A 137,031-nucleotide genomic window follows, 5' to 3' on the forward strand; every position below is an offset into this window, starting at 1 on the left:
TGCATCACGTAGCACATACACCCAAGGAGCAAGGAAAGAGCTTAACAAACCCAATATCAGGCCATGGCCTGGGAGGGGTCTCTCTGCCATCTGCTTCTCAGAAAAGACTGAGGAGGGAATTCCCTGGTGGACCAGTGGTCAGGACTTGGTGCTTTTACTGCTGGGGCCAGGTTCAATCCCAGGTCAGGGAAGTAAGATATCACAAGCTGCAGTGTGGACAAAAAAAAAAAAAAAGACTGAGGAAAAGAAGTGAAAATGTTGGCAGTTCTCAAGCCAGGAGAAAACCTCCAGAGGTAGATTAAATAGTGGCCTAAAAGCTTCTTCCCAGAAACCCCATCTGGGTTAGTAATCATTTGGGTTGTTTTTTAGGAGCGTGAATTATAGTGAGAGGCTGGCCAGATAAGCTGCCATCTGTCGGAAGTGATTCTTTTCGGCCAAAGCAGAGGTTAATCAGAGGTGATGCTTCTCCCGGCCAAGACCTGTCTCTGCCCACCCCTCCACTCCCCAGAGAAGTTAGTAGTAAAACCTCTAGGTTTGTACCGTCCACTGTGGTCATCACCAGACACCTGTGGCTGAAATTTGCTGCATCAGATGAGCTATAAGTGCAAAGTACCTGGATTTTGAAGACTTTATTTTTTTAATCTTTTGTTTATTTATTCTTGGCTGCACTGCATTTTTATTGCTGTGCGTGGGCTTTCTTTAGTTGCTGAGGGTGGGGGCTACTCTCTATTTGCTTGTTCAGGCTTCTCATTGCAGTGGTTTCTCTTGTTGCAAAGTATGGGCTCTAGACTGCAAGGGCTTCCATAGTTGTGGCTTGAGGACTCAATTGCCCTGCAGTGTGTGGAATCTTCCTGGACCAGGAATTGAACCTGTGTCCCCTGCACTGGCAGGCAGACTGTCAACCACTGGACCACCAGGGAAGTCTGACTTTGTATTTTAAAAATGTACAATATCTCGTTATTAATCCTTATGTTGATTACATGTTGAATATTTTGGATATGTCATATAAACTCATTGAATAATATTTTGAATATATCAGTTAAATAAAATATGAAAAGATTTTTCATTTTTACTTTCTTTAATGTGGCTACTAGAAATTTTTAAATTATTTATATATATATCTATCTATCTTGCATTATAGTAAACAGTGCTGGTCTGGACTGGAAAATCTACACGCGCACACACACACACACACACACACAATAGGCATATACACACAGAATTCCCTCCACGCCCCCTACCCTCGTGCATAAAATGATTAATGTCCTTCTTCTAGGCTATGATCTTCTTGTGCTTTGAGAATCAATCAAACCTTTCTTGACTGACCACATCCCGTGACCTAAACCCCAAATACACATATGTGGAAATAAGAGAAGCTACTTTCATTTTTTCAAACAGCTTCCCAGGTGGCACAGCGGTACAGAATCCACCTCACAGTGCAGGAGGTGCCTAAGACTTGGGTTCGATCCCTAGGTCAGGAGGATCTCCTGGAGCAGGAAATGGCAGCCCACTCCAGTATTCTTGCCTGGAGAATTCCATGGACAGAGAAGCCACGGCGTCACAAGGAGTCAGATACGACTGAGCATGCACGCGAGTGAAGGGCCAGTTCTCACTATTGTAGATTGCGTTGGCCTGTCTTACCTCTCCACTTGAGGGAAGGAAGGTTATAGCATCAGTTCTCTCTGTACATTCTTATAGATTCTGCTGCAGAAGTCTTCACTCTTGATTTCAATTAGTGAGGCCAGCAAGTGTTTGGTGACCAGTCACTCTGCCCACACATGCCATCACTACATTTTGTCCTTTCTGAAAAGCATCCCAATTATTTAGCACTTCTCAGTTCCTAAGAATCTAAAACCAGGAGTGTGCTCTCCCTTTATAAAGTCAATAATCTTTTAATGCAGGACATCTTAATGTTGAGCGCAAAAGCACAAGAAAGAGGATGAGCTTGCAGTGGTGGGAAGAGAAAGTACCTTGGAGGAATGAGGAGCTGGAAGCCTCATTTCCTCCAGGAAGGCAATTCCCCAGTATGGGCCTCTGGGTCATTTCCCCCCACACACACCCCCCACCCCAGCATTTACCTCATAGAGATACCCTCCCCCATGGCTGGAAAGAAAACAGAGATGTGCCCAAAGTCACCTAGCAACGAGGGCCTAAAGAGAGCTCCCACCTCTTTCCCCTAAAGCCTGCCTCTCCTCTCAGACTGAAACCTTCCATCTGGGGACCACAAACTAAACGAAGGATTGAAGACATTTTGCTGCCTTGCAGCTGTCTCCTCAATTGCTGACTGGGAGGAGGAGTGAGGGGAGTTCATTATAATTCGCTTTTGTGAATGTTTAATATTTCAATTAATATGATTAGCCCCAAGCCTGAATGAGCAGCAGGGCGGCAGGTCTGCTGACAAGACACAGAGTAATGAGATCAACAGGGCCATGGGGTCTTCCTAGGCTCTGTCCTCAGAGGGCGAGATCTGTTTAGCATCTCCATAAATACCAAGATCAGATTAGGAGGCAAGGGAAGGAGCAGAGGGGGTGGGGAGGTGAGTGGAAAGTTACTTTTCAGATGTGTTTGCACTCTTGACTCCCTGGCACTGCCATCTCGTATTCTGGCCACTCTGGTCAGAATGCTGGTCAGGTGGTCCTCTACCATCTGCCACCACACCCATTTTAGAGGACCCTACAGGGAGGACCTGGACATTCATACAGTGAAGTATAATCATGTCTGTACACACACACACACTTTCTCTCTCTCTCAAACATACATACCTGGAAGAATGTGACTTCAGGCCACAGGAGGGAAGGGTGGAAGGGGGTTAATGAAGGATTAAGCTGTAGAAGAAAGGATATGTCTCACCTAGGGCTCAGATGAAGACACAAGAGGAAGAAAAGCCAGGCTCAACCACTCCCCGCATTCCCACTAGGAGATGTGATAGGGGAGTTAAACCCGTGGATTTGGAACCAGACTGTCCGGTCTCCGGCCTCCGCTCTCAGTTAGCTATATCTCTTTCTAATGCACGACCTTAGGGAATTCATTTAATCTCTCTGTGCCTTGATTTCCTCATCTTTACTGGGAGATAATGATAGAGCCTACATCATAGGGTGGTGCTGAGGGTTAAACAAGTTAGTCAATATAAAGCACTTGAACAATGCCTAGGACATGAACCAACACCATAAGAGCCCTCTAAGCAGTGTTACTATTATTTCCCTTTACAGAATAAGAAGCTGGCCTGCCCAGAGAGCCTAGGAAAAGGGGTGCTGGGATTCAGGTGGGACAGGTTTCAGATGTGGAGACATCAGCCTCATTCTGGGGTGACGAAAGGGTGACAGGAGGCAGGGTGTCCCACAAAAGCTGTGAGCCCTGGTAGGTGAGCACCAGATGGCGGGCAAGGGCTGCCCCGGCTAGGAGGTTTGAGGTCAGCAGATACTCTCTGCATTGAGGGGGAGCTGTGAGCAAGCCCAGTGCATGGAGGGGTCAAGCTCCTTTGACATCATCGGGTAAACTGATTATCTACAGTAGGGCTGTCTAGGGGAGTACTGGCCCCCAAGTGTGCTTCTGTGCGACCTGACTCGGTCTCAGAGTCCCACTCAGGGAACCTAACTGGGGCAGGGGGAGGAGAAGGAAGGAGCGTTTGGGTTTCCTCTGCACTGAAGGGGAGCTTGATGGTTGTGATTCTGCCCACTGAGGCAATCAGGAATCTACTCTCATCAGAGGTTCTTTGCTTTGACTATTTCTTCAAGAAATATTTGTTAAGCTCCTACTATGTGTGAATAAGACATTGTGCTAGACACTGTGAACAGTAAAATGCTGAATTAAACGGTGTCCTGGTCTTCAAGGAGCTTCCCAGTGAGAAAGCTGTCACCACCCGTGACGCTGTCACCACCAGCTGTCACCACCACCGCTGCCACGCTGCCCACGCGCGTATTACACACAAACCCCCCAGAGGGCAAGGAGGGGGCGTCAGCAAATGCCAGCAAGATCGAGTTTTCCTTGCTGTCTTTTCTGGAAAACATACAATTCCCTCTCTGTACTCTTCTCACCCTGCTCTCTCTTCCACAATCCCGTTTCCATATTTCTCTCTGGGTCCCTTCTGCCCTTTCCCCCAGGCTCCGTGACCTGCTTCCTTCCCCAGCTACACCCTTCTCCTCACCCGCCCCTAACCTGCCCAACTGTCTCTATGCCCTCTTCTTTCCCCTGATTTCTTTCCTTGGCTCCCCACTCTCAGTCTCCCCAGATGCCGGCTCCCCTCTCTTCCTCCCCCTTGCTCCCCTCTCCTGGGTCTTCTCTTCCAGCACCGGGGACAGCTCCAGCCCCCGGAACAATGGACCCCACCTTAGGGCTCCTCTGTAAATTCTCCATCTTAGTACCTTGCCCAACTCGTGATTGGGGAGTGAGATGGGGGAAGGGTTATTATCAACAGGACCAGCTGCTCTTCTGGGGGTGGGAAGGGAGTCAGGGAGGAAGGAGATAGAAAGAGGGCGTGGCTCTTGTCTGGATTGTGCGTCCCTCTCCAGGGTAGAGAATTTGTATTCCACCCCTGAGACTGACATCACTGATGTCAGGGGAAAGGAGGTGGGAGTGGGGAGGGGGGTGTGGAGGGGGGAGGTTTTTGTTGAGGAGAGCGCGGCCGGAGAGCAGAGCTCCGGGACCCAGGTGACCGGGAAAGCAGGCAGCCCCAGCGGCGGGAGCAGCCAGCAGCAGCCCAGGCCCGGGGACCGGGGTGGGGGTGGGAGGGGGGCTGAGGGGAGGACCTGAAGGGGGGCGGCAGGGCCAAAGGGACCCCCGGAGCCCTGCCGCCATCAGAGACCAAGCATCTGGCATCAGGGATCTTCGGACCCAGCAGAAGGACCAGCCACAGGGGAGGTGTCCTCCAGGAAAGCCAAGGAGAACTCCACCTGCCCCACATCAGGAGTGCCCCCCTCCCAGCGCTGCTGGCCACCATACCAGGACCCTCAGCCCTCAGCTCCCATCCCCGTCACGCTCCTCAGACCCCCTCTGCCCTCCACCTCCAGCTCTCATCTCAACCCCCAGTTCCCAGTGCTTCTGCTACCACCCCGACCCTCCAGGTCTTGGCCACACTGCCCCCCATCCTGGGATCTCTGCCAGCTCTCTGGGAGGGAGATCATTTGTTTGGGCTATGCCCCCTGGTGGCATGACAGTGTCTGCCTAGACCCCTGACCCCTAGCCTTCCACTCCCTGGGCCTCCTTTGTGTGAAGAGCTGCCCCTCTGCTAGCACTGTGGTTGGGGCCACAGGGAAAGCCAGCCCCGGCTGGGCCCCAGCCCCGGCCACTTGCCTCCTTGCTGGGCAGCTCCCCCTGGCCTTCGGGCCTCTCCCTGCTCCCCTCGGCCCCTTCTCCTGGGCCGCCCCGATGAAGGAACCGGATGCCATCAAGCTGTTTGTGGGGCAGATCCCGAGGCACCTGGAGGAAAAGGACCTGAAACCCATCTTCGAACAGTTTGGTCGGATCTTCGAGCTGACTGTCATCAAGGACAAGTACACCGGGCTGCACAAGGGTGAGGGGTCAGGCCAGGCTGGAGAGGCTTCAGGGAGTGGGCTGGGAGGCTGGGAGGAGGGGACAGGCCAGGCTGGAGGGATGGAGTGGCTGGAAAAGGCTGATCTGGAAGGAAAAGAGTTCCTGGGGTGGGGAGTGTGGATGGAAGAGCTAGAAGAGAACTCAGCTCGGGTGACCAGGGGACTTCAGGTGGAGGACTCAGGAGAGCCTCTTCGGGGGAAGAGTTGTCGAGGGGCTGCAGAGGTGTGGCTCCCTGAGCTGAGGCGGATGATGTGGACGTGTACGCAAGGAAGGATGGAGGAACGAGAGAGCTGGTTTGAGGGACAGAAGGTGGGCAGGGGTGTGTGTGTGAGGGAGGTGTCGCGCACAAAAGGAGAGTCTTAGTAGCCTCAGATACTACTGGGACAGGGGTATGGACCCGGGGTCACGTGCTCAACCTGGAGAGAGTGGATGGATGTTCATGGACTGGGCAGGGCAGCTCCAGAAACTAGAGAGGGGCCTGGAGTGACTGTAGAATGACAGGGGCTGGTGAAGATGTAGGAAGTGTAGGGACTGGGAAGTTAAGGGAGCTGGGGGTGAAGAGAGGCCTCAGGGCTGTGCAGCTAGGCAGGGTCAGGCCCAGGGTCAGTCAGGTCCGGAGAGCCCTGGTGGTGGGGCTCAAAGGGGCCACACTGCTTCCCCGTCCACCAGCCCAGGGACTCCTGTGCCCCGCTCTTCCCTTCCTTCTCTAGTCTGCTCTCCACGCTCGGAGTTGGAAAGAAAGGAAGAAATAGCGAAAATGGGAGAGGGGAGGGGTGATGACCAAGATGGAGGGAGGTGGAGGCGAAGGAGGAAGGGGAAAGAAGACCAGCTAAGGAAGAGAGGAAACCACAGACACGTACTTGTCTGGAGATCACATGCCCCTTCTCCCCCCACACAAAGCCCCAGCTTCCGACAGCCCAGGCTTCTCTCTCTTCCATCACCCCACCGTGGAAGACTCCCGGTCTCGAGGTCTCTGCCCCGTGCTCCTCAGCCCAGAGACTCCTGGGGAGAACGTGCACCCCCTCTCAGGCACCTTCCCGCCCCAGCAGGCAGAAGGTAGCAAGAAGGGAGCACTCCCTGGTCCTCAGGCTCACAGGGAAGGAGAGCCTTTTAGGGAGGGGAGATGGGGACTCACCCCAACCCGGCCTCTCTGCCCCTGCCCCTTCTCAGGATGTGCCTTCCTGACATACTGTGCCCGCGATTCAGCCCTGAAGGCCCAGAGCGCCCTGCACGAACAGAAGACGCTTCCAGGGGTGAGTCCCACTCCAGGGCCAGAGGGCTGAGAAGGGCCATAGAAGGGGCACCACCTTCCCAAGACACTGAACATATCTTCCACCTCCTCTGGTCACTAGGAGGTCACTTCCTCCTGGTAGCTCCCCTCCTCCTTGCTGAAGATGCATGCATTTCTTCCCACCGATATGGAAGGAAAACAGCGATGAGTGGAGTATATACAACCTTTGCCAGCAGCAGAGGCAGCCCCTTCCCCACCCGCCCACCCGCCCCTGGGGCCACATGTAGAGGAAGGACTCAGCTGGCTGGGTGGTGTGGGGAGAAGACTGTGGGCACCAAGTGCAGGGCAGAGGGGGGCAGGAGGCGCTCAGGCACTCTTTCTGGCTCTGGGGAGGAAATCTGTGAGATGGGAGAAGCGTGCTTGCACCCTGAGATGAGCAGCTGGTGCCTGCTGGATAGGCATCTCTGAGCTACTTCTGAGGTCGAACAAGCTCACCTCGTAGCTCCCAAGAGAAACCACAGGAACAGTGTCACAGGGCATCGGGGTGGATCAGGGCCTGGTGGGCCTGGGCTGGGAGTAAGCCCTGAGGAGGGGGGCAAGGGGCAAGGGCAGGCAGCCATCAGCATGGAGGATCCGGCCTGACCCCACCGAGCGTGCCTAGGGAGGCAGGGTGGCCTCCAACGTGGCCTCCCCCCGCAAGGTCAGAGCTCTTTGTCTTCCTCTCAGCCATCCTTACAGCTTGTCCCAGGCCTGGGTGGGGGGAGGGTGAAGACAAGAATAAAGGCTCTCAGACTGTGCCCCCCAGTTATGCATCCTGGGGGAAAAGGATGAGCCATTTCTTTTCCGTATCTCTCGGCTTCTGTGGCCTCCCCTGGAAAGTACCTCTTGAGAGCTAACTCCATCCTTCCCTCCAGCCAATATTTGCTGAACAGTCTGAGTGCTGGAGACACACCTGTCACATCCCCTTGTGTGGGAAATGGAGATGCAGCCTGTTTTTCTAGCTCTTCCAGGGAGGGAAATAGACAAAACAGATGAAAAGAGGGTGCGGGGAATCCAGGAAAACAGGACTGTCTCCATCACTCCCAACTTCACACCCTCCGTGGCTCAGTGACCCTCTGTGGCCCTCGACCCTCAGTGCCCCTAGGGCAGCAGACGCACTGCCAGGTCCCCGCCTGCACCCACCATCTTCCCGGCCACAGCCCATGAAGTGAAGGATCTGGGCATGTGTGAGCAGGCTCGGGTTCTAAGAAGCACGTGTGTGTGTGTGTGTGTTCGCGTGCTCATTTGTGTGTATCTGTGTGTCTGTGTGTGTGTGCACTCCTGTGTGTGTTTGTGTCTGTGCTCATGTGTGTATGTGTCTGTGTGTGTGTGCTCGTGTGTATCTGCGTGTGCTCGTGTGTGTCTGTGTGTGTGTGCTTGTGTGTGTGTGTGTCTGTGTTTGGGCACAAGCATCTCCAGGAAGCCTGGTTTCCATCGCATGACCTCACGACCCTCCTTTTTCTCTTTCTTCTGTGGAGGCCCCACACAGATCAACAGTTTTCATTTCCATTGCTGTTTCTCTTTCTCTGTTGTCGCCCATCTCAGAGTTCCTGTGAAAAGAGGAGTGGGGAGGGCCAAGGGAGGAGGTAGAAAGCAGGGTTGGGGGTCATGGGTGAGAGAGATGGCAGGGATGGGCAGGAGCCCCAGGGCCATCTATGCCAGCAGGGGGCTTCCTCCCTGGCCCTGTCCCCCTCTGGCCGCCTGTGTGGCTCAGGCATGGCTCCATCCTGGGTATGGAAAGATGCTGCCTCCTCTTCCTGAGGAAGTAAGGCCTGGGCTCAGAGGTGAGTGAGGAGGGCACCCCGGTTAATAATTGTCCAGCCCTGCCCCGAGCTCCCAGCTGACGCTGAGTTCTCACTCTGGCCCCTGCCCCAGATGACAGAATCCAGACGCACCTCACAGAGCTTTCAGTAGGAAATGAGGGATTCTGTCCTCCAAGGGGGCCCGTGTAGGGGGGCCCGTGTTGGGGTTTGGGGGAGCAGACCAGGGCAGCCTAGGGGAGCCAAGCTCGGCCTGACCCTGTGTGCCCCAGGTCTTTTCTCAGCCACCTGCCTTTCTGTCAGCAGTGTTTTCCTTCAGATGAGTGTGCAAGTGTGTATGTGTGAGTGTATGTGTGTGTCCAGTCTCCAGCTCTGGTGCAATTGTGTTGGGAAGTTCTCCCTACTGTCTAATCTCCATGCTTCCTTCTGCAGGTTCTTTCTTTAATGGGGGTGTTTACTCTCTCTCCTTTCCCCCATCTTTGTCACCCCAGAATCTGGAAGGTACCGCCATATTTGGGTGATGTGTAATGCTGCAGAGAGAAAGAATGGGACCTGGACCTATGGCCATGGAACCCCATTTCCTTCTCTCCTTCCTAAGAGTTCCCCGGAGAGGCTCTGTCACAGGACCCTGAATTCTCTCTGTGAGCATTCTCCCTGTGGCCTCCTGGAGGTGGTGGCGTGAAGGACTCCTTCTATCTGGCCTACCTTTCCTGCTCTACATGAGTCCCCCCTTCACCTTGCCGTTGGGCAGGAGGATTATGGCTCCACGAAAGGGGCCTCTGTGTGATCTGGGACACCGGGCTTGAGTCTGGAGCTGGGAGTGGCAGGGCACCAGGCCTCTGCCTTCAGAAAAATTAGATTTGTGGGCATGGGGAACTCTTCTTGGAAGTGAGGTCTTTGCTCTTGGTGAGAAGAACTTACTTACAAGTGACCATGTTGGTGGGGGTCTTATAGATACTTGGTTGGAGTATAAATAGCCCCTTCTTCTTTGGGAGGCCCTGGGGAGGGCTTATCACCTGGCGGGTAGTAGCTAGGGAAGAGAGGCACCCGGCACCTGGTTGCCAGGTAAACACGGCCCAGCTGGACTCAGGGGAGGGGGCAGGTGTGCCCGAGCTGAGCTAACAAAGGCTGAGCTTCCCACAGGAAGTGCCAGGCCAAGAAGGAGAGGCTGGGAATGGGGCACTGGGGGCTACCAAGGGAGAAGGCTGTCTGTGGGGGAGTGGGGAGAGCCTTCCGTCAATGTGGTCTATGCTGTGGTCTGTGCACTTGTTTTTGTGCGAATCTATATCAGCTGTGGATATTTATTGATATGCTATTTTTGTGCCTGGGAGCCTTGCAGGGCAGGAACACCATTCTCTCTCTCTGGATCCCAGGTTCCCCATCCCCAACCAGAACAGCAAATCCCCAGGGGCCTGTTGGGAAGGGTTAGTGCCAAGCCTAAGAATTCCCCAAAGCTGTGACTCAGGTCCTACTGCTCCTGTAGTGAGGTTGAGAGGTTGGCTGCTGAGATGCCCACGAGGGGACTTCCTGGTTGCTTAGACCAGAGAACAGGAGAGGAGGAGAGTGAAAGAACGAGAGGCTGAGTGGCTGACCACTACCCCTCACTGCATGCACACACATACACACACACACACACACACACAAACACGCCCTTGAGGAGATTGAGCCTCCGATGGGATAATCCCAGATTGCTGAAGGATAAAGCTGGGGCAGATTGGCCAGAGGATTTGTGTGTCTGTTACTACCCACCCCTGCCAGCTGCTCTCAGATCCAGAGACTAGGGGGAGGGGTGGACAGGGAGAAAGCATTGGTTGAGGTGGGGCCTAGATTGGATCTGGAGCTGAGAAAACCTCACCTGCAGAGTCCAACTGGACAGACTGGCATGATCGCCACATGGGGACAAGGTGCATGTGAGAAGTGGGCAGGGACAACTACCATTCCTGCACTTCGCTGGGTGATGCGCTGACACATGAAGTCTCAAGGGCTGAGGGCAACCTGACTCTAGACTGCCAGATCCAGCCCATTTCACAGATGAGGAAGCTGAGGCCTAGAGGAGAGAAATGTCCAAGGTCACCCAGCTAGTGAGTGGCAGGGCCAGCCCTCAAAGTCTATCTAGTGCCTTTCCTGAGGGTTACTTTGGTCCCACCCTTGGAATGTGGATGGATGGTTGCTTCTGTTTATTTTTTTGGCCACTAGAACAAGGGCAGCTCCACCAGCAGGTGAGTGGGGTGACCAGGTGTGGCCCCAACAGTCAAAGTCTTCAACAGCAAAATATATTCAGACCTGAAATACTGAGTCCTCTCCTGCCTCTCCAGTTCCTAAGATGCTCCCCACCCTGGTGAAGGAAATCAACCTGCAGGAGTCATTCCCAAGTCCTCTCACCAGACAGGAACACAGAGAAGGGAACTGTCTGCATTTCCACCGGAAGCTGAACAAAGGGAGATGCTGCAGGGGTAGGGAGAGGGTAGAGTTCAGAAGGACTTCTGGGTACCCGGAGAATCTCAAAGGAGCACGGGACAGCATTTCCCCCCCTAGAGCTGTCTTGATAGTGAGACACCAAGGATTTGATCTGGAAGAGGAAGACAGGAGATTGGACAGTATGGCTCCAGTAGAGCCTACTCAGCGCCTCCCTCCAGAATCAGGAAGCTCTCCTGGGCCCCTCCCCCACCTTTCTGCCCCCACCAAATCCTCCACCCCCAACATACCCTGTTCCCACCCCCCTCCCCACTCCTTCTCAGGGTGTGTGGAGCAGCAGAAGTGATGACGTCACCACGGTCGCCAGGGCGACGGGGACGGATAAATCAGGCTGAGTGGGCGGTTGCCATGGCGCGCATTCTCCCGTTGCCACGGAGACTGGGCATCTGCTCCCTTTGTGCTGCCCGAGTGCCTTCCCCCTGGGGTCAAGGGGTGTAGGGGGGCAGAAAAAGAGGCAGCCACACCTCCAGGGGTCAGACGGAAGTCGGAGCATCTGTGGGGTCTCCTTCAGTCTAGAGTCTTCCTTGGGGCTTGCTTGATGGGGTGGCCTCTGCTGCTCCTACTTTGTAGAACTGAGGCAGCCTTGCTGAATAGCCCTTGGTTGGGCTCTATCTCAGGACCCGGGTCCTGTGGGCAGCCCAACTCTCCCCCTAAGGAGAGCAGCACCTCTCCTTGGCCGAATCACCTGGGGCCCTACCTGAGCTTGGAGTCCTGCCCCACGAGCACCCTCCTCTCCTTCCTCTCCTTCCTCTACCTCTAATCCCCTCGGGTCCTAATCCCAAACAAGACTGAACCCCATCCCTTCCTTCCCACCAACAGTTTAGAGGGCTGGGCCTGGGGCTTACTCCCTCTAGCCTCTCTGCAGGTCCTGGCCTGGGGAGGGCACCTGGGGCGGTCAGAAGTGGTCCCCAGCAGTTCCTTTCTCTTCTCTCCTTTAGATGAACAGGCCAATCCAGGTCAAGCCAGCCGACAGCGAGAGCCGAGGAGGTAGGTTCTGTACCTTTGGAAAGGTGGGCATGAGTCAGGGTGGCCAGAGGGGATGTGATCCAGCCCACTGCTGAGATGGCAAAACTGAGGCCCACAGGGGAGTGTAAATCAGCCCTTCAGAACCGGGGTGTCCTCTCTATGTAACTGTAGCCTATCCCCCAACCATCCCCATTTCACACTCTAGAGCCATTGGTCCCCAGGGTGAGGGAAGTCCCAGGGAAGAGCGGAGGTGAAGGGGAGAAGGGGAGGGGTCTCTGCCTGTCCCAGGCTGGAGCAGGGCAGGGAAAGTGCCCCCAAGGCCCTGCATCTGCCCCTCCTCCTATGCCCTCCCCGCCAGAAGACCGGAAGCTCTTTGTGGGGATGCTAGGGAAGCAGCAGACAGATGAGGACGTCCGGAAGATGTTCGAGCCTTTCGGGACCATAGACGAGTGCACTGTGCTCCGGGGCCCAGACGGCACCAGCAAAGGTAGCCACCGCCGGCCCTCCCCCCCGGGCCCTCCCCCACCGCCGGCCCTCCCCCCCGGGCCCTCCCCCACCGCCGGCCCTCCCCCACCGCCGGCCCTCCCCCCTGGGCCCTCCCCCGCCGCCGGCCCTCCCCACCCAGGCCCTCCCCCACCGCCGGCCCTCCCCCCCCAGGCCCTCCCCCACCGCCGGCCCTCCCCCGCCGGGCCCTCCCCCACTGGTTCCATGGGCAATGGGGACTATGGGGGCACCCTCCAGGGTGGGCACTCACCCCTTCCTCTTCCCTCTTGAACTCTTCAGGCTGCGCCTTCGTGAAGTTCCAGACCCACGCGGAGGCTCAGGCGGCCATCAACACCCTTCACAGCAGCCGGACCCTGCCCGTGAGTCCCACCGCTGCCCTAGCCCTCAGGCCTCTTCCAGCCTCACTGGGCCCAAACCAGACCCTGGCTCAGAGTGAGCAGTCCGTTCTGGATAGGATCTTTGGATTTATTAAAAAAGAATTTTCTAGTAGAAGAATCAAACTTCTTAGGGACAGCTTTCCCTTGGAAAGACCATCTCTGCCTCTTGTCCCCATGCCCATCCCCCATCTTCAGTCCAAAAGCCCTTGCCCTCCTCTCCAGGCTCCTCCAGCCCTCAGCCCTCTTCACTTTTCACTTCTTCTCCTTCCTCCCCGCCACATCCCCCGCCCCCAATGGCTGGACATCAGGACACTTGCTTAGTGGCCCCACGCCCTCTGCACCTTCATCCTGCTGCCCTACCCCTCCGCTCACATTGGCAGTGGGTTAGCTAGCTGACTGCTTTCACAGAGGGCTCCCCAGCAGAGCAAATCCCTCAAAAGAAACTAGCTAGCTCCCAAGGAAGTTTGGAGTTTGGTTTCCCCAAACTCCATCAGGTTATCTAACAGAGGCTGGGCAAGCAGGCACTTAGCAGGGACCTGGGTGAGAGGATACAGCATCAGATAGAGAAATGCGTTCCAGAGCCCAGGATTCTACAAGGATTCTTGCAAATGTTCCAGGCTAGTTTTTATTTACTAATAGCTTAGGCTGGTGTTCAATGTCGAGCTGTGTCCCCTGAGCACACCGTGAGGACTGGGACACGGGGGAGCAGCTACAAGGCAAGATGAGCTTGAGATTAAACATTTGCTATAGCTGATCCACCCTGGGGATGATTTCCGGCTCAGGATCTGCATGGAGAGGCCAGGAGTGCCCTTTGCATTCTGGGAGCATCTTCTGCTTTCCAGAACATGGCTTTATATTCCTTGACTTTTCCTGGTCTCTTGCACGACCTGTCACGGGGGGAGGGCAGGATGAAAGCCTCCCCATTTGACATCGGCGCTATGATGGCTGCCCTCCCAACGAGGCCAAGCCAGGAGTGGAGGAACTGAGGCCAGGTCCTAAAGGCTCTGGGGAGGAGAGACACTGACTCCATCCCTCTGACCACGTGTGGGGCCGGTGCTCAGGGTGCCTCATCCAGCCTGGTGGTGAAGTTTGCCGACACGGAGAAGGAGCGCGGTCTCCGCCGAATGCAGCAGGTGGCCACCCAGCTGGGCATGTTCAGCCCCATCGCTCTCCAGTTCGGCGCCTACAGCGCCTACACCCAGGCCGTGAGCATCTCCCTCCAGGGTCCTGCCCCCATCTCCCAGTGCCAAGGCCCAGGGTGGAGAGGGGAGCCGGACCAGGGTGCAGGGGCCCCACTCTCCTCTCTTCCTCTGTTCCCAGCTGATGCAGCAGCAGGCGGCCCTGGTAGCGGCTCACAGTGCCTACCTCAGCCCCATGGCCACCATGGCTGCCGTGCAGATGCAGCACATGGCCGCCATCAATGCCAACGGCCTCATCGCCACCCCCATCACCCCCTCCTCAGGTAAGGTCCAGGCAGGGCTGGGCTGGGTTGGGCTGGGGTGCAGGAGGCAGCTCATGGGAGCTTCCACATGGTGGAGGTGGGGAGGGGGGCTCAGGGAAGCGTGGGGTTTGGGAGGGGTCGGGGTCAGACAGTAGCCTGCCTCCTCCCCTCCACCTCCAGACTTGCTGACCATTTCTCTGCATCTCCGTGTGTATCTGCTTCTCTGCCCTGTCTGTGCTGCTTTCTCCTCCCCAGGAACCAGCACGCCTCCTGCCATCGCTGCCACACCCGTCTCTGCCATCCCTGCTGCCCTGGGCGTCAACGGCTACAGCCCAGTGCCTACCCAGCCCACCGGGCAGCCTGCCCCTGACGCTCTATATCCCAACGGGGTTCACCCCTACCCAGGTGGGGTTTTCTGGCCGCCTGCCCACCGCTCTCCCCAGCAACCATCCCCCACCACTCTCACTGTGGGCAGTCAGGACCCCCCTTTCCTCTCCAGACTCCGGGGTGACAAGGCACTTTCTCCTGCTCTGTCACCCAGGGCAGGGATGTTCCTTCCCCGTCTCGGCCAGGGAAGCTGAGGCATACAGAGGCGAGGCAACTTGTCCAGGGTGGCACAGCCAGCCACGACTCAAGTCTTGCTGATGCCAGGCTCTCCCCTCTGCCCACGACTCGGTGCATGTCCACCCTCTCAGTTCACCCCCATGCCCTCCCATGAGGTTGTCCTCCCCGCCTGCCTGGCCTTGGCTCCCAGAAGCACAGGTGGGGCTCCCTGCTGCCTCTGAGCCCCCTCTCATGGTCAGCGCTGCTCTCCCCAGCCCAGAGCCCCGCGGCCCCCGTGGACCCGCTGCAGCAGGCCTATGCGGGGATGCAGCACTATACAGGTGAGGAGCTCCGGGCTCAGCCAGGGTGGAAGGGTTGGCGAGAGGAAAAGAGGCCTGGGCTTCCTGCTTTCTGCCAGTCACCCCCTCAGATTTACCTCAGGCCATACCTTCAAGGACACACCTTTATGGGCATGGTCTGAGGCAGCCCTCCTCTGACACCTCTCATCCTTGTCAGCTCCATTGGCCAGCCTATGGGCAGAGGGACAGGGTTGGTTAGGAGGGCCAGGGCCAGGGACATCTCAGAACCCCATCAACTCTGTTCTCCACAAACCTCCCAGCAGCTTACCCAGCAGCCTACAGCCTGGTGGCACCTGCGTTCCCACAGCCTCCTGCTCTGGTGGCCCAGCAGCCCCCGCCACCCCCACAGCAGCAGCAGCAGCAGCAACAGCAGCAGCAGCAACGGGAAGGTGTGGTGTGGCCTGGGGTGGGGGGTCCCAGCTAAGAGCTTTCAGGGGTGGGGTGCCCTTGTCGTGGGCTCCAAGGCTACCTCTGGCCCCGTGCATGGGGATGACAGTGGGTAGGGGACAGACGCAGTGGCTGGATCCCTGGCCTACATGTTGGGGGCTGCCTTCCCCGTCTCCTTGCAGTCTGTCTCCCCATCACTGAGCACCTCCTTCTGTCTCTGCTGCCACCCAGGCCCTGATGGCTGCAACATCTTCATCTACCACCTGCCCCAGGAGTTCACGGACTCAGAGATCCTCCAGATGTTTGTCCCCTTTGGCCATGTCATCTCAGCCAAAGTCTTTGTTGACAGAGCCACCAATCAGAGCAAGTGTTTTGGTAAGAACACAATGATCCAAAAGAGAAAATAGGGCACATTTTGCCCAGACTCCAGATGAGGACAAGGTCTGATGCATTTGAAGGCACTTTGGGTTGCAGTGGGGCTTCCCAGATGGCACTAGTAGTAAAGAATGTGCCTGCCAATGCAGGAGACTGTGAGAGACATGGGTTCAATCCCTGGATGGGAAGATCCCCTGGAGGAGGGCATGACAACCCACTCCAGTATTCTTGACTGAAGAATCCCATGAACAGAGGAGCCTGCCAGGCTACTGTCCATAGGGTCGCACAGAGTGGGACATGACTGAGTGACTTAGCATGCACACATGCACATCTGGTTGCAACAGGCCCAGTATTTGAAATCCAGATCATCCAGGAGTCTGAAAGAACCATTTTTTCCACTCCTGATATCCCATACCAGCTGCTGCCCAGGCCCATCCCTTCCTCCAGAAACCGCATCTTTCCTCCTTTAAGAGTTGGTCAAATCCATGCTCCGAGTGGACTGAAAGAGGCTCAGGAGCTGGGGTAGTTCAGTTTTCAAAAGGAAGGCTTAGGAAGCAGGGTTTAGTGGTCTTAGTTCTTTGAAAGGCTGCTTCGGGGGAGAGGGGACGTACTTGTCCTCTGGGCTTCAGATGTCATTTAGGGTCTGCAGTGGAAGTTTCAAAAGGCAGGCTCTGAGCTATCCAGGCCAAGGAGGGGCTTCCCCTCAAAGAATGCAGAAAGGAAGGTCCTGGCATATGCAAGAGGGTGGACTGGACTCATCCACTCAACTACTACTTACTGAAAGCCTCCGGTGTGCTGGGCAGTTTCTGGGCATTTGGGAGACATGGAAAAAGTAGGGTGATTACAGGAAAGCAAAGGGTAGGCCTTGGCCTAAGCTCAGGGGAGTGAGGGGGGCTGGGCCAGGCCTTATGACCCTCTCATCTTAGGCTTTGTGAGTTTCGACAATCCAGCCAGCGCCCAGGCTGCCATCCAGGCCATGAATGGTTTCCAGATTGGCATGAAGCGCCTCAAAGTCCAGTTAAAGCGGCCTAAGGATGCCAATCGGCCCTACTGAGGGCACCCAGGTGGGTCCTGCTCCCGTCCTGTCAGCTCTCTAGCCCCTCACTGCAGCCAGGGCCCCCCCCCTTTTCCTAGCCCCCTCAGGGATGCCCACCCCTGGCTCTGGGCACTCAGCGACCTGGAGCAGCTTCCTCAGCTGTTTTCAATCACCCAGGTCTTTCTCTTTCACTTTCTCTTTCACACACACACACACACACACACACACACACACCGTGACCCCAGAGAGAGCCAAGTCTGTATCTACCTGTATCCACTCCCTAGAACTTCCCCAGTACCTGGTCTCGTTTGTCTGGTCAGTGTCCATGTGTCTATGTGTCTCTCTTTCTGGTTTTCCTTTGGGATGGAGTAGAATTAGGGGAGTACGGTTTGGGGACTTAGGGGGACTGGTTTAGGGTACTGGAGGGTCCTAAAATCACTGGCTCCTAGAATATCTGTTGTCCTGAGGAGTGGGGACATCAGGTCATGGTGCCCTGGACCCCAAGTGGTAGCAGTAGACCCATGGCACAGGGGAGAGTGACAGAACAGACTGGGGGGAGTCTGAGTGTCAGGCCTCTGGGAAGTACCGTTGGTTCAGGTGAGGTGGCTGGAATGCTGGACTGCCTGTGAATTTTACATAACAGGCCCCCTCCTCCCCATTGCCCGCCACCACCCCAACCTCATGGCCACAGAGCTGTGAGCTTTGATTACTTTTGTGTTGTTTAATCTCTTTTGGACCAAACCCCTGAAAAAAACACAACCCAAGAACAATACCCACATTTTCTGTTTTTCCCCCTTTCCCCCCAATCCTGGCTGCTTAACTCCCCCCCAACCCTGGGGGTCCCCCAGCCCAGGGCCCGTGTCCATTGTCGGCCGAAGCCCCCATCCCCGGACCCCTGCTCCGGGCCCCTGTAAGTTGCATGGAACGAGCGTGTTGTCTTTGGAGCCGATTGTTTGTTATTTGGGGAGGGGGCCGCGGAGGGAAGCGCCCCCCAGCCCAGGGTCAGGGCCGGGGGCAGCTCGCGGGACGTGCTTGGTCAACAGTGGTTGGTGACTGTGGTCTGTGTTCCGTGCATTCTCTCTGGCTTTCTTTGTTCCTTTTCCAAAAGGAATGAGAGCACCCCCTAGGGGCTGGGGCGGGTCTCGCCCACGAGACTGCAGCCCCGGCTCCGCCCCGGCCTGCTCTGCCGCCCTTTTGCGGACGCCCCCTTGCTCTTCTCCAGGTGTCTGTCCCTGTACCTCACCCTCCTTCCTCTGAGTCCCCTCTGCCTGCCTGTGTGTCACCTTGTGTCTTTGCCTCTCCTCCTCTGGCCCCTGTCTCCACACCCTCCAGCCTTTCTTCTCACGGGCTGTTTGAGTATTTCCTTCCTAACATCCTTCGGTTACCTGTATCATCCGCCTCACCCTCCCGTCTCCTCTCCTCCACCCTGGCCCCTTGTCGAATGGCTGGGCGGCCAGATGGTTCAGTTTGGACCGAGGCTTTCCTGATGACCTGCCTTCCTCAGCGCCCCCGGCTCCCTCTGACCCCAGGGCCCGTGACCTGCATCCGCTGCCGTCTTCCCCCAGGCCTCACCTGTGTTTCCTTCCTTCACAGGTCTGGAGACACCAGAGGAAGGGGTGCCTCGCCCCTCTTCCCACGGCTGGCCCCGGCCCTCTCTGCACATCCGCCCTGGGCCTTGTCTGGGCTCTGGGGCAAACGCTGCTTCGTGGCCCTGGGGGCACAGGACACCGGCCCACTCCCATCACCCCGCCTCCCCCAAAGGGCCTTTTCCTGCCAGGTGCCCTTTTGGCCTTTTGTGAGGGAGCACGGACCAGGCTCGAAGGCTCGGGGATATCTGCCTTCTGCTGAGGCTCCTGTGATGGGCCTCCTGTGCCCAGCTTTCGCACCTCCCTCCTCCACCACTGGGCCTCGTCTACCTGTGTGGCCCAGGAGGGCAGTGGGGGCCTCCGACACGCTCCCCACCCACCTCACCCCAGCCTCTTCCCCACATTAGGGGGTTTCTCAGAAGCTGGTTTTCACACTCCCTGCCACCCTCAGCTTGAGGTAGGATAACCCTTAACCCTGGGCTCCCAGCCCTAAAACACTGCCTCCCCTGAGGGCCCCCCTAAGGAGGGTGTGGGGGAGCCCTGAGGGCTGCCTCTCCGCCAGTCAGCCACAGAGACCCTCCTCCTTTCATGAGGAAAAGACCTCCCCCAAACCCCTAAAAATGTTTACAGTCTCTGCTGGTCCCCTCCGTGTAAATACCACTACCACCCGTGCGTTATCCAGCCCGGCCCAGCCCGGACGCTGCCATCTCTCTTTCTGGGAGTTTAGACAATATTTCCCTTGGATTTTTTCTCTCTCTTGATTTCTCCCTTTGCTTTGGGGGGTAACTGGGTATTTGGGAAGAGGGGTGCGGGGCGGGCTAAAAGGGTTTATTACCTGATCATTTTCTTTAGAAAGAGGTTTTAGGGAAAAGAAATGGGGTGGGGGTGGGGGTGGTAAGGGGAGAGTGGGGAGTCAGTTTCAGACACTTCTCTATGCTTAACTTATTTATTTATTGCATTTTACTTTTAAAGAGTTGGTCTTTTCTGTCTAAATAAAGAAAAAAGTTTAAAAGCTTCAAATAAGTGTCTTGGAAGGATGGAGGTAGAGGATCTGGTGCCCACAGTGGGTGGGGGGAGGAGGAGGTACGGAGGGTGAGGTTGGGGAGAGAAAACTCTATGAGGAAGGCCCAGACTTCCTCATAGGAAGTCCTTTGAGCACAGCCTAGGCCTTGATCATGCCTTCATGATCTTGTTCCTCTGCCCTTCTTTTGGGCTTAGTTCTGGAATGCTCTACAGAGCAGGCACAGAAGGGAGAAAGCAGGTCAGCAGGCCTCTTTCCCGTAGCCAGCCCTGTCCATCTGAAGGCTGAGGACACGCGGCCTCACACTTCAGACCTCCACTTGTCCCTCGTTCACATGGGGGAGCTGTGGGATACTGGGAGCGGAGTGTGCCACCGCTGTTTGTAATGCAATTCTCTGTACCTGCCTGATTCTCTTCTAGGCCCTTAATGTGCATTTCCTCATTTCAACAACCCTCTGTTCTTGCTGTTCAGTTGCTCAGTCGTGTCCAACTCTTTGCTGCCCCATGGACTGCAGCATGCCAGGCTTTCCTGTCCTTCACTATCTCCTGGAGTTTGCTCAGCTCAAATTCAGGTCCATTGAGTTGATGACATAAGGCAGGCTATAATTTTACAGACAGGGAAATGGAGGATGTGGAGGTGAGCTCACTTACCCAGCGTCACAGAGTGACGAAGGGATGGTGCAGGAAGGGAACCCAGGCCCCAAAGCCCATGGCGCACTTGTCTCACAGCTTCACCTACCTGTCGGTGACCTGAGGCAAAGATCCCAAGAAGTATCTAGCAGGCCGGAGCAGTAACTCCTATCAAGCAGAAAGCGGATGCATTAGCCCTAGTCTCTCGGGTTTCTAGATTCCACTCTGTAAACTGCTTTCCTGCTGGGGTTCACACAGTGTTGTCTTTAACTTCAAAACATATGGGCCATTTGCTTCTAGGCGGCTACCTGCAACCTCACCCTCATAACTTGCTTACTTTCCAGCCTAGATCTGGCCTCAGACCAGAGCTCTTCCGTGAGAGGACAAGGATGAGTGAATCCCCACAACTCACCCCCATCTACGCCCCATACTTCTGCCTTTTCTTAAACTGCCCCAAACTAAGAAGAGACAGAAAGAGAAGTAACATGTGTGGCACTGGAGGGACTATCTGTGGACATTGTTTCAAAAAAAAAAACAAAACAAAACACGTCTCTTGGCTTGGTAAGACATCAGGGATGGGACTTACTCAGGATTCTGAGCCAAGTCCGCAGCATATGAAATCTCCAACAGAGACATGGGTGTGTGTGCATGTGGTCAGAGATGGGATGAGGTGTGCACGAGGAGGAAGGTCACCAGAGCTGGAATTAATATTGTGAATTTTCCCCTGAGCTGCTCACTGTAGCTTTGCAACAGTTTCTGGGTCAGGACAGAAAGATGGAAGGTTGGGTTTAAACCAAAAGGCACCTCCAGTGATTTACTGACAGCTGGGATCTCCTGAGATGTGGGGATTGAGGGGACCAGGAAGGCTTCCCCTTCCTGGCATCTTTCTCTTCACACAAACAGGGAAGGCAGCATTCATTGCTTGTCACTGCTTGCTGCTGTCCCGCCTCCCTCAAGGCTGCGGCCAGTTTTTCTCCAGAGAAGTATTAGGCAAGTCAGGTTGAATGATGAGGGTGAAGAAGACAGGGTTCTTCTGAGGAATCAGAACATCTGGGCAAAGATTCTCCAGGCCCTTTGATGGCAAAACAAAGGAGGCCACCTGAGACAGAAAAGGGGGCTCCTAACTTGCCTGGCAAATCCCAAGAACAGAGAAGCCTAGTAGGCTGCAGTCCATGGGGTTGCTAGGAGTCGAACACGACTGAGCGACTTCACTTTCACTTTTCACTTTTATGCACTGGAGAAGGAAATGGCAACCCATTCCAGTGTTCTTGCCTGGAGAATCCCAGGGATGGTAGAGCCTGGTGGGCTGCCATCGTGGGGTTGCAGAGTTAGACACGACTGAAGCGACTTAGCAGCAGCAGCAGCAACTTGTAGGAACACAGATTTTTCAGACATCATACTGCTTCAAACATAGCAAGAAAGGTATAAAGGAGAGGTAGTTCTGTTAGCTGATGAAGTTCACTAACCTTTCTTCTGAGCAGAAGAGGCCTCAAAATAAAATGCATAAGAAATAGGAAACGATGACAACAGGATCACTTACCTTCAAGCCAAACAAGAGGAAACCGCATTAGTTTCTTCTAAAATAATCAAGTTACTGTTCAAATGCTTATGGCAGCATGAAGAGAAGAGAGAAGGAAAATAACTTAAGGCAGAAGAGTGGAGTGGACAGGTTAATAGCAGGGATTGGGGGAAGCCTTCTAGTTTTAGAGACAAAAAGACATTTAGGAAAATATCCTCAGTTGGGAGGGGGCTGTGGTGATGAGAATGTGGTAAGTCCCACCATTCCTTCAGTGCATTCCCATCCCGTCTGTGTTTTCAGATCTTTAAAATACATGAATGTAATACAAGCTGTCTCGCTTCTTTAGGGTTGGACTCTTCAGTAGCTTGAGGCCCTCTCTGATTTTCAGGCTCTCCATTGTCTTTTCATTCTCCTGCTAAAATTTCAAAGGCTTTCACAGCCTTGGCTGCTTGAGTTTGTGACTGAAGCAATTCCCACTCTTGGCCAAGCAAACCTCATTCCCTTTTCCAAATTTGAGAACTTGAGCAGCCCTGGCTCAAGCTCCCAGCTCTTAGATTCTCCCCTCTCTGGCTCCTCTTTCAGTCTATCTTCCCGAGTAGTCAGCTTCCTTTTGCTCCTCATAAATGGGGTTGCATCTTCTCTTTACTCAAAGAAGATGATGGCCAGATACATGTTTCTAACCTGCTGTTTCTCCTGAACTCCGTTTCGGTGGTGCCTCTCCTCCCTCCATCCTCCTCCAGGAGAGGCTCCAGTAGAGGCTCACTGTGAACTGGCCCAGCCCAAACTGCAGTCACACCGTTGCTCTCAGGTCTCGGATCCAACCCAACTGCAAAGCCCTACTGGCTCTCGCTCACTCACGTCTGTTTCTCCATCTCACCGCCATCCACGCTGTCCAGGTTCTCCTCACCCATTGGAGATCTAGTTTCCTCCCTACCCATCTCCACATCCCCCCTCCTGTTCTCCGGAGAAGTCATCCATCTTCTACAAATTCATTCACAGGTATCTACTCTGCCTTGCTCATCTGCCATGTCCCCACCATCCGAATCAGTGCCCAGAACATTAGGAGGTGCTCAGCAAATAAGAAATAGCTGCTGGACACCTGTATCCACATTTCTCACACAGGCTTAAACTGCAACAGGTCCAAAGCTATTTTCTTCCCCAAAGTTGCACATCTTAAATATATCCATTTGCCACTGAGCCATGAAACCTTGAGAATCTTTTACTACTCTCCAGTAAACTCAATGTTTAATGCTAAATCGTGAATGATTTTACTTCCGTAATTTTTTCATATTCATTTCCCTCATTTCAAGTTAGTACTGCATCCACTTACTAATCAAGACAGTCTCCTACTAACTGACCCGTGTATGTATTCTGCAACATCAAAGTTTCTCAAGTGCAGCTGATGAAAGATGAAACTTCTCTTTTTTATTTTTTGGCCATGCTGTGCGGTTTCTGGGGTCTTAGTTCTCCAATAGGGTCTGAACCTGGGTTCTCAGCAATGACAGCGTGGAGTCCTAACTGGGGGATCACTGGGGAAATTCTCTTTTTTTAAAAAAATGTAAGAGACTTTACCTGGCATTCAAGGCTCTTCAGAGACTTATCTTCCATTTTATTCCTATACACACCTTAGATTCTAATCAAACAGAACTGTTTGTTGTTGTCTAGACAAGTATTTTGATACCTCCAACCCATGTATTTTCATTCCCAATTACCAGTGTTGGCACATAACAGATCAATGAGGTTCGCTGAATGCCTTCTTGTTGAAATCCTGCTCTTTCTAAACAGTTCACTTTAAACACCATTTTCTTCATCAAGATTTAACTGCTTCATCCAAAGATCTTTCTCTCATCTTTTCTAGTCTTTTGCCACTTAACCTTCCACAGCTGGGGATCACGGCCATTCCTCCAAGAGCCTGAAAGTCAGGAGAGTTTCTTACTTTGCTTTTGTATCTATTGCAGTATCTAACACAACACTCTGCACAAAGTAGATAATCAATATTTGACTTTACCTTCTGTTATTCTAACTCTGGAGTTCCACTTTCTACCCCTCTGTGGATTCTTTCCTCATTAAATAAAAAATTGTTTTTCCCAATTAACACAGTAGTATCTGTTGTTGTTCAGTTACCCAGTTGTGTCCGACTCTTTGTGACCCCATGGACTGCAGCACGCCAGGCCTCCCTGTCCCTCACCACTTTCAGAAGTTTGCCTAAGTTCATGTCCATTGCATTGGTGATGCCAGCCAGCCATCTTATCCTCTGACGCCCTCTTCTCCTTCTGCCCTCAATCTTTCCCAGTATCAAGGACTTTAATATTTACCAAATTTCAATTATTTAGTACTGGCGGCTGAGTGAGAGACCCATGCAATGTCTCTCCCCGAACTGCCAAACAAAATGTCAAACTACTCCTTGCTCTCATGGTCTCTAATCAAGGAGCAAAAGCATGTGGCTCACGATTATAGAAATAAAATAGGAGGGTCTATAAAAATAATTTAAAACATCCAACCAAACAAAAACGCTGAACTTTTCACAACAGATTCAGCCCAGAAACTAACACACAGAGTAGAATAAGGATTCTGAAGTACAGGTGCTCAGTCCACAGCAGCTGAGACTCTTCTGCAAGAGCTAAAACATGCAAGACCATGTGTGCAGAGGAAGGACTCCAATCACCCGAGTACACAGTACAGAGCTGGGACTCGTTAGAGGTGACATGTACCTTTCGGTTCAGATTCCAGAGGGAAGTTTCCTGTTACTTGAAAAGTGAAAAAGAAAGTACATGTTGCTGGGCCAGGGGGACAGTGCTAAAACCTGTCCCAAGGGCTCTGCCAGACTCTATCTACATCAGGCTGAGGGAGAGATGTCCTGTGAGTCAATGTGGAGCTTCAGTGAACTGGCACAACCAATCCTGAAAGCTGGAGAAGGAACTTTCTGGAAACTGAACTGTGGACCAGGGGCCTCCCAGCTTCTCCTTTCTCCTTCTCCTTCTTCCACCTCTCCCCAACTCCTGCTCTCAAACATCCGCCTCACTAGTTGTGCAGGAGAGCCAGTTACATGTTTCTCCCCATCTTCAGATGGATCATTCAAACTCAAATCTCAAACATCCTTCTTCACCTCTTCCCACACAACCCAAAGGATTTGTAGTCAAGGAAACCAAAGAATAGTTTCATCAATAAATCAATTTATTTAAAAGAATATGTTACAATTAATTACACTAAGTGACATTACCAAACAATTTTAGAGTGGTTAGCTCTAGAACAAGGAATGAAAGAAACACTGTTAGCCATTATGTGTCTGTGTATTTTCTCTTCACATTTCCTAAATCACAAATAAAAAATACAAGATACTGCAGTGAAAATACAATTAGAGTTTCTCTCAAATAAATTAAAAGTGTGCATGGTTTGGGGAAAACTGAAGCCCAGCTCACTGGCTTACAAAGGGGGCGTGATATAAAACTGGTGTCCAAGTTTAGCAGTTGGCCAGTGCCTCCACCCACATCACTCCCCTCTTCGATTCTGTTCCTCCCCAAAACCCTAAGCTTCCCACACATCCTAGATTACTGCTGAGGAGTGAGCTGACGCCACTGCGTATGAGTGAGCCTTGGCATGACGTGCTCAGGTTTAGAGGAAGAGGAAGGCAGGAGGTGAAACCGGAAGGTGGGGGACTAACGACGCACACCAACCCCCTCTCCTCTCTGAGTATTCAACCACATCACCCTCCCAAAGGGAAGCTAATGTGACACAGTGAACCTGGAAGGAACCTAGCAGGTGTGCTGGGGCCCAACAGACCAAATGGTTTCTACTGCTGAATCAATCCAGAGAACACCAAGGACAGAAGGGAGGGCACCGCTGTCCCTCTAGGTTTGGAGACTTCCGGTCACCCAGGATGACATCCCCTTTAAGAAAACTGCCTTCCAGAGCCAGGTCCCCGAGTTGGCAAATTCTGAAATGAGAGACAGAGGTATCACCTCCCATCAGAGCCCTATACTGCTGCTCCAAGCACTGAATTTAGAGGTACAAGAGAGAGTGACCCAAAGCTACTGGCCTGGGCAAAGGATGAAACCAGATGGGCCAGGTATGGGGATGCTGAACATTTACCTAATTCCTCCCTGAGAGCTGTCCAGGCCTAGGAGCTGCCCTGAGCACACACCTGTGCTGAGCTTAGACCTAGAGCAAGGGGAGGGGAGAAAAATGGAGAGTAAAATTAAACTATAAAGAGCAGAAAACCCAAAGCACGGGCCAAGGGAAACTTTCTACAGAGATAGGTTTCTCAGGGCCTGCATTTTCTCCTGACCCCTAACAACTCTGAGCTTTTATCAAAGAGGATGGGAACTCTCTGCGGGGGTGAAAGGAGAGGAGACCAGGGCAATCCTGCTGGCTTTGCTGCGGGCAAAGCAGGGCGCAGGGGGACTTCTCCATTTCCTGGAGACAAATTGCAAAAAAAAAGACTGAGGAGAAGCCTCCCTGAGCAGAACCCAGGACTAAGAAAGATAGTAGGGATTCGAGAAAGGAAGTGCAGAGTAATAGGGAAAGGGTATCACACGAACACTGCTTCATGCAAAGAAGAGCTTGACCCTAGGAGCTGCACAGCCCCAGAGACCTCTGCCTCCATCGCAAGACACCTGCTGTGAATGGAAGAGACGAGAAAGCCTTCCTCTGGGCCTTCCCTCCTTCCCCTTCTCCCCAAGCTGGGGCTTTGTTAATGGAACAGCCTCAAGTAGGGGCTGGCCCTCAACATATTCTCCCAACAGGCTACCCATCCAGTGGGCCCCACCCAATCTCCAAGTGCAAAGTGAGTGCCAGGTCAGGGCGGAGGGAGGGAACAGCGTCTACACACGCTAAGAGCACCCCCGCTGCTCTCACATCTGCAGGGCAGCCTTTGGGCTTCCCATGGACTCCAGGATTTGTTCATTCCTCTCCCACTCTGACAGAATAGGAGCAAACTGCTATTTTTAAAGTGTGAACGGAGCTGGGGCCAAAAACCTCTTCAGCTCCTTGGAGTGGGCAATCAACATACCTTCTTCCCATGGTCCTCTGGCTCATTATTAAATTCACTTATGCCAGAAGAAGTTAATTCTGTGCCAAAGCCTCCAAGGCAGGGCTCACTCTCTGCGACTTTAAGCACAGCCTCCTTACAGTTTGCACTCTGCGATCCCGCCTGGTTTGGAGAAGGCGAGGAAAGACTGGATGTCCTACATGATACCACACCCCCCGGGGCAAGTGCCTGCCAGGGTAACAGAGTGAGAGAGAAAGTAAAGTGCCTCACAACCATCTGCAGAAACAAGTTACAGAAACAGAAACTTCAAACCACCCCAACACTGCTCAGTGACTACAGCCAACTATGGTTGCCTCCCAGTTAGACAAAGCAAAAGATGCCACTCTGTGAGGGCTTTTGTGCAGAAGGCAGAGAAGGAAAAAAGTAAAAGAGGCTCAAAGATGTGTTTCAGAAACAGCAGAGCCTGACTACGAGCTCTCAACACCATCTCTTTGGAGCCTGGGGATTGAGAATGTTGCTCCTGCTGCTCTCACGCCCGGAGGGCAGCCTTTGAGAGAGCGACATTCTCAACCCCCAGTCAGCCCTGGCCCCAGACCCAGGAATGCAGTTCTTAGGTCTCAAAAGGTCTAACTGCAAGGTCAGATGAGGCGCTCTTTTAAGGGACAAAAATATTTTCCTTCAATCTCCTTTTAATTAAAAGTTGAGATCCAACCCAAATCAACCATATTCCTACTGTTCCTTTCTGGGTCCTCAGCTGGCTTAGACGGGTTATGGTTTTGCTTGGCTCAGATCACTGACCCATTCCAAGTTTCCCCAAGGCCTTGGGGATATGGTCAGATCCTTCCCCAACATGGTTGTTTAAGGAAGTCACAGAGAACCTAACAGTTACGGTGTTACTGGTAGGAACGGAGTAGGAAGAAGCTTACGTACACAGGGCCTTTCTTCTTTCCTCCCCTACCTAAGTCCAATCTTTGTGCCTAAAGATGTCAGCTTTGACTCTGGTCCCGAGTACGACCCCTGCTTTACAAACAGCAGAGAAATGGGCAATCATGACCATGAAGTGTTTCAGGCGTCTGGGCATCAACCTCCTGAGCTCCCCTTCCCGTTCATTCTAGGCCTGCTGGAAAAGCACACAGGGGGCCCTTAGGAAGCAGGAAGATGTGGAATGTGGCTAAAGGCCATGAGTGGAAGACAGAGAAATGGACCAGGAACGTTGTCTTGGAATCAAGAGAGACCACACCAAGTCTTCAGACTTTTCCTGCAGATCTGCAGCCCCACTGCCCTTGAAAAACACACTTCTGTCTCCTCCCCAGCAGCCTTTTGAAGATAAAGAAACTATGCTCCTTGCTCCTCAGACTCTATGGCAACCCATGGTCCAAAATCTTCATTCAATACAAAAAAGGGGGGAAAACCCGAGCAGGTTGTAAACTTTTCGAGTCCTTCATGAGGAGAGGTATTTTTCCCTGTAAAATTTTTTTTTTCCTTTTTAAAGTTTGTTTCAAAATAAAGAGAGCAAGAGAGAAATCATGAGTTCTAGTGAAAGGTGTGTAAAAACACAAGCTAAAAAAGGTACTGCCATCAATATGAAATTTAAAAAGAAATATATATATGTATATACGTGCAGCTAATTTGCGTATATATAATTTTTACATACATACATATATATGTCTGAACAGTGCAAATGGATGGAGTTCATAGTTCCAGTTCTAAAAATATAGTACAAGGAGAGTCTGTTGGTATGAGGCCCAGAGGAAAGGACAAAGATCCCTTTGGCGAATTGGTTGGGCTTATTTCTTTTCCTGTCTTAACTCAGCTGACTCCTGGTGCTGACCCATCTATTCTTCTCTACCAGCTCAATTACAGAGATATGAAACTCAGAAGGATTATTAATGACATTTAGTTTAGGGCTTTTGAATATAATGACTTTTTTCCTTTTTCTCTTCTTCTGTGTTAATGGTTACTCTGTCTGACATGGGAGACGAAAGGGATAAGAGGATGAAGGTGAAGAGAAGGAACAGGGTAATGAAAGGCTAGGTGGCCACATCTCTCTGTTGTGACCTCGCCATCTGGAAAATGTTCTGAAAGGAAAAAAAGACAAGAGTTACTGGGAAGCCTCGGGTGTCTTCATCTCCTCCCATCCAGAGACAACCCCTCACACAGAAAATGTACGACAGGATGACTCGACATGATGGGCCTCATCACTGGATACAACTTTCCATCAAGAATCACAGCCTTTTAGAGCTGGAAGGGACCCAGGATATAACTTATCCAGCTGAGTCTTTCAATCTCACAGATAAGAAAAGATGAGAAAACTGAGATCCAGGGAGGCCAATTTGAACAGAATCACAGAAAGAAAAATGGTCAGGAGAGAATCCAGATCTGATCCCCAGAGCCCTGTGTGCTTCCTACAAAACCAAGAATACAAATGGTCATATTCCTTACTTTGCTTTCTGAACCTCAAAAACATCTTCTTGGAGAGTAAGCAGCTAATTATTCAGAATCTTTTAAATTCTGTTCCATCACTAGCATGTACAGACAGCAGGAAAGCAGCAGGAGAAACCACACACACACACACACACACTCCTGGTTATCCTACACGCTCTTTAACATCTCATCTAGTCAGGACTAAAGCTAAGTACAACTGCGCTTCTGGACCAGGAACAATACGGAGGGCGACTGATAAAAAAATAGGTAGAGGAGGGTCCATGAAGCCACGGAGATGAACAGCCTGTGGCCAACAGCCACCCTCTTGACACGGGAAACAGGGATTTTTTTTTGCACAGTCTGGTTTAGCATCCAAAGCTAATGACCTCTCTGGAAAAGTATCCTGGTTCATGTGGGATGACTGGTCTCTAATACTCCTAGAAGAGTGTCCCAGCTCACGTGGGATGACAAGTCTGTACCTAATATTCCTAGAAAGTGTCCTGGCTCATGTGGGATGACCGGTCTCTAATACTCCTAGAAGAGAATCCTGGCTCATGTGGGATGACTGGTCTCTAACTAATACTCCTAGAAGAGTGTCCTGGCTCACGTGGGATGACAAGTCTGTAACTAATACTCCTAGAAAGTGTCCTGGCTTATATGGGATAACGGGTCTCTTAACTAATACTCCTAGAAGAGCATCCTGGCTCATATGGGATGACCGGTCTCTAACTAATCCTCCTGGAGGAGTGTCCTGGCTCGTGTGGGATGACTGGTCTCTAACTAATACTCCTAGAAGATCCTGGCTCATGTGGAATGACTGATCTCTAACTAAGACTCCTCAAAGAGTGCCCTGGCTCATGTGGGATAACCAGTCTCTAATATTCCTAGAAAGATGGAAGTGAGGGTCCCAGGTATTTGGATAAAGGAGTGTACATTATAAACAAACAAATAAAGATGAAAAGGTCAATTCAAGATTGTTTAGAATTACCTCTTTTCTCCACTTGAGCTCGCAGAACACCCTCTCGAAGCATTCATGCATGTAATTAAACTGAAAAATGACAAAGCAACATTCACTGCCTTCTCCAGACCAGGCATCACAAAACCATTCCTTTAAACTCCTACCCAGAGTCACCTTCCAAACTTGCTCAGCCTGAGAACAACCTTAAGAGACTCCATAAAACCCAGGCCTGGCTCATCTCCTATTCTCTGGCTCCTTCTAGTGGTAATTGTGAGTCAAGAGGAAAGTGAAACTGCTAATCTAAAGGAAAGACAGAAGAACCTGGGGATTCAAACAGGTTCAGATCTTGACTGTTATCCCTACAGCTCCATTTATGCATTTAGCTTTCGGAGAACTTTAAACCCAATCTACTTTCCCCAAGCATGTTTCCCCAACCATCACTCACATATGGTGTGAAGATTTTAACCCATCGAGGCTTCTTCTCTCCTCGCGCATATTCAAAACAGAAGGCCATTCCTTCTTCATCTGTATCCCATCGCTGCATCTCATCCCATTCAAATGCTATTACCTGGTTCTGAACAATCAAGAGCGTAAGTTTGAGAATGCTGGGGAGCTTAGGTAAGATGGGTTCTGAACCAGGCAGCAGAAAAGAAATGTAGAGATGTCTATAGCATTTCATGGAAAAGACTGACAGAAGAATAAAAGTCAATGTAAACAGCCAGTGAAGGCAAGGAGCAGTGTGCACCCAGAGCCCAGGTATCCCAGTCAAAACAATTTTGATTCCACTCTCCCCCACCCCAAGTAGGACCGAAACGTAGCGAGTGAGCACCAAGCATTCCCTGCGTTCCCGGTCCTGCCCCGGCCTCCTGGGGCGTGCTCAGTGGGCTCTCACCTCCAGCTGTCCTTCTTCAGTGCAGGCATGCAATTTAAAGTGCGTGATGCTGATGGCTGTGATGACATGCCCCTTCCTCCTGGAGTCGCAGGCACAGTGGGGGAAGATAATTTCATTGTAGCCCTCACAAGTCCTTAGCATGTTGAGGTACTAGGGGAAAAAAAAGGAAAGAGAAACAGTGCTACTCTAGAACTATACCATCCTCAAGAGCTGCTGAGAAGGTACAAAAGAACCAAGAAAATCCTCGCAACCTATAGACCGTGCCTCTGGCCTCACATGCATCGTTAAGCTGGGACAGGACTCCTGGATGATCCTTCAGCCTTCTCCTAACTTTCACTTTCATACTTCAACACTTGTCTCTTTCTCTACTTAACAAAGGTAAATAAATGAAGCCAGAAAAGAGACTGCAACCAAGACTCCAAGGAGGGAACTCATAATGCCATTTAGTCCCGCCCTCTATTTTCACTGTACCTAAGGGACGAAGGCAATGGCACCCCACTCCAGTGTTCTTGCCTGGAGAATCCCAGGGACGGGGGAGCCTGGTGGGCTGCTGTCTATGGAGTCGCACAGAATCCGACACGATTGAAGTGACTTAGCAGCAGCAAGGGACAAAATCAAATCTATCTGAGAACTAATGTTTCTCATGCCCTCTCCAATCAAAAGTTAGAGTGATCTCAGTGATGAGGAGTAAACCACCCAATCTCATATTCATAAAAGGTTTAAGCTGAGAGAAACTTAAAACTTAGTCACTTTATAGAAACCCAGAATAATATGAGACTTGCTTAATGTTACACGTAATAATAAGTGGTACAACCAGGATTACAAATCAGCTTTAGTTTCTAGGCCTCTGATCCTTTTTCTCTATTACCAACTAGTCCCCTTCAGCCCCGCTGTCCCCTGGGTCTCCAGCATATATGTCTCCTTAAAAAGCATCTGGACCCGAATCAAGTGACCTATGTGACCCTCGCAGGTACAAGGCTCCCCAGAGAGGTCTCTGAACTCTTTTGACTCTTTTCCTCCACAGTTAAGGCTAGCCTCTCTCTTCCTTAACACTACTTTGAATTGAGGGGACAGAGTAAAAGAGAAGGAGCGGGAAAGAAAGTAGGAGAGAAACAGAGAAAAGATGATAAGAACAAAAGACGACGCATGGACTCTGACCTGGTTTCCTCATAGCCTGCCTGGGAAACAAGCAAATGGTCTTGCATCTGTGTGACACCACCATCTGCATGTCACACAGGAACAACAGGCACAGTGGAAATGTGTGCAGATAGAGAGTTAGAGAGAAGACAAAGGTGGATCCCCTAGCTGATTTCAACTAGATGCGTGAGGAAGTTGGAATACACTGGAGAGCTGCCTTCTGCCTCACCAAGAGAGACACAGGCACAGAAAGACCCTACGCTGCCTACACCTGTGGCTCTGGTGCCGAGGGGCGGTGCCCAGCGCTGCTTCCTACTGCCACCAGGGACTGTGTGGGGAGGTCTAAGAGGCGGGGCGGGAAGGAGTCACACCACAGGTTCCCCTCCCTACTTTGTAGTTACTTCTGCTCAGGTAAAATAACCACCACTTTAAAGGTGAAAACTTAAAAAAGGGAAGCAAGAACACAGGGTCAGTGTCAATTCAGAAGGGCCAAAATACTTGTTTGCATCATTTTTCTTCTGTCTCCTTCCTTCCATTACCCCACTGATCACCCTTTATCATCATCCTTCCTGAGTCAGTGATAAACTGCCTAGCCCTTCTACTGGCACTATGATCAAAAGAAATCTCTGGCTACTTCATTCTGGTAAATATGACAGGCAATGGATGATACAGGAAAGACCTCTTCTGGGGTTATGACAAGATAGGAAACTGCACCAAGGAGTGATCCAGCTCCTGGGCCCAGATGCCCTGGGCTTGAATCCTGGCCCCATCACTTCCTAAATGCGTAATCTTGGGCAAGTTATTTGAACTCAAGCAAATTACTAAACCTAGGAGCCTTAGTCTCCTCTTCCAGAAAAACAGAAATAATAACATTAAATAGCATCTATACCATACAGCTATTTGTAACCTCTGAAAGTACTTAGTACATAATTAGGTATTCAATATATGACAGCTACAAAAAATAATTTTAAAGGCTCCATTAAGGTAAAGTGTCACTGGGGAAACAAGATTTTCCCAAAATTATCAGGTCAGGTAGTATTTCTCAGCTTTAAGAGGGCAATCTCTATATTCTAGGATTTGCAGAAAGTGCAGAGAAGAAATACTTAAAATTTTACATGTATCAAAATTTCCAAAAGGGAAGTTAACCTTTATTTTCAAACATATTTACTTAAGGGTATAACTATGTATCTGTTTATATTTCAAACAAAAATTACCCTGTCCATTCTCCTTTCATATTATATTTTTAATAAATATGTATCCTAAATTAGCTTCTCTGATTTGCATACCACTTAAGATGACTGCCCCGCATTAGGCAAGAGAAGAGGACAGGTATGGCCTGAGACATTTTATAAACATTCACTGTTCAGCAAGATAGGTAAATACCAAAATAGGACAGTTATTCAGGCAGAGACAAAGTACTTAACAGAGCAAACACTTTCAGTGGGGGGATGGAAATCCATTCTGGAGAACTCTCTGTTATCCCAAACTTCCTGCGGAGGGTCAAACCAGATCTAATATTGAAATCAAGGCCTGAGAGGAACCATGGGAACCAACTCTCCCAAATTTCAAGGGCAGCAATTCTCAAGCACCTTAAGTTTCAGACTCATTAGGGTGCTTCTGTAAAAATCTTTACAAAGATTTCTAGATCTTGCCCCTAGAGATTCTGGCTTAGTATACGTGAGGCAGAGTCCAGAAATATGCACTTGAAGCAGGCTTCACAAGTGACTCCTGTGTAACTGAGCTGGGGGACTACACTTTGAGAAACACTGACCTCCACATATACCACCTTATGTGAAATCATTAAAATTACGCTGACAAACACAAACCCAGAAACCTCTATTTGTCAGTTCAATAATCGTAAGACATAAGTTGCACACATTCACTATTTGAAAGAGAGTAAAAAAAGACAGAGAAAAAAGAAAAAACAAGTCTTGTATACATTATATTCTCAACCATCCAAATTTGAGATTCAATCTAACTTTGTAAATAAGTAAAAAACAAAAACATTTTGATCATACTGGGTATTACAAACTACGGCAAAGGTATGAGCTATCCTCTGTATGTGGGGAGCAAAGGAACTTATGCAAAGCTTATTTATCTGTTAAGAACTTTGTGAGGTTTCGTCAAGACTCTACTTGATAACAAGCAATCCTAACATCCCCAATTTACAAAAAAGAAACTGAGAGTGAGAAGTTTGTGAATGGCTGAAAGTCTCACATTTATCTGGCAAAATATCGTAGTGATCAGGCCTAATCTTAGGCCTATCAACATGCTAAGCTATTATACATAATGGTATCAAGACCCACGGGCTCTGAGGGATCCATCAGAGGTGGAAGTTTCAGTGTATTGACCATGACCACTGTCTAGGCTAATGTCTCTGAACACTAACACTTGAATAAAATCTAAGCTTTTTGGGGGGAGGGGGAGGAGAAGGCAATGGTAACCTACTCCAGTACTCTTGCCTGGAAAATCCCATGGACGGAGGAGCCTGGTGGGCTGCAGTCCATGGGGTCGCAAAGAGTCTGACACGACTGAGCGACCTCACTTTCACTTTTCACTTTCATGCACTGGAGAAGGAAATGGCAACCCACTCCAGTGTTCTTGCCTGGAGAATCCCACGGACGGGGGAGCCTGGTGGGCTGCCGTCTATGGGGTCGCACAGAGTCAGACACGACTGAAGCGACTTGGCAGCAGCAGCAGCAGGAAGTCTTTAAAGTCAGGTTGCGATATTACATGGCCAGTACAAAACTGTATACTGGCACCAGGCTTTCAGGAGAGCAGACCCCATGAACGCTTAAGCATGCTTTACATGGATACTCAAGACGACCCAAGGGAACATCGACGCACGAATTGCACTTGAGTTCTTCACCTTGTATGACAAGATACAGACGAGTCTAAGAAATAACTTCAAAATAGATTACTATGTTTGTTAAACTCAGACTTGCTATATTTTGCCACAGAACAACTCAAACCTATTTATTTCTCTAGCACCTTGCATTGTGCCTGGCACACACTTGGTGCTCAACAAATATTTTTTGTAAATGTATAAATGGAAGACAGTGCACTTAGAGTGCTACCTGTACAAAGAAACAGTATGTATTCCACATTCAGAAGCTTTTATGAAATTACTTTGATTCTGTTGGTTTTGATAAAGCCAAAGAACTATTGTAGGGGTTAACAGCCCTTTTCACCAAAAGATGCAGACGTTTTGGTCAGAATTATGCATTAATATATAGAAGACAATACCATTAAAGAGGAGGTGGAAGCTCAGTTTTAAAATCTTGTCTCCCACACAGCAAAATTTCCTTAACCAAAATTCTGCGAAGACTTAATTCCATTTAAAAGACTTGGGGAATGTCTATTTCAGCCTGTTGGTATGCAGAACACTGGTAGATGGTTCCCTCTTTGTCATATGAGTGATAAAATAAATATCCCACCTAGATACAAGACTAGGAGCTAAATAACTTCAGTGACTAACTTGTTTGTATTCTTATTCCAAACATTCCCTCCTAAAAACTGCTCAGAAAGTACAAAAGAAACTCAAGTGGCCTATTAGAATTATTACCAATGCAATTATTGCCTTCTGTAAAAACTGTGCTCAACTGCTCAGTTGTATCTGACTCTTTGCAACTCCATGGACTGTAGCCCACCAGGTTCCTCTAACCATGGAATTTTCCAGGCAAGAATACTGGAGTGAACTGTGATTTCCTATTCTATCGTGTAAAAACTATATGAAAACTATTAGGAAAAACTATAATTGGAAAATTCTCAACTATATGAACTGGCCAGGAAAGAAGTTTTAAAATGATGAGTAGAGTCTTTATAAATGTTCTTTATACATTTTATTTTTGACAAGTTTCATCTCTCCATTTATGGCAGATATAAATTCAAAACTATTTTTGAAATATTCTAAGAATATAGTAGTAGCCCTCTCCAACAGAACTTTCTGTGGTGATGAAAATGTTCCGTGTCTGAGCTGTCCAATACAGTAGCTACTAGCAACTCACTCAATACCTGAAATGTGCTAATGCATCTGAGGAATTGAATTTTAAATTTTATTTAAGTTAAATAAATTTAAAATTAAATTTAAGTAGCCACACGAGGCTAGTAGCTATGGAATCAAATAGCATAGCTCTAGGATATCACACTAACCAAGAGCACTACTGAGCATAAATGTCTGAGCAACTGCAGAGATGGGAGTTGTGAAAACAAATGACTTCACCACTGCTAAACCAGAACTAAAATAATTTCTAATGTTAAAACACCTAAATATTCTCATAGAATTTTATTTTTATCATATTAAATGTTTTGCACATCTTTTAGGCCTTTTTATTATAAAAAAGAATATTGTTTAGTAATCACTAATAATAAAGTTATATACCCATATATAAAACAATAAGCTCTTAGTGTGCTAAATAGAGGAACACAATAGACTTTATATCAAGCTCTATATCCCCTCTCCTTTTTTGTTTCTTTGGCTGCACCATGTGGCACTCAGAATCTCAGCTCCCTGACGTGGGACTGAATCCATGCCGCTGCCTTGGGAGTGTGGAGTCTTAACTACTGGACTACTGGATAGTCCCAATACTACTCCTTTTTAAATCAGTTAAGTCACTGACCAGGTTGCAACATCTTTCAAAAAATGACTAGAACAACATTTAAAAGATAAGAAGGGGAATTTTCAAAAAACACATGAAAAGATGCTCAACATTTTTAATTATTAGATATGCAAATCAAAACTATAATGAGGCATCACCTCATACCAGTCAGAATGGCCATCATCAAAAAGTCTACAAATAACAAATGCTGGAAAGGGTGTGGGGAAAAAGTAACCCTCCAACAACTGTTGGTGGGAATGTAAGCCGATGCAGCCACTATGGAAAATAGTATGGAGATGCCTCATAACACTAAAAATAGAATTCCCATATGATCCAGCAATCCCATTCCCAGGCATATATCCAGACAAAACTATAATTCAAAAAGAGATTATCATACTGAGTGAAGTCAGAAGGAGAAAGACAAATACCATATGATATCATTTATATGTGGAATCTAAAAAAAGGCTACAAAGGGACTTATCACAACTACTTACATGTGGAATCTAAAAAATAATACAAATGAATATATACAGAAAACAGACTCACAGACTTGGAAAACAAACATAATTTTCAAAGGGGAAAGGTGGGGGCGGAGAGGACAAATTAGGAGTTTGGGATTAATATATAGAAACTACTATATATAAAATAGATAATCAACAAAGACCTACTGTATAGCATGGAGAACTATACTCAATATTCTGTAAAAACCTATATGGGAAAACAATCTGAAAAAGAATGGATATATGTACAACTGAATCACTTTGCTCTATACCTGAAACTAACATAACATTTTAAATCACCTGTTCTCCAATATAAAATTAAATTAAATTTAAATAGGGATAAGGGGCATTTTATAAAGAGATTATGGAACATAAACCTACCATGACCATTTTCCTTTGTTCATAGAGCTTCTGTAATTGGTAGGATTTTTCCTCTGCTTTGATGTAACCTTTTTTCACATCATCAACAGCCTGTCACCAAAACAAAGGCAAGTAAGAAAGAACTGTAAAAATTATCATCAAGTACATTCTTGATAAAAATAAAGGGATACAGATTCATTTTCACAATAATTCCTATCCATCTGGACCATCATCATCATTGCCTGTGAACTCTGCAACTCTTATTCTAGGTCTGTCCTGTTAAGAGATTTAAATTCAGGTTAATTTATACATGTGAAATAATTACAGAACACTGAAAGATAGTACACAATACTGTATTAAAGATAACGATGAAGTAGCAAAAATGTGTGACATAAATTGTAAGTGATGCATGCAGCCAGAACAGGAAAGCGTATTGCTAACTGTAGTTATCAAGGAAGTCTTGGTTGGACCCCACAGGATAGGCTGAATAGGAGAAACTTCAGGCTAAAGTCAGGAAACAGAAATGGGTTTGAATTTAAATATATTCAGGAGACAAACCTGCCTGATCAGAATAAAGGATACATGTTAGTGGACAATGAAATATAATTCTGGATGCATAGATTAATAGAACATGAATGATCCCAAAGAGCAGGCATAGGAATTTAGACTTAAGGACAGTAGAGAGCTAAAATAAATAATAAAAAGTTGTTGTTTCAGAAAGATTGATCTCTACATGACTGCCAAATGACTTAAGCTAAGAAGAGAATGAAACAAGGAAGATCAATGATACTGTGGTACTTTAAGCATGAAGTGAAACAAGACCTTAGGCCAGCGGGGTAGCAACTGGAAGAGAGAAGTGATAAATATGAGACCATAAACAGAAAAGCTTCCAGCGAGAATCTGATATAAAAATGAAGGTATCCAGATATAATATACTAAACTATTCCTGGTTCAGCTGTATGAAACATACATCCCCTTCCCAATCTTACTCCACCTCTCCTCCACTCCAAGAAAAATTTTAAAAATCCAATGGAAGGGAAAACTGATCTTTGGGAGGAAAAAAAAGAAAAAGAACAAACAGAACCATTTGTCCAGGGCATTCAGGATGTACCCTCAGTGAGTTACTCCAAAGACAACCCTATGCAGACACCAGGCAGGGAACCACCTGAATCTTCATCAGAAAACTGCCGATTTCCTTCAGGTAGAAATCATTCCCCATAGTCTTTTACAGGAAAACATTTGCCAATTAGAATGAATTCAGGGTTGAAGTCAAGAGACAAGTTCAAATTCTAGCTGTCACGTACCCATATACATTTGAGTACGTCACTTAAACCCTCTCAGTCTGCAAAACAAGAATAAAATCCATATTGAAGGTAGAGAACAAAACAAGATAAAAGATGTTAACAGCTTTGTAAAATATATATAAATCATTACTATCATTGACATTGGCATCATTTGCCTGTTCTGAACCACACAAGGATATATCCTCCCTGGCACTGCCACTGGAAAGAGTATCCCAGTGTCTCCCCAGTCCTAGCCATACAAGTGAGGGTTCACTTAGGCAGAGAGATTACATTCCCAGAGGCGATGCTCAATGAGAACTGCCACCAATGTCCTGCAGAACCTGAACACTATCACCAAAAGACTTGGTGCTCCAGCTAGATCAAATTTAAATCAGTTAGACTGAAAAAGTTGGGAGAGAAGTAAAGAGGGAAAACAAACAAATATTGGTTTATCAATTCAGTATCTCTAATACCTAGAACTGTCCGACTAGTAATAGCACTTAAGTACTTACTGATGACCACTTCCCCTGGGCAGAGGTGGGCCAGAGTGAACATCTACTCCCGCAACTCTAAGTGAACTATTTTCATGTGGGGCAGTAAAAATGTTCTCTCCTCACTCATTTCTAATCAAGATTATATTGCCTGACTAGCTGAGTGGAAAACATAAATATCAGGACACTGGATTCCTTTTTCCCTTAATTGAAAAAAACTTATGAAATAAAAGAGATAATAGTTTTTAAAAATATGTATTACTGAGAGGCACCTAACCAAAACAAGTTTGATCGCACAGCCTCATTCCAGATATTGTTAAGGACTGTAAGCAGTTTTTTGTGATATTCCTTTCATAATTCTAAATGTCATGCTTATGCTAATTCCCTAACTTGTCAATTTTAGACAATGTTGAGTTGCTGCGTTAAAATAAGTTTTGGGCTTCCCTAGTGGCCCAGTGGTAAAGAATCCTCTTGCCAATGTAGAAGACATGGGTTCAACCCTTGATCCCAGAAGATCTCACATGCCTCGGAGCAACTAAGCCCGTGTGCCACAACTACTGAGCCTGTGCTCTAGCCCGGGAGCTGCAACTACTGAATCCACATGCCACAGCTACTGAAGCCTGCGCGCCCTAGAGGCCATGCTCCCCAAAAAAAGAAGTCACGCACTGTAACCAGAGAGTAGCCTCCTGCTCACCTAACTAGAGAAAGTGCTTGCACAGCAATGAAGACCCAGCATAGCCATAAATAAATAAATTATTTTTAAAAATAAATAAAAAGAGTTTTTTAAAAAAAGCTTTAGGGACTACCCTGGTGGTCCAGTGGTTGAGCATCCATGCTTCCACTGCAGAGGGCATGGGTTCAATCCCTGGTTGGGGAACTAGGATCCCGCATACCATAATGTGCAGCCAAAAATCGTAATGTTTTAGCTTTCATATACCACTCCTGCACTCTCTCTTCTTCCTCCAACATCTCAATAAAAACTAAATCAGTAATCAGTATTGAATACTGTACTCAATACATTATTATAAGCATGTAAACATTATTCACAACTAAATCATGTGCTGTTACCAGGGCTTCTTTTCTTATACATTTCGTTCTTCTTTTAAGTTAACTGCCTTACGTTTGTAACTTTCCACATGCCTCTTACCAATTCTTCCACAATAACCAAATACCAAAGTCCTGCTGACTCATTCAAACATTCGTTTTCTAAAAAGTGTTGACCATTCTCATCTATTGCGTCCTGCCTATTCTCTTCACAGGTTTACGCCTCTTAAAATCCATTACGATTATTCTAGTAAGCTTTCAAAAAGTAGTTTAAATGTATGTTTAATCTGGTAGGTTTAGCCAGAAAATAAATATATCCTACTATAGATTTTGACTTTATCAATTTTTTAAGGAAAAGGCACATTACCAGCATTATTATCTAGTATTTCATCAATTCTAAGATGCATAGTTTTCTCACATTTTATTATTCCTATAATTGGGATGTGTCTTATAATCAGTGATATATGTTGTTTAATTGATAGCTTTTTTCTCTTAGCAGTACATAAAATACTAGTGCATCTTACAACTGATGGCATCTTAGAATTGATGAGATGCATGAGACGGTCCCACCATCAAAATATGATACAAAAATATCAACTAAAATTAAGTGAGGGAAAAATTTCAGTATTATTTTCCAAAAGGCACAATTGTTTACCTAGTCAATCATAAAATCATTTGAGCTGCTGTGTACTGCTGGGAATGTAAAACGGTACAGCTGCTATGGAAAACAGTATGGCGGTTCCTCAAAAAATCAGAAACAGAATTTCCATATGATCCAGCCATTGATCATGATTCTGGGGATATTAAGAGCAGAATTTTGAAGAGACATTTACATAACCCTGTTCATAACAGCATTATTCATAATAGCCAAGAGGTAAAAGCAACCCAAATGTCCATCCACAGATGAATAAACAAAATGTGATATACACATACAATGGCATATAATTATTCAGCTTTAATAACATGAATAAGCCTTAAGGACATTATGCTAAATAAAATAAGCAAGTCACAAAAGACAAATAATATATTATTGCACTTACATGAGATATCTAAAGTAGTCAAGTTCACAGAAAGTAGAATGAGAGTTGCCATAAGTAGGGGAGAGGAAAATGAGTTGTTTAATGGGTAGAATTTTAGTTTTGCAAGAGGAAAAAGTTCTGGAGATCTATCACATAATGAAGTGAATTTAACACTACTGAACTGCACATTTTTAAACGGTTGAGTATAAAAAAAAAACAAAAACAAAAACTTACCAAATTATAAATTTTAAATATATACAGTCTATTGTGTCAACTATACTTCAATAAAGCTGTTTAAAAAACTGAAGAAACAGAGTTGAAAAAGTTTTGGGGTATGAGACACTGATACGAAAATAAAAGCTCTTCTATCTATCCACCTAAATGTTTTGGTCTGTTGTTGTTGTTTAGTTGCTAAGTTGTGTCCAACTCTTTGCAACCCCATGGACTACACAGCCCACCAGGCTTCTCTGTCCATGGGATTTCCCAGCCAAGAATACTGGAGTGGGGGTTACCATTTCCTTCTCCAGGGGATTTTCCCGACCCAGGGATCAAACCTCTGTCTATATTGGCAGGTGGATTCTTTACCACTGAGCCACCAGGGAAGCCAGCGCTACTTTTGCTTTACAGTTTTATAATTCAAAAAGTAATTTCACAACCTCTGCTTTGTTTAAAGTTTGATACTGATTAAAAAAAAAAAAAAGTGAACTACTACTATTACCCTTTAACAGATCAGAAAACAGATGTTAACAAAGCTATTTTAAGTATTTACCCAATGGAGAGCTTGTACTTGAACCAGATAGTCTGACTTCTAGAAAATAACTTTTCTACTTCAACAACACAAAGAAAAAATATTCCATTCATAACTGTAATAAAAAAATAGAATACTTGGGAATTAATTTAAAGGGGCATATGTGATCTGATGGCTCAGATGGTAAAGAATCTGCCTGCAAGGCAGAAGACTTGGGTTACACATACACGCACGTGCACGCGCGCACACACACACACACACACACACACACAGTGGTATATTACTGAGCCATAAAAAAGAATGAAATAGCGACATTTTCAGCAACATAAACAGACCTAGAGATTATGATACTAAGCAAAGTCGGTCAGAAAAAGACAAATGCCATATGACATCACTTGTATGTAGAATCTAAAATATGACACAAATAAACATATCTGTAAAACAGAAAACACACTCACAGACACAGAGAACAGATCTGCAGTCACCACAGGGGAGGAAGGATTCTGAGTTTGAGATTAGCAGATGCAAACTATCATATATAGGATGAACAGAGAACAAAGTCATATTATATAGCAATGGGATCTATATTCAATATCCTGTGATAAACCATAATGGAAAAGTATACGGAAAAGAACATGTGTATACACATGCATAACTGAATCACTTTGTTGTACAGTAGAAATTAACACAATTATAAATCAACACTTCAATAAAATGAATTTTTTTAAAAATATGCTCAATATCGCTCATCATTCAGTTCAGTTCAGTCACTCAGTCCTGTCCGACTCTTTGCGACCCCATGAATCGCAGCCCGCCAGGCCTCCCTGTCCATCACCAACTCCCGGAGTTCACTCAGACTCACATCCATTGAGTCAGTGATGCCATCCAGCCATCTCATCCTCTGTCGTCCCCTTCTCCTCCTGTCCCGAATCCCTCCCAGCATCAGAGTCTTTTCCAATGAGTCAACTCTTCCCATGAGGTGGCCAAAGTACTGGAATTTCAGCTTTAGCATCATTCCTTCCAAAGAAATCCCAGGGCTGATCTCCTTCAGAACGGACTGGTTGGATCTCCCACTTCACAATGGTCAGAATAACCATCATTTAAAAGTGTACAAATAAGAAATGCTGGAGACGGTGTGGAGAAAAACAAACCCTCCTACACTGTTGGTAGGAATGTAAATTGGTGCAGCTACTGAGGAAAGTAGCTACACCAATTTTGGGGGGCTCCAAAATCACTGCAGATGGTGACTGCAGCCATGAAATTAAAAGACGCTTACTCCTTGGAAGGAAAGTTATGACCAACCTAGACAGCTTATTAAAAAGCAGAGACATTACTTTGCCAACAAAGGTCCGTCTAGTCAAGGCTATGGTTTTTCCATTGGTCATGGATGGATGTGAGAGTTGGACTATAATGAAAGCTGAGCACTGAAGAATTGATGCTTTTGAACTGTGGTGTTGGAGAAGACTCTTGAGAGTCCCTTGGACTGCAAGGAAATCCACTCAGTCCATAGTAAAGGAGATCAGTCCTGGGTGTTCATTGGAAGGACTGATGCTGAAGCTGAAACTATAATACTCAATACTTTGGCCACCTCATGCAAAGAACAGACTCATTGGAAAAGACTCTGATGCTGGGAGAGATTGACGGCAGGAGGAGAAGGGGACAACAGAGGATGAAACGGTTGGATGACACTACCAACTCAATGGGCATGAGATTGAGTGAACTCCGGGAGTTGCTGATGGACAGGGAGGCTTGGCATGCTGCAATTCATGGGGTCACAAAGAGTCGGACACGGCTGAGCAAATGAACTGAACTGAACTGCGGAAACCAGTATGGAGGTCCTTATAAAACAGAAAGTAGAGCCAAGTTACCATACAATCCAAAAATTCCACTCCTGGGCATATATATGGAGAAAACTAATTCAAAAAGATACAAGAACCCCAATATTCACTGCATTACTATTTATAACAGCCAAGTCATGGAAGCAACCTAGATGTCCATGGATAGATGAATGGATTAAGAACATGTGTGTGTGTGTGTGTGTGTGATAGAGTATTATTCAGCCATAAAATATAATGAAATAATGCCACTTGTAGCAACATGGCTGGAGAAAAACAAGTATCATATGATATCATTTATATGTGGAATCTAAAATATGATACAAATGGACTTCTTTAAAAAACAGAAACAGGGGACTTTCCTGGTAGTCCAGTGGTTAAGACTCCATGCTCCCAATATAGGGGGCATGTGTTTGATCCCTGGTCGGGGAACTAAGCTCCCACATGCTCACCAAAGGGGAAAGTGCAGGGGATAAGTTAGCATAAGATTAACAGATACATACTACTATATACAAAATAGGTAATTAACAAGAACCTACCATTTAGCACAGGGAACTGTATTCAATATCTTGCAATAAACCATAAGAGAAAAGACTATGAAAAAGAATATATATATGCATAGCTGAATCACTCTGCTGTACACCAGAAACTAACACAACATTGTAAATCAACTATACTTCAATAAATTTTTTTAAAAAGATGGAATAAGTAACAACAGAAAAACAAAGGTAAAAAGAGGTGAAAGTGGTTGCCTATGAGAGGAAAGAAGTGGGAATAACTAATATTTTTCATAATAACCTGTGTAGAACTATTTGATGCTTTAAGCTCTATGGATGTATAGTTTTGATGAAAAAAATTTTTAATTTATTATTTTTAATTGAAGGATAATTGCTTTATTGTGCTGGTCTCTGCCATACATCAGCATGAATCAACCATAGGTAATCCGTATGTCTCCTCCCGCTTGAACCTCCCTCCCATCTCCCACCCAATTCCACCCCTCTAGGTTGTCATAGAGCCCCAGTCTGAGTTCTTGAGTCATACAGCAAATTCCCACTGGCTATCTATTTTACATATGGTAGTGTATATGTTTCCATGCCACTCTCTTCAGTCATCCCACCCTTCTGCCTCCCATGCCCGTAAGTCTGTTCTCTATGTCTGCATCTCCACTGCTGCCCTGCAATTAGGTTCCTCAGTACCATCTTTCTAGATTCCATATGCTGCTGCATATATACACATTAATATATGATACTTTTCTTTCTGACTTACTTCACTCTGTATAATAGGCTCTAGAGTCATCTACCTCATTAGCACTGGCTCAAATACATTCCCTTCCATGGCTGAGTAATATTCCGTTGTATATATGTAGCACAGCTTCTTTATCCATTCACCTGTCGATGGACATCTAGGCTGCTTCCATGTCCTAGCTATTGCAAACAGCACTGCAATGAACATTGGGGTACACATGCCTTTTTCAATTATGGTTTTTCTCGGGGTAGTGGGATTGTTGGGTCATATGGTAGTTTTATTTCTAGTTTTTAAAGGAATCTCCATACTGTCTGATAAAGATCTTTTTGAAAAAGTACACAGCCCCGTAATCTTCATTTGCTATTGCTTTAAAAAATAATAATAAATACATTTTGAATTCCAGGATATCCATTTCTTAAACTTATCTTTTGTGGAATTTTACGAATTTCACAAAAAAGAACATTTTATAAATTTAACTAAAATCCAGGAGGCAAAACAACTTACTCAAGGATTCACACAGGATTGGCAAATGACCATTATATACAAACAGAAAGAGAAAAAAGGCTTCTCCAGGGAGATCAATTTACCTACCTGATGAAAGAAGTACGTAACAGCAAGGTCATTGTCATTTAAGAGGATTTCTTCTTCTGTCGTAAAAAGCCACTTTCGAATGGTCAAGCAGGTACCTGGCACAGCTGATGTGTAATTCTGGACGTAGAGTTTATGGGGAAATTCATTAGGTGCCAGCTTACGCACTAGAGAGAAGACAAAACAAAGCATGCCAGAGTGAGAAGACATAAAAGGCATTTCCTTAGTATGAACTGTGTAAAGCAGACAAGAATGGAGTTGATCATTAACCAGGACATCAGCTTAGACCGTCAAGGAGCTCTGCCTTGGGACCACAAAATATCTATTTGTCTAGCCAAATCTATGCCTTCTAATATGACCAGCCAGTTGAACCTCAAGCTAACTGAAATCTATCACCTGAATGACACGCCCTTCAGTTAACATGCTGACTCTGCGGACAGCACCTACTCCAACGTCAGTTAAAATATCTGATCCATTATTGGGCAAGTTATGGCAATGACCACTGAACCTCTTTAAAGCAAGTCTCCCCTTTTATCCAGCTATAGTGTATTTTATTTACTTATGGTGCTTTTATTCTTAAGAGCTGAAAGGCTCTCCCTATCCCTCCACAAATATAAGACATTCATCAAAGTGAAAAGTGTCTTCTGGGCAGCATTATTTCCTCTTCCTAACAATGTCAAGCAAGATAAAACACTACCACTTTTAATTTCTATACTGTTTCTCTTGAAAAAGGCTGAGTTCTTTCTCTTGATGTTTACTATCTTTGAAGGAAGTGAAGTTGCTCGGTCGTGTCCCACACTTTGTGACCTGTGGACTGTAGCCCACCAGGCTCCTCCGTCCATGGGATTCTCCAGGCAAGAATACTGGAGTGGGTTGCCATTTCCTTCTCCAGGGGAATTTCCTGACCCAGGGATCGAACCCAGGTCTCCCGCATTGCAGGCAGATGCTTTATTTTAAGCTCTGAGCCACCAGGGAAGCCAGTGTTACTGTCTTTGTAACACTGCAAAAGACAGATTTTGTATTTTTCATTTTATTTGTTAACTAAAGCTTATACAGCGGAAGTGACAAATAGATTCAGGGGATTAGATCTGATAGAGTGTCTGAAGAACTATGGACGGAGGCTCGTGACATTGTACAGGAGGCAGTGATCAAGACAATCCTCAAAAAAAAAGGAAATGCAAAAAGGCAAAATGGTTGCCTGAGGAGGCCTTACAAACAGCTATGAAAAGAAGAGAAGCAAAAGGAAAAGGAGAAAAGGAAAGATATGCGCATTTGAATGCAGAGTTCCAAAGAATAGCAAGGAGAGATAAGAAAGCCTTCCTCAGTGATCAGTGCAAAGAAACAGAGGAAAACAATAGAATGGGAAAGACTAGAGAAATTAGAGCTACCAAGGGAACATTTCATGCAAAGATGGGCACAATAAAGGACAGAAATGGAATGGACCTAACAGAAGCAGAAGATATTAAGAAGAGGTGGCAACAATACACAGAACTGTACAAAAAAGATCTTCATGACCCAGATAATCACGATGGTGTGATCACTCACCTAGAGCCAGACATCCAGGAATGTGAAGTCAAGTGACCTTAGGAAGTATCACTACAAACAAAGCTTAGTGGAGGTGATGGAATTCCAGTTGAGCTATTTCAAATCCTAAAAGATGATGCTATGAAAGTGCTGCACTCAATATGCCAGCAAATTTGGAAAACTCAGCAGTGGCCACAGGACTGGAAAAGGTCAGTTTTCATTCCAATCCCAAAGAAAGGCAATGCCAAAGAATGCTTCAATTACTGCACAATTTCACTCATCTCACACGCTAGCAAAGTAATGCTCAAAATTCTCCAAGCCAGGCTTCAACACTACATGAACCGTGAACTTCCAGATGTTCAAGCTGGATTTAGAAAAGGCAGAGGAACCAGAGATCAAATTGCCAGCAGCCACTGGATCATCAAAAAAGTGAGAGAGTTCCAGGGAAACATCTACTTTTGCTTTATTGACTATGCCAAAGCCTTTGACTATGTGGATCACAACAAAATGTGGAAAATTCTGAAAGAGATGGGAATTCCAGACCACCTAACCTGCCTCCTGAGAAATCTATATGCAGGTCAAAAAGCAACAGTTAGAACTGGACATGGAACAATAGACTGGTTCCAAATCGGGAAAGAAGTATGTCAAGGCTGTCTATTGTCACCCTGCTTATTTAACTTAAATGCACAGTACATCATGAGAAATGCTGGACTGGATGAAACACAAGCTGGAATCAAGATTTTGCCAGGAAAAACATCAATAACCTCAGATATGCAGATGACACCACCCTTATGGCAGAAAGCAAAGAAGATCTAAAGAGCCTCTTGATGAAAGTGGAGAGTGAAAAAGTTGGCTTAAAACTCAACATTCAGAAAACTAAGATCATGGCATCTGGTCCCATCACTTCATGGCAAATAGATGGGGAAACAATGGAAACAGTGACAGACTTTATTTTGTTGGGCTCCAAAATCACTGCAGATGGTGACTGCAGCCATGAAATAAAAAGACGCATATCCTTGGAAGAAAAGCTATGACCAACCTAGACAGCTTATTAAAAAGCAGAAACGTTACTTTGCCAACAAAGGTCCATCTAGTCAAAGCTATGGTTTTTCCAGTAGTCATGGATGGATGTGAGAGTTGGACCATAAAAAAAGTTGAGCACCAAAGAACTGATGCTTTTCAACTGTGGTGTTGGAGAAGACTCTTGAGAGTCCCTTGGACTGCAAGGAGATTCAACCAGTCCATCCTAAAGGAAATCAGTCCTGAATATTCATTGGAAGGACTGATGCTGAAGCTGAAACTCCAATACTTTGGCCACCTAATGCAAAGAACTGACTCATTGGAAAAGACCCTGATGCTGTGAAAGATTAAAGGCAGGAGGTGAAGGAGATGACAGAGGATGAGATGGTTGGATGGTATCACGGACTCAATGGGCATGAGTTTGAGTAAACTCCGGGAGTTGGTGATGGACAGGAAGACCTGGCGTGCTGCAGTTCATGGGGTTGCAGTCGGACATGACTGAGTGACTGAACTGAACTGAAAAGCTTAGAAAAGAAGGATAAGATTAGAATCCAAGTGTCCTGGTTCCTTAACAATTCTTTGCAACATTTATGTCTGCCTATTAGACTACAGAGAGTTGGGAAGACAATAAATAATTGCAAAATAGCTGCTTTAGGGGGAATCAAAGTTGTTCTACCTTGACCTGGGATGACAGGGCGATTCAAATCTCCCAAACTCTCTCCCTTTCCAGAATGGGGAAATTCTGATTTACTGATATTATCTGTTGTTTCTGGCCTTACCCCTATATATGTATGATGTGGAAAAACCCATAAACCATTGGAAATCTGTCATTTGAAGACAGCCTTCCGACTTCCTCCCCTTTGTGGTCTCAATGAAACTGTCCCTAGCTTTTATAAAATAATACGTAAGAGAAAATCTCTGTCACCATGCAATAAAACCTCCTAGAGGACCTGTTTACACAGAAACTTAAATACATGCATTAAAGCAAAGCCTTTTAATCAGTGTATCTCTTTCTAACTCCTGAAAAGAAAAAGCTATTCTTAAAAATCTACAAAAAGCATAAAGAACACTAAAACAAGTTGTAGTTAAATAAAATCTCCTCTTTTTAAGGTGGTTTCACTAGAATATATTAATTTTAAATCTCTGATTTTTAAAAATCTCATGAAAATATCTGCTTCAGTGCTGGGTGCAAGGAATCAACACTGACAGAAGAGGAAAAAGGCTATCAGATACCTAGACTTGGGCTTAATGGGATTTGTCCTGTCTGCTTGTTAGAAACAGGTCCAATTAGTGGGACTGCCCTGTGTCTTCAATATCTTCTTCTCTAGGCCAACAGTTTCAATCTGACAGCTTCTGGGATATTTGGTACATTAGTATTAGAATAAAATATTCCCAAACTTAATATTAGTCACTGGCACTTACCAAAGGAATGATTGATCACTTCAAATAAGGCAAAGTAATTCACTGTGGTACTGTCCATGCCAACCTTTGCTGCAATTGCCTAAAGTGTAAACGATATAGATTAGTTTCAGGGAAACTAAGCACAGTTTCACGGGGCTGGGAAAAGATAGATGTATGCATGAGAAGCAGGGAGAAGAGAAGGGCCTCATTACCTTGGTTTCATATAAACTAAATCCATGGTCCATAGCTACTCTTCTTTGTATGTATGTATACATACATGCATCAAACAAAAGGGTAAAAATACCTATAGTATTTGACCCAAATAGCTATGACCTCTAAATACAAATTTTGAAGCTATTAATAGTCTCTCCTTAAATATCAGCTTTGCTCTCTGAAATATAACTTCATCTCATAAGGCTCTTTTTTAACAGCACTTAACTGAAGTGGCTTAGCAGCGGCAGCAGCAAGGCATGTGCTTCACAAGGACAGATTTTAAGAGGAAAATAAATTCTTATAAATATCTAGTCTTACACATTCAGCCTACATTTTAATACAGGCCGTTACCATACAAGATCTATATCCTTGGTTCTTGAGCTTAAAACACTGGTTATCAATTTTTTTTCATACTTCACAAATTATTCTTGTTTACTTTTCAGATAATCCATGTCTCATGCTTGGGACCTCCATTTCCTAAGAATTATTGTCATTCTTGTCCACATGAAAAAAGCAAATTGTTGGAACAACATGTCACTTTGAACAAGTATCAGTCCTCTCTAGAAACTAAGGTCCTAACGTGACAAATAAAAAGAAACTGAAAGATCTATATGCAAATAAAAGAAAACTGAAATTACATACAAACAACAACAAAACACAAAGCAAAAAACATAACTAGTAGTATCAAAGTTCCTTTTCAAGGTCAATCCCAAAATGTATAAATAAGGTGTTAATTAAACAAGAAAAAGCTGTTGAGTATTAGTGTCTCAGTAAACCAAACATAAGTATATCCTTCTTCCCAGATCTGCTCACGAAGCAGACCTAGGGTCATCCCTGAAGTGAGGTAGAAACTGGAGACTCTGAGTGATCTAAGCTACAATTCTATACTGCACCAGACAGGAACTGATATCTTCTCAGGGTCTGGAAAATGGCTTATAGCTAGAAGTCTCAGTAATCAGGTAAGGAGAGAACTGAAAAAAAAAATTACACCTTTGTAGAGAAATACTGAAAACAAAACATCATTAAGCTATATAAAATTAATGTTTTCCTTGTAATCAATCTACCATTTTATAACTTCTGAAATACCTCAGATCCTGTACACACCCTTTGCCATGGTATAAAGTAAATGTTTGGGGGATAATTTATTTGCTACAAAGTAGAAATAAGCACTAATATCCAGACTAACCTGCTAGTCTCTCTGAAAACCTTTATCAAATCAAGATTAACGACCAAAGAAAAGGCCTAAAAGAAACAATTATACCCAGCACCTGGATCATGATCTTTAAATACCATTCCTCACTGAAAGGAAACAGGACTCCTTGGGGAAATGGCTGATTCTATATCTAGTATAGGAAATATACAAAGATGAGCCCAGAGCATCTTGTTGTAAGCAAGGATGCTATCATAAACAAATGAGTTGCACCAAAAAAACCCACAGAAGCAGACATGAAGGAGCTTCCAATGACCAAAGACAGAACAATGTGAGCACCAAAAAGAATACTGCTTTTGATTAAATCATGCTGAGTATCTAAAAACCCACATGATACTAAAAAAAAAAAATCTCACTGGATATCACTGGAATCAATAAGGGCACCATTTCTTTATACCACAAATTGGCAATAAAAGGGAAGAATTACATATTTATCCCCTCTTCCCTACAAACTGTATTTCAGGATACCAAATAGCCTTAGTTGATAAGGGAACATTCTTATAGAAGAATTCTAGTTAATAAACGTGAAGACATGAGAGAATTGGAAAATCAGCATTTTGCAACCCTTAATAAAATCACTGGTTACAACAGCAATCATCAGTGAAAAACTCAATGAATAAAAAAAATCAGTGGAGTAAACAATGGAGATATCAAGTTATTACCACCTAAAGCTACTAATTAATCACTAAAAGTGGATAACCAAATATTGTGTTCCTCTTGTTGAGAAGTAATATGAAGTATATAGCACAGATTATGACGTACTCTTAACAGAAAAGCAGAACCTAATTGAGCCTCTAGAGAAAAATTCATTTATAGAAAATATAAGGAAACAGAAAGACATATTAAATGACATAAACAGACAAAAGAAACAAATGGGTACATTCAGAATGTGGAACATTCCACAGGACACAGACCCAATTTCTGCAATAAAGCAAATAATCTGGGGGGAAAAGTTGGGGAAGGGGAGGAAAGGGAGCTGGCCCTATATTAAAACAAACATAAAAACCAAGTATCACATGAGGACCTTGTTTAGATCCACATTTTAACAAACCAACTGTAAAGAATCATTTTTAGACAACTGGGAAACTTGACTATGGATTTGTTATTAGTTAATACCATGCAAGTAGTTAATTTTTTAGGTTTGATAATGGTTTTGTGATTATATAAGAAGAATGTCCGTATTTTTTAGAGATGCATACAGAAATGCATACAGGTCCAATAACATGGAATTTGTCTTAAAATATTTAAACAAAGGAAAAGGAAAACTGTATATGCAACACAAATGTGGCAAAATCTTGAGGATTATTAGATATGAGTGATGAGAACATGGAACTTCATGGTACTAGTCTATTTTCATGTACATTATAAAGTTTTTACAATTAAAAAGAGGGGGTACTAATCACAACCAATACAACCTAAGACATTTATTGCCTTTCTTTTAAGAAAGACAAAGTACATTCAAATTAATAATAGTTAACATCAACAGTAGCAGCTAATATTTAATAAATTTATTACATGCCAGATACTCCATGCACTTTATATGTATTAACTCATTTAATCTATCTTTCTCCATTTTAAACCAACCAATGTAAGTCTACTTGTTCAAGTTTAATTTACCTGATATACTTGGTCTGTAGTACTATTCTTTTTAACCCTGACTGTAACTGTCGTTCCATCTGGTAATGCTACTCTCAGCTCTACATCGGACACACCATTGTAATTCTGGGGAAAAGACAGAAAAAGAATTAATTAAAAAAAAATTATGACCCAGTATATCTTCACTCTCCTTGCAACATGCTAGCTAAACAACAACCTAAACTTGTGACAGAAAGAAAACGAGTTTCAATGAAAAGGGGAAAAAAGACATCTTATAAATCAATACATTTACATTTTATAAGTCAGTCATAAAGCTGACTTTCGGCTGCAGCAAAAGTTAACCTTTAAGAGGAACAGGAAGGAAAGAAATACGTTAAACTCAATGTGTTCATATCAAAAACAGAAAACTTGTGTGAAGCAGTTTAGGTCAAACACAGATGAGATTTTTGGCTTACTTTCAAACATTCAGAACTCACAAATGAGAAAAGAAAACAACTGAAAGCAGTAGTTTCAACAAATATTCTCTGGTTTTAAATGGTCAGGCATGGGCTTCCCTGGTAACCGGTCAATGGTAAAGAATCCACCTGCCAATGCAGGAGACACAGGTCTGATGCTGGGTTGGGAAGATTCCCTGGAGGAGGAAATGGCAACCCACTCCAGTATTCTTGCCTGGGAAATCCCATGGACAGTGGAGCCTGGTGGGCTACCATCCATGGGGTCTCAAAGAGTTGGACACAACTTAGCAACTGAACAACAATATCAGACTGGCTCAAGTGGAATTCCAAGTTCCTTTCCAGACTCTGAAATAACCACCACACCTTTGAAAGGAAAAATTGATGAAACTCAGGAATCTGCATTAGTCTGGAACATGTACAATTTTATTCAAGCAAAGAGTAAACAATTCTTATCCTCCTTAATTCAAAAGAAGTCCTTTTCTCTTACTGCTTTTGATAAATTTACACATTCCTCTAATAAACTGTGACCTTGTAATTTTTACTATAGAGAAACAACTATTTAGGAACAAATAGTTCCTAAATACCACTTTTAAAAAAGTAAAATTGCCTAAAATCATCCTAAGCATTACTTTGTTATAAGCCCTTGTCTGTAAGAACTTTTAATCCAGTTGGGAAAATAAAATATATACATATAAAATAATCAATGAATAACATACTAGTACAATAGCATTACACAGTCATTTGTCTATTCAATTAGTATTTATTAAGCACCTACAATATGTTTAACATTGTGCTACGGCACTGGGAATATAAAGATGATCAAGATTTAGCTCTTGTTCTGAAGATCTCATGTACAGCATGGTGATCATAGTTAACAATACTATTTCGTATATCTGAAATTTGCTAAGGGGCAGATCAGAAGTGAAGAAAGGAAGGAAGGGAAGATGGAAGGATGGAAGGAAGAAAAGAACAAGAAAGAAGGGAGGAAACAGTAATGAGGTGATAAATATGTTAACTTGACCATGGTGATCATTTCACAATTTATACAGATATCAAAACATTAAATCATACACCTAAATAGATACAATTCCTATCTGACAATTATATGTCAAAAAGCTGAAAAGAAAATAATTAAGATTTAGCTCTTACATACATGTAGCTCATACTCTAGTAAAGTAAAATTATAAAGTGATAACCTGACTATATGTATAAAAAATTAGAGAATGAGATAGCAACAAGGTGATAATTAAGTGGTACTGACTGCAGAAGTTCTTGGTGGAATAGAAAATTAATGACTTGAGCATCAGGAAGGAGTCAAAGAGAAGGTGGACCTAGCACTAGAACATGAAGGATAAGCAGAACACGTAAAAAAAGGAAGTTGAAAAACTAGTCATTTGGAGAATTTATGGCAATTCAATCCAGAATCAATAACTTCAATTTTCCCCACAAGGAGCCAAGAGGGAAATAGTCACTGTAGTGGGTATTCACCTACCTCATCTGATTCTGATAGAAATTCCTGCATGATGTCACTTTCGCCAATGACTCGTATTGAGCACACTATAGAAAACAAAGATAGAATCTGGCATGAGGCCCTAAAATCAAGAATATATAGTCAAGAACATATCAAGATTTAAATATAAATCATCAGTAGCAGGCAATGCTGAAGTAGTATGCCATCCATGACACGTGGTATTTTAAGGCACAACAAACATTTATATATGAAGTAGAACGGAGGAATAATAGAATGTACAAAGAAACAGCTTGCTAAAAACATTAAATTAGACAAATGAAGTCATTCATAAAAGAGAAATAAAAGTTCAGTAAATCCAACTTTGCTGGCTTGTGTTAATAAGCCAGAGAATACAGCAAGAGTACGGACAATTAGGAATGTATCAAACACACAATTAAAATACAAAGAAAAATATCTATTTGGCATAAGAGAAGGTCAGTAAGAGAATCATTAACATTTAAAGCCACTTTGGGAAAAAAGGGGTAATCAAGTATTAATCTGAGTACCTCTTCTCATCTCACAAAGTTTAACTTCAAAACAACTACAAGTGAAAAAAAGAGAGAGAGAGAAAGGGAAAAGGAAGGAAAGGAAAACAGGCAGGTAGGTAGGTAATCATCTAAGAGAGTCAACTTCTTAACATTCTCATGGGGATAATAAATTACACTGCTGATTTTACTTCATTTTATTAAAAAAAAACCTGTACTCTTTTTCATTTCCCAAGGGCTGTGTTTAGAGGCCATTCCACATTAGAGAAGTTAAAAATAGATGAAGTTTAACTACCTTCTATGAGGAAACGGTTTTTCTTCAGGGAAAGCTCTCTACCAAAGTTTTAAAAAATTCAACTAGGTCAATTAGTTCTTCTATAAGGACACAGAATTACTAAATACCACATAAGACCATTATTCTATTAAATGAGTATTTTAAAGAAAAAACTATTGCATGCCCAGCAAATTATATAACTCTATATCAAAGCAAGGTCTCTTCTCTGTGCCACAAACTGAACCATCATATTTAGGAGATCTTTGTCATTTCTCCCTGCCTTTCTAGATAAATGAATGTCTCAGCTTCCACATACAAAGATTCCTAATGTCTTGTTTGCAAGCCCTGAGATATTAATAACAAGTTAGTTTTAATATTTCTACCTATAACCTGCTAAGAACAAGGGGACTTTAGCTCGCTCACAACTCAGCAAACCTGTCCAAAAGGAATAAGGAATTTTCAAGTAGGCTATGTCAGTAAACTAAGAATCACTTTCATTAAAATGTCTTAAATACCTAGCTTCCAAATAAATTTGGCATGTTGAGTGTGTATGTGTTTGCTGGAAAATAATATAACCCTATAAATAAAGGTCCTTAATGCATAACAAAATAATTATGCATTTTTCTATTGTTGTTAAGTGTTCAGTGAATCAATAATATAGGCTATTAACTGTTGTACTGAACAGTTCAGTGTTGGGCTTTAACGCTCAGATCAATCAACATCTATAGTCAGAAATGTGACTTTCACTATTCAGTTTCCGGAAACTTAGCTATGCAGCTTAGGAGCCACAACATACTATCTTGACCAGATGTTTACTCAAGATAATAGAGTTTAATAGGCTGGCTTACCTTTTTCTAGATATTCTTCCAACCCCCGACGTCGGGCATCTAATTGCTGTTCTGATAAAGAGAATGGCCACTTCCCTGGAAGTCGGGGAAATGTAAAGTTGGCAAACTCTCTCTTCAGGTTCTGGTGTAAGATGGCAAATTCCCGGTACCGCTTAGAACACAGCTGCCTCCCTGCCATGTAAACATTGTAGACCTGGTGAGGGGGAAGGACAAAAAAAAAAGCCTACTTACTACATATTAAATCACAGAATCACCTAGAGTCAGGCTCAGATTAACACTGGTTAGATCAGAGAAGGCAATGGCACCCCACTCCAGTACTCTCGCCTGGAAAATCCCATGGATGAAGGAGCCTGGTAGGCTGCAGTCCATGGGGTCATGAAGAGTCGGACACAACTGAGCGACTTCACTTTCACTTTTCACTTTCATGCATTGGAGAAGGAAATGGCAACCCACTCCAATGTTCTTGCCTGGAGAATCCCAGGGACGAGGGAGCCTGGTGGGCTGCCATCTATGGGGTTGCAGAGTCGGACACAACTGAAGTGACTTAGCAGCAGCAGCAGCAGCAGCAGGTATATTTCTCTATATACTTAACAGAGAATTTACGTTCAAGGTCACAATAAAACAAGATTTACTTTTAATAAACATGCCAGAAATTGTATGTAAAAAAGACAGATACTGCCTTCAAGGGGCCCACGATCTTATTTTTGCTATTACAATTAAACTCCAGCACACTGTTTTAAATATCTTTGGAGCCAATTATCAGTTTTTATTTTCAGAAAATTAAAAATCATTCAAAGCCAATGTGAATGAACAAGCAAGCAAATTTGGAGAGAGATGTAAAAAAGTTAGAACTGATCATAAAGCAAAGTGACTGACATTTGTGTGTGAACCACATTTCCAAAGAAAAGGTCTAAACAATGATGTAAGCAATACTGGTATTTTTGCTACCAAAAAGATCATTTTTGCCAAAGCTCCTTTTTAAAATCAGATGTCCCTAGTTTTGGTCTTCTCCTTTCCAACATTAAAACAGAGTTAACAAAAAGCTGAAGAATAAATGTACTCTAAGGACCTCCTCATAATAATAAACAGTTAATAATCCTCATAAAAAAGTAGACAGATTTTTGTCTATTGTTCACAGATGCATACCAAGCTTCTAGAATAGGGCCTGGGGCACGGTAGGCACTCAGTAAATATTTGATGGAGAAATGAATGTATATATGTGCAATTCTTAGATATGTGTCCTCATAAAGGAAAGTGGTAGGATACATGATCCAAAAACATCAAGTAAGTAACTTTGTAGTCTCAGAACATATCAAATTACACAGAGATGGGAAAATTAGCCCCAAATCACACTTACTGGATTAGCAAAAATCAGTCAAAAATTTAAACGTGCACAAAACAGGTCATCTACTCATGTAATCAAGACTTAGTCACTGAACATAGAACAGACTGGTGGTTGCTAAGAGGGAAGGGGTTGGGGGAGAGATGGGAGTAGCAGGCTGGGGTTACCAGACGTAAGCTTTTATATACAGAATGGATGAACAACAAGGTCCTACTGTACAGCATAGAGAACTATATTCAATATCCTATGATTAAACCATAATGGAAAAGAACATAAAAAATAAAGTGTATATATATATATATGTATGAATGTATACAAAAAAGAATATATATATATTCTTATAAAAGAATATATAACTGAATCACTTTGTTGTACAGATGTAGTTAACACAATTACTCTAAATCAACTATACTTCAATTTAATACATAAACAAAGACTTAGACACTGAGAATGTATACACCAAACCATTTCCTTCAGTCTCAAGAAGAATCTTTTCCATGCTTCTATGATTTAAGAAGTATAAATTAAATGTAATAATAATTTAGTCATTCAAAATTCCTTTCTCACAACTCTCCTCCTATGATCCTCCCATAAGCAAAGCCTCTAACTACTATCAGTGTCCAGGGAATGAATACAATCCTGATCAACAAGTTTTCTTCTTATAATTATCATGCAAATTTGTAACTGATTGTAATGAATCACATGTAATACCAAGTATTCCCATCACTGCCTTCTAAAGACTATGACTACATTTCCCCAGTGATGATCACTTGAGTGATCTCAAGTCTAACAAAACATTTCTTAGGGTAGAAAGAATCCTAAAACTTAAGAGGCCTTTGTGACAATTTCAACCCTAAAATTTCAGTTTCTCATAAGGTGAGAACAGTAACATCAAATAGCCTCTCACCACCCACCTCTTCCCACTTAAATGTGAAGTCAAAGGGAACAGAACTATAAATAGGATGCCTGACAGTTCAGTAATACATCCATGCAGGTAGGAATGGCTTCCACAAGAGCTAAACCATTTTTATATTAGCGGTGCTTAGCAAACGGAAAACATACAAAAATATATTACAACAGTGATGCTTTGTTCTTCATTTGTCCTTAAAATTAACCTATGATCCATTAGTATTCATTTCGCTGATTTGGACACACTCATTTGCAAAGAAAAGGACTGATTCCCCACTGAATCAACTCGTGAAAGTCCATGAGAAATGACCATGGTCTCATTACAAATGAGAATGGTCTGTCAAAAAATATATTTGCCAGACAAGAAGGAGATTATCATAAAATAGGGACTAAAGATATAGGCAGGCAGGCAGTACTTCTAGGATCTTTCCATCTTAATGTAAACCCCAGACTGGCTGGCTCATACATGGAATTAGACAGTTTGTCTAGCTTGCGAGAACATGTTGAATTTAACGATCACTGGTCACTGTCTTCTCCAACTGACCATATCCTACAAAACTTCAAAAGTTGGAATGTTCAGATTGCAAAGTCAGCTTCCAAGGGTAACAAGTTATTGCCCTCTTGAGATACTCTTTGCTGAGTTCGACCCCAATGAGGGAAAAGGAATGAATTATGAGTGGGGAAAGTGTAAAACTTATCTGATCGGTGATCTGGATTCTGCAAATAAAAGTTTCAAAATTCAGCTTTGAAATAATTTCTAAATTTCTGGATTCTGCAAATAAAAGTTTCAAAAATCAGCTTTGAAATAATTTTTAAATTTCTCTATATGTAAATGTTGAAAATCCATGCCGTACCATTTTGCTTTATCCTCATGACTCAATTCTGTGGAATGGATGCCAGAAAGTGGTAACTGATAAATTCTCACAAAAGCACAAACCACTGTAGGGAAAGCAATTCTAGTAATATCTGGGCTCTATATTCAATATCAAAAAACAAAATTCCAGGTAACAGAGATCTTTATTTTGTTGGTTCCTTAATCCCCACTTACAGATTTCTTAAGGCTGTTAAATGGTAACATCTCATTCTGTGTAGGATCTGAATATTAAAATGTTCTTTCTCAAGTCTCTAGTAACCCACATGAATTGTGCTACTGAACACACAGAAGAGAATCTCCTTAAACAATGCAAAAGTGATCAGACACAATATTGTAAAGCAATTATCCTCCAAGAAGAAGAAAAAAAGAATGACACCACCACCCAAGTTCTGCCTCCAAATGTCAAACAGACATTCATCTGGTTCATGCTACTGATCTGCATAAATCCTCAATGTACATTAGGACCAACAAATTGTTTCCAATGCCACCTTGCCATTTAATCTTGCTTTTAGCTGAAAATTTGTCTTCCAAAGGACACCTTATTGGCTATTCACAAGCTGCTTATAACAGCAAAAGGAGATTCAGCATTCTTATCTGATTTCTGAGTGAAATGCATGAGATCCTTAACTAAGGGATTCTTTCCCAATGCTGAAGTATTTAGGTTTCTTCTTGGAAAGAAAAAAATCAAAAGACAACAAGATGCTACTAAAGAACTTAGGCTACGTGTGTGTGTTTTCCCTAATGTAGATCGTAAATGGCATCTATTTTCTTTATTTGGACCTCAGGTGTATAGAATTGGGTTAACAACAATCCTTGGTTCATAACACAGTCTCATTTTGATGAACTCTGTTTGGATATTTAATTCAGATATTTTTATCTTTTAAAATTTATTTAATTGATTTTTTTTTTTTTTGCCATTCCACACTGCATGTGGGATCTTCACCAACCAGGGATTGAACTCACACCTCCTGCAGTGGAAGCACAGAGTGTCTTAATCATTGGACCACCAGGGAAATCCCAATTTAGTTATGTTTAATGTGAGAGTTGGACTGTGAAGAAAGCTGAGTGCTGAAGAACTGACGCTTTTGAACTGTGGTGTTGGAGAAGACTCTTGAAAGTCCCTTGGACTGCAAGGAGATCCAACCAGTCCATCCTAAAGGAGATCAGTCCTGGGTGTTCATTGGAAGGACTGATGCTGAAGCTGAAACTCCAATACTTTGGCCACCTCATGCCAAGAATTGACTCACTGGAAAAGACCCTGATACTGGGAGGGATTGGGGGCAGGAGGAGATGGGGACGACAGAGGATGAGATGACTGGATGGCATCACCGACTCGATGGACATGAGTTTGAGTGAATTCCGGGAGTTGGTGATGGACAGGGAGGCCTGGCATGCTGTGATTCATGGGGTAGCAAAAAGTCGGACACGACTGAGTGACTGAACTGAACTGAACTGAACACTGTAAAAAATAAACTAAAAACTAAGGCCTTGACAAAAACATCCCTAACCACATAGTCTCTGCCTCCTTCACCCCATCTCCCTGTTTCTCTCTCAAAATTATTAGGCTCAACCATGTTTCATTATTCCTGTTTTTCTTTTCATAGTTTATTCCTACGTTTACATGTACTCTTTACATTTTTATTTTTTATGTTCATTTTTTGGCTGCCCTGGGTCTTTGTTGCTGTGTGCAGCTTTTCTCTAGCTGTGGGAAGGTGGGGCTACTCTCTAGATGTGGTGTGTGGGTTTCTCACTGCAGCAGCTTCTCCTGTTGCACAGCACAGGCTCTAGAGCACATGGGCTTCAGCAGTTGTGACACGTGGGCTCAGCAGTTGTGGTGCATGGGTTTAGCTGCCTCAAGGTACATGGAATCTTCCCAGACTAGGGATCAAACCTGTGTCCTCTGCATTGGCAGGCAGATTCTTAACCACTGGACCATCAAGAAAGTCCTTATTTTAATTTTTGAAGGATATTTCAGTTTTATTAAAAGTCTATCATGCAGAATAAGACTTTTTGGCACTTATTTTTTCACATAGTCTCATCCACAATGCTATATATCTTTGTGGTTTATTCTACTGTACATAACACTTTGTTGTTTTACATTTTTTAAAAAATCTGTTCTGTTGACATACATTTAGGTTGTTTCTGGGTTTTAATATTTCTTGGTTTTAGCCATTATGAACAATGCTACTGTGAACATTGGTGCATGTGCTGCCTGTAGTATATACAGTAATATAAGAGATTCTCCTGGATATACTCTATGTGAGGAACTTCAGAATTATAAGGTATGTGAACATTCAACCTAAGGAGACAATGCCAACTTATAAGCTAAAGCAGTTACATAAATTTATGCTCCTTACACTCCTTTTCAGTAATAATATAAAAAGATCCTCTTAATTTTTGCAAATGGAATGGGTATGAAAAGATTTCTTGCTCTGGTCCTAATTTACAGTTCCAAGATTATTAATGATGCTGATTATCGTCTCTCCATATATATTTATTGGCCAGCTGCCCAGGGATCAAGGCTCACCCACCAATGGGCCAATATCAACTGTGGAAAACCCCAGACCCCTCAGCCAGCTGAGTCAGGAACTGGCCCCACTCACCAGCAGTCTGACATCTGACCCAGAACCCTCCCAGGACACGGCCCCACCCACCAGTGGCTGATAGCTTCTGCACTAGGCCAGGCTTGGCAACCAACCCAATCAGGAGTCAGCCATGCCTACCAATGTGCCTCAAGCAGTCAGCCTGCCACAACAGAAGGGCTCATGCAGCCCATATAGATGGCACCCCTAAAGCATAAAGGTCTGGAGACCAGAAGCAAGTATGCTGCTGGCCCACAGGTATTTCCTACTTACGGCCACTTCTCCATGATAAGGAAACATACCAACCTACCAAATACATAGAAATAAAAACACAGAACTGGCAAAATGAGGCTACAGAGGAATATGTTCCAAACAAAGGAATAAGACAAAACCCCAGAAGAAGAACTAAGTGAAATAGAGATAAGCAATTTATGCAACAAAGATTTCAAGGTAATGACCATAAAAATGTTCAAAGAACTTTGGAGAAGACTAGATGAACACAGTGAGAAGTCAGAATTTTTCTAACAGAGAGTTAGAAAATATAAAGTAGACCCAAACAGATGAAAAATACAGTAACTAAAATAAAAAATACACTAGAAGGATTCAATAACAGATTAGATGATACAGAGGAATGAATCAGAAAACTAGAAGACAGAGTAAAGAAAATAACTCAAACTGAACAGAAAAAAGGAAAAATAATTTTTAAAAATGAGACCTTTAGGACAACATCAAGCATATAACATTCATTTAACAGGGGTCCCAGAAGGAGAAAAGAAATAAAAGGTGCTGAGAGCTTATTTGAAGATGTAGTAACTAAAAACTTTCCTAACTTAGAAAAGAAAGCAGACATCCAGATCTGGGAAGCACAGTGAGTCCCAAACAAACCAACCCAAAGAGGACCACACCAAGACACACTGTCATTAAAACAGCAAAAATTAAAGATTAAGAAAGAATATTAAAAGCAACAAAGGAAAAGCAACTAGTTATGCACAAGGGAACTAACTCCCATAAGGCTATCAGTCAACTTTTCAGCAGAAACCGCAGACCAGTAGGGAGTGACACAGTATACTGTAATGATGAAAGGAAAAAAGCCACAACCAAGAATACTCTACCTGGAAAGGATATTATTCAGATTTGAAGGAGAAAATCAAAAAAGGTTTACAGACAAGCAAAAGCTAAAAGAGTTTAGCCCTATGAAACCAACTTTACAAGAAATGCTAAAGGGACTTCTCTATGCAAAAAAGGCCACAACTAGAAATAAGAAATTAGGAAAGGAAAAGACAAACATACAGTAAAGGCAGTTAGTTGATCAGTCAGTTATAAAGCTAGAAGGGAGGTTAAAAGACAAAAGTATCAAAATCACCAATATCACAATAAGCAGTTAAGAGATATACACATCAAAAAAGGATGTAAAATATGATGTTAAAAACAATAAACATGGTGAGGAGTAAAAACACAGGATTGTTAAAATGCATTCAAAATTAAGGGATCAGAAACTTAATCGAGTGACAGACTGCTATATATAAACTTCATGGTAATCACAAACCAAACGTCTACACAAGATATACACACAAAGAAGAGAAAGGAATCCAAACAGAACGCTAAAGACGTGGTAAAAAGCAAAAGACAAAGAAAAGAACAAAAAAGGGCCATAAAAACAACCCCCAAACAATTAATAAAACAACAATAAGTACAAATCTATCCAATTACTTTAAATATAAGTCGACTAGGTATTCCAATCAAAGACACAGAGCTGCTGAATGGATATACAAACAAGAACCATATATATGCTGCCTAAGAGAAACTCACTTCAGATCTAAAGACACACAGGCAGAAAAGGAGGGAATGGAAAAAGGTATGCCATATGAATGAAATGTAAAGAAAGCCAGGGTAACAATACTTATATCAAACCAAATACACTTTAAAACAAGGTCTGTAATAAGAGATAAAGCAGAAAATTACATAACAATCAATGAATCAATCCAGTAAGATGTAACAATTGTAAATATGTATGTACCCAACACGCTGTTGCTGCTGTGTTAGTCGCTCAGTCATGTCCGACTCTTTGACACCTCATGGACTATAGCCCGCCAGGCTCCTCTGTCCATGGAATTCTCCAAGCAAGAATACTGGAGTGGGTTGCTATTCCCTTCTCCAGGGGATCTTCACAACCCAGGGATCAAACCCAGGTCTTCTGCATTGCAGGCAGATTCTTTACCATCTGAGCCACCAGGGAAGCCCATGCACCCAACATAGGAGCACCTAAATACATAAAGCAAATATTAATAAATATAAAGGGGGACAAACTGACAGTAACACAATGACAGTACAGGACTTTAACACCACACCTACATCAATGGAGAGATAATCCAAAGAGAAAATCAATAATGAGGGATAGTCCCAGCATTCCAGTGGTTAAGACTCTGCACTGCCAATGCAGGAGTTGTGGGTTCAATCTCTGGGGGCGGGGGGGGGGGCCGGCGGGGAACTAAGACCCACATGCCAAGTGCTATGGCGAAAAAAAAAAGAAGAAAATCAATAATTAACACTAGCCTTAAATGACACATCAGACCAAATGGACTTAACCAGATGGACAACTATATATATATATATAGTTGCTGTTGTTGCTATTCAGTCACTCAGTTGTGTCCGACTCTTTGCAACCCCATGGACTGTAGCACGCCAGCCTTCCCTGTCCTTCACCATCTCCTGGAGTTTGCTCAAACTCATATTCATTAAGTTGGTGATGCCATCCAACCATCTCATCCTCTGTTACCCGCTTCTCCTCCTGCCTTCAGTCTTTCCCAGGATCAGGGTCTTTTCCAGTGAGTCAGCTCTTCCCATCAGGTGGCCAAAGGATTGGAGCTTTAGCTTTAGCATCAGTCCTTCCAATGAATATTCAGGACTGATTTCCTTTAGGATTGACTGGTTTGATCTTCTTGCAGTCCAGGGGACTCTCAAGAGTCCTTTCCAGCACCACAGTTTGAAAGCATCAGTTCTTCAGCACTCAGCTTATTTTACTGTCCAGTTCTCACATCCATCCATGACTACTGGAAAAACCATAGCTTTGACTAGATGGACCTTTGTAGGCAAAGTAATGTCTCTGCTTTTTAATATGCTGTCTAGGTTTATCATTCCCTTTCTTCCAAGGAACAAGTGTCCTTTAATTTCATGACTGCAGTCACCATCCACAGAGATTCTGGAGCTCAAGAAAATAAAGTCTGTCACTGTTTCCACTGCTTCCCCATCTATTTGCCATGAAGTGATGGGACCGGATGCCATGACTTTCATTTTTTGAATGCTGAGTTTTAAGACAACTTTTCACTCTCCTCTTTCACTTTCATCAACAGGCTCTTTAGATCTTCTTTGCTTTCAGCCATAAGGGTGGTGTCATCTGCATACTTGATATTTCTTCCCACAATCTTGATTCCAACTTGTGTTTCATCCAGCATGGCATTTCACATGATATACTCTGCATATAAGTTGAATAAGCAGGGTGACAATATACAGCCCTGTCATATTCCATTCCCAATTTTGAACCAGTCCGTTGTTCCATGTCCAGTTGTAACTGTTGCCTCTTGACCTGCATACAGGTTTCTCAGAAGGCAGGTCAGGTGGTCTGGTATTCCCATCTCTTTAAGAATTTTCCAGTTTGTTGTGATCTACACAGTCAAAGGCTTCAGCATAGTTAATGAAGCAGAAGTAATCGCTTTTCTGGAATTCTCTAGCTTTGTCTATGATTCAACAGATGTCAGCAATTAGATCTCTGGTTCCTCTGCCTTTTCCAAATCCAGCTTGTAAGTCTGGAAGTTCTAGGTTCACATACTGTTGAAGCCTAGCTTGAAGGATTCTGAGCAGTACTTTGCTAGCATGTATAACATCCCACCCAAAAGAAGCAAATTATTCATTCTTTTCAAGTGCACATAGAACAGTCTCCAGAACAGATCACATACTAGACTACAAAACAAGTCTCATGAAATTTAAGATTGAAACCATATCAAACATCTTTTCTGACCACAATGCTATGAGACTAGAAATGAATTACAGAAAAAAACTGCAAAAACCACAAACACATGGAAGCTAAACAATATGCTACTCAACAAAAACAATGGGTGAAGAAATCGAAGAGGAAATTTAAAAATACATGGAGACAAATGAAAACACAATGATCCAAAACCTATGCAAACAACAAAAGCAGTTCTAAGAGATGTTTATAACAATATAAGTCTACTTCAGGAAACAAGAAAAATCTCAAATAAACAAGCTAAACTTACACGTAAAGTAACTAGAAAAAAACACAAGCAAAACCTAAAGTTAGTAGAAGGAAAGAGACCATAAAGATCAGACCAGAAATAAATGAAAGAGACTAAATAACAACAGAATAATAAAAAAGACTGATGAAACTAAGAGCTGATTCCTTGGCATGACATTTTTAATGTACTGAAAGAAAAAAAATCATCATCCCTGAATTTTATGCCTTTCAAATATAAGGGTGAAATAAAGACTTCTTCAGATCAACAAAAGCTAAGAGAAATCACTGCCAGCAGATCTACACTACAAGAATATTAATGGAATTTCTTCAGGCAGAAGGAATATGATACCAGATGGAAACTGAAACTACAATTATACAAAGGAATGAAAAACACAAGAAATGGAAATATGTGCTTAAATATAAAGAAACTCTTCTCATTTTCAATCTCTTTAATTACTTAAAGCAAAGACAACAACAAAATCTCATAAAATTTATCATACATATAGAAGAAAAATGTATAACAACAGCACAAAGGATAAAAGGTAGAAATGAAATATATCATTAGTAAATTCTTACACTGAGAAGCAATAATGTATTAAAGATACTATTTATAAAGATGCATACTGTAAACCTAGAACAACCACTAACAAAATGAAACAAATTATATAGAGATAACATGGTATCATTAAAAATATTCTATTAATTGAAAAGAGCAAGAAAGGAGGAATAAAGAGCAGATGAGATACAGATAACAAAGAATAAGATGGCAGACTTAATTTTAACTATATCAATAATTATACTAAGGTAGCAGACTACGCACTGTAAATAAAAGACCAAGATTTCCAGACTGCATAAAAAAGCAAGACACAATTATATGCTATCTACAATAAACTCATTTCAAATATAATTATACAGATAGGTTAAAAAGGACGGAAGAGATATCCAATGAAAACAATAATCAAAAGAAGGCTGAAATGACTATTAGTGGCTATATGTTAACATTAGAGCAGGACTTCAGAACAAAGAACATTACAAGAGAGAATGTTTAAGGGATCAATTCATCAAAACAACATAATAGCTTCATTACACATAAAAAATGGGTAGAACTGAAGATTATGCTTCAGGTAAACTCACTATAGACCAACCCTCACAGTGAACAACCACAAACTCTGGAAAAAAATACAAAAACCAATTACTTGAGGATTCTGAATAGTACCCTAAAATTGTAGATAGGAGTCAAAACATAAAGCAACTGACAAAAAGCTGGGGAGTTTCCTACTTTTGGGAGTTTTGCTTTCATAGTAGACCTCAGTCAAAGAGTAGCATAACTTAAGCAACTAAAACTCCAATAGACCTCTTTCTGGCTGGAGGAAAGAGAGACAGGTTCTGGGCAATCACAGATGCCACCAAAATGAGTGGGGAATCCCGAAGGAGAGAGAATCAGAGAAAGAGATGCCTTAACTCTGTGAACAAACATCACATACACCTCAGGCTGATTCCTCCCTAAATGATATACACATCAGACAGACTCAAAAGCAGCACAGCAAAAGCTTAAAGAACTGTACTGAGACTTGTACAACTCACAGAAGCTGACACAGCTTACTCAGTTAACTGCCAGGTAAAATAAACACATCAACATTCCTCAGAAGAATATCACAGAATCCAGAGCCTACACAATTGTAACATTCATAATAACCAGGACACAGTCCAAAATTACTCACTATACAAAGAACTCAGAAGATATGAGCCATTCTCAAGGAAAACAAACACACTAAACAGAGGACAAACTCAAAACGACATAAATATTAAAATGTTCAGACATATACTCAATGAATACAAAAATAAGAACACACATATATGTTCAACTGATTTTCAACAATAATGTCAAGACGTTTCAATGGGGAAAGAATGGTCTTTTCAACACAACTGCTGAAACAAGATGTCCACATGACGGGGGTTGGGGGAGAATAACCTTGACCCCTAGATTATACATATAAAACAGTCAACTCAAAATGGACCACAGACCTAAACATAAGAATAAAACTGGGATTTCTCTGGCAGTCCAGTGGTTAAAACTCCACACTTCTAATACAAGGGGTGTGGGTTTGATCCCTGGTCAGGGAACTAAGATCCTGCATTCAAGCACAGAGCAGCCAAAAAAAAAACACAACAAATAAGAAAACCAGGATCCAGCCACTTTGGAAAACAATGTGGCATTTCCTCAAAAAGTTCATCATAAAAGTTATTATATAACCCAGCGATTCTACATACTCTTGAGTATTTCTTTCCAAGAGAAATGAAAACAGGTATCCACACAAAAACTTGTATACACATGCTCAATCCAGCATTATACATAAGAAGCAAAAAGTAGAAAAAACCCAAATGTCCATCAACTGAAGAACAGATAAGTTAAGTGTGGTATATTCATAAAATGGAATGCCATTTGGTTGATACATGCTACAACATGGATAAACTTTGAAAACACATATGGCTCCATTTATATGAAACATCCAGAATGGGCAAATCTACAGAAATGCAAGGTAGATGCCTACGACCAGAGGGCATAGGAGGTTTGAAGAATGAAGGCTAAAGGATACAAAGTTTCTTTTTGAGAGGATGAAAATGTTCTAAAATTGTGGTGATAGTTGCACAATGCTGAGCATACCGAGAACGACTGAACTGTATACTTTAAATGGGTGACTTTATGATATGTGACTCAAACCTCAAAATAAAGTTATTGCAAAAACAGAAAGGTAAAACTATAAAACTTTCTTAAGAAAATATAAAATATTTGCATCCTTGGGGCAGGCAGATTTCTTAGAATACAAAAAAGTAACATCCATAACAGAAAGAAATTGACAAACCAGACTTCATCAAACTTTATAGCTTTTTTTTTTTTCCAAAGGCAGCTAAAAATAAAATAAAAAGGCAAGCCACAGACTGGGAAAAATATTTTACAAGGCATCTATCTGATAGAAGACATATACAGAATACATAAAGAACTCTTACACAAAATAACAAGACAAACAGCCCAATTTTTTAAATGGGCAAGAGTAGAACAGCTACCTCAACAATGAAGATATAAAAAAAGCCAGTAAGCACATGAAAATGCACTCACCATGAGTCACTAGGCAAATGCAAATTAAAATCAGAGAGAGCTACCATTATATTCAGAATGACCAGAATTTAAAACCTGAAAATACCAAGTGTTCAAGAGGTTATGGAGCAACTGGAACACTCCACTACAGATGAGAATACAAAAATAGTACAGCCTCTTTGAAAAACAGTTTATAAGGTTACTTACACTTAGCATTTGATCCTGCAATTGCATTTCTAGCTATGTATATACTCAAGGGAAATGAAAACATAACTCTACATAAAAACTTGTACGTTAATGTTATTTCACGGCAGCTTCAGTAATAACAGCCCAAACTGGAAACAACACAAATGGGCAACAACAAGTGGATGGATAAATAAATTGTAATAAATCCATCCAATGGAATACTATCAGTAAAGGCAATAATCTATTGATCTATGCAACCACACGCATCAATCTTAGAAGAACTACACTAAGCGAACAAACCTAGACATGAAAGATTATAGACGGTATGGTTTCACTTATTTTCAGTTCAGTTTAGTTCAGTTGCTCAGTCGTGTCCGACTCTTTGCGACCCCAGGAACCGCAGCACGCCAGGCCTCCCTGTCCATCACCAACTCCTGGAGTTCACCCAAACCCGTGTCCATTGTGTCAGTGATGCCATCCAACCATCTCATCCTCTGTCGTCCCCTTCTCCTCCTGCCCTCAACCTTTCCCAGCATCAGGGTCTTTTCAAATGAGTCAGCTCTCTGCATCAGGTGGCCAAAGGACTGGAGTTTCAACTTCAACACCAGTCCCTCCAATGAACACCCAGGACTGATCTCCTTTACGATGGACTTGTTAGATCTCCTTGCAGTTCAAGGGACTCTCAAGAGTCTTCTCCAACACCACAGTTCAAAAGCATCAATTCTTCTGCACTCAGCTTTATTTATAGTCCAACTCTCACATCCATACATGACTAATGGAAAAACCACAGCCTTGAATAGATGGACCTTTGTTGGCAAAGTAATGCTCTGCTTTTTAATATGCTGTCTAGTCAGTCATAACTTTCCTGCCAAAGAGCAAGCGTCTTTTAATTTCATGGCTGCAATCACCATCCACAGTGATTCTGGAGCCCAGAAAAATAAAGTCAGCCACTATTTCCACTGTTTCCCCATCTATTTCCCATGAAGTGATGGGAGCAGATGCCATGATCTTAGTTTTCTGAATGTTGAGCTTTAAGGCAACTTTTTCACTCTCTTCTTTCACTTCCATCAAAAGGCTCTTTAATTCTTCACTTTCTGCCATAAGAGTGGTGTCATCTGGGTATATGAGGTTGTTGATATTTCTCCCAGCAATCTTGATTCCAGTTTGTGCTTCCTCCAGCCCAGTGTTTCTCATGATGTACTCTGCGTATCACAGTAATCCAAGTCTATGCCCCAAAGAGTAATGCTGAAGAAGCTGAAGTTGAACGGTTCTATGAAGACCTACAAGACCCGCTAGAACTAACACCCAAAAAAGATGTCCTTTTCATTATAGGGGACTGGAATGCAAAAGTAAGAAGTCAAGAAATACCTGGAGTAACAGGCAAATCTGGGCTTGGAGTACAGAATGAAGCAGGGCAAAGGCTAATACAGTTCTGCCAAGAGAATGTACTGGTCATAGCAAACACTCTCTTCCAACAACACAGGAGAAGACGCTACACCTGGACATCACCAGATGGTCAACACTGAAATCAGATTGATTATATCCTTTGCAGCCAAAGATGGAGAAGCTCTATACAGTCAGCAAAAACAAGACCAGGAGCTGACTGTGGCTCAGACCATGAACTCCTTATTGCCAAATTTAGACTTAAATTGAAGAAAGTGGGGAAAACCACTAGACCATTCAGGTATGACCTAAATCAAATCCCTTACGACTATACAGTGGAAGTGAAAAATAGATTTAAGGGACCAGATCTGATAGACAGAGTGCCTGATGAACTATGGACAGAGGTTCGTGACATCGTACAGGAGACAGGGAGCAAGATCATCCCCAGGAAAAAGAAATGCAAAACAGCAAAATGGCTGTCTGAGGAGGCCTTAAATAGCTGTGAAAAGAAGAGAAGCGAAAAGCAAAGGAGAAAAGGAAAGATAAAGCATCTGAATGCAGAGTTCCAACGAATAACAAGAAGAGATAAGAAAGCCTTGCTCAGCGATCAATGCAAAGAAATAAGAGGACACAATAGAATGGGAAAGACTAGCGATCTCTTCAAGAAAATTAGAGATACCCAGGGAACATTTCATGCAAAGATGGGCTCGATAAAGGACAGAAATGGTATGGACCTAACAGAAGCAGAAGATATTAAGAACAGGTGGCAAGAATACACAGATGAACAGTACAAAAAAGATCTTCACAACCCAGATAATCAGGAAGGTGTGATCACTCACACTCACCTAGAGCCGGACATCCTGGAATGTGAAGTCAAGTGGGCCTTAGGAAGCATCACTATGAACAAAGCTAGTGGAGGTGATGGAATTCCAGTTGAGCTATTTCAAATCGTGAAAGATGATGCTGCGAAAGTGCTGCACTCAATATGCCAGCAAATTTGGAAAACTCAGCAGTGGCCACAGGACTGGAAAAGGTCAGTTTTCATTCCAATCCCAAAGAAAGGCAATGCCAAAGAATGCTCAAACTACCGCACAATTGCACTCATCTCACACGCTAGCAAAGTAATGCTCAAAATTCTCCAAGCCAGGCTTCAGCAATATGTGAACCATGAACTTCCTGATGTTCAAGCTGGTTTTAGAAACGGCAGAGGAACCAGAGATCAAATTGCCAACATCCGCTGGATCATGGAAAAAGCAAGAGAGTTCCAGAAAAACATCTATTTCTGCTTTATTGACTATGCCAAAGCCTTTGACTGTGTGGATCACAATAAACTGTGGAAAATTCTGAAAGAGATGGGAATACCAGACCACCTGACCTGCCTTTTGAGAAACCTGTATACAGGGAAAAAGCAAGAGAGTTCCAGAAAAACATCTATTTCTGCTTTACTGACTATGCCAAAGCCTTTGACTGTGTGGATCACAATAAACTGTGGAAAATTCTGAAAGAGATGGGAATACCAGACCACCTGACCTGCCTCTTGAGAAACCTGTATACAGGTCAGGAAGCAACAATTAGAACTGGACATGGAAAAAAAAAAAAAGAACTGGACTGGTTCCAAATAGGAAAAGGAGTACATCAAGGCTGTATATTGTCACCCTGCTTATTCATTTAGTTTACATTCAAGAAAAGACAAAATACAGTGACAGAAAGGTGATCAGTGGTTGATGAAAGCAGTGGAAGGAGTGAAGATGACCGCAAAGGGGTGTGAGGCAACTTCCTGGGACAACGAAAATGTTCTATATTGACTGTGGTGATTATAAAACTATGTACATTAATTAAAACTCACGAAACTGGACATTTAACAGTGATGAATGTTAATCCAAGAATATTATGCTTAATGAAGTTTATTTTTAAAAAAGGACAATTAGTAGTTTCATTCCTTTTCTAAGTCTACAGAGGTTCTCAAAGTCTTAGGCAATTCCCCAAAGGTGCCAACATCCAATGTGATCCATTTTTAGAACCTGACCTTGATTTCTACTTCTTACATGTCTTATGATTAAAAGTACCTCTATGAAGGATCGTAAGAGACTACTACGAGCAACTATGTGCCCATAAAATGGACAACCTAGAAGAAATGGACAAATTCTTAGACTAGTACAATCTCCCAAGACTGAACAGGGAAGAAATAGAAAATATGAACAGACCAATTACCAGTACCAAAATTAAATTAGGAATTTAAAAACTCCCAACAAACAAAAGTCCAAGACCAGATGGCTTAGAAGGTGAATTCTACCAAACATTTAGAGAGGAGTTAACAGCTATCCTTCTGAAACCATTCTGAAAAATTGCAGGGGAAGGAACACATCTGAACTCACTCTATGAGGCCACTATCACCCTGATACTAAAACCAAAAAAGATGTTACACACACACACACAAAATTACAGGCAGATATAAAAATCCTCAACAAAATACTAGCAAACCGACTCCAACGATACATTAAAAGGATCATAAGCCATGACCAAGTGGGATTCATTCCAGGGATGCAAGGATTTTTCAATATTCACAAATCAATCAATGTGATATACCACATTAACAAACTGAAGAATAAAAACCACAGAAAAAGCTTCTGATAAAATTCAACACCCGTTTATGATAAAAACTCTTCAGAAAGTGGGCACAGACAGAACATACTTCTACATAATAAAACCATATATCACAAATCCACAGCTAACATCATACTCAACAGTGAAAGGCTGAAAGAAAGTATTTCCTATAAGATCAGGAATAAGACAAGGATACCCATTCCTGTCACTTTTATTCAACAGTTTTAGAAGCCCTAGCCAAAAGCAATCAGAGACAAAAAGAAAAGGAATTCAAACTGGAGAAGAAGTATTCAGTTCGCTCGCTCAGTCATTTCCAACTCTTTGCGACCCCACAGACTGCAGCACACCAGACTTCCCTGTCCATCACCAACTCCGGGAGCTTACTCAAACTCATTTCCATTGAGTCAGTGATGCCATCCAACCATCTCATCCTCTGTCGCCCCCTTCTCCTCCCGCCTTCAATCTTTCCTAGCATCAGGGTCTTTTCCAATGAGTCAGTCCTTCACATCAGGTGGCCAAAGGATTGGAGTTTCAACATCAGTCCTTCCAATGAATATACAGGACTAATTTCCTTTTCGACTGACTGGTTTGATCTCCTTGCAGCCCAAGAGAATCTCAAGAGTCTACTCCAACACCACAGTTCAAAAGCATCAATTCTTCAGCACTCAGCTTTCTTTATAGTCCAACTCTCACATCCATACATGACTGCTGGAAAAACCATAGCTTTGACTAGACAGACCTTTGTTGGTTAAGTAATATCTCTGCTTTTTAATATGCTGTCTAGGTTGGTCATAGCTTTTCTTCCAAGGAGCAAGCATCTTTTAATTTCATGGCTGCAGTCACCATCTGCAGTGATTTAGGAGCCCAACAAAATAAAGTCTGTCATTGTTTCCATTGTTTCCCCATCTATTTGCCATGAAGTGATGGGACCGGATGCCATGATCTTAGTTTTCTGAATGGTGAGTTTTAAACCAACTTTTTCACTCTCCTCTTTCATTTTTATCAAGAGGCTCTTTAGTCCTTTGCTTTCTGCCATAAGGGTAATGTCATCTGCATATCTGAGGTTATTGATATTTCTCCCGGGAATCGTGACTCCAGCTTGTGCTTCATCCAGCCCAGCATTTCACATGAGGTACTCTGCATATAAGTTAAATAAGCAGAGTGACAATATACAGGTTTGCCATATTCCTTTCCTGATTTGGAACCAGTCTATTGTTCTATGTCCAGTTCTAACTGTTGCTTCTTGACCTGTAAACAGATTTCTCAGGAGGCAGGTAAGGAGGTCTGGTATTCCCATCTCTTGAAGAATTTTCCACAGTTTGTTGTGATCCACACAGTGAAAGGCTTTGGTGTAGTCAATAAAGCAGAAGTAGATGTTTTTCTGGAACTCTCTTGTTTTTTCGATGATCCACTGGATGCTGGCAATTTGATCTCTGGTTCCTCTGCCTTTTCTAAATCCAGCTTGAACACCTGGAAGTTCACGGTTCACGTATTGTTGAAGCCTGGCTTGGAGAATTTTGAGCATTACTTTGCTAGCATATTAGGAAGTATTAGGTTGGTGCAAACATAATTAAGGCTTCAAACTGTGAATTTTAAAGCATTATAACTAGGCTCAAACACATCTTTACTAATCAAAATAGAAACCATTACAATCAACACATTTTTGCCAACGAGAAACGTTTGTTTATTCCTGTAATGTAAAAATCCATGCCTCCCGGTTCAACAAACTCTTGAAAGCCGTTTTCTGCCTCCTGCTGGTTGTGGAAGCATTTTCTGCATAAAAGTTGTTGAGATGCTTGAAGTAGCAGCATTCGGTTGTTGAGAGGTCAGGTGAACACGGTGGATGAGGCAAAACTTCCTAGCCCAATTCATTCAATTTCTGAAGTGTTGGCTGTGCAATGGGCAGTCAGGCATTGTCATGGAGGACAACTGGGCCCTTTCTTTTGACCAACACCAGCTGTTGGCATTGCAGTTTTCAGTGCATCTCATTGATCTGTTGAGCAGACTTTACAGATATAATGGTTTCACTGGGATTCAGAAAGTTGGAGTGGATCAGATGGGCAGCAGACCACCAAACAGTGACCATGACCTTTTTTTTGGTGCAAGTCTGGCTTTGGGAAGTACTTTGGAGCATCTTCACAATCCAACTACAGAGCTGGTTGTCACCTACAGTCATATAAAATCCATTTTTCATCTCAAGTCACAATTCGATTGAGAAATGGTTCACTGTTGTTGCATAGAATAAGAGAAGATGATACTTCAAAATGATTGTTTTGATTTTCAGTCAGCTCATGAGGTACCCATTTATTGAACTTCTTCACCTTTTCAATTTGCTTCAAATGCTGGCTAACTATAGAATGGCCAATGTTGAGTTCTTCAGCAACTTCTCGTGTAGTTGTAAGAGGATCAGCTCTGATGTCACTTTCAGTTGGTCACTGTCGACTTCCAATGGCCAGCCAATACGCTCCTCCTCTTCAAGGCTCTCGCGCCCTGTGAAAACTTGTTGAAGCAACACTGCACTGAAAGTTTATTAGCAGTTTCTGGGCCAAATGTGTCATTGATTTTACAAGTCATCTCTGCTGCTTTATGACCCATTTTGAACTCAAATAAGAAAATCGCTTGAATTTGCTTTTTGTCTAACATCATTTCCATAGTCTGAAATAAATATAAAATACACAGCTAATAATAAGTCATCAGAAAAAAAAATACAGCAAGAAATGCACATTAACATGATGGACAACATGACCACATTTCTTTAAGAATGTATTCCAATATCAAGCAGTAATAGTTCAACAATGAATAACTGCAATTGCTGTTTCATCAACTTAATAGAACTGTCACAGTTTGCAGATGACATGATGCTATACACAGAAAATCCTAAAGATGCTATCAGAAAACTACTAGGGCTCATCAATGAATTAGGTGAAGTTGCTGGATACAAAATTAACACAGAGAAATCTGTTGCATTTCTATACACTAACAATGAAATAATAAATGCTGGAGAGGGTGTGGAGAAAAAGAAACCTTCCTATACCATTCATTAGTGGGAATGTAAATTGGTGCAGCCACTATGGAAAACAGTATGGAGGTTTCTTAAAAAATTAAAAATAGAGTTATTATAGGACTCAGAAATCCCACACCTGGGCATATATCTGAAGAAAACTCTAATTTGAAAAGATACACGCATATCAATGTTCACAGCAGCACTATTCACAACAGCCAAGACACAGAAGCAACCTAAATATCCACTGACAAATGGATAAAAAAGACATAGAACATTTATAGAATGGAATATTATTCAGCCATAAAAAGAATGAAATAATGCTATTAGGGCTTCCCAGGCAGCACTAGTGGTAAAAACCCCGCCTGTCAATGCAGGAGACATAAGAGAAGGAGGTTCAATCCCTGAGTCAGGAAGATCCCCTGGAGGAGGGCATGGCAACCCACTCCAGTGTCCTTGCCTGGGAAATCCCATGGGCAGAGGCGCCTAGCAGGCTATAGTCCATAGAATCACAGAGTCAGACACGACTGAACCAATTTAGCACGCAGTACACATGGATGGACCTACAGATTATCATACTAAACAAAGTAAGTCAGACAGAAAAAACAAATATATGATACCACTTAAATGTGGAAATTTGAAAAAAAATGATACAAATGTATTTATTTACAAAACAGAAACAGGCTCACAGGCACAGAAAACTTAACGGTTACCAAAGGGGATAGTGGGATAGCAGCGGGTGGGGGTGAGGCAGAGATAAATCAGGAGTTTGGGATTAACATATATACACTGCTGCATATAAAATAAACAAGGGCCTACTATACAGGACAGGGAACCAGATTCAGTTATCTTTTAATAACCTATAATGGAAAAGAATCTGACAAATAATAGACAGAGGGTTGGTCAAAAAGTTCATTTGAGTTTTTCCATAAAATGTCGCAGAAAAACCAGAATGAACTTTTGGCCAACCTGATATATATGTATATGTATAATTGAATCACACCTGAAATTAACACAACATTGTAAATTAACTATACTTCAATTTAAAAAACGGTTAAAGACAAAAGGTATATCACCTCTGTAAAACAAAACTCTAAATTTTGTGTGTATGGCTCTGAGAATACATACACCAGCTGACATAAAATTCTAGTAGCTCATTCCTATACAGGGGACAAATCTGTTTCAGAGACTGCAACTTTAAAGAGCTTTAAATACACGTAGTCTGTTTGCCAATACTAACAGAACATAATGTATTTTTCACAAAGATTAGTGAATTTCTCATTGTACCATTACTCCCAGACTCATCAAAGGTAAATAAAGAATACCGCAACCAAGGGAAAAATTAAGTAGATTGGGCGATCACTGCAATTAGGTTTTGAAGAACAAACAAAGGCATTTAAGAAAGGGGCTGGCACATATCATCCAAATTCAAGATGGGCTTTCCTGCATATCTACAACAGCAAGAAATTGGAAATGTATAAAGTAGCCCATGTGAATTGCATTCAGAATATAATGAGGACCTTGGAGAAAACCTGAATTAACCATTCACACAGATATCTCCAAAGAAAATGAAAAAGAACAAGACATGAAAGGGGTATAGGGCACTCGTAGGTTCTAACATGGACAAACTATATTACCCAAATGCTTTAGAAGATACCACACTTTAAAATTAATCTTGCTCTATAGCTCTACAGAGTCAACAGTGAGACACTAGGAGATATGACAACCAATAAAAGAACAAACAAAAAAAACGTACACATGATTACAATAGGCCCGAATGGAAACTTCAAACTGTCTAGAAATACTTAAGCAGAAATAGGACTCTTCTTCATTACTGCAGTTCACCCCTGCAATAAACCAGGGCCAGTGTCCTTTATTTATGTGTAAACCCACATTCCTTGTAGGCAGACTGACCTAGGTTGCAGTCATGTATCCCAGTGCGCTAATATATATCATACATTATAAGATTGGGAGAAACAAAAGCTAAGTGTTTGAGGATCGAGTTGGGCTGACACTCACCACAAATTTCTCACCATTCTGCTCCACATGTTTGTATGTGGGGACCGATATGGGCACTGCTTGCTTTTCTGTGTAATCATAAAATGATTGTCCCAACGAGTCGTCACTGGGATCTAGATTATCTGCCTCATGAGGAGGTACCGATAACACTGTCAAGATCAATTCCTTCTCGCCTGCTCGGATCAGGTCCACCACCTGCTTGTGTGTCGCCCCCTCAACATTCACGCCGTTCCTAAGGGGAAAAAGGGAAAAAGACAATCCCATAAACCAGAAGGGTCCAAACACCTTAGAGCTCCACCCTCCTGCCCCCACTCCAGTGTCATGAAGTATGAACTAGAAAAGAAGAAGGATCAGTTTGGTTCCAGAAAAGCTGTTTATGTTTTTACAAATCATAATGTGAAAAAGTGTGTGTGAACTTAAGGCAGGGGGGAAAAATGGTAACAGCTGAGAAGACCTACTCTTCCCCTATACTAGAACTCCAGCCTTAGGAAAACACACGGGAAGGAAGGGGAAGCTGAAGAGGAAAACAAAGCTTTTAAAGCCAAAGCGTCCAATTTCCTCATCCTAACTAAGCATGTATACAATAAAGTGACTTTAAACAAGCCTGTCATTTGAACTGTTCTGTGTCCTTTATAAACCTCTTGGAACTGGGAATTTCATTAAAAGAAAAATTTTACAAAATGCGCTTCCTTAATTTGTAAAGACTCAAAAAGTGTGACTGACTTAAGATAGTTATCTGGCATTTGTATCTGATTTCTCCCCATATATTCAAGTCAGACAACTTCATTTTTCCTTATATCAAGTTTCATTACCTTGGGAATTAAATGATCATATCTTCATACACACTAGTTTCTTCTATCACTCAGTTTTAAGAAAAGCAAGGAGATAACATCTCTAAAATTTTATTATCTAACCCAACATCCTTTGTTCTCTCCCAATCACTTCAATTAGTCTCTTTCAGGAGTCCATCTACTTTTTTTCTGTTCTGTGCTGTCTCAGCCCTGTGTAATCAGTTCAAACTAAAAAATGTACAGTTAAGGTTACATAGTAAATCAGCCTACGCATTCTCCTTCCTGTTCCACTGTGTATATAAAGGCTAAAACTAGGAAAAGTACAAGGTTTGGAAGAACAATAATTTTGTCAAGAAAGATGCTGAGTCTCACAAAACACTCAGCAAACTGAGCTACGTTCCCAGAATGCTGACCCAGCCTGCTATCTCAGCAAAAACCACTAGGCAGCTAGCTGACCTGGAGGTTCCCTCCATGGCTATCCCAAGAGGGTGAGGAAATACACACCTGGCCTTTAGTCAATTTGACAAAAGCTTATTTACCCTTTAAACTTTTTCAGTCCTGTTCCAAACCATTAGGGTTTTTCCTTCTTGAAAATGATGCTAAGTTTAGTAACAAGCCTTCCACCAACTTTTCAATCACTAGAATTGTCTGTCAGCATATGGTATCTGAAATATCCATTTATATAAACAGAACAGGCAGGAGATCATCCAGCCAAGCCTCCTTCCTTATTTCAGGTCTAACAATCTAGCCAGTAAATTCAGCACTCTTGACGTTTCACAACCTAAAATCTAACTTACACACATACACACACACACACACATAAATATGGCAATTTTACAACTGGCTAGCTATAGAAGAAAATCAGCCCCCGATGGAAATTTCAGCTTTTAAAGTTCAGATCAGGTCAGACCAGTGACCAGAAGAAGCAGTCAGTTCTTTGACCACAAAGCAGGATGATAAAATAGAAAATGGGCTTTGGAGCGAGACCTACATGGGCTTAAACCCTGGCCCTGCCAGAATTGATCTTAATCAAGTCATTTAATCTTTCTTACCATTGCTTTCCACATCTATAAAATGGAGACAGTAAGTCCCTAACAGATCACTGTGAAGATTAATGTAACATAACATTACATGTAATGTAACATGTAATTTGCTAAGATCAATGCCTGAACACTCACATTAGAAGGTGTATTAAGGAAAGAAGTACTATGTAGCTATGTGTTATGAACAGATTTTGGTTAAAGAAGAAATGGACAACTAAATTTGGGGACTGGTAAAGGATTTCATCTAAATCTTTGATCTAATTAGCAGTTCTGGGAAAATGTTTTGATGGTAGAAGAAATAAAATTGAAAAAGTAAAAGTTAAAAAATCAACATAGAAAATTTGATCTAGCCCTAGGAATCAGCTTAACTTACAAATATCCTTAAGTTTAAAAAAAAAAAAAAAGTGAAAAACTAACACTTCAGAGACTGAAGAAAACACCTTATATACTAAAAATGTGATTTTTATGTGAATACAATCAACTTTATGAGATGAGCGCTTGTGAAAAAAGTTAAGAAGCAATGCTCCACTCTTATTTTTCAGCTCCCTAATTCTTCCCCTTTAAAGGATTCCTAATCTGGGGAACTCTGTTGATAGGCTCGTGGTGGCGGCGGAGGAAAATCAGTGAACCCCTACAGAAATTGTATGCAAAATTGTATTTGGCTACATATATGCATTTTTTTTTTTTTTCAGGGAAGAGGGCTAACAGATTTCATCCACTTCAAAAAGGAGTATGTAATCTCAGAAAGGTTAAGAACTACTGCTTTCAATACACACCTCCACTCATTCAGTTTTCAAGTTAGAATACATTGCTCCTATGGGTCCCTCACAGAAATAAACCCTGAAAATCAGCAGAGAAACAGGTGAGGCTTACTCTTAAGAGCAGCCATCAAGCAAAGAAATTTGCTTGGGTTTCACTTCTTTAACAGAAAGACCACACTTCAAATTGGCTATCATCCCAAATCCCTCTTTAAAAAAAAAAAAAAACAGGAAAGAATTACCAGTGTCATATTCTAAACACACTTGGTAATACTTATCTGGTTCAATTACAGAAGGAATACTATACATTTGACAATTTAATACAAGCTGGAAACTTCTTCAGAGAATGAGTCAGTAAAAACCCCAGGATGTCAGATTTCAAAAAGAGTCCTCCATCCTCAAGAATTAAGAGGCCTTCATACTCATAAAAATATTTATGATACCCCCTTTCTACAGGAATGCTACTATATCAGGCTCATATTAGGTGTGGCCCAGTCTGATCAATTCTGAAGACATAAATGAATGTAAAATATAAATTCTGCAATAAAGGGAACTTGCAGCACTACAGACTTCTGGTTCAAAGTGTGGGTTTTGGAGTTAAGAGAGACTTCAGTTTAAATACCAATTGTTCCATTTAACAGATGAGACATTAGGTAAATAATTCAATCTCAATCTTATTTAACTTCAATTTCTTAACCCAAATGCGTCTAATAACACCCTCAGCTAACAGAGTTGCTTTAAGACCTCAAATGAGATAAAGCTCTAGAATATAGTAGTCACTCAACAAATGGTAGTTACTCATGTGGTATTAATTATATCAGCTGGACAAGCAGGTTGGTAGTATTTGGGGCTCCTGATGATGCAAACCTTTTCTACGAACAATTTCCCTTGCTTTTGTCTGTGTAACATAATCTAGTTGCCATTCATTTGAAAATAAATGACTGAACTCTCAGCCAGTGATAATAATAGGAATCACAAGATAATCAACTTCAAAAACGAACTACCACATCAGAGAACCATTAAATCCTACACCACACAAAAGCAACTAACCATCCAGTAGGTTCTACCCATCAATGCTTCTTCCACAAAGAAAGGCTTAAACACACCATCAAAATTTTTCAACAGATACATGATTAAACAAACACAGCGAAATGTTAATTACAGAATCCAGATGGTAGGTAAAACAGGTATTCGTGTGCAATTCTTCACGTTTTCTGTATTTTTGAAATTTTTCGTAATACATTGTGGAGGGGAAAAAAGGCTTCTTTCCAAGCCTCCAAAAAATCCACAACTAAGGCCAATTTTTTTTTCCTTTAGGCAATTAGATGATATCCAATTAATTTGTGCCTTCAACATTTTAAAGATACACTTTGATAATTTTAATAAAATGTCCCTCAATTTTTACATAAGACCAAAATTTGGCCCTATCAAGAGGCCTTTAACTAGCTAATAAGAGTGACTTCAAGCCTTCCCTGGTGGTTCAGATAGTAAAGAATCTGCCTGCAATGCAGGAGACCTGGGTTCAATCCCTGGGTCTGCAAGATCCACCAGAGAAGGGAATAGCAACCCACTGCAGTATTCTTGCCTACAGAATTCCATGGACAGAGGAGCCTGGTGGACTACAGTCCATGGGGTCACAAAGAGTCAGACATGAATGAGCAACTAATACTTTCACTTCTCAAAGTTAGCCAGCTGGGGAAACTGCAAAACTAATATAAATACTCCCAAAAAGCAAGAAAAAAAAATGCTCTAAATAGTCAGGATTTGTATACAGTTTATGAAGGAACCTATATATCATGAAAGTAGGTATGGATGGAGATATGACAAAGTCAATCACTACATGTGGCACAGGAAAGAGCCCTTCCGTGTGGCAAGCACAATATCACCTTGACCCCCTGTGACATGCAGGAAAGCAGTTACAGTGTAGTTAGTCTGAAGCCTGTAAAAAACAGACAATAAATTCCTATAACTGCAAGCAGTAGGACACACTCCAATTCTAGAGGTTAAAGCATAATGGCTACATGTTCACAGAACAGTTAAATTAAAAAAGAAGTTTTGCCAAGGATATGGAAGAATCAGAATTCTCCTACATTGCTGATGGGAGCATAAAACCAAAACAATCTGGCAGTTTCTTTAATACTTATTTGTATTTATTTTGCGGCTCCAGGTCTTAGGTGTAGTACCTGGGATCTTTATTTGCAGCATGCAAACTTAGTTGTGCCATGTGGAATCCGGTTCCCCCACCAGGGACTGAACCCAGGCCCCCAGCCCTGGGAGCTTGGAGTCTTAGCCACTGGACCACCAGGGGAGTCTCTGGCAGTTTCTCATCATGTTAAACATACATTTACTATATGACCTAGTATTTCCACTCATAGGTATCTACCCAAAAGAAATGAAAACATGTCCATACAGACAGTTAGAGTCAAATGTTCACTGAAGCTTTATTGATCATGGTCCAAAACTGAAAACAACCAAATGTCAAGAGGTAAACAGAAAATCTGTGGCATATTCATGAAATGGAGTATTATTCAGCAATGAAAAGGACCAAACTACTGATGTCCACAATATGGATGAAACCCAAAAACACAGTGAGCAAAGAAGACAGAAAAGAATCTTTTTGATTTGATTCCATTTATTTGAAGCTCCAAAACAGACAAAACTATCCTAAAGTGATAATAATCAGATGGTAGGGAACAACACACACAAGGAAGCTTTCTAAAGTAACAGATGTGTTCTGTATCTTGACTGGTGTGGTAAATCTATACTTTTCTCAAATCTAAAATTGTCAAAATGTGTGCATGTAAACTAAGTGTGTATATAAGTTAAACCTCAATAAAGCTGACTTTAAAATTATACAATATCCTCATTTATAAATGTGAAATAGTAGTCATCAGAGTGAAAGAGCCTCTATTCAACTTTTAGGTTACTTCAAATTTTTTTTTTTTTTTGCTGTTATTGAATAATGTTATGAAGATCCTAGTAGATGAATCCATACACATATCTGCAATACAAAATTGTTTAATGGATAAAACACATACTTTTTCCTTCACCTCCCATATCTTTGTGGAAAATAAACTAAGCCTTCAATACTTTCATGTCTTACAAGCTTAGTCCACAGAAATAATAAAGACAAAATTACACCAGAACTAGTTTTATCCCTACTACTGATCTGGCATTGTCTTAACCTCCTATAAACAACAGAACACGCATGTTATTTTGAGCGCAGTGTAGCTAAGAACCTCAGCAATGGATGATTATAAAGTTAAGCCAGAGAGCAACAGCATCTCTCTCAAGTTTATTAAAACCATAATGTGAGAAACAAACTTCAAACTCACTCAACACTTGATTAATACTATTACATTCTAAATATAATCGATCTTTTTAGGAGTCCTAGAATCCCCTTGTTAAATTTTTAAGCATTCAAAACTATAAAGCATTTTCTTCCCATAGAGTATCTGAAAAAGAATTTGTTTAACCAAATAGCTAACATTAGAAAAACTTTTAATGACACTGAAGTACATCAAGCAAATGGGACTTACAACTTTTGAAAAATATTCAGGAAGACTATATGCAAACTGGGAAAAGTCTGTACAGTATGCAATATGCAAAAACAAAAGACTTTATTTTGGAGGTTTTTCCATTTAAAATATAAAAATATCCATTGTGATTATGAGCACATAAGATATTTTTGTGCCAAAAATAGGCACGATATGTAAAATATGAAAATAACTGAGTTAGGGTAATTATGGAACTACAGGTAATTTTTTAAACTTAACAAAGTTTTTCCATCTTCTCAATTATACAAAGCTTTTTAAACAAACTATCTTCTCTGTAATATATCTTCTTGGAAACTGGGTGAACACCTTACAAGTTGGAGAAAAACAGTCGCCTGACACTTTAAAAGAAAGACCTTTCCTTTGACTTTTCACTGGTTGTGACTGCCCAGTTGGGTAGTTATCCTAGACACTAGACTATAAAAAGAAACCACTCTACTGAAATGTAAAGACATGTCCTTTTAAATTCTGCAGTTAAATTGGCTGGTTTAGGTTGACTTCTTTTCATCCAACTGTGCCTCTTTGCTACCTTACTTAGGCAAACAATCAAGTCAGAGAATATTTTTATTGACTAATTGTCTCAGGAATGATACTGTACTCTGCCCTTACACTCTGGAGATAAGGGACTCAGGCATGCACAAGCAATGAAAATAGCCAAAGGAACTCAAGCTTGAACATGTCCACACCACTGTATAATTCCAGATTACTAAATATCAAGAACTTTTTGGAATTCTGTTGCAGAAATAACATTTTAGAACACCTAATCTACTGATAGGAAAAGAGAAATACAACTAGAGAAAGTAAATGATCAAAGGTTTCTAAAATGTTTGCACTTTTTTTTAAAAAACAGTAAATCTGGTTAACAATTTTAAAGGTGCAAAACTATTATCTCAATTACGATTAATGTTAACACACGGAAAATGAGACGATGACTATATAAATAAGTAAAATCCTCTTGGAAAGCAATTTCACTGGTAATACGCATCTAAAGTCATAAAAATGTTCATGTTCTTTCAACCCCAAGTGGCCTGAGGATTTATCCTAAGGAAATTGCCAAAATATGAGTTCCATGAAGACAAGAACTTTATAGTAACATGTAGACCATTCTCAACTATTTGTGGGAAGAAACGGAACAATTCTGAACACGGAAAAAGCAAAGTGCAAGTATGCTCATCATTATTTAGGTTGTTTCCAATTTCTGTTCTTATAAAAAGTCAACAATAGGGGAAAATGAATGGTCAAGACAATTATGGTAAAACAATTTGACTATAAAGCAATCATTTAAAATTTTAAATATGAACAAGATAATCTAGACATATGTTTGAGTCAATGCTAAGAAATGGATAACAAAAATGCAACTTCTAAAAGACAACATGGGAGAAAATCTAAGTGATGGGTATGACAATGACATTTTAAACAACAAAAACGTGATCCATGAAAAAAAACTAAGATGAATTTTATTAAAATTAAAAATGTCTACTCTGCAAGATACTATTAAGAGAATGAAAAACAAGCCACAGACTAGGAGAAAATATTTGGAAAACTTATCTGATAAAAGACTTGTATTCAAAATATAAAAGAACCTTAAAACTTAAAACTCAACAGTAAAAAAACAAGCTAAAAACAGACAAAATGTCTGAACAGACACCTCTGAAAAAACATATACAGATGGCAAATAAGCATATAACAGTTACTCAACATCATTCATCATGAGAGAACTGCAAATAACATTAAACACCTATTTGAATGGGTTTTTTAAAAATGATAATATCAAATAATGGTTAAAATGTGAAGCAACAGCAACTCATTCAATGGTATAGCCACTTTGGAAGACAGTTTGACAGTTTCTTTAAAAGCTAAACATAGTCTCACCAATAATAACCAACAATCACACTCTTAGGTATTAACTCTAATAGAGTTTACAACTTATAGTCACACAAAAACCAGCACATAAATGTTTACGGCAGTTTTATTCATAATTGCCAAAACCTGAAAGCAATCAAGATGTCTTTTATAAGTGAATGGATAGACAAAAATGGTACATCTAGACAATGGAATATTATTCAGCTATAAAAAGAAATAAGCTCTCAAGCCACGAAAAGACATGAGGGAATTTTAAATGCACATTGCCAAGGAAAAGAAGCCAATCTGAAACAGCATTGTATGATTCCAATTAATTACATGACATTCCAGAAAAGGCAAATATCAGTAGGCTGCCAGGGCTTTGGATGGAGTGGAGGGATGAATAAGTGAAGCAGGGGGGATTCTTAGTGCAGTGAAACTGCTCTGTATGAGACTGTAACACTGCATACATGACAGGATGCACTTGTCAAAACCTACAGAACTTTAAGACACAAAGTGTAAACCTTAAACCTTCAACAGAAAATCGGATTAAAGATTTACTGACCATGGCCCCGCCCATCAGAACAAGACCCAGTTTCCCCCTCAGTCTCTCCATCAGGAAGCTTCCATAAGCCTCTTATCCTTCTCCATCAGAGGGCAGACAGACTGATAGCCACAGTCACAGAAAACTAACCAATCTGATCACATGGACCACAGCCTTGTCTAACTCAATAAACTATGAGCCGTGCCATGTAAGGCCACCCAAGACAGACAGGTCATGGTGAAGAGTTCTGACAAAACGTGGCCCGCTGGAGAAGGGAATGGCAAACCACTTCAGTATTCTTGCCTTGTGAACCCCATGAAGAGTATGAAAAGGCAAAAAGATAGGACATTGAAAGATGAACTCCCCAGGTCGGTAGGTGCCCAACATGCTACTGGAGATCAGTGGAGAAATAACTCCAGAAAGAATGAAGAGACAGAGCCAAAGCAAAAACAACACCCAGTTGTGGATGTGACTGGTGATGGAAGTAGTCTAATGCTGTAAAGAACAATACTGCATAGGAACCTGGAATGTTAGGTCCATGAATCAAGGTAAATTAGTAGTAGTCAAACAGGAGACGGCAAGAGTGAACATCAACATTTTAGGAATCAGCGAACTAAAATGGACTGGAATGGGTGAATTTAACTCAGATGACCATTGTATCTACTACTACTACTACCATATCTACTACTAGGCAAGAATCCTTAGAAGAAACGGAGTAGCCATCATGGTCAACAAGAGTCCAAAATGCAGTACTTGGATGCAATCTCAAAAACGACTGAATAATCTCTGTTCGTTTCCAAGGCAAACCATTCAACATCACAGTAATCCAAGTCTGTGCCCCAACCAGTAATGCTGAAGAAGCTGAAGCTGAACAGTTCTATGAACTAACACCCAAAAAAGATGTCCTTTTCATTATAGGGGACTGGAATGCAAAAGTAGGAAGTCAAGAAATACCTGGAGTAACAGGCAAATCTGGCCTTGGAGTACAGAATGAAACAGGGCAAAAGCTAATAGAGTTTTGCCAGGAGAACACACTGGTCATAGCAAACACCTTCTTCCAACAACACAACAGAAGACTCTACACATAGACATCACCAAATGGTCAACACAGAAATCAGACCGATTATATTCTTTGCAGCCAAAGATGGAGAAACTCTATACAGTCAGCAAAAACAAGACCAGGAGCTGACTGTGGCTCAGTTCATGAACTGCTTATTGCCAAATTCAGATTTAAATTGAAGGAAGTGGGGAAAACCACCAGACTAATCAGGTATGATCTAAATCAAATCCCTTACGATTATACAGTGGAAGTGACAAAAAGATTCAAGGGATTAGATCTGACAGACAAAGTGCCTGAAGAACTATGAATGGAGGTTCGTGACACTTTACAGGAGACAGGGATCAAGACCATCCCCAAGAAAATGAAATGCAAAAAGGCAAAATGGTTGTCTGAAGAGGCCTTACAAATAGCTGTAAAAAGAAGAGAAGCAAAAGCCAAAGGAGAAAAGGAAAGATACACCCATTTGAATGCAGAGTTCCAAACAATACCAGGCAGAGACAAGAAAGCCTTCCTCAGTGATCAGTGCAAAGAAATAGAGGAAAACAATAGAATGGGAAAGACTAGAGATCTCTTCAAGAAAATCAGAGGTACCAAGGGAACTTTTCATGCAAAGATGGGCACAATAAAGGACAGAAATGGTATGGACCTAACAGAAGCAGAAGATACCAAGAAGAGGTGGCAAGAATACACAGAAGAACTATACAAAAAAGATCTTCATGATGCAGATAACCACGATGGTGTGATCACTCACCTAGAGCCAGACATCCTGGAATGTGAAGTCAAATGGTCTTAGGAAACATCACTACGAACAAAGCTAGTGGAGGTGATGGAATTCCAGTTGAGCTATTTCAAATCCTAAAAGATGATCCTGTGAAAGTGCTGCACTGAATATGTCAGCAAATTGGGAAAACTCAGCAGTGGCCACAGGACTGGAAAAGGTCAGTTTTTATTCCAATCCCAAAGAAAGGCAATGCCAAAGAATGCTCAAACTACCACACAATTGCACTCATCTCACATGCTAGCAAAGTAATGCTCAAAATTCTCCAAGCCAGGCTTCAACAGTACGTGAACCGTGAACTTCCAGATGTTCAAGCTGGATTTAGAAGAGGCAAAGGAACCAGAGAATAAATTGCCAACACCCACTGGATCGTTGAAAAACCAGAGAGTTCCAGAAAAACAGATATATATTTCTGCTTTATTGACTATGCCAAAGCCTTTGACTGTGTGGATCACAACAAACTGTGGAAAATTCTTCAAGAGATGAGAATTCCAGGCCATATGACCTGCCTCTTGAGAAATATGTATGCGTGTCAAGAAGCAACAGTTAGAACTGGAACAACAGACTAGTTCCAAATTGCAAAAGGAGTACATCAAGGCTGTGTATTGTCACCCTGCTTATTTAACTTATATGCAAAATACATCATGAGATGAAGCATAAGCTGAAATCAAGATTGCCGGGAGAAATATCAATAACTCAGATATGCAGATGACACCACCCTTATGGCAGAAAGCAAAGAAGAACTAAAGAGCCTCTTGATGAAAGTGAAAGAGGAGAGTGAAAAGTTGGCTTAAAACTCAACATTCAGAAAACTAAGATCATGGCATCCAGTCACATCACTTCATGGCAAATAGATGGGGAAACTGTGGAAACAGTGACAGACTATTTTGTCAGGCTCCAAAATCACTACAGATGGTGACTGCAGCCATGAAATTAAAAGACACTTGCTCCTTGGAGGAAAAACTATGACCAACCTAGATACTATATTAAAAAGTAGAGACATTACTTTGCCAACAAAGGTCCATCTAGTCAAAGCTATGGTTTTTCCAATAGTCATGTATGGATGTGAGAGTTGGACTATAAAGAAAGCTGAGCGCTGAAGGATTGATGCTTTTCAACTGTGGTGTTGGAGAAGAGTCTTGAGAGTCCCTTGGGAGCAAGGAGATTCAACCAGTCCATCCTAAAGGAAATCAGTTCTGAATATTCATTGGTAGGACTGATGCTGAAGCTGAAACTCCAATCCTTTGGCCACCGAAGCAAAGAACTGACTCATTGGAAAAGACCCTGATGCTGGCAAAGACTGAAGGCAAGAGGAGATGAGAATGACAGAGGATGAGATGGTTGGATGGCATCACCAATTCAATGGACATGAGTTTGAGTAAACTCCAGGAATTGGAGATGGACAGGGAGGCCTGGCACACTGCAGTCCATGGGGTCGCAAAGAGTCGGACACGACTGAGCGACTGAACTGAAACCTTAAGATTTGCAACTTTTTCTTAAGTCAGTAAGTCCAGAGAATTCCAGTTGTGACAAAAGAGTCTAACTGTATTTCAAATCTATTTCAAAAAGTCTCACTGAACAGGGTTGGGGCAAGGAGAAGGAGTGGGCAGGGAGATACAGATCTAAGTATCTGGAAATGAATTCAAGGCCAAAGGGATTGCACGAAAGTACTGTATTCTAGTCAATAAAGTTGTTTCTTACAGGGTACTGGTTAACAATTCTGGTACTGCTACATATGTATACTGGAACTGAACAATTAAGTAAATAAAGGGTGGATGCAGGGAGTCAAGTTCCTCAATGTCAGAGTGAAAATGAACAGATCAGCAAGGGGAAGGGGACAAAACATCCATATAGTAATGAAGAAAAGCCAGAGACATCAGAAAGAACTCATGTTTAAGTTTCTACAGATACAGATGGTTACATATAGAAATATTTATAGATATGTAGACATAAAAGTGAAATTGCTCAGTCGTGTCCGACTCTTTGCGACCCTGTGGACTGTATGTAAGCCTACCAGGCTTCTCCATCCATAGGATTTTCTGGGCAAAGGTACTGGAGTGGGTTGCCATGTCCTTCTCCAGAAGGTCTTCCTGACCCAGGGATCAAACCCAGGTCTACCTGCACTGCAGGCAGACGCTTTACCCTCTGAGCCACTAGAGAAGCTCATAGATAGATATGTAGGGGTGAGTGAAAAAGTTGGCTTAAAACTCAACATTCAAAAAACTAAGATCATGGCATCCAGTCACATCACTTCATGGCAAATAGATGGAGAAACCACAGAAACAGTGACACACTATTTTGGGGGCTCCAATATCACTGCAGATGGTGACTGCAGCCATGAAATTCAAAGATGCTTTGTTCCTTGGAACAAACTACAAACAAACAAACAAAACTACAACAAACCTAGATAGCATATTAAAAAGAGACATTACTTTGCTGACAAAGGTCCATTTAGTCAAAGCTATGGTTTTTCCAATAGTCATGTATGGATGTGAGAACTGGACTACAAAGAAAGCTGAGCACCAAAGAATTGATGTTTTTCAACTGTGGTGTTGGAGAAGACTCTTGAGATTCCCTTGGACTGCAAGGAGATCAAATCAGTCAATCCTAAAGGAAATCAGTCCTGAATCCTCATTGCAAGGACTGATGCTAAAGCTGAAACTCCAATACTCTGGCCACCTGATGCGAAGAACTGACTCATTGGCAAAGACCCTGATGCTGAGAAAGACTGAAGGCAAGAGGAGAAGGGGGCGACAGAGGATGAGATGGTTGGATGGCATCATTGACTTGATGGACATGAGTTTGAGCAAGCTCTGGGAGTTGGTAATGGACAGGGAAGCCTGGCATGCTGCAGTCCATGGGGTTGCAAAGAGTTGGACATGACTTAGTAACTGAACTCAACTCATGAATATACACAGGGGTTTATAAACACATATATTTCTTTGCTCTGTCAGCTGAGAGGGTCTAAAAGAAGGTACACCGTTGTACCAAGAACCATACCTAATGCCCAGACCTTGGTTTCTAGTCATATGCTTCAATAAAAAGAACCAGTGCCTCTTGGAGAAATGACTGATTCTAGGACTGGAGCAGGAAATACCCAAGATGAGCCTAGAGCATTCTGTAGTACTGGAAAGGAAGAAAGTGCTCAAAAACAAAACAAAAAAACACACACTGATGAGAGGGTGGCAGAAGAGCACACAAGCCAAATGAAAAAGCTAGCAGTGGCCAATTCTGGAGCAACAAAATACAGTGGCGGTATCGGATTTTATAACCTAAGCAAAAAGCCAAAACGTTAGTCACTCAGTGGTGTCCAACTCTTTGCAACTGCATGGCCTTGTTTAGGCAAGAATACTGAAGCAGGTAGTCATTCCCTACCCAACCCAGGAATCAAACCCAGGTCTCCAGGACTGCAGGTAGATTCTTACTGTCTGAGCCACCAGGGAAGCCCCTTACATAACAAGAAGTATAAAATAAATAATTCATTATCCCATACTGATACAAATAAATGATAGAATAAATACACAAAGAAGAGACATTCTACTTCTGTGTAGAATTCCAAATACATTATATAGTTATTACATACTAAAGGGGAAGAGCCCAAGTATGGGCTGCATATATAGTGACTCCTATCCAAAGTCTACAGTATGAAAAGGGGGGAGAGGAGGATATAGTAGGGAAACCTGGCAAATACTATTTTAGCCAGATGATCAAGGTCAATATAAACAGTCACAAAGCATGATGATAAAATACACCCTTGATATGAACTGATGAAAACGGCACTTTACTTCTGTGACTGTCTTCCCAAAATTCCAATCTAATCATGAAAAAAACTCAGATAAATTCTAATAGTCAGGTGTACTATACTTGACCAGTACTCCTCAAAAATGTCAAGGTCATCAAAATCAAGGAAAAACTAAGAAACCGTCACAGCTAAGATGAGCCTAAGGAGACATGACAACTAAATGCAATGTGGTGTCCTGGATGGGATTCGGAAACAGAAAGACAACAGGTAAAAACTAAGGAAATCAGAATAAACTATGAGCTTCAGTTAGTAATAATGTATCAACATTGACTTATTTTAATAAATGTTAAAACAATTAACAAATAATCATACTAACATAAGATGTTCATAAGGAGAAACTGTTTGGGAGGAGTGGGGATATATATATGGAAACTATACTATCTCGGAAGCCCAAACTGTGGTAGAACGAGACAAAGGAATATTATTCAGCACTAGAAAGAAATGAGTTATCAAGCCATGAAAAGACATGAAGGACACTTAAATGTATATTACTGAGTAAAAGACAGTCTGAAAAGGATACATAGTATATGATTCCATCTATATGATAACCTGGGAAAGGCAAAATTATGGAGACAGTAAAAAATTAGTTGCCAGTACTTAGGGGGAGAAAGGAATGAATAAGCAGAGCACAGGGGATTTTTAGGGTAGTAAAAGTACTCTGTATGCAATAATGGCAGACACGTCCTTACAAATTTGTCCAAACCCATAGAATACGCAACACCAAGAGTGAACCCTAAAATAAATCATGGACTCTGAGTGACAATGATGTATCAATGTAGGCTCATCAATTCTAACTATCTCTGGTGGGGGATGTTTACAATGGTGGAGGTTATGCATTCTATGGAGACCCCTAATTCACAAACTCTTGGTGCCTTTTTTAAGTATCAAAAGCAAAATGCAATATTTACACCAATATTTTAAAGTGCATCCAAAATTTTAGTGCTGGGCAAAAGAGTACCGCATTACTGTTAATAATAACAATAGAGTATTCCCTGTCGTGCATCTGGTCTTCCCAAAGAGGGAAAAAAGAATAAATAACTTGTCAAATAAGCTGCTCATCATCACTGGGACTTTTTAACCTTGGCTGGGTGTTCTATTCACAAAGAATGCTGTCTGAAGCAGTAAAAGCACAAATAAACCTCATATGACTTTCAACCATAATACCTCCAGCCACAGTTAACAAGGGTTGATTACTTGGGAAGGAGTAATAGTCCTCAAACTTTCTAGTTCCAAGGCAATCAGGATACAAACATAATCAACACAGACAGACTTATTTCTAAATAAATAAATCTTATTTGTCATTCAATAAAAAAAGGTATAATAAGGCTTAAGGTTTTCAGACATTTTAAAAATCAATATAAAATTATAATCAAGCTATTTAGAAGAGAAGTTCATTTGTTATCTGATAATTACCTACAAGGCCAATGGAACAACTTGACACCAAGAATAAAAATAAACTTGTTCATTTCCCTCCTAACAGAACACAAAACTCTAGTCTTAGAATTTTTAAACAGCCTCCTATATTTAAAATTACCAAGGCTATAGATTTGTGTTCCAGGTGGCCAGGACACAACTAGTTTACATGTTCCTTCCTAGCATAATTAATGGGTCCCTTTCATTCTCAAATGTCTTGGTTTGTACCATCCACTACATAGTCTTCCCAGTTTTAGTATATTTTGTGCCTGGAAGGCTCCTGTTAATAGGCATATGGTCTCTGGGCACCTGCATTACTAGTTTAGATAACTAAGGGTAGAAAAGTACTTACCGGGACTTGGAGGAATTGCTCTAAACTTGTTCATTCCATTGTGGGGAGGCAGGATGGGAGAGGTTAGCAAGGAGGAATGAGACTTGAGGTCAACTGGGCTTAAGAATTGACCTGAGGCTGCCAGATTCCCCATCAGACCTAAAATTCCTTAGGGCAAAGACTACTTGTCATTCAGCTTCCTATCCCCAGTGTCCAATATTGTATATGTCATGTAGTAAGTACTCATTAAAATTTTTCCCTGGAGGTCTTCCCTGGTGGCTCTGTGGCAAAAAATCTGCTTGTCAATGGAGGTGACAAAGGTACAATCCCTAGTCCAGGAAGATCCACATGTCGCAGAGCAACTAAGCCCAAGTGCCACAACTACTGACCCTCTGTGCTCTGGAGTCAGGGAACCGCAACTACTGAGAGCACGCGCTGCGGCTACTGAAGCCCACACACTCTAGAGCCCATGCTCCGCAGCAGAGGAGCCACCACAGTGAGAAGCCTGTGCCCCGAAACAAGACTCAGCACAGCCAAAATAAGTAAGCAAATAAAAATTTAAAAAAATTTCCCCTGAATGAATGAAAGGTGATTATCAAGGCTAGCATATAAACTCATACTAGTTTTCCTTCAGGCACTTTCATAATTTCATTCCTTATTTTTAATTTTTATACTGGTTTCACTGTTTAGTAAAAGTGTGAAAGTGTTAGTCACTCGGTTGTGTCCAACCCTTTGTGACCCCGTGGACTGTTGCCTACCAGGCTTCTCTGTCCATCGAATTCTCCAGGCAAGGAAACTGGAGTGGGTTGCCATGCCCTTCTCCAGGAGATCTTCCCAACCCAGGGACCTAACTTGAGTCTCCTGCATTGCAGGAGATTCTTTACCAACTGAGCCACCAGGAAGATCCTGTTCACTATTTAGAGGGAAGTACTAAAAATATTATGCAAGCTCTACATTTTTCAAGTTTTAGTATTAGTGACAGTTTTGTTTCCTATTATGGGAAGCAATAAAAATAATGCTTAAGAATAAAATATGACATTCAATTATGTAAGCAATTTTAAAGTGAGGCTATGTTTTCCTTTACTGAAATATACTGAAAATAAAAGTTTTTATTAATTAAAAAAAATAAACCTTAATTCCAAGGATAGCAAAATGAGGTAAGAAGGAATAAGAAACAGACATGCTGACATTTAGAAAGTAGCCTTTATTTTATGTTAATTCTGGGAATAAAATCTATTACAATTATACTGTTTCATCTCATAAAAAATAAATGCACCACACTTAGCAAGAAAAAATTAAACACAATGGGTTTCCTCACATAATAGAGGCTAAATATTACCAGTAAAGTCTTAAAGAAATTTCTGATGCTAAAGCTGTAAAGATATACATTTATTTTGTCTGGATAAGATTATTTTGCTTACTTACTTTTCAATTTTTATCTTTAAAAACTTGATCAGCATACAACAACTCTATGAAAGTGAAACTGTTAGTTGCTCTCTCATATCCAACTCTATGCGACCCCATGGACTATTGCTCTCAGAGGGTCCTCTGTCCATGGGGTTTTCCAGGCAAGAATACTGGCGTGGATAGTCATTCCCTTCTTCAGGGGATCTTTCCAACCCAGGGATGGAACCCAGGTCTCCCACATAGAAGGCAGATTCTTTACCGTCTAAGCCACCAGCTGGGTGTGAAAATGGGTTACTTCTTCGCAGTTTGGGATAATGAATGCTACAGGGAAGAAAGTTGCTAATAGCCATAATAGTTTCCCTAACTTAATTCATTCTCTTCCTATGCACCCTATTTCTGAGGACACCTCAATCAGTTATTCACCAGCAAAACAAACATAATCAGTCCTAAATCATTTCTCAACACCAACTCAGGCTCTTGAGATCTGCTATCATTTGAACCATAGCCTTTACAGCCAATTTAAATGCAACTCTCAAATGTTTTTAGTTTGGTATACAGTGAAAGTTAAAGAATAAGATATACTTGCTTTATCAACAACCTTTGAGTTTGCAACTCAGGTAAATTACCAAAGAAGGCATCTTAATATTCTAAAGGTCTGTTTCATTACTATTTCTGGATTACCACATAAAGCAGTTAAAAGCATGATTCTTCACGTGATCGGATAAGTCCATTCTGGGGTGACAGATGGCACCCTGAATCCCAACACCCATTTCCTAAATATTCAACTAGTCTTCAGAGGTACTGTATTTGAGTGTGAGTAGAAGTGTAAGTCTATCACTACTATTGAAAAAGCAGCTCAAAATACCTTCATCTTTGCCCTTAGAAATTAATAAAAAGAGAGATACTTTTTAAGTGATATGACCCACTAGCAATTAAATGCACCCTTTAATCCAAATTAAATTTGTGCCATTTCTTTTGAAAGCTGAGGAACACAGACTACAGTATAGTTTTTGTAAGCTATAGTCTATTTCAACATATTGAGAAAAAAGTTACAGTAAGACTTTTTCCAAATTAGTTAACATAAAAGATAATTTTGTAGGCCAGGGAAATCTAAAATAATCTATCAGCACACAATTCATAAAGGGAAACTTCAGTGTCACATTTCCTTAGATTCAAAACACCAGGTAAAACAAAATTCATTGTCATTTCTAAGAAAAGAGATGTAAGCTACATATCTTGAGAAAACAGATCCAAAAAAGTTTTTAACCCTACCAGAATCAAAATAATCATAACAGGTAAAAAGAATTAAATAACCTTCATGGTACATTCAATAGAAAAACTATATACTTTATAAATTACAAATTTTATCATGATTAAACTGATCAGCAAAGAAGTCAAAGAAGTTTTCAGAACTTTCACAGAGCTCATCACAATTTTCCAAGATCTCCAACCATTAAACTAATCAACGTCCCAATTTTCAGAACATACTAAATAAATATAACCAGAAGTAGACAGACACACAGATCTAAAAGCGCTGCGGGGGAGGTGGAGGAGTAGAGGGGAGAGAGAAAACTTCCTGGTTAATTCACTGAATAGCTCCCCCTAAGAGTAATCAAGCTCTTGAATGCAGCTGGGAGAAAATCCACACAAGCAGCTGACTCTCTGCCGACTGCTCTGTACTTTTCCAAACAGAAGTAAACCAGTTACTTGTGCCTGAAGTCCACGAATACATAAACCTGTCATTCTAGTCTTGCTCTACAGCCTGAGACAAGAATCTGCAGTTTCAGAGAGCTTAAGCAAAAACAAATCATTTTTAAAAGATGTTTTCATAATAACGGAAGTTCACTGAAGGAAGTACACACAAGAGTCCTCAAATACAGTACCTTACTCTGCAACTTCAATACCCTGCAGACAGGTGTATTTCCTCAACTATATGAGAGCTTTATTAGTTAGCAAAGAAAATAAGTAATAAACAAAAGAAGCTACACACATACTCCTTAGCATTTGACTAACGTTATATCACCTAATTTAATTAAGTACCCCTCACATTACTGACAGCAGAAATTCACTGTACAGTCTCCACCAATTCTTAAAACTTATTTGAAGAATCGTAAGAATTTTTTCATTCTAAAGTTAGACTGCACGTATAAGTCTTAGTACTATACGTATTCAGTTCCTTAAGTCCCCCTCAAATCCCAAACATGCTGTATACGCCAAAATAGAAGATTTAAAGGAGGCATCTTCAAATCAGAGGAGTGCAGCTAAAACAGAACATCTGTACGTCAGAGCACAAGTGGGCCTGTAGGACACAGGATCAACTGTAAACACAGTAGCAAGTACAGTCACGTAAAACATAGAGAAAGAGAAAAGGACACTTGGAAGCTGAACTGGACTGTGAGATAAACTACATATACAAATTAAAGCCAACTAGCGCCTCATCCGCTACTCTCACCTCTGGGCATTAAAACTTAGTTGTCTTTAGTTCCCTTCTTTATATAACAGTACAAGACAGCCCGAGAGAGTAGATGCTCTGAAATTCTTCTAACAGTGATTCTCCTCTCCGGTCTTGTAAATGTTATTCAACTTCTTCAGATAAATAATTAAAAACTAAATGCACAGGGAGTCCTGGGTATTAATGTACATACAACCATATTCTGACCTCAAAAACAGTATAAATCCAAACTTTATAGCACTGCAATGAAAACTCTGTTTGATCTAACTTCAAGCAGTTAGCTCTAACCCACCTGCAGTGCAGGTTTCTCAAGGGCAGGGATGCTGGGACTCTGGGACTCTTATGAGCCTAACAGTGTTTTACACATAGCTTGTGCTTAACTGCGGTATCAGGCTGAATACGAGGTGATGTTAGTGGGCCAATATCAGCAAAGTGACACTCTAAATCATTGTTTTTCAAACAGTGGATTACAACCTAATGAGTCAGGAAATTAATGCAGTGGGTCACCATCAGCATTCAAACAAAAAAATAAAATACTGAACAGACTAAAAAATACCAGAGTGCAAGATACTAGTAAATTCAGTTTCGGGAAACTTGTTTCAGGTGGGTTGTTGGGTTGTTGTTTTTAATTGGACTGAAATACAAAATGTTATCTCTTACTATGAGTTCCAATTAATATTTTTAAACTGCCTAGATAGTGTTTTTTCCAAATGTAGGCCTGGAATAGTTTTTCCCCTAAATGTGGACCCATACATAGGCTCTTACTAGACTGCCCAAGGGAAGCACAGAAACTATCTATACAGCTGACAGTCGAAGAACAGAATGACCCTAACTGGCTCTAACCTAAACCACTACAATATCCTTTGTGCCATCATCTAACAAATGAACTCACCACAGATCATGCTCCCTAAGCGCCCTGCCGTGATCATAAATCGTAAATGTTTGCTTGTCAACTGAGCCTCTTTGCTTATCTACGGATCATAAGAATTATTCCCAATGGGACTTATCTAAAAAAACAATTATCCTTGAGAGCATGGTAACAAACTGTCTCCTGAAACAAACTGCAGAGTAGTAGCTGCAAAGAGAACTCTCCTCCACAGTAACTTACATGACCCAGACAAATCTTCTTGTTCCCAACAAAAGATCTTTTTCCTGGTCAGAGCAATGTTGCGGAACTCATTTCTGAGGGGAAAACAATGCTATTTTCAAATTTAATTGTATTATTTTGCTGCCCTACTACCTATGGAATTAAAAGTATTTCTCGGGGTTACAGTTAGAATCGTCATGTTCTCTTCACTGATAAAGATAGCAAAAAATAACAGCAAAGAATGACTATTTTGTCCCTGTCTTCCACCTAATTTAACAGTAAGAGAAACAGGGTAAATAAAGTTATAAAATAGTTCCACTTCAAAACTATAGAACTAAAGTTCAGTTGTTACCCAGCTTCACAGGAATGTGACTGGATTTTAAGAATTTTCAGTGACTTCAGTCAAGAATAGTTGACCTCCCTGTCTCACAATGCTATTATGAAGATCAAATCAAACATAAAAACACTGTGCAAACTGTGCTGTGTGCTTAGCTGCTCAGTTGTGTCTAACTCTTTGCCACCCTAGGGACCATGGCCCACCAGGCTCCTCTGTCCATAGGATTCTCCAGGCAAGAATACTGGAGTGGGCTGCCATGCCCTCCTCCAGGGGATCTTCCCAACCCAGGCTCTCCCACTGCAGGTGGATTCTTTACCATCTGAGCCACCAGGAAAGCCACTATACAAACTGCAAAGTGATATGATTATTATTACTATTAACTTGTTCTACCTCTTAACCCTCATCTTTATTACAACAGCTCAGCAAGATTCAATGGCATTATCAACTGAATGGACATGAGTTCAAGCAAACTCCCAGAGATAGTGAAGGACAGGGAAGCCTGGCATGCTGCAGTCCATAGGGTCACAAAGAGTTGGACATGGCTAAGCAACTGAACAAGCAACATTCAATAAATAAAGTACAGATGACTAGATATAATAGTTAGTCCATTATCTACTGAACTGATTGTCCTAAGGGCTGGGATTTCACTTTGTTTGTTCTTGACTAATGACTCTCTACATAACCATGACAATAAAATGAACTGAGAATTCAAGGCCTGTAGATTCACTCCAGGTACAGGTTCGGTATGTAGACTGCATTAACCACACCTCGCAGGGAGTAAAAAATAAAGACTTCAGGCCACCATGCAAGACCTACTGACTCATAATCTTTAAAGGGTGAGCCTGAGAATCCATACTTTTGACAAGCACACCCAGTGATTCTTATACTCACTAAAGCTTGAGAATCACTGCCATAAAAACTTCCTTTGATCAATAACCACGATTTCAAACACCATTTTCAAAATCTACCTTGAAAATCTAAGCTAAATAGAATTCAGCTACAACTGAGAAAGCAGATCTTAAGAAGGTACTTTTTAACTCATAAAAATACTTGTGGCCCCAACCTCTTTTTAGTCAATTTTCAAATAAAATGAAGCAAAAAGAGAGAATGCCTATGACATATTTATAAGTTTTAAAAATAAATTACAAATAAATATATATATACACACAAACATCTTCAATTTTTCTTATGGTTTAACACAGGAAAGTTATATTATCTTGCTGCTACCAAGAAGTAAGGCATACACCCTCTGCCTAGCATAAACATATCACAATACTGAATGCTTACAAGCCAGCCTTAGGGTTCATGCTTATTGAAGACCATACTACACAAATACCAAAGAGACAAAACAAACTAGCCAACAGACAAACCTAATCTCTCAAAAACAGACCTATATCCATATCCAGTGCACACTTAGACCCTCCTAAAGGCATCTCTTAAGAAATCAATCAAGAGCCCATGAAACTACCTTAAGAAAAATCAACCTGAAGTCAAATATTTCATACGCTATATAATTAGTGCAAAGACATATTTATTTTGGTTCTACTTGCTGAAAGTATCCTTTCTCACTAGCCTCCAGGTATATACACATCACAGGGAAGACACTCAACATATATTACACTGTGAAAAATTACAAGGTGGAGACTAACAGTGTCATTTGAGAAAACTTTCCATCTGCAGGAAAAGTCACAGAGGCTTGTTCCTACTCTAGTATCTAGCCTTGCAACATGATTCTTTCCCAAACCAGTTAAGAATCTAGTCAGTTTTGAAGGGAGAAGGACAAACCAAACCATACTGAATTCAGTTTAATGACTTCTCCAGGATTCAATGAGGACAAGGCCATAGTAAGGAGCCTTTAAAGAAATGCACAGAAATAATGCTCTTTTTTGTCCAAGCCTGTATTCTTTTAAATCTCAAAGTTATTCTATTCTTTCAAACTTCTGTCAGTTGTCAAAATTACTGCAACATATGGAAATTGTAATAATTTATGTATTGAAAGGAAGCAGAAAAGTCTGAAAGGGCAATTATCAAGGCCCAAACATCCACCTTTGACTCAATACAAACTACACCTATACAATAATAACCTACCTAGACCTACCCTGACCCTACCTGGCACTTCATCAACATCCAAAACTTTCCTGGGACAATAGAGAGCTTAATTAGGGAACCTGGGTGAGAGACAGAGAAAAGTATTGCCTAAAGAACGCTTTAGGAAAATCAGCATCAATCTAACCAAGATCAAAACAAGTTCCAGATACAGATATCCCTCAAGAACCATGTCTCTGATTTCCTCCTCTCACTTGAAAACTAAGGAGAAAATATAGACTTTAGTAGAAGGAAGGAAAGAGAAAGAAGCTGTGTAGTTGAGGACCCAAACAACTTACCAACTACCTTGGCTTTGTGGTGCAACTATCACTGTTTTCACTATTAGCAGGGGTGCCTCAAAGAATTTGGAAATCAAAATACAGTTGGAAGGTGAGAAACCAATGTCGGAAGATATCTGATCATCACAACCTTCCAAGAAAGGTTCTCTAAGCAAAGAGTGCTCTTTTTGCTCTGCCCATGAAAATAAAGTTCTCCACTCACCACTAATGATGGGCTAAAATGTAATGTCTTTTCTCTAGAAGGAGAAATGGGCCTAGACTGGAACCTGTGCCTGCGGCAAGTCTTCTATAGGGAATCACCTGAGGTCTCCTTTACAATACCTAGTTTATATCTGAACTCTGGCAAAAACCACAGAAAAGGCAAGCCACCAACTACACTAGTTAGTATATATAAAATGGTCATGTTAGCTCTTGTCTTCTACAGAATTCTTTGTTTCAGTTTAGTTCCTTTACCTCCAGTAAAGAGTACATGATTTAGAACTCTATGATAAATTTATAATTTTAAATAAACTTCAGTTTTAAATTCAAAAATAAACAGCTGGATCCAAAATTAACTTTGAAAAGGAAAGGGAAATGACAATTCTAAGAGCTTCTACCAGAAGGAAATGTCAGTCACAGATTTTGAGTTATCTAGGAAAAAAACAAAGAATTAGGTGCCCAGGTATAAAACAAAAGGTTGAGAATAAAACCTCAAAAGATTAAGAATATTTTGCCAGAGAGAAACCAGAAAGACTGTAGGACATTAACAGAAAAATAACTCATCCAATTACAAAAAGGACAGAGGAAAGGTATAATAGCTTCAAACACTTACTTTGGTGAGCTACTCTTTCTTGAAGTGTAAGGTAAGAGGAAACAATGAAGGGATACCACAGAGTAAGAATGTCAAGGCTAAGGGTAAGAGGCCTGAGCTGAATAAAAAAGGACAGACCCTCTACAGGTCCTTCAAAACATTATTCCCTTGAAGCTTTGATCAAACCTACTGTTCTACTAGAAAAGAGGCTGAAGGTTAGGGAAATTATAGTTAAAATAACATTTATAAAAATGAGAAAGAGGGAATTCCCTCGCGGTCCAGTGGTTAGGACTCTGAGCTTTCAATTCCGTTGGGGGGGTGGGGGTGTGGGGGGACGGAGATCCTGCAAAGAGCAAAGCAAGGTCCAAAAAGAAAAGAAAAGAGGAAGATTCATGAGGACAAATCTAAACTCTGAAAGGAAGAACAGAAGTATGGGAAAAAAGGAATATACAAGGCAGAGTCAGCAAGATTGAAGACTGCTGAGGAGAATGGAGAGACAGCGTATACACCATCTACCAGTGTATCAGCAAGAACTATAAAAATTTTAATACAAAGTATAAAAACACAAATGTAACAGCTGGATTAAAGGAGTGGAGGAGGTCTGCAAAGAAAATGCAAAACAGGGCAGCATCCCGCCAGAGTTTTAAAGGATGCAGTGAGGAAGTAAGGATGAAGGAATACGAAGGGGGAGGGGTTGCAGCGAGGAAAGAGGAAGGGCTGCAACAGCAGAAGGAGCCTAAAAAGAGAAAAAAGGGAAAGCAACCCAGAGGAGAGAAAGACTAAGATAAATATAAAGCATGAGATAACAAGGGAATACAGCAGAGAATGAAAACGGCATGCCCTGTAAAAGTGCGGAGGTCAAAGACCCAAAAAGGGCCGTAGTTTGGGGGAAGTACCAGCTAGGGAGAGTTCTACCATAAAGCTCTGACTCAAAAGAAGTATGAGTACCGTGCGGGAGTAAAGACGAGGGCCAAAACAGGTGTGCTCTCAGAGAGGTGTGATGGAACACTAGACTCAAAATCCTGATGTGATGTAGGGACTACTGTGAAGAGAAACCATCGTGTCAAAGACGACGCCGCCGCCACCACCACCAGCAAAAAAACCCAAGGGTCAGAGAAGAAGGTATTCTTGGAGTATGAACACAAAAAAAGAGGGGACACACGGTAGGATACAAAAATACAGCGAGTGCTTAACCATAAGGAGAGGGTAACTAAGGGAAGAAAAGGAAGTGCAGCGTGGAGGGATATGTTTTCGGAGAAAAGTAGGAGCAGACCAAAGGTCCTGCCTCTTTGGTCTAGAGGACAGAAGGGACGGTCCACGGGGGCTGAAAGGAGTGGTAGAGAGCAAGAAACTATGATGTTCAAGATGAGAACTGGGGGGGGGGGGCGGCGGTGGGACACACAGTGGCTGGGTCAGAAAAAGAGACGCTGTCAGTCAGAAGCAGAAAGAGGTTCAACTAGAGGAAAGCGGAGAAGGCGGCAGCATGCCGAGGGGGAAGGCAAGCGGGGCAGAACAGAAGCCAAAGCAATGGGGGCAGGGGTAACAGCAGGAGGGACGCTGGGAGATTACAGGGAGGGAGGTGGGGGTCCCAGAAACCCAGGGTGTGGGGAGGTAAAAGGGCCAACCTCCGTGGAGGGGCAGGGGACCAGAGGGCAGGTTCGGGGGTTGCAGGGAGGTGCGGCCTGAGGGTGACAGGGTTAGAGGAGAAATGCAGGGACAGACGGAGGGGAGGGGGCGGGGTGAGACAGCGGGCAGCCCCAATACTCACACCTCCAGAATGCGGTCTCCCTTGCGCACCCCGGCCCGGTCGGCTGCCCCCCCGGGCAGCACGGCGCTCACATGCTGCAGCGGCGCGTACAGCTCTCCGTTGATGCTCCGCAGTTGCCCGCCCTCGCTCACTTGGCCCCGCACGTTGAAGCCGTAGCCGGATTCGGACTTGACGATGCGCACGACCCGCGGGCCGCCGCCTCCCCCGCCGCCGTTCCCGGCGCAGTGGAGCCCAGACCCCCCGCCGCCGCCGCCACCTCCGTTCCTGTGAGGGGCTGCGGGGTGAATCCCTTCCCCGTCCTCGTCCGCCATCTTGCGAGCTAGCAAGCCGTACTCCCACCGCCCTACACCTCCACTCCCTCCGCGCGTGCTCGCCCTTCTGAGCCGCCGCGCGACCCCCGGCGCGCGCGCCCGCTCCACCGACCGCGGGACCCTAGTCGGCCACGGAGCTACCGGCGCGGGTTAAGGGGAGACAGGGGGCGGGGGAAAAAGAGGACGGTTAGACGCCTTGAAGCCTCCTGGGAGATGTAGTTTCTGGTTGGTGGGGGAGGGGAGAGGGCTGGGCCCGGGCCGGAGCTGAGGTTATTCGACGCAATTCGGGGCGCAAAGCCTGCTGGGGGTTGTAGTTCGTCTTTTATGCTCGTTTTATCCTGTTGGACCAGGAGTCCCTAATCCGGCCTAGAATGTAGGTGACAGATTAATCTTTTGGTGCGGGGCATATTTAATTTTCTTTTCATTTCATAACTTCTAAAAATAATTCTATTAGGACAGATTTGACATTTGTGATTCAACACAGTGTTAAATTATAACTCGTTTGCTCAATATTTTGTGTCTACATACATCATTATTATTACTTTCTTTTTTTCCCTAAATCCTGCCTGCCAGCATACAGAATCTTAGTTCCCCTACCAGGGATGGAACCCGTGCCTCTTGCAGTGGAAGTGCAGGAGTCTTAACCACTGCACTGCCAGGGAAGTCCCTACATACATTATTGTATTTCAGGACTCCCAACTATCTTGTGAGACAACTGGGTCATGAATGAGGAAACTGAACTAAAGTCATCCAGCTATTAAGTAACAGGAACTAAAGCCCAGTTATTTTTGTGCAACGTTCTTTTCTTATATTGCAACTACATAAGAACTGTGACTCTGTGGGGCCCCATGGACTATAGCACTCCAGACCCCTCTGTCCTTGGAATTTTCCAGGCAAGAATACTGCAGCAGGTTGTCATATCCTTTTCCAGAGGATCTTCTCAACCCAGAGGGCCCCATCTATGGAAAAAGCTTATGTAGAGGAAACTATGCTGCTAAGTCACTTCAGTCGTGTCCGACTCTGTGCGACCCCATTGACGGCAGCCCACCAGGCTCCCCCATCCCTGGAATTCTCCAGGCAAGAACACTGGAGTGGGTTGCCATTTCCTTCTCCAGTGCATGGAAGTGAAAAGTGAAAGTGAAGTCACTCAGTCGTCTCCGACTCTTAGCGACCCCATGGACCGCAGCCTACCAGGCTCCTCCGTCCATGGGATTTTCCAGGCAAGAGTACTGGAGTGGGGTGCCATCACCTTCTCCGAGAGGAAACTATAGTCTCGGTAATTTAGACCTGGATATTAGAGTGGCCAAGTAATAATTTCAATTGAGTAGTGATTTTGTTTTTTGGGTTTTTTTTTTAGTTTTAAAATGTTCATTTTTTTTTCTTACTGAAATATAGTGATTTACAATATTATGTAAGTTTCAGGGATACAACATAGTGATTCACAAGTTTTAAAGATTATACTCCATTTATAGTTATTATAAAATATTGGCTATGTTCCCAGTGCTGCTCAATATATCCTTGTAACTTACCTATTTTATACCCAGTAGTTTGTACCTCTTAATTCCCAACCCCTATCACGCTCCTCCTACCTTCCCTCTCCACACTGGTAACACTAGTTTGTTTTCTGTATCTGAGAGTTTATTTGTTTCTTTCTTTCTTTCTTTTAAGAATCTGTTCCTTTTTTATTATATTCATTACTGTGTTTTATGTCTTAGATTTCATATATAAATGATAACGTAGTATTGAGTAATGATTTTGAAGTTACCTTTATTTCAAATTCATTTTGTTTCCCCCAACAGCACAGTAGTGTTCTTTGCAAATAGCAGTAATTGATGTTTTTTGGCTTAGAAACACAAACACAAGCTTATAAATATTGTGCAGAATGCCTGGCAAGCCAAGTAAGAAGAACAAGAACAAAAATATGAAAAATAGCTTGCTTAAGCACTTACTGCTCAAGTCTGGCAAGCTAATAAGTCTGTTAGTTTCATGAATGCTGAAAAAAGATCCAAGATTCCTGGGTCAGAGACAAAGGAATTTTATTCATGACAGGAGCAACAACTTCAGCCGCTTTGTATTAATTCCTCTTGCCCCACCAAGTGCCACGAGGATAACATGAAGGCTCAGATGAATGCTGTGCACTTGGTGGATTTAAACTCCACAGTTGAGGAACACTGATCTTGGGGAACCTACACTATTCTGTAGGGAGTAGTAAACAAATGTATTCTTTATCCTGGAGGGAGAGCTTATTTCGTTCCTCACGTCTGCTCACTGTAAACATAACCCTGAGAAATGATCCTGGTAAAAAATGGTCAGGGCCTTGCATTCTTGTCATATGCAGGAAGGTGGATTTGGGTATGTGCATGCTCAGTTGTTTCTGACTTATTGCAACCTTATGGACTGTAGTCTGCCAAGCTCTTCTGACCATGGAAATTTTCAGGCAAGAATACTGGAACAGGTTGCCATTTCCTACTCCAGGGGATCTTCCCAACCCAGGGATCAAACCCACGTCTCTTGCAGATTCTTTACTAATGTGCCACCTGCAACGCCCCAGGAAGGTGGGTAAAAAGCATAAAAAACCCATGAAGGATTGTCTCTCTCCACATTACTATGTGCCAGACACTAAGCACTCAACACTAAATACTTTATATCTATAATTTCATTTAGTCCTTACAACTCTTTAATGTTCTGTATTTCATAGATTAAGTAAACAGGCATAGAGAGCTCACACAGCTAATAAGCTATGAATCTAGGAAAAACAACAGGGATACATAGTTAGAAGAGAATAAAAGTTAATTTACAGAGGTTTGATGACTTGTAAAAGCAACAAGCAACCCCTCCAAAGAATTTATGGACTATATAAGCGCACCCGGGAGAAAAGCAGTAGAATAGGGAATTCCCTGATGACTCTGCTTTCACTGCTGAGGGTACTGGTTCAGTCCCTGGTCAGGGAACTAAGATCCCACAAGCCAAGAGATGCAGCAAAAAAAACAACCCCAGTAGAATAACTAAGATATCTTATTAAAATGTGGGATGAGGACTCAAAGTTATTGTATTATAACATAAAATTAATGTGCCATATTTTATAACCAAGCTAATGAAGAGGGGTCTTGAATAGTTAAATAAATATGGAAATGAATAGAAGTTGGAATGAGAATTTTGCTCCAAAATAATAATGGCATTTAGATTGAACATGAATCATTTGGTTTGAACAGAGCACTGGATGGGAAGAAATTTATCCAACAAAGCAAGGCATCAGAGAAAGGAAAAGAGAACTTGCACTAAAAGAGCTGGGCTTTTTTTTTTTTCTTCATTTGTGTATTTGTCAAAGATATACTGAATGCCTATCTGCTTTACACTCTGTAATAGTGGCTAGGGATCCAAACATGGTATCTACAAACTCCATGAAGGCAATATGACATGATCAAACCTACAAATGTGCATGCTCCTTGATCTGTCGGTTCCACTTACAGAAGTTCATTCTACTGTCACACTTGCACATGTGTGAAATGACATTTTTGTGAAGTTAGTCACTGCAGTATTGTTTGTCTTCACAAAAGCTAGGAAATAATGTTCATTGGTTAAGATACAGCCACAATGAAAAACTGAAAAACTGTAAGTAAAGAATAAGGAAGTTCTTTACCAAAGAGGAATGACCTCATGGACACTAGACACAATTAAATGAAAAGGTGCAGTCTGTAGAGTATGATACCACTTCTGCATAAAAGGGAACCATCAGTTCAGTTCAGTTCGGTCGCTCAGTGTTATCCAACCCTTTGCGACCCCATGAATCACAGCACTCCAGGCCTCCCTGTCCATCACCAACTCCCAGAGTTCACCCAGACTCACATCCATCGAGTCAGTGATGCCATCCAGCCATCTCATCCTCTGTCGTCCCCTTCTCCTCCGGCCCCCAATCCCTCCCAGCATCAGAGTCTTTTCCAATGAGTCAACTCTTCGAATGAGGTGGCCAAAGTATTGGAGTTTCAGCTTTAGCATCATTCCTTCCAAAGAAATCCCAGGGCTGATCTCCTTCAGAATGGACTGGTTGGATCTCCTTGCAGTCCAAGGGACTCTCAAGAGTCTTCTCCAACACCACAGTTCAAAAGCATCAATTCTTCGGCGCTCAGCCTTCTTCACAGTCCAACTCTCACATCCATACATGACCACAGGAAGAACCATAGCCTTGACTAGACGGACCTTTGTTGGCAAAGTAATGTCTCTGCTTTTCAATACCTTATCTAGGTTGGTCATAACTTTCCTTCCAAGGAGTAAGCGTCTTTTAATTTCATGGCTGCAGTCACCATCTGCAGTGATTTTGGAGCCCCCCAAAATAAAGTCTGACACTGTTTCCACTGTTTCCCCATCTATTTCCCATGAAGTGATGGGACCGGATGCCATGATCTTCATTTTCTGAATGTTGAGCTTTAGGCCAACCTTTTCACTCTCCACTTTCACTTTCATCAAGAGGCTTTTGAGTTCCTCTTCACTTTCTGCCATAAGGGTGGTATCATCTGCATATCTGAGGTTATTGATATTTCTCCCGGCAATCTTGATTCCAGCTTGTGTTTCTTCCAGTCCAGCGTTTCTCATGATGTACTCTGCATATAAGTTAAATAAGCAGGGTGACAATATACAGCCTTGACGTACTCCTTTTCCTATTTGGAACCAGTTTATTGTTCCATGTCCAGTTCTAACTGTTGCTTTCTGACCTGCATACAGATTTCTCAAGAGGCAGGTCAGGTGGTCTGGTATTCTCATCTCTTTCAGAATTTTCCACAGTTTATTGTGATCCACACAGTCAAAGGCTTTGGCATAGTCAAGAAAGCAGAAATAGATGTTTTTCTGGAACTCTCTTGCTTTTTCCATGATCCAGCGGATGTTGGCAATGTGATCTCTGGTTCCTCTGCCTTTTCTCAAACCAGCTTGAACATCAGGAAGTTCACGGTTGACGTATTGCTGAAGCCTGGCTTGGAGAATTTTGAGCATTAGTTTACTAGCGTGTGAGATGATAGATATGTTTATATCTCTAGAAGTATTCACAAGAAGGTCTTCCCAGGTGGCACAGTAGTAAAGAATCCGCCTGCCAATTCAGGAGATGCAGGAAACTCAGGTTCAATCCCTGGATTGGGAATATCCCCTGGAGTAGGAAATGGCAAACCACTCCAGTATTCTTGCCTGGAAAATTCCATGGACAGAGGAGCCTGACAGGCTACAGTCCATGGGTCGCAAAGAGTCAGACAAGACTGAGCCCACACACACACATTCACAAGAAACCAATAACATTGATCACCTCTGGGAAAGGGGACCGGACAACTGCGGGGAGCAGGGAGGACAGGAGTGGGAGACATGTCACTATATGCCATTTTGTAAGTTCTTTTAGATAGATGAATGTGTTGCCTGTTCACAAAATAAATACAGAAAATACTTCGAAGGATCAGATTGGAAGAAAAGGTGATCAGAGCATCAAAATCGGAAAATAAAATAAGACACCATTACCACTCTCAAGAATCTAGCAAGAGAGACAGCAAAAGAAAAAGTGATTACAGTACAAGCCTTGGCGCTCCTGAGGAATGAGAGCTGTGACAGAGGCTGCGCCAGCTGCTCAGAGTGCACACCGGAGAGGGCTTCCACACGGAACGGCTGACTGATCGTAGAGGAGTTAGCCAGGCAGGGAAGGGTAGAGGTGGAAGGGCATTCTGCCAAGGCAGAGAGAGTTTTTTTCAGCTTTTTATTTTGTATGGTGTGTAACTGATTAATGATATTGTGACAGTTTTAGGTGAACATCAAAGGGACTCAGCCATACATACACATGTATCCATTCTTCCCCAAACTTTCCTCCCATCCAGGCCACCACACAACACTGAGCAGAGTTCCATGTGCTGTCCTTGACAGCTATCCATTTTATATTTTATTTTTTATTATTATTTTTTTTACTTCCAAAGGCATAAGTCTGAAGTTTTATTGAGGACAAAATTATGTTCCCTAGAAATGACAGCTGAATAAAAAAGGACAAGTGGCTCCTGCATTTAAGAGGTCATTGTTCCAGATTAGAGGGATTAAAAGTTGAAGGATGTCACCTGGGAGTTAAAGTACATAGGAGAGATAACAGGCATTTTACAGCGGCAGAGAATTTAAACATTACTTTGCAAGTTGAAAAGAAAGGCTCAAGAATTGTAGTTTGTTACATTAGAGTGGTAAAAAGCCAAAAATGTAGAGGCACCAAGTACAGTTCACCACTTTTTCTCTGGTAAAAAACAAAAAGAATTTCCCAAAGGGCTAAGTTTTGAGTGTTTCAGCTAGACATCTCAGGATCACACAATTTTTAAATGCAACATCTGTCCTGGATATATCAAAAAACTATCTTCTTTTATTCTGCCAATGCGTAGATCAATGTGATGGTTCAGGTATTCTCCAGAAGTTCGCAGGTTCTTACCAGATTCTCCTCTTTACCCTCTCTGTGGTGTTGGCATCAACAGCTTTCCTCTTTCTAAGTAAGGAGTCCTTATATTCAGCTCTGTGGACTTTAAACTTGGAAACTGCCTTCATTTTATTTCACAAACTAAATGAGGAGGAAAATTAACCATTTATCACATCTAATTTGGGACATGCAATTGAAACTGACGTAGCCTCCCTACCCTTAGTCACCTGGTGGACCAAAGATCCTGACCAACTTACTGAGAAGCAATAAACTGCATGTGGCAAACAGATACCACTCAGAAGTGGAAATCACTGCTAAACTTTAGATTATAGCTAGTTTTGCTCAAATGCATAGTGAGAGATGATTCAGGCAACACAGCACATACCATTACCTACACGTGCATTTCCCATCTTTCAGACAAAAGTTGGAATACCTCTAAAAAATCACTGAATAAAAATTTCCTGTTAAATATATAGTGTTATTTAATTTGAAGCATTACTTTTTTATAGCAATACTTAAGAACGGACTTGACCCTTAAAGCCTTACTCCAGTGAAAATAGATCTCCTTCTTGCCATCTCCCTTATTCTTTTTCCAGCATACAATGCCTTCCTGAACAAGATGCAGACAGTTTCGGTTGTTTATGTACCAACTCTAGGTACACAGTCAGGTAAAGAACATCATCTGTATCTCGAAAAGTTCAGGTATCACCCTCATTCACCTCTATTCACCTTCTCTTTCCTTTCCTCCTTTACTTCTAGGTTCTTACACATCCACACGTTCTCCCCCTCCTTTCATGAGTCCACAACCCCCACAAGCTCAGAATCAGCTGCAACACTGGCTGTGGAGTATAAGACACTAACTTCTGCCTGGACAAGTCTTTAACTATAGGAGATTTCTAGCCCCAGATCAGGTGCCTAGCAGGAACCTCTACACTCACACACCTTCAAGCAAGGCTTCTGAGAACTGTAAATAAAGCATTCTAAGCTGTTTTATATTAAAGTGGCGTGCTGGATTGCGTTTTAAGTATCAACTGTCAGTTCTTAATTCTAGGAAAACATAAAAGTGAAAGGAAATACCCCATTTACATACTATTCCAGTTTTTAATCAAGCTCTGCAGATTTACTCCATGAACCTAGGGATAGCAATGTCCCAAATGGACTTTTTAAGTACTTGGCCACTTACTTGCCCCAGACTCTAGAGTGACTCTAGAGTCCACTCTACTGGTTGCCCCTGAATATGTGAGGTAAGAGCTTCCTAGCAGTAAAACAAGACAAGAGACGGGATGTATCCAAAACGTGTTTATTGGGATGGTTTCCCGTTCGTCTTGATACAGGGTACTTTTAGTGCTGCTTCCGTCTGAAGGAGCATCCTTCTGTAAGCCTTGCCTTTTCTCCTGCAGGCTGGCAGAGGACAGTAGAGTAGCCAACACACAAAACTACTACTGTTTGTGCATGGCTAAAGACGGTGGTGATTTTATAGCATCCAAGGCATTTTACATCCATGAAGTAGGAATTGGGGCTCTGCACCAGGTGCTTCTTCTTGTGTTTCTTCTTCTCCTCTTCTGGAGAGGGATGAAGAAGACTCTTTGCAAGAGGCATGTTCTCATGAGGTTGTCACTGCTGGAAAGTTATCCATTTTAAATATGGCAGGACACACAGAGATTTGTAAGAACATGGAACAATGTGAGAACTGCAAGCTAGAGCAGAAGTGACAGGGAGGAAGTGGGCACAGAGGAGACAGGAGAAGTGGGCAAGAATCAGATCCGGGAGGGTTGCAGATACTGAAGAGGGTGCCCAGGAGTTTGGATGTCATTCCAAAGTACTTGGGGGCCTCTGAATGCTTTTGAGCTGAGCAGCAGTATCATCAGATCTGTGCTTCAGAAGGTTCATTCTGTGCAGTGTGGAGATAGAATGAGATAGATCAGTTAAGAAGCGACTGCAGTGATTCAGGTGACAATTGATGAGACTCGAGCTAGGGCAGTGGTGATGGAGGGGAGAAAAGCTAAAGAAAAAGGACTTGGTGACCATTTGGCTCTTAGGTGGGTGGGGGAAGAAAGAATGATGACTTGCCAGTGGGATTCTTTAAGAGCAGGCATGAAACGGAAGAGGAAAAAGTTTGGGCGGAAAGATAATGAATTCAGTTTGGGGTATGTTGGATTTGAGGGGCCTGCAGGAGACCCAAGAAGAATTGATCAGTTACTGGTTGGATTCATGAGTCTGGCATTGGGGGAAAGGGTCTGGGCTGGAGCATAGATTTGGGAGCCATCAGTCCTGGGTGGGGCTCCTGAGGGTCCCAAGGCAGAGTGGTAGTGAGTGAGAGAAGGGACAAGGTCAGAGCCCAGAGAATCCTCTCCCTCTTCAAATTTAGGAGACTTTAAGAGGAAGGAGATTGGGGGAAAGACTGAGAAAGAGGAGTCAGAGAGTTGGGGGACCCAGAGAGAGCAGGGACGTGAAAGTTGATGAAGCTACCTTTGGAAATAGGATAATTTGCAGAGCACCTAGCCAAGAGCGTGGTTAGTCCTCACAATGACCAGGTAAATAAAAGCGTTTTTGAGAAACTAGACTTGGATAACCAGCAGACCCCAATCACACTGCTCAGTTCAGTTCAGTTCAGTTCAGTTGTTCAGTCGTGTCTGACTCTTTGCAACCCCATGAACTGCAGCACTCCAGGCCTCCCTGTCCATCACCAACTGCCGGAGTTCACTCAAACTCACGCCCATCGAGTCGGTGATGCCATCCAGGCATCTCATCCTCTGTCGTCCCTTTTCCTCCTGCCCCCAATCCCTCCCAGCATCAGAGTCTTTTCCAATGAGTCAACTCTTCATATCAGATGGCCAAAATACGGGAGTTTCAGCTTTAGTATCATTCCTTCCAAAGAATACCCAGGACCGATCTCCTTTAGAATGGACTGGTTGGATCTCCTTGCAGCTAGTTAATAGCAAAACTGAATCTGGAACCCAAATTTCTGACACCAAGGCCAGGACTCTCCATTATCCAGCTTCCTTTTTGGCTAAAAAAAAAAAAAAAGAGTTCTTCCTATCCTTTGTGATGTACAAAGTCAGCAGGTTTCCGTTAGCTTTCTGTGTACTGTGAGGAGAACCCCACCTCCACACCATCACTCATATAATTCTTTGGTCCCTGATGGCCTGCCTCTTCTCTTCCCCTCTTTGCTGGTCTAAGTTCTACTCATCCTTCAACCTGTAGCCTAAGTCCCTCCGTAAAACCTCCCCTGAGGATTCCAGTTTACTCTGACCCCTCTCTCTCTTTTAAATTCCTGCAGCAAATACACCTTTCCATGACCCCATCACCCCCTCAGTGAGTCACATACTTGTGTAATTCCCTCGCCTTGAGTGTGGGTGGGACCTGTGACTTGCTTCTAGGCAGTAGAACATGGTGCAGATAATGATGTGTCACTCCCATGGTTACAGACACATTATATAACACTCCTTTGTTGCTGACTGGAGTGAGAGTCTCTTGCTGGCCCTGAAGAAGAACTCTGCCATGTTGTGAACGGCCTGTGGAAAAGGCTCGTGGGAGGGAACTGCAGGAGCCTCTAGGATCTGAGAGTTGCCCCCGGTGGACAGCAAGAAAAGAGGACCCTCAGTCCTAAATCTGCAAGAAACTGTTACAACCACCTCATGAGCTTGGAGGAAGATCCTGGCTTCAACTCGGGGAACATAACCCAGCCAATGACTTGTTGCAGGCTTGTGAGACCCTAAAGAGAACTCAGCTAAGCTGAACCCAGACTCCTGGATCACAAAACTTGTGAGATTATGTGTGTTGTCTTAAACCGCTGAATTTGTGGTAACCTGTTACATGATGATAGGTAATAAATGTAACTCCTGTTGCATCTATGGTCAGTTTAGATTGTAACAATTTATTACCTAGTTTAGCTTTACCTTTCCAATCTGAACATAAGCTTCTTAAAAATGAGGAACTTGTCCCATGTGACTTGTCACGCCCTCAGAGTGTATCATAGTGAGAGGCACTAGAGAAGAAGTTCAACAGGGTGGATAGCGTGTTAGTTAAGGAAAGGACTGTAAAGTGGCTAATAATATCTGCTGCCTAGCGGCATGGTGGGGAGCAGATGGGAATACATGGGAAACACCTAACATAATGCTTAGCACCGGGCTATTATTAAGAATGCTAACAAATACCACATCTAGCCCTGTTTCCTCATTTTGCTGATAAAGAACTAGCTCCCTCCACTATCACCCTTTGAAAAAGGAAATAGACCCAGCAAGGTAACAATGACTGTCAAAAGTCACTCAGTAAATCAATGGCTAGCACCCAATCCTAAGTAGAAAGATGACATGATTTATGTCCCATGCAATCATGGATTGAAGAAAACAGAAAGAGGACCTCTTTCCCCTTTTTTAGGCCTCTGCCCTAATTCTGACTCTTCTTTCTTTTTCACTATTTTCTGTACTTTTTTTCTGTGAAGACCATGTGAAAAACCACCTTTTTTTTTTTTTTTTTTTTTAATGTAAACTGAGTAACTGATTTGCAAGAATGGATAATTCCGAGACTGGAGGCTTCCTGAGCTTCCTTGGTAGCTCGGCTGGTAAAGAATCTGCCTGCAATGTGGGAGACCTCGGTTTGATCCCTGGGTTGGGAAGATCACCTGGAGGAGGTCATGGTAACCCACTCCAGTATTCTTGCCTCTAGAATCCCCAGGGACAGAAGAGCCTGGCGGGCTACAGCCCATGGGGTCTCAGCGTTGGGCATGGCTAAGCGACTAAGCACAGCACAGAGGCTTCCCAGGTGGCCCTAGCGGCAAAGAACCCGCCTGCCAATGCCAGAGACATAAAAGACCCAGGTTTAATCCCTGGCTCGGGAAGATCCCCTGGAGAAGGAAATGGCAACCCACTCCAGAGTATTCTTGCCTGGAAATCCCATGGACAGAGGAGCCTGGCAGACTACAGTCCATAGGGTTGCAAAAGAGTCAGACACAACTGAAGTGACTTAGCACAGAGGGTTTATGGGGGCTTCCCAGGTGGCACTAGTGGTAAAGAATAAGATCCCCTGGAGTAGGAAATCCAGTATTCTTGCCTGGAAAATTCCATGAGCAGAGGAGACTGGTGGGTTGCAGTCCATAGGGTCTCAAAAGAGTCAGACACTTCTGAGCAACTGAGCACAGAGCGTTTATGAGTCAAGATTCCTTTAGTTGCAAAGGAAAGAAACTCATTTCAAACTAGCTTAAGCAAAAAGAATTTGTTGGTTCACGTAGTTAAGAAAGACACTGAGTATTTCTGTTAAATGTAGCTGTGTAACAAACCATCCCAAAGTTTAGTGATATAGCACCATCATTTTATTATTCTATGGACTGTATGGGTCAGGAATTCAGATAGGATACGTAGGGGTGACATTCCTGCCCCTCGATGCCTGGAAATTCAGTTGGGAAGACTGAGGCTCAAGGTGACTCGATGCCTGGGTTCATCTGGATATGTCTCATTTCTGGTTGAGGCTGTCTGCTGGGACCTCATCTAGGGCTGTTGGCATGACCCTGTGGTCTCTTCATGTAGCCCCTGTCTTCTTCAAGCATGATGCCTGGGTTCCAAGGTCAGAAGTCCCCAGAGAATAAAGCAATAGTGTATGGCATTTTTATGATTCAGTGTCAGAAGTCACATAGCACCACTTCCACCATACATTTTCAGATCAAGTGGTCACAAATGTCTGTCCAGGTACAAAAGGCAGGGATACAGACACCACCACTCCACAGAAGGAGTGTCAATGTTGCATTGTAATTAGAGTACGTGGGATGGGCTATATCCTGGTGGCCATTTCTGAAGAAAATGATCTGCCACTCTGGGGTAGTTCACAGATGTAAAACAAATGCTATAGGAGCCTAGGCCTTAAGGTCTGACACAGAGAACTCAAGGTCGCTTCCCTCTTTTTCTTCTGCCTTTTGTTTCTGCTCAACTCTGTTTCTTTATCTAGTAGTAAAAAAAAAACAAAACAACAAAAAAAAAACCCACCTTGTTTTTCTCAGCATCTGTATATCATTTTCTAGGGAAGGACTCTGGCCGTTCCCTGAGTCATGTGCCTCCCACTTGGACTGATTGAAGTTGCCTGGAGAATGAAGAACTATGATTATCCAAACCTGGATCACATGCCCAGCTCACATGCCTAAAAGAAAGTTTGCTGGGTAGACTCTAAAGAATAGTCCAATCGGCCACAAGTTCACCGTAAATGAGCATTGATGTCAGCTCAGTGTGTAATTCTGTTAGTTCTCTCTCAGCTTTCTGTGGTTGCAGTATTTCAAAGCCCTTTACCTAGTCATGTTCACATCACGCCCTTGTCTTCCCCTTTGTCATACACCATCTTCCGCTTTGTCACAAACCCAGGAAATGAGATTTCCTGGGTTTCTCGTTGGAGAGAAAAGCTCCCTGGCTCTTACAGCTATACTGACTGACTGACTTTTTCTCATCCCTCTCACCACACCTGACCATTGTATTTCAAAGGATCATTCCCAGATAAAATTTTTCTCCTTCCTTCCAGTTGCAACTTCCTACACAAATTTTACTCGGTTATTTGTGTCTCTCTCCATCTTCTCCCATATCTCCCCACCTCTTTCTTTTCTCAAAATCAAACTCAATTTTTCAGGAGTACTTTTTCCTAGAAATCTTTTCCCAGAGCCAACAGTTCAGAAATAATACAACAGGATGGGCTCTCTCATAACAAAAAGACCAATGCTGCCTCAATAGCATTATCCAGTGGAAAAGCTTATGAGACTTGGGTCATCTGCACTGGTTCTTATTTAGCTTTAATCTTTAGCAAACTCAGTATGCTTTTGGCTGCAAGTACATAAAATGCAAAAGTGGTTTAAATAAAAAGGAAATGTACGATCTCACATAAACAGCAAGACTAAAGGTGGGGAGTTCCAAAGTTGGTTAATTCAGAAGCTCATTCACATCATAAAGGATCCAGATTCTTTCCATCTTCCCCTCTGCCATCTTCAGTGTATTATCTGGGTGATGTGGTTAACCCTCCTCATGGTGGCAAGATGGCTGCTGAGCTCCAGGCACCGCTTCACACATGGCCACCATATAAAGAAGCAGAAAATAGGAACTGTGTATTTGTCAAAGCAAAGAAATCCTTTTCAGAATCCTTACATCAGCATTCTCTCATGTCTCATAGGCTTGAAGTGTATCACTTGCTAATCCCCATATCAATCTTTGGCAAAGGGACTGAAATTACTGTGATTGACTCAAATGCATCTAGACTTCCTCCTAGGGCTAAAAGTACCCTCTTCCCTGGGTACATACCTTGCCTGTGAATAGCAGAACAAAATTTGGGACTTGCCAAAATAAAGAAGGGGGAAAGGGAAGGGGGACCTGGCAGAATAGATTTGGATAAGTAGCCACTTGTTTCTTATGCACTGAACTTCTGTTAACTTAGTTTGTCCAGCTATAAACTAGACATGATAGTATCTACTTCATCTATATGTAGAGATACTTTTAGAAATAAGATTTTTCACAAGGACACTCTTAGGAAAAGAGTTTAATTAAAAAACAGGTTCTGCTGCTGCTGCTGCTAAGTGGCTTCAGTCGTGTCGGACTCTGTGCCTCCCCAGGCTCCCCCGTCCCTGGGATTCTCCAGGCAAGAACACTGGAATGGGTTGCCATTTCCTTCTCCAATGCAGGAAAGTGAAACGTCAAAGTGAAGTCGCTCAGTCATGTCCGACTTTTAGCGACCCCATGGACTGCAGCCTACCAGACTCCTCTGTCCATGGAATTTTCCACGCAAGAGTAATGGAGTGGGGTGCCATTGCCTTTGATTATCCAATTCATGCAGACAGAAAGAAAGGTAGTTTCCTGGAGCTTAATGGGGGAGGAAATGCAGAGTTAGTGTTAAATGGATACAGAGTTTCAGTCAAGGAGGTTGAAAAAATTCTGGAGGCAGATGGCGGTTGCATAACAACATGAAAATACTTAATGCCATGGAAAGGTGTACTTAACAAGGGTTAAAATGGTAAGTTCTATGCTGTGTATATTCTATCACAAAAAAAAATGTTATAAAACGGTGAGGCTATTTAAGATATGTTGTTGTTCAGTTGCTAAGTTGTATCTGACTCTTTGCAACCCATGGACTGCAGGCTCCTCAGTCTTCCACCATCTCCCAGAGTTTGCTCAAATTCATGTCCATTGAGTCAGTGATACTATCTAAGCATCTCACTCTCTGCCGCCCCCTTCTCCTTTTGCCTTCAATCTTTCCCAGCATCAGAAGTTTTTCCAGTGAGTTGGCTTTTCGCATCAAGTGGCCAAAGTATTGGAGCTTTCGCATCAGTCCTTCCAATGAAAGTTCAGTGTTGATTTCCTTTAAACTTGACTGGTTTGATCTCCTTGCCGTCCAGTGACTCTCAAGAGTGTTCAGCACCACAATTCGAAAGCATCAATAGAGCAAAGATATTGCGCTAAGCTTGAAAAATGTGCAATATAAATTCTTGGTACCTTAATGTTGAAACCTTAATGTTGAACTTTTGCCTAGTTTGAATTGTGGGTGGGAACCATTTCCCAGCCTCAGCCATCACTCCTGTCCAAATCATGTGCCATTCTCTCCTCTTCAGTTCAGTTCAGTTCAGTTCAGTCGCTCAGTCGTGTCCGACTCTTTGCAACCCCGTGAATCACATCATGCCAGGCCTCCCTGTCCATCACCAACTCCCGGAGTTCACTCAAACTCATGTCCATCGAGTCAGAGATGCCATCCAGCCCTCTCATCCTCTGTCATCCGTCCTCTTCTCCTCCTGCCCCCAATCCCTCCCAGCATCAGAGTCTTTTCCAATGAGTCAACTCTTCGAATGAGGTGGCCAAAGTATTGGAGTTTCAGCTTTAGCATCATTCCTCCCAAAGAAATCCCAGGGCTGATCTCCTTCAGAATGGACTGGTTGGATCTCCTTGCAGTCCAAGGGACTCTCAAGAGTCTTCTCCAACACCACAGTTCAAAAGCATCAATTCTTCAGCGCTCAGCCTTCTTCAGAGTCCAACTCTCCCATCCATACATGACCAATGGAAAAACCATAGCCTTGACTAGACGAACCTTTGTTGTCAAAGTAATGTCTCTGCTTTTGAATATGCTATATAGGTTGGTCATAACTTTCCTTTCAAGGAGCAAGCATCTTTTAATCTCATGGCTGTAGTCACCATCTGCAGTGATTTTGGAGCCCCCAAAATAAAGTCTGACACTGTTTCCACTGTTTCCCCATCTATTTCCCATGAAGTGATGGGACCAGATGCCATGATCTTCATTTTCTGGATGTTGAGCTTTAAGCCAACTTTTTCACTCTCCACTTTCACTTTCATCAAGAGGCTTTTGAGTTCCTCTTCACTTTCTGCCATAAGGGTGGTGTCATCTGCATATCTGAGGTTATTGATATTTCTCCCAGCAATCTTGATTCCAGCTTGTGTTTCTTCCAGTCCAGCGTTTCTCATGATGTACTCTGCATATAAGTTAAATAAGCAGGGTGACAATATACAGCCTTGACGTACTCCTTTTCCTATTTGGAACCAGTCTGTGTTCCATGTCCAGTTCTAACTGTTGCTTCCTGAACTGCATACAGGTTTCTCAAGAGGCAGGTCAGGTGGTCTGGTATTCCCATCTCTTTCAGAATTTTCCACAGTTTATTGTGATCCACACAGTCAAAAGCTTTGGCATAGTCAATAAAGCAGAAATAGATGTTTTTTTGGAACTCTCTTGCTTTTTCCATGATCCAGCGGATGTTGGCAATTTGATCTCTGGTTCCTCTGCCTTTTCTAAAACCAGCTTGAACATCTGGAAGTTCACGGTTCACATATTGCTGAAGACTGGCTTGGAGAATTTTGAGCATTACTTTACTAGCGTGTGAGATGAGTGCAATTGTGCGGTAGTTTGCGCATGCTTTGGCATTACCTTTCTTTGGGATTGGAATGAAAACTGACCTTTTCCAGTCCTGTGGCCACTGCTGAGTTTTCCAAATTTGCTGGCACATTGAGTGCAGTTATTGTGACCAAGACGCAGATCAAGAAATCCCATCTCCAAAAAATGCCCAGAATGCAATCAGCCACGATGCCCACTTACTTGCCCCTTGAAGGTTACCTTCCCCTTCCTTCCTTTGTCTTCTAGTCCTTTTTCAATATAACTGGCTCTCCCCATGTCCATGCCAAGACGCTTTGGGACAAGGAGGCAGAGAGGGAGACTTGGAGCCAGAGAGAAGCACAAGCAAAGAGCACCAGCGGGCGTTGGCAGCTCTCACAAAATCTATTCACTGACAGCACATATGTACTAATGTTTACTGATCCCTCAGATGTTTGCAAATGAGGCAGAGCTGTGAGGAGCTGTGTAGAGAAGTGGCAGCCATGTATCCAACGCCAACACCCATTTATGGAGGACCAGGTAATTCCACGTGCAGCTACTAAAGCCTCCGCCCCGTGTCCAATGCCCAGAGCTGGGCAGTTCTATTACATAAACTTGAAAACGGAGATCATCTATTCATATTTGTTTCTTTTGTTTGTTTGTGTTTTGGCCATGTCATGCTGGATCTTATCACCAGGGATCAAACCCCTGCTACCTGCAATGGAAGTGCAGAGTCCTAACCACTGCACTGCCAGGAAAGTCCTGTCATCTATTCATATTTATCTTACTCACTTTGGATGGTCTTTTCCAAAACGTTTAGATTATAAAGACCTTCAACATGGAGCACTCCTCACTCCATTAAATTCGTGTCTCAGAGCTTAATCACACTATCAGAAGGTGACTCCTTACATATAACTTTCTACTGTAATTAAAATGGATTCTGGGCAAATGGCTTCCATCAAATTTTGAGTAATGTGTGCCTTCCAATGCAATTGAATATTAGCAATCAGTTTTATGCATTTAGCTCCTGGTACTAGGCAAGCGCCCCAGGGCTCCCTCCAGGAATGATTTTCTTTTGTTCAGTGATCCTGGTTGGTCACCTTGCAAAACACCCTGCTGGTTACAGGAAAGAGAATCCATTTCTGTTCAGCCAGCATTGACTGAGGTTGCACAGTAAGCAATGGGCCAGGACTGAGGACACAGAATTTCTCAGCCCCTGCCCTTTAGGAAATCTCAAGTCTGCGGGGGAATAGCAGACATGAAAACAAACAATGACTGCACAGTGTGATAAGTTTTGAACCAGCTGCTCTGGGAGCATTGATGAAGGATGATTAACTGTCTGGGGATTCTCTGGGGAGTCAGGGAAGTTTTCACCAAACAGTGTGATTGACTGGGGTTTTGAAGGATGAGTAGAAGTTTGCTGAGCTTCCCTGATAGCTCAGTTGATAAAGAACCCACCTGCAATGCAGGAGACCCCGGGTAGATTCCTGGTTCAGAAAGACCCGCTGGAGAAGGGATAGGCTACCCACTCCAGTATTCTTGGGCTTCCCTTGTGGTGGCTCAGCTGGTAAAGAAACCGCCCGCGATGCAGGAGACCTAGATTCAATCCCTGGGTTGGGAAGATTCCCTAGAAAAGGGAAAGCCTACCCACTCCAATATTCTGGCCTGGAGAATTCCACGGACTGTATAGACTGTGGCAAAGAGTCAGACCCCACTGAGCAACTTTCACTTTCACAAATTTGCTGGAAAGCTAAAGCAGGGAAAGGATTTCCAGGCAGAGGGCATATGCAAAGGCAGAGAGGTGAGGAAGGACTTGGTGTGTTTCGGAAACAATTGGCAAGGTGGCAGATGCTCAGAAATGAGGCTGGACGAGTAAGGCAGTGGGCAATTTAATCCCAACCATGACCCCTCCTTGGCCCTGGGGGAGGGAGGCAAAAAACAGAGCTCTAGCTCTATTTCTGGTGAATAAGCAACGTTACCTTTCTATAGAAACCTCATATCCTTATATATCCTTTTCTGTGGGTATTCTAGGTATTTTGCAAGGTTATATTCTACTAGAAACTGTCTTCTCAAGGAATCAAATTCTTTTATATATTGAAAAAGACCCTTGAGCAGGCCATGTGGAATTTTTGGCTGCTGAGTTGATCTGAAATGTGATTATTCCTGAATGGAACTCTGAAGAGAACAAGACGGGCCAGTGCCCCACACTCCTTACCACCCTCACTGAACTCCCTCTCCATCCTCTCAGACCCCTCAGGTGCCCAGGCTGGTGCTCTTCACTCAGTAAACACATGATAATTTTGGTTATTTTCACCCTTTCCAGAAAAATTGATTAAGTGTTGGTTTAGCTGAGCTTTCTGGAAACTTCCAGAGCTAATTCTTTCTTGAGTAAGAGCTTATTAAACATGAACAGAATGAACAGAGACTTCTAAAGGAGCTCTAAGAAATGACGGTCTAACACACAAGCCTTACAGATGAGTTTTAACAATCATCTTTCTGCCTGCTAAAAATTTTGTTCAGTCCCTTCAGTTCAGTTCAGTTGCTCAGTCATGTCCGACTCTTCGAGACCCCATGAATCGCAGCATGCCAGGCCTCCCTGTCCACCACCACCTTCCGGAGTTCACCCAGACTCACGTCCATCGAGTCAGTGATGCCATCCAGCCATCTCATCCTCTATTGCCCCCTTCTCATCCTGCCACCAATCCCTCCCAGCATCAGAGTCTCTTCCAATGAGTCAACTCTTTGCATGAAGTGGCCAAAGTATCGGAGTTTCAGCTTCAGCATCATTCCCTCCAAAGAAATCCCAGGGCTGATCTCCTTCAGAATGGACTGGTTGGATCTCCTTGCAGTCCAAGGGACTCTCAAGAGTCTTCTCCAACACCACAGTTCAAAAGCATCAATTCTTCAGCGCTCAGCCTTCTTCACAGTCCAACTCTCACATCCATACATGACCACAGGAAAAACCATAGCCTTGACTAGATGGACCTTTGTTGGCAAAGTAATGTCTCTGCTTTTGCATATGCTGTCTAGGTTGGACATAACTTTCCTTCCAAGGAGTAAGCGTCTTTTAATTTCATGGCTGAAGTCACCATCTGCAGTGATTTTGGAGCCCAAAAAAGTAAAGTCTGACACTGTTTCCACTGTTTCCCCATCTATTTCCCATGAAGTGATGGGACTGGATGCCATGATCTTCGTTTTCTGAATGTTGAGCTTTAGGCCAACTTTTTCACTCTCCACTTTCACTTTCATCAAGAGGCTTTTGAGTTCCTCTTCACTTTCTGCCATAAGGGTGGTGTCATCTGCATATCTGAGGTTATTGATATTTCTCCCAGCAATCTTGATTCCAGCTTGTGTTTCTTCCAGTCCAGCATTTCTCATGATGTACTCTGCATATAAGTTAAATAAACAGGGTGACAATATACAGCCTTGACGGACTCCTTTTCCTATTTGGAACCCAGTCTGTTGTTCCATGTCCAGTTCTAACTGTTGCTTCCTGACCTGCATACAGATTTCTCAAGAGGCAGGTCAGGTGGTCTGGTATTCCCATCTCTTTCAGAATTTTCCACAGTTTACTGTGATCCACACAGTCAAAGGCTTTGGCATAGTCAATAAAGCAAAAATAGATGCTTTTCTGGAACTCTCTTGCTTTTTCCATGATCCAGCGGATGTTGGCAATTTGATCTCTGGTTCCTCTGCCTTTTCTCAAACCAGCTTGAATATCAGGAAGTTCACAGTTCACGTATTGCTGAAGCCTGGCTTGGAGAATTTTGAGAATTACTTTACTAGTGTGTGAGATGAGTGCAATTGTGCGGTAGTTTGAGCATTCTTTGGCATTGCCTTTCTTTGGGATTGGAATGAAAATTGGCCTTTTCCAGTCCTGTGGCCACTGCTGAGTTTTCCAAATTTCCTGGCATACTGAGTGGAGCACTTTCACAGCATCATCGTTCAGGATTTGAAATAGCTCAACTGGAATTCCATCACCTCCACTAGCTTTGTTCGTAGTGATGCTTTCTAAGGCCCACTTGACTTCACATTCCAGGATGTCTGGCTCTAGGTCAGTGATCACACCATCGTGATTATCTGGGTCGTGAAGATCTTTTTTGTACAGTTCTTCTGTGTATTCTTGCCATCTCTTCTTAATATCTTCTGCTTCTGTTAGGTCCATACCATTTCTGTCCTTTATCGAGCCCATCTTTGCATGAAATATTCCTTTGGTATCTCTGATTTTCTTAAAGAGATCCCTAGTCTTTCCCATTCTGTTGTTTTCCTCTGTTTCTTTGCATTGATCGCTGAGGAAGGCTTTCTTATCTCTTCTTGCTATTCTTTGGTACTCTGCATTCAGATGTTTATATCTTTCCTTTTCTCCTTTGCTTTTTGCTTCTCTTCTTTTCACAGCTATTTATAAGGCCTCCCCAGACAGCCATTTTGCTTTTTTGCATTTCTTTTCCATGGGGATGGTCTTGATCCCTGTCTCCTGTACAATGTCATGAACCTCATTCCATAGTTCATCAGGCACTCTGATGAACTCTATCAGATCTAGGCCCTTAAATCTATTTCTCACTTCTACTGTATAATCATAAGGGATTTGATTTAGGTCATACCTGAATGGTCTAGTGGTTTTCCCTACTTTCTTCAATTTAAGTCTGAATTTGGCAATAAGGAATTCATGGTCTGAGCCACAGTCAGCTCCTGGTCTTGTTTTTGCTGACTGTATAGAGCTCCTCCATCTTTGGCTGCAAAGAATATAATCAGTCTGATTTCGGTGTTGACCATCTGGTGATGTCTATGTGTAGAGTCTTCTCTTGTGTTGTTGGAAGAGAGTGTTTGTTATGACCAGTGCATTTTCTTGGCAAAACTCTATTAGTCTTTGCCCCTGCTTCATTCCATATTCCAAGGCCAAATTTGCCTGTTACTCCAGGTGTTTCTTGACTTCCTACTTTTGCATTCCAGTCCCCTATAATGAAAAGGACATCTTTTTTGGGTGTTAGTTCTAAAAGGTCTTATAGGTCTTCATAGAACCATTCAGTCCCTTAGTCATGTCTAATTCTTTGCAACCCCATGGACTGCAGCACGCGAAGCTACCCTGTCCTTCACTATCTCCCAGAGTTTGCTCAAATTCGTCTCCATTGACTTGATAATGCTATGTAACCACCCAACCATCTCATCCTCTGCCGTCCCCTTCTCCTGCCCTCAATCTTTCCCAGCATCAGGGTTTTTTTCCAATGAATCTCATCAGGTGACAACATATTGGAGCTTCAGCTTCAGCATCAGTCCTTCCAATGAATATTCAGGGTTGATTTCCTTTAGGATTTCTGGTTTGATCTCTTTGCAGTCCAAGGGACTCTCAAGAATCTTCTCCAGTACCACAGTTGAAAAGCATCAATTCTTTTCCCCAAACTCCCAGCTCTTTTCCAAGCACTGCTTCTGATGATGTGAACTGTAGGCAACTTAAACCAGGACAGAGATACGTTTTCAATTTTTCATAAAATATTTACTTTCCTAGAATCCAAATTCTTTTTAGGCCCAGTCTTTCATCTTTCATCTTTCTCGTGCTAGACTTAATTTGCAAAACTGCTCCCTTGTCTCACCACAGTCTGGCTGGCTGCCCTTCACTAAATAAGTGAGTTTGGGATTTACAACAGGAAAGCTCCAGGAGCCAGGCAAGGTCTGTGGAGAGTGGTTGCTTTTCTTCCTGAGGCCCAGGGTAGGCACCTGCCTAGGTGCTCAAGGACCTGCTGCCCTCTTGTGGCTGCAGCCTGGGGTGTAGTTGCCACCTCCTCTTGGCAAACAAAAAAAACCTCCCCTAGTTTTCAAGTTCACTGGCTGAATATTGTAGGGCCCTCTCCACCCCCACCCCTACAAAGATCCATGTAATTTTAGAACTGGAAGAGGCCTGGGACCAACCCAATTTTTTGATGGTGGAGGTTGTTTTTTCTTAAGAGGAGGAGCCCAAGGATAAGAGAGATTTGGTCATTTAGTTAAGGACACACCCTGGTTAGAGAAGTCATCTGGAATGGAACACTCACCCTCATTAGAAGACAAGAAAGCTAAAAGAAGTTGCCAGCTGAAATTTAGAAAGACAGCAGCTGCTAGCGTTGCAGATGCAGTGATGAGTCAACTGAGTCCGGAGGGTCTGGTGGGCTTGTCTCCATCCGTCAGCGACCACTCCTCCCATTTTCGGCTTGCCAAGGAAAGCTGCTTTGTCATTTCACACAGGCCTTTTTTGAACACTACCTTATGCCAAGGACGCAGCACTCCAGTGTAGGAGACCAGGACTTTCGTCCAAGCTTCGCTTTTTAATTACTCATACCTCACTCCCACTTTTGGGCCTCAGTTTTCTCCTCTGAAAAATGAGGGAGTTGGATTGGATGTTTTCCCTTTTTTTTAATTAATTTATTTTTTTCATTGGAGGATAATTACACCATTGTGATGCTTTTTGCCATACATCAGTATGAATACATGTGTCCCCTCTGTCCCGAAGCCTCCTCCCACCTCCCTCCCCACCCCATCCCTCCAGGTTGTCACCAGCTTTGGATACCCTGCTTCATACATCAAACTCTCACTGGTTATGTATTTTACATATGGTAATGTATATGTTTCAATAATATTCTTTCAAATCATCCCACCCTCTCCTCCTCCCACTGAGCCCAAAAATCTGTTCTTTACATCTGTGTTTCCTTTGTCTGTGTCTCCTGTGTCTCCCTGTACGTAAGATTGTTGGTACTATCTTTCTAGATTCCATATATATGTGTAATATATGGTATTTGTCTTTCTCTTTATGACTTACTTCACTGTGTATAATAGGCTGTAGGTTCATCTACCTCATTGGAACTGACTCAAATGTATTCCTTTTTACAGCTGAGGAATATTCCATTCTGTATAGGTACCACAACTTCTTTATCCATTCATCTGCTGATTGATATCTAGGCTGTTTCTATATCCTAGCTATTGTAAATAGTGCTGCAGTAAACACTGGGGTTATAGATGGGGAAACAGTGTCAGACTTTATTTTCTGGGGCTCCAAGATCACTGCAGATGGTGATTGCAGCTATGAAATTAAAAGATGCTTACTCCTTGGAAGGAAAGTTATGACCAACCTAGATAGCATATTCAAAAGCAGAGATGTTACTTTGCCAACAAAGGTCTGTCTAGTCAAGGCTATGGTTTTTCTAGCGGTCATGTATGGATGTGAGAGTTGGACAGTGAAGAAGGCTGAGCGCTGAAGAATTGATGCTTTTGAACTGTGGTGTTGGAGAAGACTCTTGAGAGTCCCTTGAACTGCAAGGAGATCCAACCAGTCCATCCTAAAGGAGATCAGTCCTGGGTGTTCATTGGAAGGACTGATGCTGAAGCTGAAACTCCAATACTCTGGCCACCTCATGCAAAGAGTTGACTCACTGGGAAAGACCCTGATGCTGGGAGGGATTGGGGGCAGGAGGAGAAGGGGATGACAGAGGATGAGATGGCTGGATGGCATCACCAACCCGATGCACATGAGTTTGGGTGAACTCCGGGAGTTGGTGATGGACAGGAAGGCCTGGTGTGCTGAGATTCATGGGGTCGCAAAGAGTCAGACACGACTGAGCGACTGAACTGAACTGAAACACTGGGGTACATATGTCTTTTTCAGTCTCGTTTCCTCGGGGTATATGCCCAGTAGTGGGATTGCTGGTTCATATGGTGGTTTTATTCCTAGTGTTTTAAGGACTCTCCATACTGTTCTCCATAGTGGCTGCACCAGTCTGCATTCCCACCAACGGTACAAGAGGGTTCCCTTTTCTACATACCCTCTCCAGCATCGTTTGTCGACTTTTTGATGATGGCCATTCTGACTGGTGTAAGATGATACCTCCTGGTCGTTTTGATTTGCATTTCTCTAATAATGAGTGATGTTGAGCATCTTTCCATGTGTTTATTAGCCATCTGTATGTCTTCTTTGGAGAAATGTCTCTTCAGGTCTTCTGCCCACTTTTTGATTGGGTTGTTCATTTTTCTGGTATTGAGCAGCATGGGCTGCTTGTATATTTTGGAGATTAATTCTTTGTCAGTTGTTTTGTTTGCTATTATTTTCTCCCATTCTGAGAGCTGTCTTTTCACCTTGCCTACAATTTCCTTCATTGTGCAAAAGTTTTTAAGTTTAATTAGGTCCCATTTGTTTATTCTTGGATTGGATGTTTTCTAAAGTTTCCTTTAGTATTGATAGTTTATGATTGTCTGTTTGCCTCTTGGCATAGGAATATCTGGTGGCATTGTTAAACCTGGGAGAAACTTGAGGCCTGAGTCTGTATCTTTTCCTCTTCACATCCCCAAAGCCTAACCCAAACCACAGACATATTACATGCTTGAAAATATTTGTTAACAATAATTAGCATATTCTGGGACATCCCTGGTTGTCCAGTGGCTAAGACTCTGTGTCAAATGCAGAGGGCCCAGATTTGATCCCTGGTCAGGAAACTAGATCCCACATGACGCTAGGAAGACCACCCCCATCCCACAGCTAAGACCCGGAACAACCAAATAGATATATAAATATTTAAAATAGCAATAATAATAATAAGCTTATTCAGTGTCTACTGACACTGCCAGAAACATTGCATATGATATTTAGATATGGTTTTGTATTGACAGTCGCCACGCCTGTGAGGTTATAAAGTGCAGCATTAAGCACAGGGACTCTGGGACCAGATTGCTGATGACCGACTACTGGTCCCATACTTGCTACCTGTCCATCTTTTCTCTGTGTCTCAATTTCCTCGTTTGTAAAATGAGAATTACACAGCAGTGCCCAGCACATAAGTTTTCAGTAAACGTTCTCATTAGGTAGACATGGTTGTCTTGATTTTATGGATGAGGAAATTAAAACTGGTGGTGCGAGCTCAGTCATGTCTGACTCTTTGTGACCCCATGGACTATAGCCTGCCAGGCTCTTCTGTCCATGGGATTCTGCAGGGAAGAATACTGCAGTGGGTTGTCATGCCTTCCTCCAGGGGATCTTTCCAACTCAGAGATCAAACCCATGTCTCTTATGTCTCCTGCTTGGCTGGGAGAGTGCCACCTGGGAAGCCCCCTTTACCACACTACCTGGGACCAATTAAGAGAGAAGATGAAAACAATTCGAAACAGAAAACAGAGGTAAGTGCCCTCTTCAGTACAGAAGAGAATACAGATTTCTTCTAATTGGTGAGGATTTACAGAGCATATACTTTGTGGCAGTACCAGGGCCAGGCACTGTGGGGATTAAATATCTCCTTGACCTTTCAAAGCTTGCAATCTAGTTGGTGAAACAAACATATGCAAAATTTGATTATAATATTATAATGATTACATCCTAATAGAGGATGATATTGGTTATTTGTGTTAATTGATTGCAGAAACAGAACACACAGCACAGGCCTGAGAATTCTGGGAAGGCTTCCTAGACGAGGAACTTAGGCTAAGTCTTGAACCATGCTTAAGGTTTTCTGATATCGTCTTTAATTCTTTTCTCTCCATCTCTGTAGATCTGGTTGGTCAGTCACCAAGGCCTATTGGTTCTTTCCAGATGATTCTCACACCAGTCCTTTATTTTCAAGTCCAGTAGCCATGATTCTAGTTTAGCCCCTCATTGTTTCATGCCTGGAGTATACCCTAATAATCTCTTAACTTCTCTCTTTGCTGCCAGCCTCTACCTTTTCAGTCTGTGTCATCCACCTTTTTTGGATTAGCCTTTGTAGTTTATGATGTCACTCCTATGATTCATTCATCCCAACTTCCATTCAATTAATATTTATTATTGAGCATCTACTGGGTTCTAGGCACCACTCTCTATGTACTAAGGTATTCAGTATTGAACATGATAGGCAAGGAAGAACCCTGCCCACCCTGGGATGTACATGTTAGTTTTTTAAAACTCCAAAGGACAGGGCTTCCCTGGTGGTCCAGTGGTTAAGACTCCACGCTCCCAATGCAAGGGGCATGAGTTTGATCCCAGATAGAGGAACTAAGATTCTGCATGCCACATAGTGCAATCAAAATAAGTAAATTAATTAAATAAAATAAAAATTCCAGCAACGTGGCTTACCTCCCCCCTAACCTCCTACCACTTTCCAGCAGGATCTTCAGCCAGGCTCACCACCCTCCCACATGGCTCATTTATTTCCAACTCAAGCTTTCCTTGTGTCCTTTCTCCTTGAACCTTCCTGTCCCCAAACCCCCAGGGTCTGGTTCTAGCTCTGCCTCCTCCAACCCTTCTTCTCTGTTTTTCTCTTATAGCATTGACTGCCTATCTCATATCTGCATTTCACATGTTCAATTATCTATTTCTATCCATTTCTGTTCCACAACATGGTATTTCCGCCCCCCCCCCTTTCCCATCTGATAAGATCCTAAGCTTATGGAGGACTGCAGAATGTTCTATGTTTTTCCATCCTGCCCTCCCCTAGCACCCAGAACAATATTGTCTAAATAATAGTTTTTTCTCTTCCTTTTCTTCCTCTTCTCTTTTTTTCTCCTAACAATAACAATTAACATCCGTAAAACACTTCACATAGTGCTCTCATGGACATTATACTCCATAAACTGCACAATACCCTTGTATCAATTACCATAAATATTTAATGGATTAAGAGGTCAAAAAAGGAAGGCATTTCTCATGAAGGAAATAACACCAGCAAATGTACAAGGGAGTAATGATCCTGGCATGAATGGAAGGCAGTGTGGGAACACAGCCTTACTGGAAAGGGAAGGCTGAACCCTATAGAAAATTTGGAAAATGAAGAATGAAGATAACAAAAAACAAACGGAAGAATAAATCCTGCCTGAACACTAATATGATTAGTAGTTAGGTGTGTTTAAGGTATGTTTATTTCTAGCCTTTTGGAGAAACTTTATTTTTTTTTTTTTGCAAAGCTGAAATAAGTGTCCATAAAATTTTGTGTCCTACTTTTTTTCACTTAACGTTCTAAGCACAGTTCCCTGATGTGACATAAAGGCCACTTGTAAATGCATAATATTCCAGAGTGGCTGCATCCGCAGGTACTTGTCCATTTCTTTTTTATTGGACACATTGTTTCCCATTGTATGCTATTATTAATGTAAGAAGCACAAATCTCTTGTGCAGAGAGAAGAAATGGAAGGAGATGGGTCCTTGGTGAAACCTCAAACTGTTCTGTGACGGCTCACTTGAGCCTAAAGAGTCTCTGGACTTCCTAGTCACCTGAGCTAATCAAACTGATCCTTTATTGCTTAACCCAATTGAGCTGCATTTTCTCTGATTTGCAACCCACCTAATGCAAGGACTCCAAGGGCAGGACGGTGCTTGTCTGGCTCACTGTCGTAACCCTACCTCAATCCTCAGTCCAAGGCACGGAGTAGGAGCCTCATAAATATGTGCAGAGAAAAGAATATGAACTCTTGCATGAATTATCCATTCTAATCCTCACTGTTGATCTCTAAGGATCTTGGTACTTTTATCAGTTTGAGCTTATCAACAAAAACATTACCTCTTCATATTTGCCACTAATAATGCCTCACATTTTGGCCTTCTTTAGTTTTTTAATTTAGAACTCTTATGTTTTTATGAACTAAATTATTTTTCTTCATGGCCTTTATTTCTGTTTTTTTAACTGAGACGCAATTGACATATACCTTCTTGACCTTTAATACTAAAATGCTAAATAGATCTCTCAGAGTAGATATTCAGTTGTATTTTCTTCTAGTTTTCCTACAGTTAGGGTGTAATATTTAATTTCTTTAATTTACCTAGAACTTATTCAGGTGTACTGTTTAAGGTTAGAATTCTTTTTTTGTTTTTCAAATTCTTAACCAATTGTTCAAATACCTTTTCCCGACTGAGTTGCAATGCTTCTTTTATCCTTTTTTAATGCTTCTATAAAATTGGGTCTACTTCTGCCTTGCAAGCATGTTAAATTGATGTGTAAGCTATGTAATGTTTCAGTATCCCCAAGGCTAATAATCCCCTAATTAAACTGTCTTCAAAATTTCCTTTGCCATCTCCCCTGTTTATTTTTCCAGATGAATTTTTTTTTAATTTTATTTAATTTTTAAACTTTACATAATTGTATTAGTTTTGCCAAATATCAAAATGAATCCACCACAGGTATACATGTGTTCCCCATCCTGAACCCTCCTCCCTCCTCCCTCCCCATACCATCCCTCTGGGTCGTCCCAGTGCACTAGCCCCAAGCATCCAGTATCGTGCATCGAACCTGGACTGGCATCTCGTTTCATACATGATATTTTACATGTTTCAATGCCATTCTCTCAAATCTTCCCACCCTCTCCCTCTCCCACAGAGTCCATAAGACTGTTCTATACAATACTGTCTCTTTTGCTGTCTCGTACACAGGGTTATTGTTACCATCTTTCTAAATTCCATATATATGCGTTAGTATACTGTATTGGTGTTTTTCCTTCTGGCTTACTTCACTCCAGATGAATTTTTAAAATAATTATATCCAATTCTAAAAGGACTCTATTTGAATTTTCATTATAATTACACAAAGCCTAAAAGTAAATTAAGGAAGAAATGACATTTTTACAATTTTAACTTTGCCATCTGGGAAAATTTTTCTTCATTAAGTTTCCCATATTTCTCAACAAAATATGGTCATTTTTCTCACATAGATCACTGACACTTCAAATAAAGTTCATTTCTTGGTATATTGTATCGAATATTTGTTATTTTAGATTGCTTTCTAATTGGGAAAAATACTTGTGCATGTAGGGAAACTTGCTAACTTGTCAAGACAGTCCCATTGACACTCAAATTGTCAACTCATCCTTTTGTTTCTTAGCCATCTGCCTGCAGGTACCACCCACATGTCTGAGTTCTGCCCTCTGGAGCTAGATGGAGTAAAACTGCACCTCCTTCTATGGGACAGATTTTCATCTCTTTGGAGACTGCTATCATATTTCCATCAGCCATCTTTTGTCCTGACTAAATAAACCCATCTAGTAGGATGAAAATAGTACCTGGGAAAAATTCAGATAACAGTGGTGAGGAGAGTAGATTTGGGGTAGGTTGGGCTAGAGGTGAGGGGCCAGTAAGGACTGGTTTCTGTGGTAATCCAGGCTTACAGAGATGGGCTACAGGGACTTCCCTGGCAGTCCAGTGGTTAAGGCTCTGAGTTTCCAACGCAGGGGGCACAGGTTTGACCCCTGGTCAGGGAAATACAGTATCAATAAGATCCTGCATGGCATGCAGCATGACCAAAAAAGAGAGAGAAAGAGAGAGATGGGTGCAATGAGACTGTAAACATGAGAAAGGGAAAGTCTGGGATGTTTCTCAATAGAGGAAACATTAGGACGTGTTGACAAACTAGATATAAGGGATAAAGAAATGGAAATAAGAGTCGAAAGTGGCTTTAAATTTCTAGTTTGAATCACTGAAGACAGTGATTCTCTCTATTAAGAGGAAGTACGAGAGTTGAAAAGGGAAGTCTGTTTCAAAGGAAGTCAGTTTCATTTCTCTTGACCCTGAAATTACAACATATCCAGGGACTCCCCTGATGGTCCAGTGGTTAGGACGTGACGCTCCCAATGCTGGGGCATGGGTTCGATCCCTGGTCAGGGAACTAAGATCTCATACACCACATGGAGTGGTCAAAAAAAAAGTACAATATATCCTAGGAGACAGCTCTATAGACTAGTTGTCCAATAGAAAACATACATATTCGTCTGTGACCCAGTGTTCCTGGCACAGAGTTTCTAACACCTTCGTAAATTCCTGAGTGATAAAAGTACTGGGATCATCTTTTGCTCTAATGAGGAGACTTTGGATGGATTTCTGATTGGGGGCTGGTCACTAGAGAGCCTGAGCCATGATTAGAAACTTGGAATTCTCAGCTCCATCCCCCACTTATCCAGAGAGGGGAGAGGAACTAGAAATGGAATTCATAATTAATCATGCCTAGGTGAGGAAGAGTCCATAAAATCCCAACAGTATGGGATTCGGAGAACTTCCAGGTATGTGAACACATCCTTATACTAGGGAGGTGATGTACCTCAACTTCACAAAAACAAAAGCTCCTGCACTCAGGACCCTCCCAGACTTCACCCTATGAATCTCTTCACCTGGCTATTAATCTGCATCCTTTATTATATCTTTTTACAACCTGGTAAAGGTAAGTAGGTGTTTCCCTGAGTTCTGTGAGTCTCTCTAGCAAATTAATTGAACCTAAGGAAAGGGTTGTGGGAATCTCTGGTTCCCAGTCAAGTCAGGGAAAAATCCAGCTAGGGACCTGCTACTTACCTTTGGCATCTGATTTAGGGAGGGGCAGCCTCTTGCAATTTAGCCCTTAACCTTATCTCCAGGTAGATGGTATCAGAATTGAGCTAAACCCAGCTGGTGGTTGCTAAGAATTGCCTGTTGTGGGGGGCAGAAAACCCCACACACTTGGTGACCACAAGTGAAGTGGTCTGTGTATGTTGTAAAGAAGACACACAGGTGGAAAACTGAGTTTTTCCTGGTGGTTCAGTGGTTCAGAATCCACCTTGCAATGCAGGGGATGCAGGTTCATTCCTGGTCAGGAAACTAAGATCCCACATGCTGAGAAGCAAGTAAGCCCAGGCACGCAACTAGCAAGTCCATGCACCACAATGAAAGAAAGTGTAATAAAGATCATGTGTGCCACCACTAAGACTCAACACAGCCAAACAATTATTATAAAAACTGATTATATTATTGTTATATTATTTTACAATTATAACTAATAAATTATTATAAAAACTAATATTTTTCCTAAATATTAGTATTTTTCTGATTTTCCTCCATAATTATATATTTTACATAGCAGGCCAGTTCGAACACATAGAAATAGATATAAAACAGACATAAGGGTGCCCCAACTCCTGCAGACATGCACGAGTCTGGCCTGGAATACTAGTGAGAGGGAGGAAATGTGAGATGCGTAATCAGCACTGAATTGATAGATAAAGTCATGAGGACAAATGACTTCCTTCCCCTCAGCTTGTGAGGTCCTGAGGTCTAAGACTTGGAGACCAACACCCGGTCAGGAAATTAATTATCCTGCCATCATCTATCCTCAAGCCCATGTCCCAGAGGGCTCCAGAGGAAGAGAGATTCCAGGAGAAAAGGCCCACACATTTGAGAGTTCAAAGTGTAGGTCTCACTGCCAACCTGTAAGAGCACACAGAGCTAGAAATTTCTCACCTTTTGGAAAAAAAAAAAGATCTTCTTTAGCTTTAGCCTGGATAAGGATTTTCCTTGGAGAAAGAGGAGCAAGAGAATATTTAGGTCTCCAACTTTTGAGTTTCAAGGCCATGGTGCTTAGAACTGGGACAGGGAAGATATGAAATGATTTCTCTTTGCAAAGCTAGAGTCCTAAATCGAAGCATGGAAAAGAGGCCAAGGGCCCTAGGCGAACATCTGCTGTTGGGTCAGAGCCTGAACAAACTCAGGCCTGCGCTCCGCAACGCTTGGCTCTGAGGAACGAGGGAGCCCAGGGGATTAGCAGAGGCTCCACAAAAACCAGCAACACACATCAAAGCGCTGATTAGAGACACAGTATCACCCTCCTCAGTCAAGTTAAGTTGCTTTAAGCCACCTCATGTCAAACCATCTTTCCAGGTGACATCGTGGAACATTTCATAATGCAAAGTTTTTTAAAACAGAGATGATAAGTCAATCAATTTTTGGT

General features: G+C 42.6%; 3 protein-coding genes across 13 annotated transcripts; 1 reads left to right on the top strand and 2 right to left on the bottom strand.

Annotated features, from left to right (window-relative positions):
* The first annotated feature begins 4,578 nt into the window (after positions 1-4,578).
* On the top strand, positions 4,579-19,628 carry CELF3 (CUGBP Elav-like family member 3). 10 transcript variants are annotated; one of them, XM_027533535.1, is made up of 14 exons: positions 4,579-4,647; positions 5,404-5,509; positions 6,700-6,782; positions 11,973-12,021; positions 12,359-12,487; positions 12,784-12,863; positions 13,943-14,086; positions 14,202-14,343; positions 14,578-14,727; positions 15,141-15,206; positions 15,485-15,613; positions 15,843-15,986; positions 16,913-17,050; positions 18,616-19,625. In XM_027533535.1, exons 4-13 carry the CDS (start codon positions 11,973-11,975, stop codon positions 17,038-17,040), a joined length of 1,161 nt encoding a protein of 386 aa, XP_027389336.1. In that variant the 5' UTR covers positions 4,579-4,647; positions 5,404-5,509; positions 6,700-6,782; the 3' UTR covers positions 17,041-17,050; positions 18,616-19,625. The 10 variants fall into 10 exon arrangements, 9 of the variants coding, with proteins under 9 accessions (XP_027389336.1, XP_027389277.1, XP_027389269.1 ...); XR_003509572.1 differs by lacking the exon at positions 4,579-4,647 and adding an exon at positions 17,871-17,932 and having other exon boundaries at positions 4,716-5,509; XM_027533476.1 differs by lacking the exon at positions 4,579-4,647 and having other exon boundaries at positions 4,716-5,509; positions 12,362-12,487.
* Positions 19,629-24,930: 5,302 nt separating this feature from the next.
* On the bottom strand, positions 24,931-105,335 carry SNX27 (sorting nexin family member 27). Of its 2 annotated transcripts, none has more exons than XM_027533544.1 (12): positions 104,813-105,335; positions 78,672-78,903; positions 56,423-56,615; positions 54,798-54,862; positions 52,872-52,976; positions 49,853-49,931; positions 45,890-46,053; positions 37,655-37,744; positions 31,039-31,188; positions 30,592-30,720; positions 30,177-30,236; positions 24,931-28,842 (listed from the first exon to the last, which is right to left on the bottom strand). In XM_027533544.1, the coding sequence occupies exons 1-12, from the start codon at positions 105,121-105,123 to the stop codon at positions 28,795-28,797; spliced, it is 1,626 nt and encodes a 541-aa protein (XP_027389345.1). In that variant the 5' UTR covers positions 105,124-105,335; the 3' UTR covers positions 24,931-28,794. The 2 variants fall into 2 exon arrangements, with proteins under 2 accessions (XP_027389345.1, XP_027389350.1); XM_027533549.1 differs by having other exon boundaries at positions 24,931-25,711; positions 104,813-105,327.
* A 7,490-nt stretch (positions 105,336-112,825) lies between these two features.
* On the bottom strand, positions 112,826-113,140 carry LOC113886901 (40S ribosomal protein S27-like). The gene has a single exon (XM_027533561.1). The coding sequence runs from the start codon at positions 113,138-113,140 to the stop codon at positions 112,883-112,885; it is 258 nt and encodes an 85-aa protein (XP_027389362.1). The 3' UTR covers positions 112,826-112,882.
* Between the last annotated feature and the right edge of the window lie 23,891 nt (positions 113,141-137,031).

Source organism: Bos indicus x Bos taurus, chromosome 3 (genome assembly GCF_003369695.1).
Source record: "Bos indicus x Bos taurus breed Angus x Brahman F1 hybrid chromosome 3, Bos_hybrid_MaternalHap_v2.0, whole genome shotgun sequence".
Classification (NCBI taxonomy): Eukaryota; Metazoa; Chordata; class Mammalia; order Artiodactyla; family Bovidae; genus Bos; species Bos indicus x Bos taurus.

Excerpts from the sequence above, each read along its gene's own strand:
- SNX27 (XM_027533544.1), bottom strand. The coding sequence starts at position 105,123 with ATGGCGGACGAGGACGGGGAAGGGATTCACCCCGCAGCCCCTCACAGG. Across the intron at positions 30,721-31,038 it reads CTGAAGAAGGACAGCTGGAG|AACCAGGTAATAGCATTTGA; the intron begins GTGAGAGCCCAC and ends TTGATTGTTCAG. Across the intron at positions 30,237-30,591 it reads TTAAAATCTTCACACCATAT|TTTAATTACATGCATGAATG; the intron begins GTGAGTGATGGT and ends GTCATTTTTCAG.
- CELF3 (XM_027533458.1), top strand. The coding sequence starts at position 5,365 with ATGAAGGAACCGGATGCCATCAAGCTGTTTGTGGGGCAGATCCCGAGG. Across the intron at positions 6,783-11,972 it reads AACAGAAGACGCTTCCAGGG|ATGAACAGGCCAATCCAGGT; the intron begins GTGAGTCCCACT and ends TCTCTCCTTTAG. Across the intron at positions 14,344-14,577 it reads CCCCATCACCCCCTCCTCAG|GAACCAGCACGCCTCCTGCC; the intron begins GTAAGGTCCAGG and ends TCTCCTCCCCAG.
- LOC113886901 (XM_027533561.1), bottom strand. The coding sequence starts at position 113,140 with ATGCCTCTTGCAAAGAGTCTTCTTCATCCCTCTCCAGAAGAGGAGAAG.